The 117776-nt window shown below is 41.0% G+C and overlaps 1 protein-coding gene across 1 annotated transcript; it reads left to right on the top strand.

Moving 5' to 3' along the window:
- The first annotated feature begins 15651 nt into the window (after positions 1-15651).
- PTN (pleiotrophin) lies at positions 15652-93301 on the top strand. Its single transcript, XM_069003138.1, has 5 exons — positions 15652-15972; positions 69189-69298; positions 70769-70942; positions 71993-72154; positions 86617-93301. The coding sequence occupies exons 2-5, from the start codon at positions 69190-69192 to the stop codon at positions 86667-86669; spliced, it is 498 nt and encodes a 165-aa protein (XP_068859239.1). The 5' UTR covers positions 15652-15972; position 69189; the 3' UTR covers positions 86670-93301.
- The last annotated feature ends 24475 nt before the right edge of the window (positions 93302-117776 follow it).

The following is a 117776-nucleotide window of genomic DNA, read 5'->3' as shown; positions in this document are numbered from 1 at the left end:
GAGAATCAAGGCACAGGTAATCATCAGTGAGGGGGAATATGAGAAGAAGGAGGGTTTTTTTTTTGTAACAAAGTAAGAAAGTATTTTCTTCCATGATTTTCTTGCATTTCCTATTTATACCAAGTATCTTGATCACTGTGTTGCTAACTAAGGAGATTTTAAACTGGGGGAAGGAAGAAATATGTATACAGTGAAAGAGCTGGTTACTGTTCCTTTTGGACACTTTTTCTGTATTGTGACTTGTGTGGAAATGTACAGAATAAAAGTGAAGAAGCGCATGCCTTGGCTGGGCTGAGTTTCTTTGTGTTATTTGCCAGCAGAGCTGGGTTGCTGCTTCTGGCAGAGTGGAAAGAACTGGTGGGACGTGGAAGTTGTGAAGAGTTAGGGGGAGTGGAGGAAAGGGATCCAGGGGTCAAAATTCTGCATATGCGTGTATGATAGTGTAGAGAAGGGAGTGTTAAGCCTCTGGATACATCAACTTCAAGGTCATGGTAAAGAAAAAGGTTAATGATACCTTTAATATTTCCAGGAAAATCTTTTCTGTCCCTTAGTAAACGCAGATTGTCAGCACAGCATTCAGTGTGTGCAGGAGGGATCCAGCAGGGATTAGCAGGACTGTAACGCAGGCTTATAGGTCACCTCAGGATCTTAGCTATGCATCTCAGGAGAGTTTCTCCAGTGCAGGAGACTATTATCTCAGGACTAACCCATGAGCATATAGTGACTCTGTTAGTTTCTGCCCAGCTGTGTCTGATTGGAGAATTCTTGAGAATGTCATGGCCATTGCTCGCTTTCTTGTCTTCAGCAGCTCCCCTCCCTGCCTCACTCAGGAGTTTCTGTGCCATTTCTGACACAAAAGTTTTGTGACCTCTCTTCTGTGCAAGTCAGTATTTCCCAACAGCTCCCTTGCCTCTGCTGTCCCACCCTGAAATTGTATTCCTGAATCGTTTTGTGATGTTTCCTTTGTCCTGTCTCTCTGGGACAGTGCCTGCCCCCAAAACACCTCCCTCACACATGGTTCTGGCTCCCTCCTCCACTCCAAGCCCTTTGATGCTCACTGCTGTTGCCAGCAGCCAGCTGTGTGCTTGTCTCTTTTAAAGGATGTCTTAAGCTCCCTTTTCCTGCTGTCTCAGACAGCCTAGGAATATTATTATAATTAATAAGAATAGTGCTAAAAAGACTAACTGCTCTGTCTGTGCAGGACTAGCTGGAGCTGGACGAGGATGTAGCCTAGTCATGAGTTACACTGCACAGCAAGGAGCAACTACCAAGCCCTGCTTTGACGTCCATAAGCCGTGTGGTACAAAGCACTGACTCCTCTGGGGTCCTTCATAGTCACCAGCTGCACCAAATGGCAGCCAGCTGCTCTCTGGAAATGTCTGTGGAGAAGTGGTGCTTTTTGATGTGCTCGGGGCTGCCCCCACAGCAACCTCTGGAGGTGTTCCACCACCTGCAGGCAGAGCTGCTCAGTGGTGCATCTAAAAAAATGAGAAAACAGCTTTGCATCCTACTGGGTTTGCACCCCAAATTCTTGAATGTGTGTGGCCTTACACATGCATGTAGTTCTGAAGAGAGTCCAACTGCTCTTTTCTCATCCACTGTAATTTGCCCTTGTTACTCAGCCTTTCAGCTCTGTTAACTGTTTCTAACACAGGGCTGGTTTCTTGCCAACTTTCCCTACAAAATTCTTTAATAGGGCCAATGAAATTCATAACTATATATGCACATACATACATACACACACACATATTTAAATGTCTATCTCATAGGCTAATATACTTCCTTAAGTGAGGAAAGTATTCCCTTTTTCATGCAACCTTTCTTTACATATGAAATGTAATAATATTTCTTTAAAAAGCTAAAGCTTTCATAGTAGGAATGTAACTACAATGAAAAAAGAAAAACATTCTTGGGAGGAAAAAACCAATCCTGACAGGAATCATTTGCTTTGAAACTTTTCTCCCCCTAAAACCCTGCAGCTTCACTGCAGCCAAGTGATTTCAGTATTTCCCTGCAGTTAAAATGTGGTTCTCTCTAACAAGGGACCTTTTAAACTAGGTAGTGATGCTTGTAAGACATGTTGCCAAGGTTGTTAAGTTTAAAAATAGGTAAATATTGGAAGGAGTCTCACAGTTTCAAGGTGTTAGATCTCATATTTTCACATTCAAGGCTTGATATTGATACATGAGTATTGTATTTGCAGCTGTATTAGTTCACAGCAGCACAAGAAAACCTTTAGAGATGGACTCTCTCTGCTTCTGCCCCATCTATCCACAATCTTAACTGGCACCAGGGATGTGTGTGTTTGCCAGGAACTGTTGTTATGAGAGTGTGGAGTTAAAGTATTAGTGTGTCAAGTGCATGGATTCTGTAGCTCTCATTCAGTAAGGAGTCCTGCAGGTATTAAAGGTGAGCTGTGAGTTCCAAGACCCAGAAAATAAAGGATTTGTTTCCCATGGATAAGAAACAGGAGTTGGCTGCTGGATGTGAACTCAAATGGACAATTTGTAGATGACAGGAAGCCAGGGGAATGAAGCACTGCTTGGTTAACACCTATAAGAAGTTTGCTGTCAGGGAACTAACAAAAATCAGTAGGACTGACTGTCAGAAGGACCTCTGACTGCAGCCTCCATTGGTCTACACTCCCAAAGCACATAACACCTTGACAGGAAGCCACAGAGGTTTCAGCTTTTGGACGAAGACTTCTGCAAAAATTAGAGGGAAGGAGGAGGCCTCTCACACAAGGATGGGTGTAGACCTGCTCAGGAGGAAGTTCTGTTAAGCTGGAAAAAACATGGAAGGCACAGAGTAGGTGGAATCTATTTTGTTGTTGTTTGGATGACTTTTTTAAAGGTGATAGGAGAATGAAGAAGTGACTTTAAAAGGAAAGAATAAAATTAAAAATGTAGTTCTGAATATTTTAGATCCCGGAGCTCATCCAACCTGAATGACCTTGAGTGAAAAATGGTGTTAGGTGATTCAGACTAGTGTTCTGTGTCTAGATTTTGGGGGTTTTGTTCCTGATACTCTCAGCCAACAGGCTGTGGGGACTGTGTTTTCTTGAAATAAGGTATGATTGCCTGTCTCTTTTTGTTAATACATCTATGTACCACATAAATTTCTTTGCTGACAGAGCTGATGATATTCTAACAAGCTCTTGTCTTTATCAGTCCATTTATGAACACATAGCTCCAGGAGTACTGTGTTTTCCTAATGGGTCTCACTATCATCCCTGAAGTACAGTATAATGGGAGGTAAGGCTCCATACAAATATAAGGGGTTATTATTCTGGCTGTTCACCCTTTTTCCTTGTTCCTCCCTTCTGCCTTTTATGAAATGTATAATGAAAGGGCAGATATGAACAGTGGTGTCCAGTGGAATGAGATTGTACAGGAAGGGGTCAGTGGATAACTAGCAGTTTCTCTGTGTAACACAGCTATTAAAAGTTCTTGTTAGTCTTTCCAGTCAGTTGAAGGTTTTTCTGTAGTTTGAAGTTTTCCCTAATAAAAAACCAAGTGAACAGTATGTCTGACTCCGTAAGTCACCCTGAAATTCTTACACTGGATATGCAGTCAAGCTGATTTTTACTCACAGTGCCCATCTCTAAGAAGTGACCTCCTGATGGGAGAGCTAGTTCAGTATTGCAGTGTTCTGGAGATCATCTATGGCTTTTTTTCATCCTTTAATAATGAAGGAGGTCCACTCTGTAGCCAGAAGTTAAACACCTTTGTGCTTATGGGGGGAAAGAGAATAAGGGCTAATTAGGATTATGAGGCACTGTCTGATTTAGAATGCCAATACTTTCTGGCCTTCTCATGTTTAAGATTTCTTTTTTTTTTAAGCTTCTGTAATTTTCTGTATGCTAACTTTGAAAATACAGCAATACAGGATATGATTATCTTCTTTTTTTCATTATTATTAGTAACAAACACTGAGATTAATATTTCTAGAATATAGATTCACAGCTCCTTCTAAATGACAGCTTTTTTCAATGTCTCAACTCAGTCATCCAATAAAACAGACATCTGTAAAAATGGCCATATGTACGTGCACGGTGAAGGCTCTGGAGCACAGGTTTTAAGAGGAGCAGCTGTGGGAGTTGAGGCTGTTCAGCCTGGAGAAAAGGAGGCTCATGGGACACCTTATGGCTCTCTACAACCACCTGAAAGGAAGTGATAGCATAGAGAGGGTTGGCCTCTTCTCCCAGGTAACACGTGATGGTACAAGAGGGAATGGCCTTAAGTTGTGCCAGGTGAGGTTTAGATTGGATACAAAAAAATCTTTTTTAAGAAAAGGGTTGACAAGCACTGGAACAGGCTGTCCTAGGAAGAGGTTGAGCTGCTGCTCCTGGAGGTATTTAAAAACCATGTAGATGTGGCGTTTAGTGATGTGGTTTAGTGGTGGACTTGTGGTTAATGGTTGGGCTTGGTCTTAAAAGTCTTTTCCAACCTAAATGATTCAGTGGTTCTATGAAGGTCTTGGATCCAAGGACTTGGGAACAGTGGATAATTCAGAAACTTCATTGTCATTGGCCAAAGTTAGTTTCTCTGCTTTACAATCTTTCTTACTACGTGTGCCTTGAGGAAATGAAACTTTCTGGTGTGAGAAATTAACCTTCTGCTTCCAGACTATGATGACCAGCTCTAGTTTTGTCTCAGATCTGAACTTTGGTCCTACCCAGGCATATTGAACCTTCCTGTTGCTGCTGCCCTTTTTTCCTAACCAATTTGAGATTTTTTTGCAGCTCTTTGCTATTTTTCATCATTAGATTACAGAAAGAATTTGTGTTTATCATATAACATTATATAGATACATACAGATTGTATAATACAAATGTAGGCTAATTTATGTTGGTGGGGACATCTGATCCAGTCTTGCTCTCAAACCAGGGTCAGCTCTGAGGTTAGGGCAAGGTTATCAGGGTTGGATCCTTGTGTTTAGGACCATTATTTAGGTCTTACCAATGCCTTCCTTGGGTTTTTACAAAAGAAGAAAGAAAAAAGTACTTGCTATAAGGAACAGGGAATATGAATTGACAAATGGAAATACAAAATGTGTGTGATTTTCAGATCCAGGTGCTGAACACACCACAGACAGATAAAGAGAGGCTTCTTTCTATTACTCAAAGGCACCCAGGAAATCACTGCTAGAAACAAAGAATAGACCTGCAAGTCCTCTGACTCCTGCTATATTAACCTCACATCTGGTAAATTCTACTGCACTGTGTGTCTCCTATTGAATTCTCCAGTTTCTGCAGTCTCCTGTGCTGAAGGTTATTTCATGAACTTATGCACTTTTCTTTCAGTTGTTAGGGTTTGTTGTGGTTTTTTTTTGTTCCCTGAAGCTAAAAGTTGCATCCCTATTGTGCAGGAAACAGGAAACAGATTTGCTCTTCTCAAAAATATTGGGCCTTTAAATGGAAACTGGGAGGAGAAGGAGGGGACAGCCTGCAGCCCTGTCACATTCTTTCCATTGATACACATGGACACCAGGAAAAAGTCAGATTCTGATCCCCTAAAACAATAGATATGGAAAAGTTTTCTCTTTTGTTTAGTTTTTCTTCTGTCCATCTTAATGTGAGCACAGCAGTGGAAAGCACTACAGGGCCTGGTCTAGGACTTGTGTTCTCTGTTAGTCCATAGAAAAAGAGAGAGCTGCTTCCCCCACAAGTTCAAATACCACTCTACTGGCCAACAACAACAACAAAATGATTTTATCTCAGTGGGAACTGAATGTAACAGTTTAAAAATTATCTGCCTCAGGGTACAGCTGTGTTCATGCTTACCTAAACACAGCCGTGGAGGAGCAGTGTGTTTGACTGGAAGGACGACATGGAATTTTCAGATAAGCAGGTGGGTAATTCCTCATCTTCCTGCCACAAGGGTGGGAGGTGTAGCTTCCCATGGAGGTGTCATGGTGTAGATATAGTTCAGCAAACCAACCCAGGCCTCAGTGACCACTGTCTTTCAGTCCTGTCCTTGTCATCATTTTCTTCAACAACCATGAAGTAAGCGAGCCTAATGAGATCTGATGCAGCCACAAGACAAAGAGCAATCATGGTTTGTCCTGGGATGGGAGAGGGCAAAATGCACTGGCTGAGGCTCCAGTGGCAGAGGGGCCGGTTCCTGTCTCACACGTATACACAGAGAGGCCAGCCAGCATCCAGAGACTTGAACTTAGCATTTATTTTGCTTACTAATAAAAAAAAGATATGTAAATGCTGGTTTTAACTTATTGGGATAAGCTTATCCAGTGGGATAAGCACCAGCATAGAGCATGCAATAATATTGATGAAGCTTTCAGATCTCAGATGAAACGTGCTACAGGTTTTCATAACAAATGAAGAAAACTAATTACCCTTAAGGTAGAACTGCTGTTCCAAGCCTTCTTTTTTCATTTGCCTCAACCTTTCAAACTTACCTTCTTGGAAAACTTATGCCCATTCTTAGCTGTTGATCTGAAATATTAATTATGGAAAAAAAAAAAAAAAGAACAAAAATCTACACCAAAAAGAAACAAACCTTGACCAAAAGGGACCAATTTAATCTCCTTCATATGTTAATTACACAAATGTTTTTAAGAATTCATAATGAAAAAGTTGGCACAAGAATGAGGGTCAAAATCAGCAGTTCAGTCTTGCCTCATGTCTCAAGTATTGATGAGATGTATGAAACAAGACCTCTTCAAGCTGGAGGACATTTGGTTAATGACTTTTACAGCTATGAATGCTAGAATTTTCAAAATGTTGGTCAAGTAATTCTGCACAAGGGTAACAGGAAATCACTTTCCATTTTCTTTAATTCATCTTCATTTTTTAGACAGCCCAAGCTTAAAAATGTTCTGTATTCTGAAGAGGTTCCAAATCCAGCACTCTTCCTCTTCTCAGTTGTCCCACATAAAAAACCACCTGAATGTTAAAACAATATTGTTGGTCTCTCTCAAATTCTGTTCAATAATCTTAGTGGGTGGGATTTGAATTTTGAAAAGTTGTAATCAGAGGAAAGTTTGAATCAGTAATGGTTTTGAGACATCTTGAGTGGTATCTTGATGTTCCAGGAATTGTGACCCTGAGGTTTTATAAACATATTGTTATTGAGGCCCGAGAAGGTGTAAATTACAAATAATTTACCTGCTCTGTTTTGGTTTGGGTTTTTTTTCTTCCTTTAATAACAGTAAGCCCAGCAAAATTTGCCTTGAATCCCCTTCCTAGAGCAATTCTTATAGTAAAGTGCCAGGTAGTATTTCAGACTCAGTCACACAGCTGGCTTATCATGTTAGTGGGGAAAATCACAGGTGAGAATATGCTCCACAGTGAGGAGAGCCTGGATGCAGTGTGCCTGCAGTGGGATCTGGGCATTCCTTACAGGAGGAATCTGAGTCCTAGACAGGCTGGGGCAGCAGGGGAATCCAGCTGTGGGGGTTCATGTAGGATTTAATAAAAAGGTTATCCCTGTTAATAAACCAGGATTCCACAGAGGATGACTTTTTCCTGTCCAGATCAGGTTGTGTATCAGTTTGCATGGGCTTCACCCATCTTCACTTTTCAATTTCATGAATAAACAAACTCACAAAAGACACACTTGCTAAACAAGTTCATGGATTCCCAGCACTTCTTTCATCATTAGAACAACCAGGGGAAAAACACTATATAAAGAGCATTGAATTACATCTGTGACCTGGTCCTATGACTGTGCTTCAAAATTAGGTGTTTTTCATTTTTTTGACCAACACTGTAGGAATAATTTGAAACATAAAGGGAGTATCATTTTACAACATTCCAAAACAATATTTCATCTGGAAAATGAATGGTACCCATAGATGCTAGAGTAAAGACAGGCAGTGCAGCTAGGAAAGTGCTCCTCATTTCCTATCCCAGACAGCTGAAACAAAACAGATGTCACACACACACACACAAAAAAAAAAAAAAAAAAAAAAAAAAAAAAAAAAAGAAAGAAAAGAAAAAAGGGGGAAAAATTTAATCAGAATCTAAAACATGCCACTAAAGAAAGAATTCAGGCAACAGTGATACAGGGTCACAGACTCATATGAACTCCTTGTTAAAAACTCATGTTTTCTACCTCCTAAATAGATATGATGATGGAAATGTAGACAAGCAAATTGTACCAGAAGCATGGGAATTTTGTTAAATATTGGGAACATTTCATTAAATGTCACATTGCCTTTAGGCAGTTAACTGTGGTTCCTAACACATTTCTGGTGGTGTTGCTGCTTTCAACTCCTTGCAATTTCTAGATGTGTATTATTTATGCTGCCCTAATCAGATCTTATATTAGCATCATTTAGACAAATAGAAGGATGCAGGTTATTTAAAGAGAGAGGGATGAATGCTGAAGAGAGAGACAGAGCTCAACTCTTTGGAAAAGTCTACTTCACAATATCTTAGTGTTTAGGCAGAATAATTAGAAAAAGCATACCCTGGGGAGGTGAAAACCATTCTGAAGAGTCTCATGTAGTGTTGAAAAGCAAATTGAAAAAGCAAGAATATTGCTACTGAAGTACAAATATCCTCTTAGGTTCTGAATATAATTTCATCAACAATAGCATATATATAGCTAAGATTGTGTTCCTTTGTTTTAAACATTGCATAAATACTACTAAAAAATCATGGTATCTTCAAAAGGCATAAAGTTCTTGAGGGATCTTAGAAGACAGGATGAGACCCTGTTCTTATCCACTTCTTGGTAGAAATAATAAGACTAACAAGCAAAAGAGCTGTGGATGGCACAGAGTTGCCCTGATTGTTCCTGCTTCTCAAAGTATCTTTGCTCAGACCCAACTCCTTTTAAAATCTCCATAATTTCACTTTAGAAATGAATGGTAAAGCAAAATTATTACAAGCAATAACTATGGTGGTTTTGTCAAAATGAGCCTAAAATTAGGTTTTTTTTAAGTGATGTCAGAAATTATTCTGCATGGGAAGATACCTTCCTATGTCTTCTACCCCCTTCAAAATCCTGATATGCAAAGTCAACTACTGAAGAGAAGGATGTAGTAGAGAAAATAACCAAAAGGACAACATGTGTGGCTATTTTCTTGAGTCTTTCTCACGATGTTGACAGTTCCAAGAATTAAAAATGTGAAAAAACTCCCTACCAACCCTTGTGAGAAAGGCTCCAAATGTTAAACACGTATATGTATTATATATTATAATATAAAAGTTTATGATATACAGTTTGACACACATTCGGAACATTTTTATTAACTCTGGATTTTTTAAACAAGCTTTTAACATTTATATTCTGAAATTTTCCCATAAAGCATAAGTGGAAGAATCAGGACTTTCTCCCCTATGTTTGCTTGTTCACTTTTTACTATTGAAAACTGCATGTCTAATGCAATCACATAATGCTGGGAACTAGGTCTTTGGGGAAAAACTTACATCATTCAGCAAGAAGTGTTAGCATTGCCCACAGTAATCCCCATAATTTGATATCAGCATGAAATTTTTAATGTGGATGGTAAAGGGTTTTAATGTGCACATTTTTTTTAATAACAGCCAGTCCAGGTCTAGGTCTGTGAATGATGATGCCACGTTTTGTTAAACTCCTCAGCATGAAAACCTAGATCAAGCTGACGTTGAAGCCAACAGCATCCCACAGGAGTTTCCATCAAAGATGTATTGTGCTTTATGAGGGCCCTGCAACTGGCTCAAATCTCAAGCAAGAAATTGCCAGTAAGTTAAGAACAGATGTACCTAATTTTGTTCTTATGGGCAAAAAATCCTGGCCATTACATTAACTAATGAGGCACTGCACATGTGCAGGTAATAGCTGTTTGTCCTCCAGTTCTTATGTTTCTAACAACAGACCTTTATGCAGGTTTCTCGTTATCTCTATATGTGTAGATTATATATTGCCTGAATTTCCCATTTGCCACAGTTGTTTCTAAAAAAATGTCATCAGGGAAAGAGTACTACCTGACCTTAATACAATTTCACTTTTTATTTTATTCTCTTGTGAAAGTATGTAGCTAGCTTCTAAAGTGATTTGCAACCCTATCATCCTCTGAAGCAACCATTTTAGGGCCTGAATTTCATGATGTCCTACTTAATGGATGAGTTGCTGTCACTTCCACAACTGTCAGTCTCAGTGCACGCTTGCCTTTACTACAGTGACTGCTACTAACTAAAGTGAAGAAAACCCCTCTGTTAGTATGTGCAAGCTTATACTGTAACCATTGAAATCTGATGAGCTCAAATGTGAACTAGGCCACCAAAGTCTTGGGAAAAACAGCTAGAAAGAACTCTCAGCAATGGTATTTCTGAATATGTTTGAAAATTATTTGTCAATATTACTTTCTCAATGCTCCCTCTATTTCTGTGATCTCACTAAAATTTATAATCAAGGATTTAGCTGCCTGTTCTGCAGTTGCTCTGAGAGAGAACTCTTATCATTTGATTGTGCATGAGAAAAACTCGTTAAATCCACTTATATTTGTCCTTAAACGTGAAGTTTAGCATCATTATAATCAGCCAGGTGAGCTCTTTATGAATTGACAAATAAATTGGAAGGCAAGAGAACATTTTGGTTTGAGGAATTTCTTCTTTGTTCATATGTTCAACTCAGAGTTGTGCCGGTTGCATCACATTGTGGATGCAAAGGGTGTTGTAATGGTTGCTCCCCAAAATACTACCAAGTCATCCTAAAGGGAATATAGTGAGAAATAGTTGTTTGATTATACAGGTACAATTGGATTGAAAGTTACTGATGATGTATTTCACAACGTGGTTTCTATAGATTTACTTTTAACTGGAAAATGCTGTGTGCCATGATGCAGCTCATAGGGAAAGTATCAGAATGCTTCTAATTTTCTAATCACTTGCCTGCTATATAGTTAGAGCCTCTAATTTGTTATTTCTAGCTTGGCAGAGAGTAAAATTGACCATTTCAGTCCAGTGCCCAGGGCAAAGCTATTTAGTACTATGCCTGATACTAGCTGATTCTCTTAATGAAGCATCAAGGACTGAGTTGGGATTATAAATACTATCTTCTCCACTTCTAAAGCCCATAGAGTAGTTAGGCATGTGGGTATAGTGCCTTGTGAAAAAATAGGTTTTAGCAAATCAGGTTCTTCCTGTGAGAAACTGAAAGGGAAATTTGCATTCTACTTGTACAGTAATTTTCTGACGTAAGTTTGAAATCAATTAAAAACGTTAATTTTATATGTTCTTTTTCAAAGGAAAAACATGTTGTTCCTGCATTTTGCTTTGATTTTTGCAATACATAATGACAAAACCCCAGAAAACAGAACAGAAGTGATAGCTGTTGCTCAGCCCTTTGTAATAAAATGCCATTTTCTTTTGCTTTAAACTTCTCCCTAAACTTCAAAACTAGAGTGCAATGAACACGTTTGTTTATGTAGGAAAAAAAGTGATCATGTACTCAAAGCAATTTTTTTTCATCCTAGCTAAGGTATTTTATTTTCAATGCAGTAGACTTCAAATCCTGGATATGTAGGACTTCCATTCCCAGGATTGCCAGCACAAACAAAAGAAGAAAGTAGTGAGAGAAGCCAACATACGAAGAGCAGCCTTTTAAATGCTGGGGATCTGGAAAGGCCTGCTGTGTTGCATTATATTTGTGAATTTCAAACTGCAACATGCAGATGTATGCACATGAATAATTTTGAGCAGAAGAGCTTTAATCCCCTTGTAGAAAAAAGAGTCAGTCAAATGTGTAAAGTTACAACATGTATTCATGGTTTGGCGACTGAAGCTTAAGATCAAGTTCTGGGCCACTGACTGTGTTTTCAAATATCTTAATTTTTTAGCATATGTGCATGAAAGAATAACTCTTCTGAGTTCATGCTTTCCCCCTCGTCTTCCACATACATCTGGGAAATCTGATTTTTTATATGCTGGATTACTTTAATACTAGAGAGTGAGGTATGAATTATTATTTCTGAACTCCATGGATTTTTCTACTCCAATTATAAGATTGATAGTCTCCGTGATGATATTGTGCGGGCTTGAAATGAAAGACAGAGTGAGAGGGTACACAGCTCAGAAGCAGTTGATTTCAATCTTCAATGCATTCACTAAATAATTCAGTATCACTAATGGAAATCTGATCTGAGTGGGGATGCAGGGCACTCAGTTGCCAAGGCTTGGCAGCTCAATAGCTCAGGAACAACAATGGAGCAAAAGGTGAAAAAACCTTTAAACTGTTGTGGGGTTCTCTTCTCTGCTTTCCTGGAATCAAGTTACGTTTTCCTGGAGCTGCTGTTGCTGATGGCTGGGGACAGCAGAGAAAAAAATTGATATTTACAGCGGAGCTGAAACAAACAAGGCAAGCTCAGCTCCAGCTGACCTTCTAACCTACTCAGCAGTGGGACCGAAAACAGGGAAGCTCTTCTTGAGAGAAAATTGCATAAAGCCTTGTCCTCTGACTTGCTCTTTGAACTTTAGGGTCAGAATTTTTATAAGGCCATCTTTGGAAAAAAAGTACAAACTCCTGTTAGAAGCTCCAACTATCTCCTTCAGGTGGGTTGTGAAATGATTACCTAAGCGTAACAAAAAACCCCACCTTCAAAGAGAAAACTTGGTGCTTATGTTTTTTCAAAGGGAAAAAAACCAGCTAGGTAAAGGGAACTTATTATGGGCTGCTTTCTGCATTTTGGCAAAAATTGTATCTAAAGCTGGGAGCTTCTTTTCCCAAAATTGTCATAAACTTTTACTGATTGAATTGGGATCCTAATTAGGAACTATTACTTCTGGATTTTTTTATGAGACCATTTGCACGTGGCATCAAAGGCCCTTTTATAGCTTGTTATGGCTCTAACCATCACTTTTCCTTTTTAACAGGTATGTCAGCCCTGTCTCACTCATTAGGTTGTGCATTTTTGGTTCAGGTAACAAAGAGGATACGTGAAAACAGAAACTGGACTTCTACAGCTGCCAGTCCATTCCTCACCATCGTTTTTTGACCAGAGTGGAACCTGTAGCTGTAAACAAATGTTGAGGATTTTAAAGATAAGTATCCCTGACAATCAGTGAGCAAAGTCTCTTTTCTAGGTTACTTTTGTATTCAGAGTAGAAAAGTAATAGTCGAAAAGTATTTTTTCAGTAGGGATTTTCCTGTATATCACAAAAAATGTTGACTAGTCTGCAGTCCCAGAGATCATGCAGCAAATATATCATTGTCTGAGACAAAAAAGTCAAGAGAGACAAAACAGCAGAGAAGATCTGGAGATAAGCTTCTCCAACCTTACAATTCTTTTACTAAGGAAAACATCCCTGTGAAAGTAAATGATCTTAGCTTATCTTCCATCCATCCCTTTTCTCCATGCTGTACTGCTGTTTCCCACTGGGAGCCAGTGCCACAGGCACCTTTGAGGCTGTGACTAACATATAGTTGGTGACCTTTCTCTTGGTGAAAGAAGTTACATTTGTCCTCTCAAGACTGCTGTATTCACAGTCCCATCTTCTGCGTCTTAACAGGTTCTATCTCAATAGCAAAAGTTCAGCCCAGAAATTCAAGTGTTATGCTCCATTAATATCAAATGTATCCAACACAGTGAGCAATCTGGGGCAACAAATATTTTTTCTGTGTTTGTACAGTGCTTATTGCAATGGAAACCTCATTTAAGCCTCAAGGTGCCATTGAAACAAATAATGTGAACATTAAAACACATTTACTTTTTGGCAATCAAAAACTGAGATACTCCTTTTTTCACTCATAGGTGCTTCGAACAACGATCTGTCCCCTGAGAAACTCTGCTAGCCTTGTCTGCAGTTTTATTTTGGAGATTATGAGTCAAAAACCACACAAAACTAGTTTCTGTGCATGTAAACTCAGCTTTAGGAAAATAATGTCTGAGCCATAAAAAACAGAAATGGAGAAAAGCTGGGATCAGATTTGGTTGAAGATTAACTGCTGACATTGCTTCCAAAATTTAGTGACCAAATGATGCTTCTAACATCACACACATCTTTGTGAAAAGCAGTTGCTTTCTGCAGAAACTTTCCACTCTTTTACGAAAATGCTAAGTTTGCAGTCTTTTGGCTAAGACTCAGATTTCTGTGAGGAAAGTAAGAAATCTCTTGACCCATTTTGATGCAATCTGTTTTGGTTTCAATCAAGGTGAAGTTATGGCCATTGTTCTCTTTCCTGCTTTGTTACTCAGACAGGATTGATCATCTGAAATGTGCTGTAGTGGTTGTATGGAGAATTTCTTGGGTCTGAAAAGTGTCAACCACTACCAGGTGTTTTTTGATGGAAAGTTTCTTTCTCTAGATGCTTGTCATGCTTAGCACCGTGCTGCTAGGATTTCACTGAGAAGCCATCAGGAAGGTGCAGGCTGGCTATCAAGCATTCATTCAGCTTTGCATGCTCTGAAACACGAGTGCTACTGAGCGCTCATTTCCACTCATCCAGCTGCTAGAAAGGATATTGTCTCCATCTCAAGCCATCGCTTTACACTGCAAATCAAAATTGTTTTTTTAAATTACATCACTGTCATTAAACCTGCTGGTGGTGCAAATCCTGAACAGCCATGCCAGGACTGAACACATAACTGTGTGATGAAAAGAAGATGCCAAAGTGTGGATGGAAGGGGTTAGTTTACTTTACTAAGAAGGACTCCAGGTGAGTGCAATTGCCTGCGCTGGGACTGGCTGTACAGTGCTTTTCATTGTCACAGATGGTAGGTGTTAGATGATGCAATGTGTACGGTGCCAGACAAATTACTTTTTTAGCTCATTCCTCTGGAAACAGGAGAGGAATCTGAACTGGATTTCTGTGCAAACCTGGAGCAGGAGCTGCAAGCTGCAAACCCAGCTGAGACCTAAGCAGTGAATGGGCCCAGTCTTTCAAGTGAAGGCAGAGACTTGCTCTGGGGAGAGGGAATTACACAGAAATTGCCTGGAGTTTGGAACAAGTCCACTTAGTTTTAAATTAAGTTGTGGACTGGGGACCACTTATTCTGTGGATGTAATGAACCTAAAAGTTGGAAAAGCCTGCTCCTAAATGAAGGCCTTGATACAACTCCAGCAACCACTATGACCAAAAGTGTTAAAACGGCATGGCAAAAGTTGTTCTCATAGCACTTTTAGGCCAAGATGAAATTAAAAGCTGGGGGTGGAGGGTTGGGGGGGAGAACGAGTCGGCTTTGGGCTTTTCATTTTTTTATTTATTTATTCTCTTGTTTCCCACTCCCCAGCAGTATTTCCAATCTATCCCTCCCGTGGTCAAAATGGCAAGCTGGAAGTCAGCGAGGCCGAAGTTAGAGCTCTCCAAACTCTGACAGCCAAAGGCGACCCGGGCAAAAGCTGCGGTGGACGTTTGTACCTGCGGAGGCAGCTGAACCCCGCACCTGCCGGGGTGTAGGGCGAGGCGCATCTCCCTGCCCTCGGTTCGCCCTCTCCCCGGGTGATGAAGAGGAGGGCAAGGTGCCTGGGCTAACAAGCCCGGTAGGCGTCCTTGGGCTGGCTTCGCACCGCCCCACCGGGCTCTCCCCGATGCGCTCCTCCCGCGGGAGCTGCGGCCGAGCCCCAGAGGAGCGGAGAGGAGCGGAGAGGAGCGGCCCCGTTCCGCCCCCCGCGCAGCCCAGCCCAGCCCAGCCCAGCCCCGCGGCGGGGGCGAGGCTGCCCCGCGGGTGACCCGCCCGGCGGGCGCGGCCCCTCCGCATCACACGAGGGGGCAGCGCGGCCGCTCGCTCTGCCCCGGCGCCCGCCCGCCTGCCTTCCCTCCTCTCGCCGCCTCGCCGCAGCCCGGGCTCCGCCGAGTCAAAGCGCGGATCAGGTTCCCTGCCTCCAGTATAAAAATCTCGGCGAGAAACCTCCGGCGGGAGAGGGAGCCGGGGCGCGGGCGGAGCGGGGCGTGAGGCGGCGGCCGGCGAGCCCGTCCGTGGGGAAGCGCAGGGACGCGCGGCGGCAGAACCAGCCGCTGCTCACCGGGGACGGTCGCGGCTCGCCCCTTTCAGCTGCGGGAGAAGAGCTTTTTGCCGCCCGAAGTAAGTCCGAGGCAGCGGCTGGTGCCTCCAGCGCTTGTTCCCCCGGGGCGGGGTGGGAAGCGCTTCCCCTCGTCCCTGCCGTGGCTGCGGGACACTTGCCCTAGCAGGGCTCCGCAGAGGGTGGCCGGCCCTGTGGGGCTGGGTGGGAGCAGGGGGGAACCTGAGGGGCGTACCTGAGCCCCCGGAGACACCTGGCCGAGGGGCAAGCGGGGGAGAGGTCTGGGAGTTCCCGGGAGCAGGAATGGGACCGCGCTTCGCCGGGTGCGGAGCGCTGCCGCGGCGGCGGCGCTTCGGTCCCTGGGAGCGTTTAAATGCCCGTGCAGGGCGAGAGGGACAGGGGTGGCGATGGGTGACTGACCCAGCGGGGAAGGGAGGCAGGAGTACTCGGTCAGGTCCGTTTCGAGAGGACAAAAGGGCAGCGAAGTGACCTCAGAGCGGCCAACACCCTGCGGGTCCCAGTTACCCTGTGCCAGGAATGTCCCAGCTGAGACTCGGGAGTTTAAATTGTACCTTCAGACTGAGCGCTTCGGCTGATCTTTTTCTTGGGACTTTGCCTTCTTATCCCTAGTTTACTTTTGGTGAAACAACTAAATCCAGCAAGGGCTGATAGATCTATCTAAAACTGCGGTCGTTAGTTTGTGTCTTCTCCTTCCTCAGGAGGGATAGGTTGGGGGAAAATCTGAGTTAACAATGGTGAAGACACAGTCTCCTGTTTGTTGAACCTCTGTTATTCTGCAAATGTTTCATGGTCTCCAACCTTGGTGCTTCTAACTCATTACCCTCCTTTTTTGTCTCCCTTTTAAAAGTACAACTTTTCATAGGAGAGAGGTAGTATTCATTCTTTGCGTGCTTATAAGCTCCTCTTAGGTCTTCCAGTTGGCTGTCGCAGCTCTCTTCCACACGGCCAGTGGCTTTGCCTTGGTGGTGAATGTCTACTGCGCTTTAACTTAGTGGCACCCTCGGGAGCTGGCTTCTAGGATGTACACCCGAGAGACTGGTTGGGGAAATGTTTGTGACGACTTAGATCTTTCTCTGTGACATAACCCTGCAGCTATGGGTAGTGGTGTTTTAACTAGGTCCTGTTTGCTTGAAATGACTTGTATTACGGTAGAGGGACACTTTACCTGTGGCTCATCACCTCTTGAGTTGATGTCCTTTCCTTGTTTTCCCTTTGGGCACTGATTGTTTTTGAGCTTTTAGCAAAGCTCAACTTTTTGGGCAAGAAATAGTCTGTGTGTGCAACTGACTGTATTAGGGAGAAGGAGGGAAGGGATGAAGAAAGAGAGAAGGAAAATAAAAATTGTTACAAAGAAATATTTGGGTTTTTAGGTGTTCTGAGCAGTGTTCTTGAGCTGATTACAAAACAAATTTAATGTTTCTCTGTGTTTGTTTTGTTTTGTTTGTTTCAGTTTCCTCCCTGCAAAGGTATAAGAATTAAAAAAAAAAAAAAGAAGTCTGAACTTTTGATCATGAGAAATAGTTTGAAGGGAAATAGGAACCGGTGTATTTGTGACAAAATTTGTTAATTTGCTGTAAGAATTAAAATTTGGAAGTGCATGGAGAGGGTACTTCATTGGACCAAAAAAACCCAAAACCCCCATGACTGACACCAAAAAGCAGAAAAAAAATTCCTGCTGCATAATTTAGCGACTTTTGCTAGAGAGAATGAAAGTGAAGATTTAATATACTCTTGTCTCCAGGCTAAGCTAAACTCTTCAGTGATTTTTTTATGTATGAAGCTTTGGGTGAAACTGAAGGACAGAAACTCACCGACTTTGCTCCCGAGCCAGCTCTTGGGTGGGGAAAAAGAGAAGCCAGCAACAAATCTTTCTTTCACAAATGGTAAATATTCGTTCATAGTGTAGAAGTGGCCTAAGAAAACCAGGTTTTTTGCAATTATCCAGATGTCTATCCCCAGTTATTTGAGATGCAGTCTGTGGCTGATGCATCCCTTGCCAGCAGAAGGTTTGTCTTACTATAGTATTACAAAACATAGTGCTGCTATCCCAGTACCATATGCCTGAGCTCTGCGCCCATACTGACACTGGGGACACTTTGGAGGCTTATCTTATTCCTGACACAGTTGCACTGATGAATGTGTTGTGTAGATTAATCTTTCTTGCCATGAATGTGAATATTATTACTTAGCAAACTTCCAGCAGTCGTTGCTCCAGCAAGGTAGTTCCTTGACACATCCTCTATTTCTTCTTGATCATTCTGGGAATGGTTGTTCTTGAGTCCTCACATAACAATTAAATATAATCCTTTACAGGAGCTCTGAAAATGTACTCATTTAACTCATGGTATTTTATTTCTCTGTGTGTTGGGTTATTTTGTCAAGGAAAATACAATTTATCTAGTGTTACGGTATAACAAGTGTTTTAGTGTAAGACCAGGGCATTAGGGATGGAGCTGGCATGGCTCATTGCTTCTGCTCTGTTCAGGCCCCCTCATTACCTACATTCCCAACTGTGGTGTTTTCTGTGGGAATTGGTCTGTAACAATGTATGCTTTGCTTCGATATTTACAACCTCTTGCTGATCAGTGTATCAGAAGCATTTTCATTTAGAGGATGCATTTCAGGACTTTAATTGAGGAAATCTCTTTGTTTCAAGGCTCCATAATAAACCATACAAAATGCTGTCTTTGAACGAACTAGGTCACTGTAACGCGTGCACACATAGAGTGATTCTCATCTGCTTAGGGTAGCCGACACTCGCTTGAGCCCTATCCCTGGTGAGCTTGTCCCTGATTTATCCTTCTTGGACTGGCTTGTTCACAGGGAGCTTATGCTGAAAACTCACTGCTGGAGGTCATTCTCCATTCTTGGCATCTCTGGCAGCCTTAAGCTTAAATTGCAGCCTCGTTTTCTATCCAATCAATACCACTCTTATGTCGCTGAGTTTCCATGGTGCCCCCAATCTTCTGTCTACATATTGATGTCTGACAGCAGGAATAGCATTCTGTGTCGCTATATATACTTACTAAACCTGTCAAAACTATTTAGGGTCTGTCGCACTAATTTATATCCATATCCTGATATTATTTGTATCTGTTGAGCTTTGACTGATGGAACTTGCTGCACTAAGGAATCAGCCCCAACAATGCACTCCAGGGATGGCTCAAGGGATGGATGTTTTGAGAAAGGGGAAAAAGACTCTCTTCTGGAGTAGCTGGGGTAGTCTAGAATCCTTTGAGCACAATAGAGTCATTTTGAAAACATCCAAGTCTCAATGGCTCCAAGTTAATGCTTTGGAAATCATTCTTCATTGTGCTGCTCTGAATGCACAGAGGGTCCTCTCCAATGGAGCTGTGGAGAGGAAAATAGAAAAGTGGGCATTGTCAAGTGCTCAATGTGTATTTGAGGGGAGTTGGGGGAAATTTGAGTCAGTTGTCTGACATCAATTTCTTCAGCAGAAGCACTGTGAAAAAATGGAATTAAAGGAGCCAACAATGTCTTCTGTAATGTGGATGTTTTTGTTTTACTACAGTAAGCCACAGAGCAGTCGTTGCGTAAGAAATGGTACGGCGGTGTCTCTGTGGACTGACAGCAGCAGTGCAGCCCGATGAGAAAAGGCAAATCTTCTGTGTATCACTAAATTTCAGGGCACTGACTACTTGCTACTCGTGTCAACAGTATTAGGCACTAAATAAAGACCACATAGATTTTTAGAAAATTTAAATATGGTTTGCATACCATTGATTTTAGATTGAACAGAAGTGGTCATCAGCAAAGAAACTCTTTAATCCCACTACCTTTAACATGAGCTTGATCCAACCTGTGAAGTAGGAGCTGGCAGTCAGTATGGAATTTGCTACTTAATATTTTGCTTGTTCTCAGTTGCCAGAAGAACTGATCTTGTGATGCCAAGTTTGTCAGTACTTTTCAGACCCGCTTCAGGCTCCTACAGTTTTTTTCCCTAGCGAAAAACAAGGATCTTCAAGACTTAAAAGGACCTGTTGCAGGTGGTGGCATTAAAGTAGTTCAGTTTGTTTTCAGCAGTGGTTCACCTTATCATGGTGGAAAGGGTCAGTAGAACTTCACCTAACCAGACACTCTCTTGGCTGGTATGTCTCACCTTCTTTTATTCCAAGGAACAGAATCACTATGCCATTTAAAATATCTGGCTCTACCTTCTGCAGCGGCACTGTGATGATTTTCTCATTTTTTAACTTTTTTATTTCCTTCCTTGTCTATATGTGTGGGAGTGACTTTCTAAAAACTGTAGTCGTCTTGCAGACTGCTTTTTCATGTCTTTCAGGCTGAAGATTGAGAGAACACAGCTGTAGGCAGTTTGATGGGAGATGAGAAGGGGGGGAATGGGAATGTGATAAAGAGCAAGCTGTATTCCTGATAAAGCCACCAGGGTATTTTCACCCTCACCATCCCTCCACGCCAAAAAGCCCTTCCTTGCCTTCCCAGAATGGCACATTCTGGTTTCAGTGGGGATGACCTCTGGAGGTGAGGAGTTGAGCTAAAACTATGTCTGAGGCAAAATCCAATTCATTAAGTACAGTATATTAAGAAAAATGTATTAATGTATCATTTTGGGCCTTAGAAGCACATTACTTGGCAAGTGCCACTGATTGCATGGCAGCTGCAGCAGAGGAGTAAAGACTTTTAGAGCAGAAGAGCATTACAGGAGTTGGGTATTTTCTGATAAAAATAGTCTTTGAAAAGAAATAGTGCATGGGGCTCCAGCACATTGCCATTTGGTAAACTACAAAGTTCACTTTTAAACTGGGCCTTTCTCCTTTGAGGCCTGCCAGCACTATTTCAGAGCTCATTAAATGTTTCACGAGAGCATTATAAAAATCTTCCTTCCTCATTAGTTTCTACACAGCTTCAGCATAGCTTGGACCTTGTAAACATCCCCTATTTAGTTGCGGATGAAACCATCGTCAAATGGCTGTGGGGAAGGAAGAGAAAGAGGAGAAATTCTTTAATACCCCAGTCTAAATCCTTGTTTTGACACTGGTCTACAGGTAGCTAACCACATAAATGAAACAGAATTTTGCCGTCTTCAATCAATATTTTTGGAGTAATTCCCTATCCATACAAAACCTCTCCCCTCAAGAGTAAAACCAGACAGAACAATTGGGAGGGAAGATGAGTCTGGATGGGCTCTGCTTTCCTTCTGAAAGCCTCATCTACGCACCTGGGGTGATGCTCAGATATTTTAGGGAGGCTGGTCCAGCTGAGTGGAGGCAGGACAGGACTATGAGGTGGAGGTAGGCTGATTCTCAGGCTTGGGTGCAAAGTTGGTCTTGGTCTTATGAGCTCATTAAGGCACAGAGACAACTCTGCTGTTGTCTTCATCATCTGACTTTGCTAATTGCATTTACCTGTTGCTTTTTCTGTCCCTAAGGATTAAAAAGGCAAAAAACCAGATAATTTGACTCCATGCGTGCATAGGAATTCCTTTTGTGCTGACACAAACAGTGAATAGATATGTATCTGTGGAAGCCAGAGTGTCCCTGCACAGAAATAACTGAACTAACTTCTCAGATTCAGTTCCAGTGGATATCAGGCACAAAACCTGTTTTGTTCTCATGTTTTTGGTTTTTTTTTTTTTGTTCTCCTCAGAGCTGTGTGAACAGTGGCATTAGTTTCATAACCAACTAAAGATGATATGACTCTTGCATTTAAGGCTTCCTTGTTTCTACTGGATCACTGAAACAACAGATCCATTTATGTATTTATTTATTTTTTTAGCTCTACTCCTCACACATCATGTATCTCGAAGTGCAAAGGAGCCTTAGTAGTGCAATGCAAATGTATGCACCCATCTGTAGCCAGCAACAGAAGGCTCACAGTCTGTAGCATCTTTTCCTCTCTGATAGGAGCATCCAGAATGTGCTTAATACATTGTGTAAGGGTATTTCTTATATCAAAAACTTTGTATTTAAAGGTAACTATTTTAGGTGTTCTGTCTTTTTGTTTTTTAGCAGGTTTACAGCATGTGAGCAACAGTGGAAAGAATAACATTGTCTAAAAATGCCCATTTTAACATTTGTGTAATGCTCATTTAGGCACTTTGTCAGATGGTAAAGGCTGGATCTCTTAAGGAAAGTCTATGGTCTTTGAAAGTAAGATAGGAAGTGATATAGAAATAGCCTTGGTAGAAAGATGGCACTTCTGATACGGTGGTGTCTGTGCAGTGGTGCTACAAAGTTACAGCTTGCTTTCAGACAACCAAGCTTCTTCCATTTCAATATTTAGTTCTTTTTCAGCTCACTAGAAAATAATATTCTTCCTGTCTAGCAGAAATTAATATTTAACCAGGCACACATCCTCCAAACATTATTCAGGCAAAGTTGATGCTTCAGCAAGAGCTTCATCAGAATAAGGAATATATAATTCAGTCTAAGATTTAGAAAGAGTGACTCCTCCTTTCTTTTGGTAAAAAATTCTTCAAAAAAAGACACAAATGAGCTATAATGCTGCAAAATGGTTGTGACTTCTTGCACTTGCAACAAAATCTCATTGCTTTCATTGAAAGTGCCTTTGGAGTGAAGCATCTTTTAGTAAATTAAAGATAAATCAAGAGATTGTCCTGATATTCTTCCTTAATTCTGGTAGAAAAACATTTGTTCCTTTAGCTCAAACAATAAAAATTACATGTTTAAAAGTAGCCTCCCCACCCAATGACATTAAACAGAAATAATTTGAAATTCTTTTTCTGCCGAGGATGGTTTCACCTGGAAAACCAGTCTTTTACTGTAGGGACTTAGCTTGCTTTTTGGTGCTGAAAAGCCCCTGAGATGCCGTGGTTGCTTCCCAATAGCTTGTGCCACCTGAGTGCCTGGTTGTTTGCTTGGATTGCTGCCTTCCCAGAGGCCAGAAAGATGTTTTCCTTTGTGCAAGAGTCACTTGCTTTTATTAGAAGCCTGTCTGGCTGCAGCTGATATGCAGTAGGGACGAGTGGATGGAAAAAATCTACTAACCTACAGATAGGATTTTCAGCAGTCTTCCAAAAATGCTGCAAGCTTTGATTCAGGAACTTCATGTAATTTCACTTACTAAATCCTCACTTTGCTAAGATGTCCCTTCAGCCCATGTTTCTTGTCCGATTTGCATGTTGTCAGATGCTTTTGCTAATCTCTGTGGTTGATGTTTGCTTAAGTGATTATTTGGCAGCAGCGTGTGAGCAGGCGTGTGTGTGATTGCTGTTGGCATGGCAGTTGGTACGATATGGCATTAGCATACTTGTTCCGTGCTCTGGGCCTCCTCCACTTCTAGGCTTGTTTATGCAGCAGAAGGACAAAAAAAATCCCCCACAAACCAAACCAAAAACCCCTGCAAACCAAACCAGAAACCCATGTGCAAGCCGGTTACGCTACGGTTGTCCTCTGGCCAGTTTGTCCAGAGATCTGCAGAGTTCAGAGGAGCCTGAAGGTTGCTCTCATTTTCCTTCTAGTACTAATTCCAAACAGACCATCCACCAGCAGAGGATTTATAAAGAGCTGCAGGGATTATGGGCTGCCTAAGTAGGGGTATCTACATTGAATCTAGTCTTTGCTCTGCTTGCAAATACCATGGGAACTGTGTTTATGGGGTGGTAAAGAAGAAAAGGCAAGCTCCTCTCCCTTCATGTTCGTTAGCTCAAGAGCCTGTCATTAAATGGGACATGGGTTTTAGTTTGTTTTGGACTCATTAATATTGAGTGGTCACTGGGATTTTAGGTGTATGGGTTTTAAGAGGCGCTGTTCTCTTCCTTCCATCACTTCTAATTTGAGCTATAATCTTTGCATGTCTCGTGCATTGTTGGAACATCTTTATGGGCCCTGAGTTACCCTGCTGAGAACACTGGGATTTACTTAGACAAAGTAAATGTAAAAGTGCATGTGAAGTCTTTGCTTGATCGTGCAAACTTCATTTATAACTTTAACATAATTAGTGGAAATAAAACTCTCTGATGACACAGTATGGGTTCAGGTCCATGCCCTTTGTGAGTGGGTGGGGATGAAAGCTTTTGTGATAAGTTTTATAGTGATACTTTTACCATGGGGCCTTGGACAGCTTCACTTGGTATTTTTCTGGACACCTGTTTAAGCATGAACTGCTCTTGTATTAATTTTTTTTGTAAAGTCAAGCTAATGGTGAGCTGGGTTTCTCCTCCACTTTCCAATGTAAACTGCTTCTGTTAGTCCATGTTAAGAACCATAACTTTCCAAGGCAGAATCTGGGCGGTGCATAACCACTGGCCAAACCTGTCCCTGAATGACAGTCTAGTGCTGTGAAGGTTCTGGGTTTATCCTGATGTGAGGTGGAGGCTGCCATCTTCCTGCTGGGATCAACCCTTGATTTTATCTCTGAAGGGAGAAATCATCTGAAATGTTTTATAAAGTTGGCTGAAATCAGAAATGTAGGAGAGAGGGGAACATTTTCTCTCTCTGTTCATAACTACCTGCAAAATTGGTCATATTTTCATGATGAAAAAAAAACCTGAAGTTCAAAAAGGGATGGGAATGTAAGGAGAAGTGTGTGAAATTCCTGTTCTTACTCATAGTATTGATCCAGAAAAGTTATTTTGAAGCTGCTTTCAAAAATACTTACAGGCATTTCCAGTATTTTGCAACTGAGTTAACATTTGCAAGCACCTTTTCTTACTTGGTGCTACAGTGTCCTTCATGGTCCTGGCCTTTCTTTGGCTGCTTCTCTGTGCCCAAATACAGCACCTCTGTACTAATTTTCCCAAAGGGTGAGAGCTTTTGAGAATAGCTGTAGGTTGAATACTGCCACACAAGACAAGGGCTTGAAAAATAAAGGTGGCATCTGACAGCATCTGCTTTGTTCATTTAATTGCTATGTACTGTATTTTAGTTTGAATTATTTATGGCTATGTCTGAAAGTCCTTTAAATAAGAGCCCCTCTTTCTGTGCTAACCACAACCATATAGGTTGAGTGGGTATGGCAGGCGTGTGTTTTTATAGAGAAAAAGAGAGATGTGTAGAGACTTTACCCTGACATCAGGCTTTACACACATACCAAAAGCAAGTCTCTGCTTGGAGAAACTTTCAGAACTGTAGGAATGTATAGCAAAAATGTGTTAGATAACTTTAGACTTACTAATTGTGCAACATGTACTGTAAATGACAAGTTCACATCTTTATGCATTGACACTTTCAGCATATGCAATGAGGCTCTGATTCCAGTTGGGATTTTACCAACTGAGATTTCTCAAGTAATTGTGGGTGGGAATTTCTTGTCTTATTTAAACTGCAACAAACAAAAAACTCAGAGCGGGAGAAGTCTGTGAAGTGTAAATTATCTGTCTTAAGTCAAGAAAAATTGAGGTTGAAATATTTAATCTAAGGCTTATCAAAATGGAAATTTCTGAGTTACTGAATCCATGATTTCTGTTCCAGGTCAGTGGAGTTGTAGTTTGTATCTGAACATTTTCAGCACTTAATGGGCATTGAGAGAATGGAAACAAGAACTTAGCCTACATATGAGATAGACACACTGGCTACAGTAAGCTCTTCATGATGCCCTGTGGTGTCCAGCTGATGCTGTTCATTAGGGCATTTTTATGATCATGATGTCTCACAAATGAGTGCTGTAGAATACAGCAGTGGGGAGTGAGGAGCATTTTCTCTAATTTATCCTTTCCTGATCAGCTTAAAATTTTCTTCAAAGCATACCTTTGAGAATTAAAATCCAAGTGTAGTATTAATAAACATTTTAAATAGTTGCAATAATTATAAGTTATTATCAAGTTGTCTATTACAGCTGTTTACAATTATTTTGTAAATAATTTGTAATTGTTATTTACAATTATTACTACTATTATTGTAGAACTGAACAAAAATACAAACTTGATTTCATTTTTTTCCCCAAAACTTGTGCATGTCCTTTTCAGTTGCCTCACAGGATATGGTGTTTTGAATATTTTTTTCTTTTTTCTTTATTTTTATTCTCCCCATATAATCATAACTTCTGGTGCAAAAGGTATTTTAGCCTTTGATCAGTGCCCTTAGGAGAGAATAAGCATGGTTTTCACTGCCTGATGCAAAGCATGATTGGTATGAAATGAAAGGGATATTTTTCTAATCTCATTTATATCAAGTTTAAAAACTGTATTTTAGGCCTAAATACTTTTTGGAGTAGCAGAACTTCCAAGCTGTAGCTGCTGATCCCAGGTGAACTGTGGTTTCCTTGCTCAGATTCAGGTCCCAGTTTTGCTGCCTTGCGGAGCTGAACCATTGAAGGCAGAAAGTGCTTCTGTAGCAGCAGCTGGGTCAGTCTGTGAATTAGGCCTAGGTTTTCCCAGGGCATGGATCATGCTCTGTGAGCAGCAGCCCAACTCTACATGATGAGAAAGTGGATGGAAGAGCATGGGTCGAGTTCTCTAAAACCAAGCTTGTGTGGGCTCCTTAAAACTCTTAGCAAATATTGTTCATCTTCCTTAGCTTTAAATGTGGACAGATCTGAAAGAGATTTCCCCCCTGAACAGATAAGCCACAAGCAATCCGTTTTGGTTTTGAAGATGTATTTTCATTACTCTGAATAGCTGAGGTTTCCTGAATCTTAATTTTGAATTCATTTGTCTATAATGCCCTTATTTTCATAACCTCAACTTGTCTTTGCTTTAATCTCTCTTCTATTTAAATAGTGCAGTAGGTCACCTTTCATAAATATTGCACATTCTCTCATGTTTCTCATTTTCAGTAGCCTTTTACGGCCCCATGCCTACTTCTAAATCAACAGAATATTTCAGTTTCTTTATTTCTAAGCGTGCTCACAATTCATGCCCTTATTCTAGCAATCACATTTAGTTGAAATTTAACCCAGCATTCTATAATTACGTTATAATTTCCACAGTCAAACATTTTCTTTCATATTACAGTTTAAACTTTTAGAAGTGCTGTTCCAAAGTTTTGTCTACTCTGGAATGACTCTTTCGCTAGGCACAGGGATGTGACATCATCGGTCTCCAGAACTATTTTGATGTCTAGGACTTAGTTCAGTAGTTGCTGGTGTACAGTGGTATGAAAGCAGATATATGACTTCAGTATGTCTGTGGTGGATTTTGCCTGGTATTTGTGCTGTCCAGTTGCCTGGGTAGTTGTGAGGACAAGGTGGTTAACGCCACATTATATGGGCACCGTGTTTTGTCACCTTGTTTTCCATTCTTTCTTTGAGATGCTTCACAAATGCCTTCTGCAACACTGATCCTGAGCAGTACTTGGGGTGCTAAAACATCTCCCTTTTGTACGAAAAAAATTATTATTTTTCTTATCCTGGGAGTCTCTGTTCCTTGGCTGATATTGAAAGAGTGACAGGACCTTTCTTCCTGTCCCAAGATGACAAAGCTCTCCTAACAGTTTCAAAGTCTTTGAAAATCTGAACAATTGACATGTAGTGAAAAATAGCCAGGATATGTTTTTAAAGCCTTTTCGTAGCTTAGTGAGGCATGATTTATCGTTGTGAAAAATGTGCTTTTTTAGACTTCTCTAGTTTGTGAGGCTTCTGGTTCAGGCTAGCTGGTTCACACTTGCCTTTAAATGACTTTTCTCAGCTCTGGAAATGAAGTGTAGTGCAATCAAATTTCTCGAGTAGTTTCTTTTTTTTTCATTTGCTTTATTTTATTTCCCCTAACTGTGTCTGGCAGTTCTGCCTCCAGTTCTTTACCTGTGTAACCCTGGGGTGTGTGTCTCCCTTCCCTGCTTTGAAGTGAAAACTGAAGGCGAGCAGCCATTTAACTTCTGTGCAATCTCTCTTTCTGCCCTCACTGACTTTGTGTCAGGAGAGTCTGCAGGACCCACTGGTTCTTCTGGAGTTCCAGCTTCCCATGTGCTTAGGGAATGCCTTATTACTTGTCACTGTCTATTTGCTTCCTTGTTCTGCAGCTGTGCTCTTGGACCTCTTAATCTCCATTTTATGTCTCACCTGCCAAAGTTGTTCTCTCCTATTAGTTTCACTTGGGCTGCATTTCCATTTCCTTTCTCTTGAAGACATTCTGTCAGTGAATAAATTCTTAAACTACATTTGCGAAGTAATTTTGTTTTTTTTTCCTGACTGACCAGAAGTATCATCAGTGATTGCACTTTGGCATCATTTCAGATTATCTGTGCTCATTCTTGGCATGTTTTTTGAAAGGACAGCTCTCAGGGAACAGAAAGAAGCGACTCCCACACTGTGATTTTTATAACCTGGTTCCCTTAGAACTGGTAGCCTCCCAGTCATACACCATAATCAGGCTGTAACTCTGGTGTGAAAATTTCAAATGACTGTGAGAGAATTCTCTGTTTACATCCTGTGGAGATGTATCTGAACTGTTGCAGTCCCCACTTTGGAAATTGGTCTAGAAGTGGCCCTACCTAATTCCTTAATAAATTCTTTTCCATTGTTTGGGACTTACTCCTTGTAGATTTTCCTTTTGCAATCTTCAAACTAACTGCCACCATGTGAATTGGTTACACTGACAAGAAATCGTTCACAACAATTACTGCACTTTCACCTTTACTGAAAATGGTAATGTCATCATTAGATCACCAACTATTTCACTTTGATCAGCCTTGGTCTGAATTGGAGGCTTGTATATTATCATCCTCAAGACTGTAGCTGAGATTTTCTCCCCTTCTGTACCTCCCTGTGAGGAAAGCCTGAAAAGTCCTGTCTGTCCTTCTGACTTCTTCTTCCTTAGCTGGTATGTGTGCAATATTGTATATTTTTGCCTTTTAGAGGAATTCTCTCTAAGCATTTTAGCTAAAAGCCTGATCCAAAGTATCTGAAGTCCACCAAAGTAACTAAATAAATACGTAAAAATAAATGTATATACATATATAGGCTCATTGTGATTTAGACTGGCTGCATAATTTAACAACTTGGGTGCTTCTGCCTTTTTGGAGTGGGATGTGTGGGGGTTTTTTTTACTAACATTTGGGCAAACTGTACTCCAGGAAGCTGTTTGTGATGTTAGAAATGTGAGCTAATTGCACCCATGTACTTCTAATTTGTTGCCCTGATGCTTTTCAGCTGTTGTAAATGGACAATTATTTGAAAACAAATATGTTGTCAGAAGTGAAATATCCTGTGCAAACTACCCATTTGCCCTTAAGTCTAACTGTGTTCAGTTTATCTGATGCTGTCTTAGTCTCCCTGCATCTCAAAGAAAATGATTTTAATATTAACTTCTCATAGTAACACGCTTCTAAAATCTCTTTCATTTAACTCCTAGAATTATTTGTATTATTTTCAAAACTGCTGTTTATTCTGCCCTCTTCATCCCCTTTGTGATTCCTGTTATGGAAAATCAAGACTTGGTAAGTCGAGGTTGAGGGTACTTTAATGTTATTACCTTTTAAATATGGAATCCCAAAGCAACTCTTTTTTTTTGAAAGGGAGGAAGCTTTTGTTTCAGCCTTCATTTTGGAGTTATGCTGCATGCTCAGCAGTGGTGGGGAGGGCAGGGTTGGATATCTGCCACTGTGCTTGCTCCTCAGCAGAAGGTCATTTGCAACCCTTTCCCCAGGTTGCACTCCTGTGCACAGATGGAGTGAGGGAGATGGGGCAGTAGTGTCTTATCACTAGCTGATGTCACAGCAAACAGTCTCAAAACATCTCTGTGCATCTTTCTTTTCTATTTTAATGCATGCCAGCATCTTTTTAGCAGAAGAAAATCAACTTATGCAAACATATGCCAAGAGCAGGAAAGGAAGGCTATTTCATCAGGAAGTATGAAATGGGCTTGTCTTTAACAGTTGGTTTTTCTCTTTGTGCTAGTGGAACAAGATTTATAACAGTGATTAGAAATCACAAAGGTCACCCAAGCCATTTTAAATTCATATCTTTAGAGAAAAGCATCTGTAAAGGAATATATGAAGAGGAAAGAGGCAATTGTGAGCCTGAGCTAGGCAGTGCTGACATGTTCTTCCTTTTTAGCAAACTGGTACGTGCAAGTTAGGTGCATTGCCACTTGTCAGCCCTGCCTCTCAATATTTCCATATAAGCCTGTTAACTGGATTGGGCTGGACTTAAGAAAGAGCTCATTCCTAATCTTGATGAGCTCAAGTGGCTTTTATGGAGGGTGCTGTGCATGGGCACAAGGGCTTAGTGTTCCTTGCCATCATGCAAGTCACTAAATGTGTTACAGGTTTTGCTGTGACACACACAGCACCAGGAGTGGCAGAAGCCAACTGAGCTTGCAGATAACCTCCTTGTTCTAATGATGGAGCTTTTTGCCTACCACACCTCTGAGTGTAGCGAATGAAGGCATGACAAGTAGCTTTTATTTAAAGTCAATCATTGTTTAGGTGGGACTTGAGAAAAAACATGCCTGGTTTGAATGGTGCTCCACTGTGCAAAGGCTTTGGAAATGAAATAACTTGACCTTTCTTAATAGCACACCTGTGTTTGACATCCAGCTGCTAATGCCACTGGGCTGAGCTGCACAGTCAAAGGATTTCTGGGGGAGGGAAGAGTTTAAGTGTGCTGATCAGAGCTCAGTGGAAATGTTTTTGTCATATGACAGGGAGAAACAAGGACTGCCAGCCTCCTGGGACTGGAGTGAGCCTTCACCTTGGTCCAGTGGGTCTATGGGATTCTCTGCAATTGAGAAAGTTTTTCACAGTAAAATGGAACACACTGTCCTTTGGAGTTAATAAAATGTGCACATATAAAATTTGGAAATGTTGTATGATTGCAGGAGGTGGTCTAACAGCAGTTTCCATATGCTGCTAAGAATGCTGAGTGTTCATCTTTTAACCCAGTCACTCCAGGACAGCCGAGCTCTCGTTGTGGTCTGTATGGGTGGTTTGGTGCACAGAGACTAACCTAGTTACTGTGTGCTTTCAGGTATGACTCATTTTGGAGTGAGAATTTCTAAGTGAGAATTGGATGTAGTGGCTAAAATGTGCTTGGCCCCATTTGGTGTGACTTCAGCATCTGCCTCTTTGGAGGCTGGGTTGGTTTGGAGCTGGGGAGGCTCCTGAAAGAGGCAGAGACCTCTCAAAACATTTGACTTTGTGATTCCTGGAACATCTACCATAGCTGTAAAGGCAGATGAAGGTGGTATCCAAGAAAGGACCAAAGGGGATTGATTGCAGGGTGCTCTAAACCTGAGGAGGGAACTTTGATGTGACAAAACTAGGCAGGACATGCTGGGAAGTTCCCTGGCCTAACATTGATTGGAAAACAAGCTGCATTGTCATGCTCTTAGAGCCTTTTCCCAGGGCCAGGCTTGGGACAGCTGTTGGGATGGTGGGGCTGGGAAAAAGGGCTCCCACACTGTGAGGAGCAGTGGATGCTGCATAGTGATTAAGAAATGGTAGGAGTACAGGGACACTGAGGACTGCGGTAGCAATGCATCCTTTTTTTTTATTCATCCTTGTGGCTAGAACAGGACTGTGAATACTGAGGAAGTGCTGTAGGATAAGACACATGTTTTTATGGAAGACTAAGGGCAAGAGAAATGAAACAATGCAGTGTGAAATGCTTTGGCAGAGTTGTGTGTAGGAAGATTACATTTCGCTTCTCTGCAGCAAACTTGGTGTAGTTAATAGTATTGAAGGCAGTTTTGTGGTGGTTTTTTTTTTTTTTTTGGTTTTTTTTTTTTTTTTTTTTTTTGAGGTTTTCATTTCCTCTCTTTTAAGCAATGTATTTACCATGTAAAGGAAAACAAAATGTTATTCATCCAGGGAATTGGGAGGAGCCCAGGGCAGTTTGCAGTTGACACAGATTTATTTCTTCCTGGCTGAAAAATCAGTTCCTGAGATGCTGTGGGACAGTCCCCAAGCAGGTGTGTGATTGGGCTTTCATAAAATTCCAGATTCTTGTGTCATACTGTCCATTCAGAAGATCTCAGGACATTTTTAAAAGCTGGTCATGATCTGGGCCCACTTCTGATTGTTGTCTCCCATTCTGTTTGCTGTTCTAACTACTTTCAACTTGCAGTGCCTGAGCATTGAAGATGATTCCCATCACAAATTGTGTGGAGTCTCTGGATCTTTTCCTGCATACAGAATTGAGGCTTTCTCTTGCTCTTCACTGGGAAAAAGGAGAAAAAAAATCTATTACTGAAAACCTACTGGGTTAAAAAGACAAGAGATGAAATAAATACACCTTATGGTCCCTTGGATGTAAGGACAAGTGGGTGTAGTATCAGACTGCAAGGGAGATCAGAGGCAGAGCTCCTTCAAAGAGTGTTCTCCAGGCGTGAGCTGCCTGGTCTGAAAGTTTGCAGACTCTTGGAGGAGGTTGATGTTATGGTGCTCCTCAGAAGCCTGAGTGTTAAACAGCATCTCTTTCCCATTTTCCAGTCACACGGCTGCATAAGATAAAAGCTCCATCGAACTCCTAAACCTTGGATTGGTCTTGCAAAATCCAGCCAGCCATTGTGAGTGGGGTTAATTCACACCGTCGCCACAGAAGACAAAATGGATCTTTGAAACAAATGTGGTGGTGGGGGTAAACCCATCAATCATGTGAATGCTGCTTTACAGTAATTCACAACTGCAGCTTTTCTCTTGAGCAAGGGCTGGCCGAGTCCGATCAATCCCTTGGCTCTCAAATAGGTCTCAGCAGGCAGTAGCTTGCTCCTTGTGGGTTTGTATGTACATGAAAGCCCACTTTATATTAACTCTGTGGAATAGTATTTTTCCCTCTCTCTAAACCCCTTAGCACTAATTCAGTGTAATTATACTCATTGAATACGGTGCTGACAGCCCCACTCCTCCCCCTTTCCTGTCAGGATATTTGCCTAAAAATCGCCAGATGAAGAAAATCCAAAACAACGATGGGATTCTTTGTTCTGGCCTTCCACATAGGTTTTTATTATTTTAATGTAACCCGATGATCATACTTTCAAGTATTTTCTTTAAAGACTGAAGATACATTTTAATTCTTTTTCTTTTAAAAATTAATGAAGAATTAGACTTTAGTCTATAAGGAAAATGTTAAATATTGCAAAAGTCATTACTGACTGAGCACTGGAGTAATTATTAACAGTCTGAGGCTGCTGAGGACCTCTTTCTACCTTTTTGGGAAGAGGGAAAGACATCAGGAGAAGGCAGGGAGCCTCTTTCCACCTGTTCCTTTTTGTGTCTGTCTGTGTCTTAGGGTTGGGTGACATTTTCCCTGTCATGTGTCAATGCTGAAAATAATGATGCAAGTGTCTTAGCACAGCATGTTTTGGTCCTTACTATCTCCATATGTATGAATGAAACTTATATAGTGGAAATAACTGGAAAGCAGTGATTAGAAAGGATTTTAGGAGGTCATAGGAAGCAGGAATTGGCAGATGAGCTCTGGAGAAAAGTCTAAAACCAAATCTCAGGCATAAGCCAGAGAGGGCCAGACCAGGGTGATGATGGTGATGATAGAAACACCAGGATAAGGCATCCTGTGTAGGTGTTAACATTTTCAAAAGATGCAAAAAGAAAAAAGAAAGGAAAGGAAAAACTCTCCAGCAAACTTGTGTCTGGAGAAAGTTTGCTCTGTGGCTTAAAGAGCTTAGTCTGCCTGACAAACTCAAGAAGAACAGATAACCACATTATAAATATCTCCTAGGGAAGAAAAATTACAAGTACTGAAGGCCTCTCTAACTTGCTGGGAAAAGCTATGATAAGAAAAATTCAATTACAAACTAATTTACTATATTACAGTGTTGATGGTGGGAGGCAGGATGATAATCTCACAAAAGCTTTCCTTAGAAGGCAGTGGATCCTTCATCTTACAAAGTGTAAATGGCAAATGTGGAGTTGTGGATACCAGAAGATTGCTACAAGGAACTAACTTGGGGCTTTTGCATAAGGACATCCATTTTGTCTTGACAGAGGAGTTTTTCTCAGCTTCTCAGAGGTGAAATGCGGTCAGGTCAGGGAAGCAGAAGCTTGTGTTTTAAAAGATAGCAAATGTGTCCTGCTTTAACAAGTAATTGAGTTCCCTTTTTAACTGTAATATGCAAATACTGTAATTTAGGTGCCAGTTTGCTTCCTACAAAGGCTGTGGCATGTTGCAAGTCACACCTCTTGTGTTGCCCTTTATCATATCAATTTGTAACTTGGCTCCTGTAAACCTAGTAAAATAGAGTCAAACATCATGTGAGAAACAGAGGGAACAGAGAAATATGCATTATAGAAACTAAAAGGGCCCTTTTGGGAGGTCATTTACCATCAAAATAGAGAGTTGCTTACTCTTTCCTTTCTAAGCATATTTTTGTTGTTGGTTGTTCTTTCTGTTTTCTTTCTGTTTTTTTCTCCTGCTTACCTTTCCTTTGTGGAATGCTAGCTAAATGCATGCTTTCCTTTCCAATTGAGATATTTTCTTGATAGCAGACAGGCAGGCCACAGCCCTTATTCCTGAAGCCCTGGTCCTTGGGTACACAAGGTCTCCATCCAAGCATTGTCTTCCTGTTTTCAAGTCTCACCTGTATGAAGCCTCTTAGAAAGGTGAATCTGAATGAAGAAAAACATGCATTTTTGAGATAGGTAGACTGTGTTTAGGTGGGGTGGAGATGTCAGTATTGTAGGCTTCCTTTGCTTATGGGAGCACAACATGCTTTTCTAGTCATGTGGATAAGCCAGTTCTGTTTCCAGAATCAAGGGAAATGCTGATTTTCCTCTCATTGAGAAGAACGAAGAAGCTTAGCAGCTTTGAACTCTAGTTCAATTTGAGCACTGGCTATAGCTATAATAAATTGCTGGCTTTAAGATGATTCTGAAACATCAAATACCAAACAGGGTTTTCCCAAATGGGAAAATTTGTTTGTTCTTCTCTCTGAGAATATGGAACTGTGCCAGTCCTTAAATTGTGTAATACGACTTGGGTGGGGAGGACAGGGGGCAAGAAAGCAGAAGTTGTAAGCCTGTGATGTGGAAGGTGGTTACAGTCTACATCAGTTTCACAGACCTTAGAGCAGCCCCTGTTCTCTTTGTCCTGCTTTGTTTTACACAATCATCATTCTCCCCAGTGAGCATTAGGAGCCATTACCTTTTGTTTTGCCTCTGTGACTAATTTTGCCTGTTTTGATGATTGTGTTGGTCTAGTTGGATCCATCTGTTGATTCAACTTCAAAAGGCTGAAACTTTAGGCTGAAAACTTTGGATAGAAGTGCCAGCATTGGCCAACCTGGGTTCTGTGGAGCAGTGGGAAAGTAATTCTGGATTTCTAGAGCTGATCAGATATTTATTCTTGAGCTTTATGCAGGTAGCTCCTCCTGTTTCTACAAAAAGTGTTTTCAACAAGTCGTGGTGTTTGGGCAATTTTGACCTTTCTTCTGCGAGCAGTTGCCTAGGTAGCAAACTTTCTAGCATAAGAGGGGACTTTTGTTTAAACAACACACACAATAAGTGTTACCAGAGCCAGATAACTACAGATAAGCAGGCAGCTCGATGAGATTAGAAGGGCAGCACTAGATACCACAAACAGAGGCATATACATTATGAGCTATTCTGATTAGCCCCTGTAATCCTTAAACAGACTTTACTGAACTGTGCCTGGTTGAATTGTTCTCTCTTGGGACACTGTGTTTTGATTTGTGTTGCTGACACAGAAGAACCATCCATGCTACCTTTTGAGTAATTGTGAGCTGCCAAGGCTGAGAGTTCAAAGCCTGGACTGAATTGGGCAACAGCAGCCAGGAGCTGGTGCTCTTGATGAACAGATGGTGACCCAGAAAGCTGTCTGCTCAGCAGTAAGTACTTAATGACTTGCAGGTGTCCTTCATGTTTGGCGCACTGAAGTTTTTTAAGTGTACTGTAGGAAGTTTCTTTGAAGACCAAATGAGGCTTCCCACCTCTGTGGAGCCGTTTGTGGCACAATTTGCTGCTTCCAAAATCTGTCTGTTTAACATAAACAGATGTGCAGCAGAAAGCTGACCTGAACTGCCCTACAGCAGGAATTAAGCATGGATCAACCAGAGACATCTTCATTCAAGACAATTCAAAGCCTGAGCCTGAGGCCACTGGAGAGAAGAACCAGTTAGAGGGTAACTCCTCACTAAAATATTACTGATATCTGTTCTTAACAGTAACACACGTTTGTTACACCAGGGCTATGTGTTTGCTCTGTCTGTGGAATAGCATCATCCTAATAACTTTTGCCATGCCCTGAATAAACAGGGATTTTTTAAGAACTAGAAAAACCTTTCCTAAGTGATCTCTTTCTGTTTGCAAGCCAGCTTTGAATAGGCAAAGCTACATGGAGGTGGGGAGAGAGGAAGAGGTCTGCAGCTCAGAGGCCAGGAGAAGATGAGGCAAAGTGTGAGGATGTGAGGAGCATCACTGTAGGGTTTCATGGTCTCTTTCCTTTCCCCCTCAGCCATGTTGCAGTGCTCTCCCTTCTGTCTTCAGGCTACAAGCCTGTAGCACTACTTGTGGCTTTTCCATGTTAGCAGAGCTGCTTCTCATGAAGGACAAGAGGGGTAGCAGCAATTCTGCATTGTGCCTTCAGTGCTGGCATCCCTCTGTAGTGAGATGTGCCTCACTAGCTTTAATAGGCAATACCTGTGATCTTATCCTTTGTGTGTGTGGAGGGATTGACTCCCCAATGACAAGGAATGAAGGTAAGAACACCACCTCAATAGTAGGCATTCTGCAGGTGAAAAGGAGTGGTACCTGTGCCTACTTCCATTTTTGATAGATGTGTTTTGATAGCTGTGGAAGAGAGATTTGGAAGCAATGGAGAATGCCAGCTTTAGTTTCAGTTAGTTTGTATACAAGTTGCCAGTTCTATTTTTCTTTATTCAGAAGGCTTTGTGAATATTCTGGGTCCCTCTTAACTGTGATTCCCAGGCTGTATATCGTTTGTATACTAAAGTGAGTGTTTCTGCTTGTGTACCTGAATTTCCCTCCCTGAGGAATCCTCAGGGTAGCTCGGGCTGGGGCAGGGTATGAGCCACTATAGAGAGTAATACAGGTTAACCAAAAGCTGAAGCTTAATTATGAGCTCTGGGTCTGAGCTCACTGGCCAGCAGAGGTGCTAACGTCATTCCCAGGAAGCTTGGCTTGGCATCCAGTTCACTGAATTAACACTGAATAAAGTTTAATGATTCCTGCCTCTCGGGTGATACCTTTTCACTCGAATGCTGAAAAAAAGGAATTAAATTGTGGCCAAAGGATTGGAGGAATGAAAGAGAATCATGCCTGATTAGCTTTCGGAAGGAGGAGAAAGAATCTCACAGTTCAGCATGGTAATCACTCTGTGAGGGGCAGCTATCTCCTGGAGTTATCACTTAATCTCTAGGTAGGCTCTCTTCTGAGTTGTACTTAATGGCTAAGCTTTGGACTGGCCTTCACTGAAAAGGAGAAGTGCATTATTATTTCTCTATTGGGATAAGGCTGGAAGGCAGTCTTAGGTAAGAATTTGCCTCTTACTGGGATCTGCCCTTTACAGCTTTTCTCCCATAACCATCCCCAAAGGTCCTGCTTGCTTCTGCCTAGTTTTTGGTATGCCTGAGATGAATTTTGACTGGTTATTCTGGGAAGTCGTCAATTATATAAATATCCTAATATAATCTGTGACACTCTTATCTAATACCTTTGCAAAAGATTTTGTGCTTAGGGAATCACTTGTCACAGCTTGTTGCCTTCCTTCTGTCCTGCTTATCTCTTTTGCAAGTGGTGCAGGCAAATAAGCTCTTTGGAGCTGCTGCATTTCAGGCTTTCCTTTCTGCCCTTCTCCCTTTCTTTCTGTCACTGGCATCAGCAAGCTCCCTCAGCTCTATGAGACAGCGTGAAGTAGCACGTTTTCCTTCATCTGATGTTGGGATACGTGGTGTCATTTGACTGTGTTTTTAATTATTATTGTTTTACTGTGCATCTGCTTCAGATGCTCTGAAAAGAAGGAGCTCTTTGCAGTTGTAGTGAGGTTGGGAGAAATGGGTAAATTAGAGGAACACACCAGAAAGCTGGTGCTATGTCTGAGTGAATGAAGCTATTACCTCTGAAGTGCTTTACTCCCTAGTGCTAAAAATTGCTTTGGTATTTGATTGATATCACATATGAAGACAAATCAAGCTGTGTGATGCAGAGGTGATGGGGAGGAAAGGCAGGTCTATGTATTGGGAGAAAAATACTTCTCTCTAAAGTAGGAGATTTGCTGAAGGGAATTTAAACGCTGAAAACACAGCTTTCTTTCTAATTATATTTTTTTCCTTTCCACGAGTAGTCCGTCCTTCAGACTTTAACTGAAATTTCTTTTCAGGCATTTCTCCCTTCTCCCCTCAAATTTCTATCCTTTTCCTGGTAATCCTTTCCTATGAAATTCTGTCTTGGGAAGGGGCTGATGAAACCACCCCTGCTCCCCAAATCAGCATCTTTCTTGGTGGAATCTGTAGTTTTTGCAAGTGAACTATGTTGCCTCACACCTCCTGTGCTTTTCTTTTTCAAATCACATAACTTCCTGCATGAGGTAACCTTTTCTATCTCAGGCTGTCTCTCTCCCTTGCTTGCTCTGCCTCTGGCTTGCTCTCTGGATCCCTTGCTCAGTGATGAATGAGTTTCATTCATCTTTCTTTTGGGGGCTCTGTGAAAAGCTTTAGACTTTGCCTGCTCCAATTTTTTCGCTCAGCTATTCATTTCCATGGCGATGGAGAAAGGAGGGGGGTGGCAGAGTGGGTGGCAGTGGGGCCAGAGGTCAAGAGTGGCCACTTTCTGAATTAAAGCTTTGAATTCCATTAAAGGTGACACGTTGTAACCTGGAGTAACTCTCCAAGAACTTGGCTGTCAAAGTCATCAAAGCAAAGAGAGAGGGAGGCAGGAGAAAGAGAGAGATCAGAGGAGGAGGAGGAAACCAGGAGCTTGGAGCTGCTGTCAGGATTACATCTGGTGACTTAATATAGGGGTAGTTCATTTATGTTGCCATACACTGTGCTTCAGTGAGGCCATGCTCCGAAATCTGCATGTGGATGGGGTGTGTCAGCTAGAGCGGATTCCCCTCATCCTTTGATCAACGAATGTAATCTTCTGATTAGGTAAACAGCCCTTCTCCTCTGAGAAATGGGAGGGGGAAATTGAGTATAGATAAGAATCCCAGCTACTTTGGGCATTTCACTAGGTTATTTTTTTCATTTCTTTCAAAGAGGTGCCAGGAGGACTCGGCCCACAAAGATGAGGGATGTTTTCTTGGCATCGTACAAACAGTCCCTGAGTGAAAGTCCTAGTTCCAGAAGACAGCATGTGAAGTAGCAAAGTGTATCAAGCTGTTTCCAAGCATCCAAAATTTAGATGTTTTAAAAACATTAATTTAGGATACCACCAATCCCTATATTTAAGAAAAAAAGCAAACATGAAAAAACAAAAACCAAAATAAGACCTGCTGAATTTTGACATTTGCAGATGTTTTTTCTCTGAAGGTTGATTATACAGGGCAGGAATTGGAAGGAGGCACCAGGACTTCATGCCAGGTGTGTTACATTCTGAATTCACATCCCCTCTTTGAATGGTCTCATCATAGCAGTAATCAAGTTGGTGCTTAGATTCCCCCTTTTTTCACTTCTGTGACCTGATGAGTCAGTGGTTCAAAGCAGAATCTTCTGTTAGTTTCCAAGTGGGGGATCTTGCTTCTGATACTACTGAGTTTCAGAACTTCAGAACCTCCATCTCCAAGGTTATCCATTTCTTCTTGTATGATGACCTGAGCCTAATGTGAACTAGTAGGAAAAGCTGCTAATTTTGAAGTGGATAAGATTTGTCATCCTTGATATCTTGTGTCTTCCATAATGAATGAAAATGTAAAAGTTTGGTGCTAAACTCCTCGAGGAACCTGCTTGGAAACCTTGCCTCAGCATTATGTTTCTCAGCTTGTTAAGTCTGTCTAGATCCCAGACTGAGCAACACTGTCCTTGCCAGTCCTGAGTATGCCCCTGTCAAAAACTGTGCCGTGGGATCAGCAACCAAAGTTTATAAAAGTCTCTCTGTAATCATACATGATATGAAGCCTTCAGCATCCAGGTCAAGTTGGGAAGTCTGGAAAGACTCAGTTCCTTCTCATTCCAGGTACTTGACACTTCTTAGAAAGGATTTTCTTATAATTATGGTTACTCTGCCTTTTTTGCCTTTCAGTAGTATCCCTGAGCTTCCCTGTGGGCCTGTAATGAACAGCTTAACCTGTTCAAGGTGGAGGAGGATTCTGGGGTTTTTATTTTGCTAGAAAAGTGTGGCTTTTATTGCTGGAGGCTGTTAGGGTTCTTTGCTAAAAGTAAACTGTGACAGACTCTTGCCTGCAGACTTTTGCTGTTGGTTTTTTTTTTTATTATTATGCATTCCTTCATATAAAAAAAATACATTTCAGAATCTTGTAAAATAATGATGTTAATGATTCTTTTTTGTTTCCAAGTCTGTATTTCCATGGAGTTTTTTACTGATGTGTGGTATATAAGACAGTAGTAGCCAGTAATTGGTCTAGTAATGGAGCATGTTATTTTTTAATGTCAGGCATTTCTTCACTTGTTTAAAAATGCAATAATGAGGGACTTGTAGCAAAAGGAACACTGGATTTTTCAGACTAATTTGCACTAAACTCTGCATCTTTGCAATGGAGTGAAAGTAAGAATTGAAGCTTTATATAGTAACTACAGGAGGTAAAAACAAGCCACTAGGAAAGTTATTAGAAAAGTTTGACACTCCTGTGCATTTTTTGTTTGTTTGTTTTGGATTTTGGGGCAAGGAAAGATAGGGAAGGAATAGTTTTATTTGCCAGAAATACTCTAAACTGACAAGCAAAGGCGGAATGGAGGCTTACATTACTGAATGAATGAGAGTCCTATCAGTCAAATGTGACTCTAGAGATATTAAAATTCCTCTAATTAGGGAGAGAATCAGCTGTGATATGCATTTTTCTGTGCTAAAGGAGAGACTGCTGAGAGAAAGAGCTCTAGCTTTGGAGAAATGCTGCAGCTAATAAAGGCAGCTAAACCAGGCAGGGGAAGAAAGGATCAAAACTGTAACAGCAACCACTGGTTCAGAGGTATGCCAACTCAGGCTGAGGGACCCCAGAATAGGCAAGAGACAAAGTGAATGGAGAATAAAGGCATAGGCGGCCTTTTTACATGAGAGGTAGAAGGAAGCAGTGCAGGGACTGAGAGTGGAGAGTTTCTTTTTTAATAAGGAAGATACTGGCCTACTTTAGCACACTCAGACTCTGTTTGGCAGCACATGAATAGGAGGGGAGCTACTATCATATTTGTAATTGTGGCATTTGATGGGAGATCTCCCTGTATCTGCAGGATGGCGAGTTTGATGTAGCATAATCTCAAAGAATGGGTGCTGTGAGCTGCCTCAGGAGTAGCACTTGTATCAAGTGTGCTGGTCGGTGAACCAGGGCTATTCTCTTTTTCCTCTTAAGAGATTTGTCTGCTTTTTTAATCTGCTTTTGTTGTTGAGATGCTTGTTTGGAACAAATCTGCTCCAGCAGGATTTTCAGTTCTGTTATTCCCCTATTCCACTCACCTGAAACAAACAAAAAATTAGGACAATCGAGAGAAAGCATAGAAATTTGATTTGCTGCAGAGACTTGATTTATCTATTCTGCTATCTTTGATCCTCCTTTTCCAGGTACACTTTCCTTCATGTGACAGTCTCATAGTTTCACCCTCAAGGGTGTTGCCTTGCTCAGTCTTATTCAATTTCTTTGTATTTCCATATCTGCTTGGAATGCATTCTTCCCCTCTCTGTGGCAAACCCACTTGTTAATGTTGGCTCTGCCTTGAAGAGCTAGTGCTAAGAGAAAGCTGACTTAATTGTGTGTTATCTGAGGAGTGAGGGTACTGTTCCCTGCAGAAGCTGTAGTAGGACTGATTTGGTATAGCATTTTTCTTTTCTGTCAAGCCATTTTGAGAATCAAAATGCAGGAATACAGCATTTTGCAAGCTATAATAGTTGTGCATTCTATTTAGAGGTGTGTCTTGCTGAAGAGCAGACATGGCAAAACATTAAATCACAGGGCTTTTGCCTCCCTAGCTGGTTGAATCTTGACTGTAAAACTTGTTAGCATGGATGAGGTGAGGAGAAAGGCATGCACTGTGTGTTATCTTAAAAGAGAAGGGGACAACTGGTACTAAATTAGCTTTTTACTTGTAGGAACTAAGAGTAGCAACGCTGCCACTTCAGCTGCTGTCTCAGTCATGTGCAGACACTGACATCTTGATAAAGTTTTGAGTCTGAAGGGACAATGTTCTTTCTCCTTCGAAGAGACTTGATTGCTGTGTAAGACAACCTGGAGCTGCAGGGAAATTGGTCCCCTGCTGTGGTTTATACCCAAGTAACACTTAAGACTGCAACGCTTTCTAGGCATCCTGCGTGTCTTCTTTGGTCATGGAGCCGGGAAGCCAAAGCAGCCAGGGGCTAAATTTGGTAGGAAGGCATCTAAATCAGAATTTTCTTTGCTTTGGAGGAAAGTTCAAACCTCCAGTATGTGCAGAGGAATGGTTCGATGATTTGTGCAGTCTGGGTGGTGTGAAGAGGTCCTGATCACATGAAGTGTTTAAATACAGCTTTCCTGAAACCCGTGAGGATGAATTGCTGCTAGGAAAACTGGTAAGAGTGTCCTGGGAGTGTTCTGCTGTCAATTGGCCCCTGAAATGGCTTGAACTCCTGGGATGGTTTTGTTCCTTCCTGCCTCCAGTCTCCAGGCTTTTTCACTAAGAGCCCTGCTTTTTATTTCTAAGGTTATTTCTGGGTCAGTGAAGATGAAGATATAATCCTGGAGCCTTGTGAGGTAGTTACCTTAATCATCCAACCTTCTTCTGGCAGAAAGCTGCTTACAACAAGCCTATGCTGTGGCAGGGAGAGAGGTGGAGTCAGAGGAAATAGGGTGGCCTGGATAACAGATCTGGAAATAGGTGCTGGAAATCCCACTCATCTGACGTAGAACTCCCATCGTTAAATCCCCTGACAGCCTTTGGCTTATGTAAATGTTTAGATGAGGGGGAATCAAATTACTCCAATCTTCTAGTGGTTGAAAGTCTGACATCTATGGGTAATTGTTTTTTCAGTTAAGTGCTATAAGGTTTAGTAGTAACAGTTATTAAATTTATGTTTCCATCCTTTGAAATCTTACAGGGTGCTTTTTTTAAAGTCTAACCCTTAGTAAGTTCCAGTATAATTAAGGTGTCATCATCTTGGCTTGAGAAGACAATCTTCGGAAGGATTTATTTTTCTCCATTTTCTTCACTGAATTTCAGGGCACAGAAACAGGGCCATCTCTCAAGTGCTCTCAGGTGAGCTACTACCTCAGTTCCTGTGTCCTCAGCCCAGATGGCTGGGCTGAGCTCCGTATTCAGAGACTTTCTGTATCAGTCTTCCTCCTCAATTCACAGCCTCCTTGTCCCCGTGTCTCCTGGCCCACCCCATTCCTCATCGTCATTTTCTTCCAAGTCCTCTCTTGTACCATCTGTTTTAGGCCTTTGCCATCTGTAACTCAGTCCTCTACCCTGAAAGGGTTCAGAGTCTTTACCTTGAGTGACAGAGTTGGGACTGATTGTTTCTCTGCTCAGTGTATCTAACATATAGCTTTTGTGCCATCCCTGTCAGCTTTTGGAAACTGTTTCTCATAACATGTGTATGAAATATCTACTTTACCCTCTACTTTCAGGAATGAGTAAGACCTTGAGTGACAGGGCTTGTGAAAACGCAGTGATATAGTATATTTGCTTTTTAAAATATATATTTAAAGGAATTAGTAAACAAGGGATACAGACAAATGTAAATCCAAGTCCCTGTCCACTTCTCACTGTGTTGTGACTGAATCATGACTTTTCTCTTTTTCTGGAGAACTGCAAACCAGGCAAATGTTGACTCTGAAGAGATCAAGCAAATAATTTCTACTCTTTGGTTCGTGCTGTTGTAGTAGGAGGGCAGATCAATGGAGTGAAACAGAAGCTGGATATCTGCCCTGACCCATAAGGAAACAGGGTCCTAGGAGTGGAGCAGGACAGTGCTAGAAGAGGCGCTGTCTTTATTCCATCCGTTCCAAGGGCAGGCTGCGGTTACGGCCAGTCCTGGTCGGTGTGGTAGTGAGGATGTATTGCAGGTTGCTGTGCATCAGAGCATCACAGTAACCAGCAGTGCTGCTCTGGGAATCTAGGAAGAGCATCAGACTAATTTTCTCATCACTTTTGGCTGATGTGATTAGCAGTCAAGGCTAATTACCTGCAGGAATGCTCCCTCTTGCCTCCCTGGATCCATATGTGAGAAAGCTGGTGTTATGATCCTTGGCAGTGTAAGCTGTTCTTCCTCCTTTCTGTCATAGATGAAGATATAAATATTAATGAATTTAAGACAGGGTAATGGTTCATCCTCTTTCTTAAATTTTTCTTCTTTCTGTGTTGTTTTGTTTCTCCTATTGCTAGAACAAGGAATGACTGGAATGTTCTCAGAAGCAATCTCATGCATACATCCATTATGCAAACAGATACAGGTTCTCTTTTTGTAGCAAAATGTAGAAGTAGAAAAGAGCCAGCAGGTATCAGTACACGAACTAGTTTGTAAACTCTGTATCACAAACTTTCAGAAGGAAAAAACTAACATGGCAAGGCTGGATTTTGGTGTCTGAACCCTTGTCTCCTGTGGCGGCACACATCGCTGAAGGTGCGTTCAGCCTCATGGAGCTCATTGTTTAGGAGTGGGATTGAGAATCGTTAGGATTGATTATGTTCAGGGAGAATGAAGAGTGTATGACTGAGATCCATAAAGGCCTGCTGACTGAGTGGTAGCTTGGGTGCTGAAGATTGTGTGGCTACAGTAATACAGAAAGGTAATGAGGTAAGTTAGCTTATAATGAGCCCTGTGAAGCCAGAGATTTCCAATATTCTAGCTACTTCAGGATGGAGCTGAGCTACAGTGATGTCTAGCTTTGTTTAAACCACTGCCATGTGAGACATTATCAGCACTTGCTGAGCGCTGAGAAGAGGTACAAAGGGTTCACATTTTGTGAATCTTGGTGTCTCACACACCAGTGAAGTCCCAAGTCTCTGAGGATTGAATATGCAAGCACTTGCCTGATTAACCCTATCAGCACAGAAGGGTGCCAGAAAAAAATAATGGAGGTTGTGAGCTCCACACATTCATTAAAGGCAGCAAGTTCACTCAGTGTGGGTTTTTACTTTCTAAAGCATGCAGCCTTACAGACATGAACACATGATCTTGTAGTTTTATATGTGAGAGAAGATCCAGTGCTGGGTCCATTGAAAGTTTTGGGCTTTGTTTTGTTTTGGCTTGATTTTTTTTTTAAGATTATTGTTTTTATAGAAACTGAGATGGGAAGGGATTATGAATGCATGAAATTTTCCAGTACTTTAGGCTTTGTTTGCAAATGAAACAGTTTTTGGCTCTGCTTTCTCTTGGCATGTAATGAACAACAACAAATAGCATAATTTTCAGAAAGTTTTGACAGTGGAAGGTTGTTCCTTGCCTTTCTGTCAACATTACTCTTTCATTTTCCAAATTTCATCAGGAGTCATGGTGCCATGAGGTCCAAGTTGAATGTAAGTCTTTCTGTTCTTGGACTGTGCTACCTTACTCATGCCTTACTGCAGTTGTAACTCGAACTCGATCCTCATAGATATTTTCTCTGATAGGGGCTAAAAGTCAGTCTCAGGAAAGCTTAGATACACAGTTTCTTTCATGCAAGATATTTTGAAAACTACACTGGACTTTTTCTAGCTTCTTGTTGGCAATAATTTCCAGATGCAATTATATGGTATAACTATAAAGAGAACAAACTATTTTTCCCCCCTTTCCCTATTGGCAACATTTAACTCAAAAGGAGGCTGTATGTTGCCAGAGTCCTCCCACTCCAGTCCTGTCCTCCAGGGATTCTGCATATTGCTTTGGAATGCACCAAGACCTTTTTTTATGGGACACCCACACCCTGTGAGAGAAAAGAAGGATCAGCCATTTGATACTTTTTCTGCATTGGTTTTCTGACATTGCTATGAAAAAGTATCGGGGATATACTGTGACTATTATATTTGTGGCCATTTAAAACCTTGCAAAATCTTTTTTTTCTTTTTTTTTTTTTTTCATTGTAGTTGTTCAGGACAGGACAGTGATCACATGGAGATTTTTTACATTCTGAAAAATCACCAAGCATTTTCTAATGTAAATCATGAATAGCTACTGTTGTGGAAAAAAAAGTCAACTTAATCAGTTAATCAACAGTATAATCAGATGATGCACAGTGTGCCCAAAGATCAAGAACAGTCTTAAGTAAAGTTTGCCTTTGCTACTTAAAATAGAAGTTACAATGTGTTTTAGTTTGGGTTTGTTTTTTTTTTTTTTTCCTTTGAATGGTTGTGCTTTAAAATGTAAAGTAGGGAATGAACCTGTGTGTGACAGACTTTAGAGAATTTTATATACATTGCCTTGCACATTGGATCACTTTGCTGAAATATTTTCATTATGATTTATTCCCTCAGTCTTAAATTGGAGCAATCATCTGCATCACTGGCCATAGGGACCACTGATAATTCCAAAAAACCTGATAACTAGCACTGTTTTGGAATTGTTGCATGTTTAGGTGTCACCTGTCATTACAAGAATGATTTTATGGTTTGGCATGTTGTCCAGTCATTGGTTCAAGGTGAGTATAAAACATTAATGGACCATTTTTGCCTACTCACTTGAACAAGGATAGATAATAATAAAAAAAAAACAAAAAAAAAAAACCAAACACAAAGCAGTGAAAAATTGGGCTGTGGCTGTGAATTGTATTCTTTAATGTCTCCCTGGTCCTTAAAAGTCTATTTTGGCATCTAGGTAGACTCTGTATTTAAGAATTGATTTCTACATAAGGTGAACCTTATCACCTTTCTTTTTTGATATGTATATAATTCTTATCTTCCATCTGTCACACTCTTTCAGTACATTCTTCCCAATTTCATGTCTGAATGCTTTCATATGTAATAATGCAGACCTTTTATTAGTGTTAATTTTTCTACTTTGCACACTTTGTAAGCTGAAATTGCTAGATTATCAAACCTTGACCTGTGGTGCTAACCTCTTTCTAGAGATCAAACAGTGTAGGGTTTGTTTTTTGTTTTCATTTCATGTGTCTGGGGTTGAAAATTTTTAAGTTAAACCCCAGCCACTGCTCTTGGCTTGCCAGTACAGGGAGAAAAAAGAAGCAGGAAAAGGGCAAAGTGCAGTCTGATACTTTGGAAATGCAGTATAATGAAAAGGTGAAATGTTATGGTGGTAAAATTAAATTAGCTGTAAGATAAGAGAAAACAAATCATGACATTTATTTTTAGGAAGAAGCCTCCCACAGAGAACTCTGAATACCTTACAGGGAGAAGCAGGCTAAAGGGGGCTTTTTGGAGTACGGATATTCTCAGTAAGCAATGAAGCAAGAAAGTATCTTTAGAAACTGAGGTGTTTATTATTGTTGTTGTTATTGCTATTAACACTACCACCCATGAAGAAAAGTGGGTTTCTCTCACAGCCACTAGAGACATAACAGAGTTGGAATCCTAAGAAAACCGGGGATATGAACAGCTGCTTTTGCAGACTAGAAATCCCAAAGAGAATATACTGCATGAATTTTTGGTGGAAGAAGGAAAATGAGTAAAATGTTAAACTGAGATTGAAATGAGAGAATCAAGTAGAGAGTGAAAAGGGAAAGAATGGTGGGAAAAGCAAAGTTAGGAGAAACCCAATAAAGGACCAATTAAGAAGTGCAAGGGTAGACTGTGGAAATTAGTATAAATGGGAAAGAGCTCTCTTTTTGCATTTCCTTTTTATCTGAAACAGTATTTTGCTAACTCTCAGCTTCCCGTATATTAGTCTGAATTAGCAGATGTCCTGATTCTCTGGATGGGGTCCCATTTTGTACAGCATCAAGCTACAGGATGCAAAAGGCCCTGCTGTGTCTTTTACATGATCAGCAAGAATAATAGCTGAAGAAATACAGAAATGGGATTTGTTGTCTTTATCTAGGTCATATGAGTATAATTAACCCATTGCAGGTAGCTGTGTTCAAGCAAGTGTTTACACATACAGGTGTGCCTATATACATGTAAATGTGTGTGCATTTGGTTGGTTATACCAAAAGTCAGTAAGACAAGGAATAGTCAGCAAATGATACATGATGAAAAGCAGGAATGGACAAAAATATTTGCTTTATATCATAGTGCTGCATCTGGTTTGCCCTTTTGTCATGGTTTAAACCCAGCTGGCACTTAGGTACCGTGCAGCCGCTAGCTCACCTTTTTCTCCTGTGAGAAGGGGAGGAGAATTGGAAAGAAGGTAATACCCATGGGTTGAGATAGAAACAGTTTAACAACTGAAACAGAATATAAAAATTAGAACAATAATAATAATTGTAATGAAAAGGGAGACAGCACAAAAGAGAGAAATAAAGAAAACCCCCAAGTGATGCACAAAGCAATAGTTCACCATCCACTGACTGATGCCCAGACCAGCTCTGAGCAGTGACAAGCACCTCCTAGCCCATTTCTCCCAGTTTATATACTGAGCATAATGTTCTGTGGTATGGGACAGCCCTTAGGTCACTTGGGATCAGCTGTCCTGTCTGTGTCCCCTCACAACTTCTTGTGCACCTCCAGCCTGCTCGCTGGCAGGGAAGGAGAAGCTGAGAAGTCCTTGACTTCATATAAACACTACTTAGCAACAAGTAAAACATCAGTGTGCTATCAACATTATTTGCACGCTAAACCCAAGGCACAGCACAGTACCAGCCACTAGGAAGAAAATTAACTCTATCCTAGTCAAAAGCAGGAGATCCTTCCTTATTCTTGTCACGCTCATCCTACATCAGTCCACAGTCTCTGTATTCATGGCTGTGAAGAGATTGGAAATAGCACTTGAGTCTTCATCAGGAGGTGCCCAGAAAGAAGTTGGTAGAAGTTGTATATAGCAGGAATGCTGTGTGTTGGGTAACACCCAGTTGGATGTGACAGTCATGTGTGACTGACCCCTCAGAATTCAGCCAGAGTTCACCTACATTTCAGCTTTGGCTTGTTTAGATGGGGTGTGTCTGTGTGCACTGAATCTGTGCAGTGTTCGGGCTCTGGGGGATGCATAATGGTCTGTGGCTGTTGCTGCACTAGGGAAGGGCTGAATAAGTCAACACTGACCCTTGTCTGAAGCAGTGCTAGCCCTGTGGAGAAAAAAAAAGGCTTAGGAATAAGCATTCATTCACTATTTCATTCCTTATTTGGTAGCAGGATAGTCCCTTATGGTAATTAGTACAGTGTTTGTTTAAAAATCATCCTCTCTAGCTGAGCCAGAGGGAACTTTTGCATGAGTAGACAGCTTAAAATCCAGCAGAGGGCAATGCTGTATTGCACCTATACAGATACTGCAAATGAGTCTACCTCGAGGACCCTTGAGTTATCTTCCCTAATGAGAAATCATGCATTTAATTTGTGATAGATTATACCAACCTTGTGGTTGGGGTTTTGCAATAAAGTCCTGAGGCACTTCTGGAAAAATCACTCCCATTGGATGTAGGTGTGTTGCCAGTGTAAGAATGGACTGATTACATTTCAGGTTTGAGCTGTGCAGAAATAAACCAGTAAACTTTTCACCAAGACTGTCAAGAGTTAACATCCCCCACCTTTTCTTCTTTCCTTCCCCCACCCCTCCTCAGTACCTGCCTATTAACTTCAGCTATCGCAGCTTTATTAAGGCCTTTTCCCCCCATCAGTATTTCTTGCAAATTCACAAAATGAAAAATGACAAACTCCATAGTTAAAATAGATTGTGTTCTTGGGAGACTCATTGAACCTGAATTCCTTTTTACAGAACTTGTAAAAACCATGCATACCACAACACTTTTCTGCTTATTAAACCTCTGGGAAGAAATTAGAAACAAAGAATCAGTGGGAAGTACCATTTAGAGTTACAAATATATTCAGCTCTCTAATGCCTCATGAAGAGTATAAAGAGCAGTGGAAAGCTTACAAGGTCTGGTGCATTTCTAGACAGCTTCAATTTCAGAGGTTTATATGACACTGATTTCATTTGAGGTGGATGGCACTCCTGTTGTCTCAGGACTCTTGTGTGTGTAATTCTGCTGTAACTGAAGAATCCAAAGCCTTCAGGAGCTCTTTGCTCTGACAAGGGTCCCTGGGCCCAGAGAGGAGCCCATGAAATTGGGCTTTCAGTCACACACTAACTCGTCTTTATTACCACTGTGGCAGCTCACAGAAGTAGTACAGTCCCTGGAAAGCTGCTTTTGCCATGCTAGTCTCCAAATTCCTCAGTCAGCAATAGCAGTAAAGACTTTCAGTTAAGTTTATGGGAACAGAAACAAAAAGTATTCACAAGGGATTCTGTCTCGAGTAAAGCATCTCTTTGAGAAACCTTGTGTACTTTTCCTATCCTCCCAGGTTAGAAAATTCTCTGGAGTAACCTGCAGAGTGACTCAAAGCACCAAATGGAGGAGGATTTCATTTTAGATGTCCAAAATGTGTAGGTGTTTTTATCACACTTTGTATTTTTTTCCTGTTCCTAATTCCAAAACAAGTTATCAGTGAATTCTGCATCTTGCAAGCCCATTTGTTCTAGGGGACTGGCTGCACTTATTAGGATGCAGGGCAGAGAATCCATTTTCTGTGGTTTGCATATTTGATTATAATTGCAGAGAGCAAAGGAGAGGAGAGGGTGGAGGGGATGAGGATATGTTTCGCTGGTGCTTACCTGTTGGGCACTAAGGATGGTATGATACTGAGGGAGGATGTACTGGAAGGGAAGGAACACAGTGTAAAGCCTTACTGATTTGAACCATGGGTGGTACTCCTGTTTGCATTTAAATATTGGTGCCTTGGAGAATCCAACTTGTACAGAGAGAACTTGCTGGAGAAGAGCAGACAGATGCCATCCTTGCTTTGTGTGAGGAATTCATGCTGCTACTCCTGCCCTGGACAGGCGTTACATAGAGACATCCAGCCTGGGACTGGCAAAATGCTGTGATTGATAGGTTATACACCATTATTGTAAAGAATAGAAAATCAAGAACAAATTAAATGTTAAGGGGTTTATGACAGTAGATTGATTACATGAGGGAGGTAGTCGTGAGTTTTTCTGTGACAAACTCTGCAGTCTGGGATTTATAACTAATCTTCAGGCAAACTGTTTTTCTTAATTGATCTGTGCAGAAATGACTTAAAATTCAAAGTCTGGAGGCAGTCCCCTCACAAATTCAGTGTGCATGTGGTGCCCTGAGTGACACAGACTGCCTGCTGTTTTCTAGCAGAACTGTGATTCCTGGATCAGAGCTGTAAATCCCATGCTGTACAGATAAGTGTCTTGAGCTACCTTCTTGCTAGATACCACGGCAGTGGAGTAGCCAAGTTGTGTCCCAGGAGGAGGAGCTGTCTCAGGTGCTGTCCCTGGTCTGTACCTACCTCAGTGAGATTTTTAAGGTGCTTTTGTGTTTTGGGTCCCGTCTGTCCCCACCAAGTCTAGCCCCAAAATAGGTGTTAAAAATGGATGAGAAAATGATATTTATTTCTGTGGTAAACAACAGGCTATAGATGCAAAGAAGGATGAAGGCAGAAAGACTGCCCTGGCTTTTCTCTTCAGAGAGAACTAAAGCCTCTAAGTGTTGTTTATAAAACAAGTCTCAATATCCAGCTTTTCTTAAGTCTTTAAGAGTGCAAATATAGCTTGCAGCCAAAGAAATTTCATTGTCTCCGCTCTGTGGCCAAGTAAGTGTTTTAATTATATATTTTTTTTAAGGACATTCGGACTGGGTCTCTGAATACCAAGTCCCGTCTGAGCATGAATTCAAATGACTAAGGCCTAAGCCCCTGATAATAAGGGTTTATTAAGGAAGCACTAACAGAGCTGAACTGGAGTGGGCTGAATGGCTAAACCGAAATAATGGGATGCTTGTGGCAACCAGAAAATGATTGTTTATTGGCATAATCCCAGGATAAACTTCTGCCAAGAGCACACGGTCTTTCCTTGCCAAGTTCTTCATATGGGGAAATACAGTACTGAATTTCTGCACGTATTAGCAGTGCAGAAGACTGGGAGAAGTGGCAGTCTGCATGAGGAAGGGAAAAAAATGTACATCCCAAATGGTGTAAGCAGTGTGATCCCTAGAGCTCCACTCAGCAGCAGGCTCTAAAGAGACCACCTGGGTTTAGACTTTAGGAACGTGGTCTGAAAAACGTGGATTTGGCTATGGAGTTCTATCACTTGAATCTCTTAAGTATCCCTGCATGCATCATGCAGAAAAATTGGAACTTTTTTCTAAAAATCCTGCCTCTGTGATTGTTGTGGTGCTTACAAGCAGTTTCTTTCACGCATGACAAACAGGGCTCTTTCGCAGCTCTGCTGGGAGACACATTCGCAAGAAAATTCTGTTGAATAACACTTGGCAAATATTTTATTCACTGAGAAAGGCAGTTGCACAGCATAGCTACACATGAATGCAGGTTAAGTTTAAAAGTTTGTGGAATAACTGCTGTTCATACAAGGAAGAAGAGAGACTACTCTGTGTCATACTGCCTTACCCTTTTCTAGCAGTCTTTTGAATATGATATTTAGTGAGGGAGTCCTGATTCACATCACTTCTCTGTTGTTTTGGAGAAGATTTTTCTCTTCAGCCCAAAGCTGGCATATCTGAATGCCATAAATGTGGTCCTGTGAGGCACTTTATAGTGGTAGTTTCCCCATACCTCCTGTGGATGATAAACATGTGGTATAAAATATTTTAATATTCCCTAGGGCATAATAATGTCACCTTCCAGGAAAATGCCTTGGGGACCATCAGAAATATCTGTAGTATCAAACAAGTCCTCCATAAGGGTGATTGAGGTACTGCCTGAAAAATCTTTGAGCTGTAGCTAGGGCTGTTTACAGGAGTAGGAAACAGTAATCAAAAGATCAGCTATCAATTAGAGAAGACAGCTCTTCCAAGGTTTAAATTTTTTTTTTAATTAAGCATAACCATAAATTATTTTTCTCTTTCTTTTACTTTCTGCTGGAAAATTAGCACGAAGTTTGTGTGACTAACTGATTGTTCAAAGTCCCAAAGGGGTGGTTCTCAAAGAGCTTCATCCAGAGCCTGGTTTGCTGTGATATAAGGTCCAAAGTTGAAAACCAGCCTGGTTTGGAAAGATGTGGAAGATTATATTGTCAGGAAAAAATCAATCAGTAGATCAGCAAGAAATCTGAGCTTTTCTCAGCCTGCATTTTTTTTTTTCTTTTTTACTTTTAGTGATTACTGCATTTGGATACGTGGCATAGATACCGCTTTTAAAAATTACCTTATTTATATGTTAGTAAAAACTCATTTTGAATAAAACCTGCCTTTCAGCAGTATTTCAACATCCTCGAGGCTGTAGCCTCCCTTCGGAGGTCAAAAATGCCAACTTCTTCCTTCCTAAATGCAGTCTTACCTTTCTGGCATCTCCTGGCTGATTCTGTAATTCTGTGATAATACAGTATATCATTAGCATGACCTATATCACACAAGTCTACAGATTCTGGACACCATTAAAAAAACACAAAAGAAATAAAAATGAACTGAAATATCTCTTTAACCATTGGGGTTTGGAAAGACAATTGTCTAGAAAGCTTTTCATGTGTGACCTGTTGCATTTTTATTTATGTGAATCTTGAGTAAACTGAGCAGTAGTTCTTGGGTCATTTTGTTATTCTCAGCTTGCTATTAACTCTCTCTGCCAAAGATGTCTTAAATGTCAATGTTTAATACTTATTTTTTTCTTCTCTGAGTATCTAGTTCTCCTGTTTGGACTCACAGGGTAACGATGGGTCTGGTTCATCCTCCTGTTAGTTGCCAGAGTCTCCATTTGTCTCCCTGAGATTTTCTGGCTCCTACTTGCACATTGAGTACTGAGATCTGTGGCAGATGCAAAATGAAGACAATGGGAACAGTGTGAAATGTGTATTTCCCTGCCCACGTTTTAAGAGGAGTTTCAGCTTTGCATTGCATATTTTGCATTAGTGTTACTAAATGAAATTCCAATTTTCTCATTATTGTTGTGTATTATCTTCCCATCAAATAATCTGTTAAATACTTAATAGTATAAATAACTCCTCCATTTTTTCCCCTTTGTGGTGTTGTTTTATGTTCTCCCAATGCTAGAAATTATTCTTAGTTTCAGAGACATAGATGGAATAGAATATGTGTCTGGTTTTGGAAGGACATAGCTTCCCTTAGGAACTCTCACCTTCCAGTGGTTTGGTGAATGCTACCTTCCAGTTTAGACAGAGGATATTTTTTCCCCCCTATTTTTCTCTTCCTCCCCCCCCTTTTTTTCTCTTCCTCCCCCCCCTTTTTTCTCTCCCCCCCCCTTTTTTCTCTCCCCCCCCCTTTTTTCTCTCCCCCCCCCTTTTTTCTCTCCCCCCCCCTTTTTTCTCTCCCCCCCCCTTTTTTCTCTCCCCCCCCTTTTTTCCCTGCCCCCCCTTTTTTCCCTGCCCCCCCTTTTTTCCCTGCCCCCCTTTTTTCCCTGCCCTCCCTTTCCCTTTTCTCCCCCCCTTTTCTCCCCCCCCCCCCCCCTTTTTCCTTTCCTGTTGTTTTAGTAGTCTTGAGGGAACTTTGCGACCTGAAGCAGCCATAAAGTGCAGAATGACTGATAAGAACGTTCTCTTTAAACATGTGTGTACAAGGATGAAGGAGCAAAGAGGAAGGGAGCATCATCCGTGATTGGACAAGATGAGACTTGGAAGGGTAATTGAAAGGACAGAGTGAAATGGTGACCCTCAGTTTACAGCAGGGATGTCAGATGACAAGAATTTTTCATTTGAATGGGGTTTCTTAATTTTTTCCTCAACTTTCCACCAGATAAGGATGGCAACAGAGAAGACTAATTAGTCATGAAGACACATTCCCACCCTGCTTGGGTAGATGAAAACAGACTTTTAAAGAATTGAATGCATTTTGACTTGTTGCATTGCTGGAATGAGGCACAGTGTCCTTTCAATAGTAATGCAGCAGCATGCAGCCTTACTCTAGCTACCAAAATTTTCCTGCAAGTATGCAGCTCTGTACTGATTTCCAGAATGGAAAGATTTTTATGGAAAGTAACAAAAACGCTCAACAGTCTAACAGCCAAAAAGGCTGCACTGAAGTCACACCTCAGGTGTGTTGCATGCTGTACAACTTCATGTCCTACCACCTGAAATGATACAGGTGCAATATTGTTTGACCTTTTTTACCTTGGATAGAAAAATGAAACTTGTTCCCATAAGGGAAGGGAGTGGACGGACAACTCTGTCTTCCTGGGCATGTTTGAAACTAGGATTTTCTGTCTAGGATGTTTTTCTCATTAAGGTGAAAGACTGAAAAAAGTTCTCTGTGTCACACACATTTTTTTGATAATTACAAGCAAGCTGATTTATGTCTATAAACCTCAGTTTCTGTTCTGCCAAGTGAGGGTGATTGTACTTTCCTTTCTTCCACTGGCTTGCTTGTTTGCAGGACAATCTCCCACGGATGGAGGCACTACCTTCTGGTGCTGACACCATCAGTGAACAGCCTAAAGCTGCTGCACTGCAGCTGTTGAAAGGTTGTTCCTTGCTAGCACTGATATGGTCATGGTGAGCATTGGCCAGTTTCCAGTAACTGAAAAGGGAATGGGAGTGCATCCCAGCTCTTTTTTGCTACTGTTAAATGCTATGGTGAATGTTTTTTCATGAGTTCAAGGGAGGGTCCAACTTAAGTGGTTGCTAAATTGCTCTGGAATAAGTGAGGCAGTTCCTAACTTCTAGCTAAGTGGGAAGGGCTGGGAAGTACCTGACAGGAGGTTGTAGCAAGGTCTGGGTCAGTCTCTTCCTGAGTTAACAGGTGATAGGATGAGCAGAAATGGCCTCAAGTTGCACCAGGAGCAGGTTTAGATTGAATATTATGAAATATTTCTTCACTGAAGGGGCTGTCAAGCACTGGGACAGGCTGCCCAGGGAAGGGCTTGAGTCATCGTCCCTGTAACGTGAAGATGTGACACTGAGAGACATGGATTAGTGGTGGTCTTGGCATTCTAGTTGATGGTTGAACTTGGTGATCTTAAAGATGTTTTCCAACCTAAAATACTCTATGTTTCTATGAATTAATTGCAGAACATGAGGTATGGGCTTTTGTCTTTATTTGCTGGCTGGTGTCACACTGGAAGGCATGTGAGTGTTGGAGATGCTATTTGCTGACTGGCAAAGATGAGATAACACATACTCATATACAACTGCTGCCCTCTGCTCACTGTTTTTGGAAGAGAAGGATTTAAAAAACACATTCTGGTCCTGTGTCACAGCAAGGCTGAAACACAGATTTCCTTTCACATAGCCTTTGCTTCAGTTTATTTAATTTTTTTCCTAATTCATTTTTGCATAGCTGTCCCAATGCCCTGAGATTTGTCACTTGAAGCAAAGAGACAATTTTTCTAAAAGAAAGTATAAATTGAGTCCCTTGGAAAGATTAACAGGGGGCATTGGTGAGAGGCCCTGTGCTTTCAGCTTAGATAGTTGTCTTATTGTACTGCATATTTTGGAATGTCATCTGAAGGGACAGACAGCAAAGGGGACAGAGTCATAATGAATACAAGAAAAAAAAGGGTTATTTTCTTTATGAGTATGGAGTATTTCCCAGAGCCTGATTTGAAGTAAAAAAAAAACCCAAAAAACAAACCAGTAAAAATTCTCCAACCTGACAGTCATCTCAGGCAAATCAAAACTCAGGTATTTGCCAAAATTTGTTTACTTTTGCTGAAAGGTAGTTATCAAAGATGAGGGGGTTCTGCTGAGTCTGGCAGCTTTCCTTTAGCAACACGCTGAGCCACTGGGAGTTGCACAGTGTTCCTGCTGCTCTCCTCTGCTTGGGGGAGTCTGGCTCAAAACCTGGAACCATGGAGGCATGAGATGCAGGAAAGTAGAGCAAGCTGCAGCTGATGCTGGATAATAAAATTATCCCCTCTTCACATAATCATTTTTATTATGGGTTTCTCAGTGTTCTTTTAAAGGAGGCAAGTGCTATTATCCCTGTTTCATAGATGCAGAAGTGAGGATAGTGACAGATGCTGTGATTTGCCTGCTGCCATTGAGCTGAAAATGTCTTCATTGGGGCAGAGGGAGAAAATGAAAATGAAAATACAGTGGAGGCATCTGTTTGGCTTGTACAGTACAGCTGTTCATTATGCAAATCATGTCACAGCTTAACCAGCTCTCAAACCATGATTCATTCACAATGGTGGTGTGACCACTGGGACTGTGGTGACACCAAAATATAAAATATATCTGCACACAGTTTTTGTCTTCACAGTACTAGTAATAATCTTTGGCTCTGCACCCAGTTACAAAAATAGTTGTATTCCTTGATCTCTCCTTTTCTTTTTCCTTCCTGTGATACCCACAGGACATTGTTACAACTGCAATGGACAGGAAAATGAGACTCCATAAACGTGCTCTGTTTCAGTGAATGAGTTTATATGAGTAAAGAAAACTTTCTCTTGGATAGACAGGGACAATGAGAAACTCTTTCCTGCCTCTGTTTAGCAAGTGGATGGGAATATGCTGCTCCTTACTCTGACAGAGTACCCAAATTTATCTCTGGTAGATGAAAACACATTAGGGAGCCGAGTAGGTGTCAGCAATATTCTTTATACCAGAATGCTCTATGTAATAGTATTTATTTGCCCTTTTCTGGTCTTGTAGTGTCATAGTAGTGGAGTAGTTGGGATCTGGTCAGAGGCTTTGAAAAACCATGAGAAAATTCTTTGTGTTTTAACAATCTCAGGCAACCAGAAGATCATTAGGTAAAGCAGAGCCACTGGCTAGTTTGGGGTGGGAAAAGAGGCAGAAAGAATACTGTTTTCCTGCTGCTATCATCAAGTAATTATATCTTTTGCACCTTGGGGGAGCAGAGTTGAAAGAGAATAGAGAGAGGGGGTTTACCAGTCGTTGTGGTACTCGTGACCACAACACAAGGAGAGAAACAGTGATGCAGAGGATGCATGGGAGAGTTCAGTCACAAGTCTGGCCTCGCTAACACTGAAGCAAAAACCTTTGGAGGGAAAGGAGGTCAGTTTCCTGTGGTCTTCCTGGTGATCAGATCCAGGAGTGTTTAATCTTATCTTTAGCCCTGGAGAACTGAATGTCTAAGAAACCAACTGTGATTTCATTGATACTGAGACAGCAGCTGTGATTGTTGTGGAAAGAGCAGGGAGGAGAGAAAATTGCAGTAACAAGTGGCTTGAAACGTCTTTTTCAGTTAAGATCTGGAAATATAGTGGAATGAACTGAAATATGAGTTGGTTTGGTTAGGGGTTTTGTTTTGTTTCTTCAGCCTCTCAGCTGGAGCAGTGGGAGTGGAAGGTTAATAGAAGAGGCAGTTGCAGAGGTCAATATTAGTTATCAGTTCAGAGCCCAGACTTGCTCAGGCCCACAAAGAGCAAAAGAGAGGAAGAAAATGTGTGTGTTGTGGATGAGAACAAAATATGAGCTTGGTGAATGAGAGGAAACTGATTTCAACAGCAATGTTCGTTTTAAAAATCTCATTTCTAAGACAGTTTTTGAAGGCCAGGGCTAAGAAAATGATCTCTGTACACTCACTGGGGGCCAACATAAAAAATAGCAACCACCCCTGGTACATTAAATAAGTGTAATACTTGTTTTGAAAGCACAGCATGTTTTTTCATTCCTTTATAGACATGGCTGGTTTCTTAACATCACTTTATGATATTGAATGGGTTTTTTTGTTGCTAGGTTGTTTGTTTTTTTTCCCCCTCCTCAAGTATTACTGTTTAGAAATATTAGATGTGTTTCCTAGGCTTTCTGAAAAATAAAATCACTTTTTAAAAATCTCATGTTGGAGGTCTGGAAAGAGAGAAGCATAAAATTTTTAATCCCCTTGAAAGTTTTGGCCATCTTCACTAGATTTTTAATTCTTTGGCCTTTTAACCATCAGTACTGCCTGTTGTGTTTGTTTTGCACTATGTTTCCACTTACTACACTTTTCCTTTGAGGAAGAAATTATTTGCTACCATTATATCTCGTTCACAACTGTATTGCGTGAACGCTAAAATTTGACCCCCCAAAATGACACCTTTTATTACTGATTCATTCTTCTGTGATCAGATAAAGACTTACAGTGACTTGGTTTGGCAAAATTTTGCTTAAAACTTGCAAGAAAGGAATTGCACAGTTGTTGGTGCTCCCTGAGAAAGAGAGCTGGCTAATGAGAAGTCCAAACAGAAGTTCGGATTTGTAGTTTGGATGTCATGTTGCAGAAGTATCTGTAGAGTCTGCTTATGAGAAGCAGTAGGATCCTCTGTGTAGCTTGTGTAAAATGATGTTTTTAATGGAAGGGAATGCAGTTGTAGAGTAGTGAGCTGATAAAAACGCACATAAATTTATTTTAATTCACAAGAATGCTTTCAAAGACTTGCCATCCTGTGGAAATTGATGTTCTCCCATGAAACGCTTCAATTTTGGCAAAACATTTTGGAAAAATGAAAGAAATGTTCCTTCTGTATTTGTTTGTACCATCCATTTCCTTGAGTCTTTCACCAGTCTAAATTATACTCAGCATTTAAAGGCAGAATTCATATATTAGGGGTATCTGTTATCAACTTGGACTATTAATTTGTGTCTGGGGAACTAGAAATATAAAATATCCACAATATGTGTGTTTGCCTTAACCTGATGTGAGAGACAAATATGCTAAGCAAATATCAAAGGCTAGGGGAACTGTTATCCACAACTTAACTGATTACTTTAGCTTATTTACTTAAACAAAGCTAGATGGGATGTGTTAATAGGTCATTGTTTTTTACTTTTTTTTTTTTTTTGTTTGTTTGCATGTTAATAATTTTCTTCTGTCATGTAACCCTTGGTTCCCGACTTCTTCCTATGGCATAGCTCACTGACCTCATTGCTCATTTTTCTGGCCCTTAATAATGTCCATGTTGAAAAGAGAACTTAGAATAGGTTACATGTTGAAAAGTGTTGTCCCTGAGCTGCACACTGCAATTTTTGAAATTAAGCATTTGACTTGGGCTTATCAGAAGGGTCATGCTATGATTTTTTTTCCCCTTTTTAGCTAACTGTTTAATTCTGGTTTGTTATTATGGTACCCTGTGCTGCAGCTGAGCATAAATGCTAGTTTAAAAAATACAGAAAGTTTGCCAAATATAATTTCAGCCTTCTAGAGCTTTCTCACTTCCCCCTGGCTGATCTGTAGCCACAAACAGATAGTTACACTCAATTTTATGTTTTTCAAATTTGCCACTGTACTGCAGAATAAATTGCTGCTTACCCAACTCCTTCCAGCTCTGGCTCACCTTGAAGCAATTGCCTCTTCCCTCTCAGCTGCTGTGTGCCAGCTTTTCCCCTCCTGCATGGAGGGAGAGCATTTCTGGAGCTGCTTCCACGTGTGGTGGCCCCTCTCTCTACCCCAAATGGAAGCAGAGGAAGGAAAAAAGAAAAGCAGAAAAGTGCCTGCAGGTTGAAACTCCCTGATTCTCTTGCTGTTTTGCCAGACAGGACAACCAGTCAGCTGCACTGGGTTGTGTGTTTTGAAATGGGGACCTGAAGGGCTGTTGCTGGGATGCTGGCTCTGCTCCTGGGCTGAAATGCAGGGAGCTTATTTTCGGTTTCCAGCATGGCTTTGGAGCATCTTGTTAGCACAGGCTCAGAGTACTGACATCCACTGTTTGGTGTTCCTGATGGAACTGCCAAAGTTTCATTACTGTGGGCAGAATTGCAGTGGCTGCAGGTCTCTGAATGAGTATGGGGGAGTTTTTGATACACTGACCAACCCACTCACCCCTACCCTCCCAAGTGTAAAATATAATTTAATACTTAATTTGTCCAAAGAAGAAAACTCAGTGTTTCATCATTATCCTAGTAGGTTTTTTTAACAAAACCATTCTGAAAGATCACTCTTGTTATAAATGAGATTGGGACATGGTTTTTCAGCCAGAGAGAGACCATTTGGCTGAACAGTCAGTTATTATAATTAAAGGTTCTTTCTTTCTTTAAATCTTGGCTCAGTCTTAAGCTTAGACCACTAAGGCTATAGTAATACAGTAATAGTTCGAAATTAACACAGCATTTCTCTGGTCCATGAAGGTGCAATGAAATGATGGAGGCCAGCAAGTTGGCTCAAGATTTTGTGTTCTGAGAAGAGTTTTGTGATCTTTACTCTTGAGAAAGTATACAGAGTAATGGAGGTCATGTCTGTGTCTGCTTTTTGTTCTCAGGAAAGGGAAAGTAAGGTGAATGAAGACTTTGCATTAGATAAAGGAATGAAACTGCAATGACAGGGTAGACAAGACAAAGAACTAAATTAAACTGTGAACCACAGTAGTCAGGGTGGAAAGCAGTTAAGGAGAAGTTGGAACCTGAAAGACATTTGGGTGAGAACAGCGAGAAATATCAGGTGCAGACAGCCTGGGAAATTAATTGGAGAAGTCGGAAAGAGGTGTAGTAGTTGTAAATGAAAATTATTGGGTTAGCCCCCACACACTCTGTCATGGTAGTTATGGCTGGTTGACAGAAAGTCCAGAAAATATTCAGAAAATAGAGAAACCATAGCAAAGGAAATACAGCTGGAAATGAATGATATGCACTAAATAAATAAAAGCAAGCTCTTGGTGTACTTTGTTTGTTCAGCCTGGAGAAGAGACTGAGGAGAAACTTCCTTGTGGTCTTCAGTGAGGGGAAGTGGAGGGGCAGATACTGCTTCTCTTCACTCTCATGATCAGGGACAGGACTCGAGGAAACAGCCTGAAGTTGGTTGGAAGAGGTTCACGTTGGATGATCAGGAAGAAGTTTTTCACCCAGAGGGTGGTTGGGCACTGGAGCAGGCTCCCCAGGGAGGTGGTGTCAGCACCAAGCCTGACAGAACTCAAGGAGTGTTTGGACAATGCTCTCAGGCACATGGTGTGATTCTTGGGGTGTCCTGTGAAGGGCCAGGAGCTGGACTTTATGATCCTGATGAGTCTTTTCCAACTCAGCATGTTCTATGAGTTTATGATACATAAGATAATTTTGAGTCATATGAACCTTATCTTGGAGGAGTATGAAAAAACATCTACTAGCTTTGTGTCGTCCCAAAGCTGGATGTGGATAACTTTAGTTAGAAGTCCTTGTGTAATTATGCACGGGTAGAATAGAAAGAGATCTTTCATTACGTAAGGGTTTACCTTTCACAACTTAAATTAGAAGGTAAATGGGACTAATAGCAATAGGGACTATTTATTTCTGGATGTGGTTTCTTCACTACCTACCACAGGAGTATAAAAAGTTGAAGTATTTTAGAATTTAATTCAGTATAACCTTGTATCTCATCTTAAAGCTTATTCTTGAAAATACCCACTTGTATCAAGTGTTAAGTTGATTTGCTTTATGTTGCATAGGAGCATGAACATAGATTCTGATTAAAGTTTTAAAAGTTGGCATTTGTGAAATTAAGTAAACTGGTGATGTGTGTTGGACTAATGCAAGTTTTTAAATAAAGGAATGATTCAAATTTATTTGTATTAAAGTAGCAAAAAAATTCCTCTAGAAAAAGAGTGGGGAAAAACGCTGTAGAGAGGAATTCCATGTCTAACTGGGGATCAGCCCACTGAAGTGCTATTATGAGCTTGCAGAAATTTGAAAAAATGGTAGTGATCATCCTATAAAGTAGTGTCTGGAAAGTCCAGAAGTGGAAGATTGCTGAGACTCACCAAAACCTAAGGTGGCTTAAATCTTGGAAGGGAAATGAAAAGGAAATCTAGATTTTTATTTCCCTAGTAGTGCAAATAAAGACAACAAAGAAAATGTGTATGTGTGTGAAGGAAGAGGGAACACATTACAGTTGGAAGATTATGGTTCATAAAGGTCTAGATCCAGAAGCATGTGGGCATTTGCCTCAGTTTTCTAGATGGGAGATCAGGTAGGATGTAGGGGCATGCACCACGTGGTGAATGAGATAAAGACTTGGAGAAGCAAAAGATTCTTCAAGTGTTTCTGGAGTAAAACTCCCAAGAGCCAATTGCTCTTAATTTCTCTTTTACAGAGAAAACTTGTGTTTCCATCTCTGAGTACTGTAAAAATGGCATTTGACATTTCAGATTCATTAAGACCATTAAACCATGGATCAAATTTTATTTCCTGCTGTTGTTCCTGACTGGAGCTTAGCAAATAAAATATTTATATTTAAGAAGGGGGAAAGAAGCAGATCCAGGTAGCTGCAGATGTATTCATCTGCCCTCGATGGACTGCAAAGTAGAGCAGATTTTGAATAAGAGAATAATTTAAGAAGTGAAGTTAAATATTAAGTTTCATTAAACACAGCATGTGTTTACCAAAAGGAGACTGATGTCCCAAGCTAGCTCATTTAAAAACTGATTTTGTAGATGTGATTAATCTAGCACTAATCAAACTGTAATTTATTAAAGTATTTGTTGTGGGACTTGATGAGAAATTATTCATTCAAGCAGGAAAAAAGAAGGATTAATGCAAAAGTTAATTCTAATGTGGACAAGGAGTTTAAAGAGGACTTAAAATGAGCAGTGTTTTGAAGAAAAATAATGGGTTGTAGGAACTTCTTAAGTCTGCACCTGGGATTCATTTTTATTCGTGGTCATGGGATGAAAATAATAGTGTGTGAAGCTGGGAGTCATAGCTGTGGTCAAAACATTGTGTACTGCAAAAGAGGAACCATACCTTTTCTTAGATAGTTATATTAAGCCAAAGATTTATTGTTCGTAAAATTTAAATCTTAATGATCTAATCCAAGGATTGTTATTAGTGCGGGTGTAATTACTGCAGAAAAAAAATTATATCTATGCAGGTGTTACAGTAGTGTTAACAACAATGCTACCACCACCCCACAGTTAAAATTGTTACACACAGACTTAGATTCAACTGCTTTTCCTGATGTTATACTGACCCTTCCCCAGCTCTTCTTGGCCCCCAGGTTGGTGATTTCATGGTGTTGGTGGTGGGGATGGTTGTGGTGACCTGTCATCATCTGGGGTCCTTGGCCAGGAGGATGTTCATGTTGCTGGTTTCTTTTTCCTTGCTCGAGGATCAACCTGGGGTTGTTTTTTTTTTGTTTGCTAGCATGCTTTGATGCCGTTCTCTCTTTTTTCTTTTGTCTGCAGTCATGTTATATGCAAACTTCCTAGAGTTTACACCTTTTAGGTATATTGGAAGCTATTTCTGCTTTCTCTTTCTTACCCCTGTATCCAGTTTTGTCCAGGTCCATGTCTGTGTTTTTTTATCTGACCTTGGGACAATTGTTTATAAGCAAGTGTTTGTGTCTCCACTGTCAAGCCAGTGTCCCATCTCATATCTTCCATATCTGTACTCCTCTACAATGCATCCTGTGTCTCCACTTTCCAGGGCTTTTGCTAACATACCAGCTCTGCATTTCCTTATAGTACATTATCATAATAGAGTTGTAAAACCTGTGTGGCTCCATACAGTGACAAAGAAAACTAAATCAAATCAGCCACAGCTGGTCGGTCAATTAGAAAAAATGCTGTTGCAGCTAAAGCAAATGTGACAAAGCTGTGGACAGGCCAGGGAATGCTCAGAAAGGGCAAACCTTGACAAGCCTAGGTCCAGAGCACTGGCAAACTCACTACAAAACCCGTGGCCCATCATTAGCAATGGCAATACCTTCAGTATTGCTTTACATGCAGCTTAACAGTATCATCAACACAGCTGGTGTTTGGCACATTATTCTGGAAGAGCTGGAGGATATGGGCAGGTTAAATCACGTGAGAAAACCTGATTGTTCAGAGTGGTAGTTTGCACTCATATGGACTAATAATAAAATACTAGCTTCTATAATCTGGGACCTTGCCAGTTGCTTTGGAAAGAACAGATGAAGGGAAGGTCTTGTGCATAAAAGTTATTAACAGCAAAAAAAGGCACCTTCAAAAGGCATATGTGATCCTGGGATGTGCTGCATATGCCAGCTTCAGTCAGGCTAGGAAAAATAAACACTGGCTCATGGATACAGCTTCATCTGAAATTATCTGTTTTTTTCTGAATGCTTGTGTTTGGGAAAGACTTGTTCAGGTTCAGGAGTACCTGGGTGTGAATACCTATGTGAGTGCAGATAGAGCCACTCTGGCAAGCTTGACTTGCACTAACAGAGATCCAGAGGTCTGAGAAGCACAGCACGGAAATGCCTGTGCTGCCTTGGGTGGCCCATTTGAGTGGGATTGTAAAATCAAGTTGTGGGTAGTGTGGGATCTAGAGTGGGAGGCTCAAGCTCTGCTCAGAAGGTGCTTAAACTGCAGCCATAGAGTGATTTCTGCTTGATTCTCTTTCTGGGGCTCAATGTGTAATTGAAACCATGGATGGATGGTTGATGAAGTCATTAATTCTCTGATTGCCTGCCATTTTTAAATTTTCCTTTCATTTTTACTCCCAGGCAGAGATTGACTGTGAAATCAACTGTAAGACTGAAGTAATTCCTATGCCTTATTTTTGCTGCAAGAAGCTACTTGCTGTGGTGTATCTCAGTTGGTCTTCAATTTCACTTCATTATACACTTGGTGATTTTTTTACTCTCTCTCTTTTAGTGTTTAACTATCATTAACTACTTCTCTCTTCTCTCTTTCCTGTTTTGGTGCTCTTTACGTGATTACTCGCTCTCTTTTCTTCATGTTCCAACTTCCCATTTAAAATGTTCTAAGCTCTCTTTCTTTCTCTTTACCTTTTCTCTCTTCTGAAGTTTCCTGTAGCAGCCCCAAGCCCAAATATCTCTTTTCTTTCTCTCACTTTTATCTTTGTCTTTCCGTGGTTGTAAACACCACTGCCATTTGTTTAAATGCTGCTACCTTGCTCTGTTTAGGGGCTGTCATACATGATTTTAGAGATGATTTCCTTTCATGGCACGTGATTTACTTGTTACCATTGGTGTAGCCAGAAGACTCATTACAAAAATCAAGATACCCAGGAGCAGTCCGTTTTGTATGTAGTGTAACACTTTTTATTTCATTGCCATTAGAAGTTTTGGCAGTTCTTTAAATCAAAGGTTGAACAGGAAACATTATCAAAGAATCTAATAAAAAGGAAAAACTGTCACCTTTGAATTTTGAAAAAGTAAACCAAAAAGGACAAAGTTATTTTCAGTAGAATATATTGTTTGCAGAAAGAAGTCCGGTCTGGTGAGTTTTTATCTTAGTCTTTTAACTGCCAACTGAAATATTTGCAAGAAAAACTGAAGATTGGAGTCAAATACTTGTTGGTAGATGAAATTTTCTGGCCTTTTGAAAAAAAACCCTACTATTTCATGAGTACTACATATGGGCTGTTTGTAATTTTTGTGAGAGCACCCACCTTTGCTGTTACCATGTGCAAAACAGATAGATGGCTTTCTGTGGTCTACTGGTTACATCAAATTTGAGGTGTTGGTGGGTTGTGAGGCAAGGCCTGCATTTGTACAACATAGCTTTTCATGTGTTGGTATAGGAAAGGCACTTCAGGGAGCAGCCTGGGTCTCTGCAGAGAGACAAAATATCTACATCTCTGCCGGTTTAGTGTTTGCATGAGACATTTGGCAAGTGTTTTGGCTGTAGGGAAGTCTTGAGTCTTAGGAAAACATGCTATATTAAGGCTCTGTGGGGTTTTGTTTATAGACTTCTGAAATGTTTCAAACTCCAAAACCCAACTATTTCTCCCGTTTTTTTGCTGAAAAGAATGTCACTCAGATTTAAATTTGAGTTCCTTTCAACTTAATATGAGGCAGCTTCCCTAGTAACAGTTAGCCATGACTCCCAGTGGCTGCCAGCAGCCTCTGGGCTATGTGTGACCACATCCCAGGTCCCTGGCATGGGCAGCCAGGATTTGGAGGCAGCCCCATACGTGTGGCCATCTCTTGTACTTGGTGGCATCCTGTAGAGGAAAACCACTAGTGAGTGAGTGCTCCTTTGCTTCAGCTTCTGACACCTGCAGGCAGTGACTTGAGATTATGAAAGTATTTGTATCTCAGTCTACATGTGTTTCCATGAAAGCACTTAACTCTCTCCTTCAACAAAGGATTCTGGTGAGTTGATTGGCAGAGATGAAGTGAGAAGACAAATTATAGTGAAAATGGGATGTTAGGTGATGTGCAGTGTTACTGGTGGGGAAGCTCCCCCAAAGGAAAGGAACAAGGGACTGGGCGTGGAGTTTGATTTTTTAATAGTGTTTGAATCATAAAATTGTTTGTGTTGGAAGGGACCTTAAGGATCATCTAATTCCACCCCCCTGCCGTAGGTAGGGACACTTTTCGCTAGACCAGGTTGCTTAGAGCTCCTTCCAACCTGGCCTTGAACACTTCCAGGGATGAGGCTTCCACAGCTTTCTTCAACAGGGTAACCTGTTCCAGTGCCTCACCACTCTCACAGGTAAAGAACTTTTTCCTAATATCTAATCTAACCCTACTCTCATTTTGAATTCATTCCTCTTTGTTCTGTCACTACATACTCTCATAAAAGGTCTCTCTTCATCTTTCTCGGGACCTCCCTTCAGGCAGTGGAAGGCTGCAGTTAGGTCATCCCAAAGCCTTCTCTTTTTCAGGCTGAACAAACACAATTCTCTCAGCCTTTCTGCGTAGAAGAGGTGCTCGTTTGATTATGGAAAAGCAGTTTGAAGTAAGCTGAGCTAAAAGGCAGGTTGCATATTTAATTTTTAATTGCTTATTTAATGTATTTATTAATTTGTATATCGATTTTATTTATTTAATTAATTTTCTGTGAAACCTGAGAGGCTCTGAGTGGAAACATATAGCAGAAGAAAGGGAAAAACAAACCTGAGCTCTCTGGCAACTCATGTGCTTACTCTGGGCTCTGAGTTCACTGGAAACAATGGTGGTCCTTTCTTTTTGAAGGGAAATGATACTTTCTTTTGAAGTAAATGAAACTGGTGCTAATGACAGCTCTTTCAGACGTTTGAATGCCAGGTCTCTTGTAGTCTTCAAATAAACTTTATTTCAATAGACCTATTAAGTTGTCTCATCTGACTTCTAGAATGATATTAAAGCCAGATACTTGAAAGTCTCTGTGTTTGGGATTCCTCTCATGTTTTCCATGTCAGTTACAATTATGTTGCATTTGAGCAAGAGGTTGCCAGCAGAGAATACTGAGGAGTGCCAAATTAAATTTCAAATACATTTTGTTCTTTGTTCATGTTGAGAAACATTTCTCCTCTAAGGTTGGTGTGCTCAGCAAATGAGATCAGGCTGCCATTAAACTCTCTGTAAATATCAGTCTAGCTGAGTTTTAAAGGCCATCTTAGTGGCACTCTTACACCTCCTCTGAAGGTTGGTGTAACATGAACATCAGGGGTCCTGGTTTGAAGAAAAAAAAAAAAAAAACCAAAAAAGTAAAATGGGAGAAACCTTCCTTTCATCCAAGCAATCTCTATCTTGGTACCTGGCTGCCTGCTAGAGAGATGTCCCTAGGAAAGGGAGAGGTTGCTTATTTTTAACATATATATAGAATGCCCTGTGTTCTGATAAACAGTGCCAAAATGAGACAATGCAAATCATAGGAATGGAAAAGGGAAAGCTCAGAATGGCTTTTGGTGACTGGTTAGTGACTGATGCTTCAACCCCCAAGCAAATGTATTTAATGTCTTTTTTGTATTTGAATATTTGCTTCCCAAATCCAGATTCTGGGTTCATTAGCATGCTGTGGATAGCCTCTAGCAGTGTGTGCAAGTCCTATCTCTGTGCCTACTTTGCATTTCAAACAATTAGCTTAATTTATATTATGAAGAGACACTAATTGGAGGGGAAGGAAGAAAAGAAGTAAGTAGCAACATGCCAGTGACAATTAAGATAATGCATCACATCTCACCTATGTTAGTTTTTGAGAAAGCAGCTCTTCTCAGATGTCAATTAAGCCTAATAAGAACTTGAACCCTTGCAAGGTGGACAGTACAGTATTCCCTACTTCATATGAATTGGTAAACTGAAGAATGAATTGTATGTTTTGCTTATTTTTACACAGCCAGAGGTCAGAAAAGAAGAGGGGAGTTCCAGGCCTGTCAGGATCCTTGATTCTCTAGCAGGTTTCTAGAAGACAAGCAATAGTTGCAGAACTTCCCATGGCAAAACTCATCCAATAACATCAGTGATGTAGATCAGGGATTTGGTACACAGGCTGGAAAACAGTTAAAAATCTCCGTATTCTCTCTGGAATGAAGATAATTGCCCATTCTCACAATAGCTAATTATGTGTGACCCGCTTGTGTCTTGTGGTCCTGAAGCAGAGCTTCCCAAAAATGCTTTAGTTGGAGTCCCACTTTTTACAGTCTCACTAACCATTTTTTTCCTGTCTGACATTGATCTGCAGAATGCAACAGCAACAGCAGCAACGTCGAATGTTCACAGCTGCCCTCCTGGCACTTATTTTCATTCTGGCCACCGTGGGTACCACTGAGGCTGGCAAGAAAGAGAAACCAGGTAAGGTCCAGTCTAATTCAGAGTTAATCCCCAAGATAAATAGCATGTGTGGGAGAATGTTAAATGCTTTTGGTTTTGTTATGAAATTCAGGTCATTTATTAACCTTTTGACATTAGGGCAGGATTTGTGGCTGTGATGTGTTCTGTGTTAAACAGGGAAACAGAAATTGGTTTCCATGTCAAGTAGAAGCTTGACAGCCCCAGAGACTGGAGTCCTTGGTTTATCACACAGTGCATATTGCAAAGCAGCTTAAAATGTGCTCCGTGAGTAGTTTCATGCTTGACTTAGGGAGAAGCAAACAGGAGTGGTGAAAGAGCAGTTATGTCACTCGTTCAGTGTTATAAATGACAGTGCTACACTGATGCTGTGTGATGTGGAAATCCCCTGACAAAGAATTGTACTAACTCGCTGTTGCACAGACAGCCAGACATCCAGCAGTACTTGCTTTCTGTCAGTGATGAACTCAGACCTCATTATAGGAGAAGCCGGCCTGGGGTGGAAAATTCATATCTGTCAAACTCAGTTTTGGCATTTTTTAAAGAACATATTTTTTGGTGTTTTTCTTAAGGTCTTATTATTTTCAGGCTACTTATACACCAGATAATGTGAATTGCAAATCTATCAGAATTAGTGTTCCCAGTAAAAAGAAAGGAACTTTTTAACCATTTTAACTTTGTGGAAATAATGAGAAAAGGGTAGCATAAACATGCAAGACCTAGAAGAAAAATAATTTTATATAAGTATATTTAGCATTTAAGTATATTGTGATATTTTAGGGGCCTAAGTAATTATATTTGTGAGCCCTTGGGTCTGATAACATTGCTGTCTTTTCATTTGGGTTTAAGGATCTAAATAAAATCATGATCCTTACATTTGTCCCTGAGCAACAAACCCACCTGAATTAGCAGCACTTTGAATAGACTTCTCCATGTAGCTCCTTTGCCTTTGAAGTTTTGTTCATATTCTGATATAAAATGTGACATGGTATAGCAAATCAAAAGTTTGCATCCCCCAGCTGTTCCTTGAAGGTGCTCAAATCCTGTGATACACGTCAGCACATACATTTCTCATTGTTTGGTGTACAGTGCTTCAGCTGGAACTGAGGATATACTGGAGACAGAGGAGTGTCCTTTCTGATTGAGAGCCCTCCTGCATGTTTTGGTCAGAGATACTTGTGGGTTTTTAGATTTCTGAAGATGAGAATCCACTTGAGAATATCCAGGAAGACTAGTAAACATGTCAGTGGGGCTGAGTTTGAGTGATCCTCCAATGATCATCACTGGACTCAAAGGGGCTGACTTGTCTGTGCAGAACTGAGAAGACAATGTCAGACCTTTTGAGCCAATTGTGTTACAAATTATTCCTTATTCACCCTTCCAGGTGCTGTCACTTTGATTCAGTTTAGAGAACATCTCCATGTGCACTGGGTACTGACCACTTCTCTTGCTTGGTTCCTTGTCTCCATCCAGAGAAAAAGGCGAAGAAGTCTGACTGTGGGGAATGGCAGTGGAGTGTCTGTGTGCCTACCAGTGGTGACTGTGGCCTGGGGACACGTGAGGGCACTCGCACTGGCGCTGAGTGCAAACAAACCACCAAGACTCAGAAGTGTAAGATTCCCTGCAACTGGAAGAAGCAATTTGGAGGTCAGCATCAACCCTCTTAAGGGATTTACTTCAACTTTTTATTTTAAATATGGAGCAGGAAGCCTGTATTTTCTGCTTAGTTCTGCAAATGTCTTGGCGAAGGGGTTAGTCCTGTGCTTCAGGTGCATCAGAATTAGAACACGCAAGGCATCAGGAGGCAGCTTCCTCAGAGCTCCTCTGCAGAGAGTACTTATAACCTACTTGTTGTAAACTCAGCCTTCCAGCATGCTGAGATCTGCTCTCGGTGGTGTTCAGCCCTGTGTAGGGCAGTATTGCAGGTTGCCAGCTGTGATCCTCTGCCATGGCTATCACAGGCTTTACAAAAGTGTGTGATGTGGAGCACGGGGCGCTGGCTGCCTGTGTGTGCAGTGAAAGGAGTGAGTGAAGACCAGAGTATTTCATTTTTATCATTCAGTTCACAAGGTTCATATGTAACAGTTTGGGAAGATACGTCAGATCTGTCCTGGACAAGATGTCTGCCCAAAGCTCGAATTTTTTTACAGAATCACAGAATTAACTGTGATTTGATTACTCTTGCAAACTTGGCTTTTTTTCTGGTAAGCAGCTTGCATGATTTTGAAATTATTGTGACCTTACCAACACAATCAGTGCTGCAGTTTCAGACTTAAGAATTTTATGGTTGCACATACATTCTAGAAACTATTCAAGCCTTATTTGGTAACCTCTGGCATCACACAAATGGGGAAACAGCCGTACAGAATGTAAATGACATTTCTCGTTGCCATTTCTTTCTTTTTTTTTTTTTTTAAATTTTTTATATTCACAGCTGAATGCATTTTTCTTTATATGACAAAAATGCGATATCCATGCAAAAGCATGAGGATTAAATTTTAAAACATTGGGGTGGGGGGAGACTGCAATTACCACTGCAAACAATCTTTAAAGTTTTCTTGGGATTCTTTTCCTCAGCTGTACGTCTTTTTGTCTGTGAGCACCAACTGCCTGTGATATCCTAGTAGACTCACAACAGTTTGGATTTCACACTCAGTCATTGTGTTTTAAATTTTGCCTTTTATTTCCTTGCTGCAGCGGAGTGCAAATACCAGTTCCAGGCCTGGGGAGAATGTGACTTGAACACGGCCTTGAAGACTCGAACTGGGAACCTAAAGAGAGCCCTGCATAACGCTGACTGCCAGAAGACTGTCACAATCTCAAAGCCCTGTGGGAAGCTTACCAAACCCAAACCTCAAGGTAAATTCCATTTGCTGAAACTGCATGATAGTTCATTTAAATCGTTGGGTTTGGGGTGTCGTGTCCTCTTCAGTGAGAGCTCAGTTTTACAGGGTATTGCACTTTCATGGCCTTTCCTCAGCTCTGCACTGCTCCTGTATCTCAGTGCTCAGGCAGGGAATATTCCTGAGCTGGATAGTCAAGGCTGTCTCACACTTGAAAAGTAAGCTGAAGATTAGAGCTCCAATTTTAACTTTAGACCACCTGTACTGTTACCAGTTTGCTTACACAACTAGACTTCCAGAGTAAAGATTCTTTTCATAACTCACTTGCTGATGGGAACAGAATAATAATAATAGCATGAAAATATACCCCTCGATAAATTCATCTTTTATATAGGTTTTGTTTGATGTTGAGTAATGACTAGTTGGAAAAAGGACTGCTTTCCTTCTGGACAAGTAGCATTGAAAGGATATTCTTCTCACTGAACACTGAAATATGAAAATGTTGTTCACCCTTGGGGTTGTTTATTCTTTATTCAAACATAGCAGGAAGGATAGTACAGAATGTATATGTTTTATTTTTGACTGGCAGTATAATTCCTAGCACACAGAAAGACATATGCCCTGCATTTGTGTTTCCAGGTGGCCCTTAGGAAAACTTATTTTCTTTGTAATAATTTGTGCCTTTTAATGCACTCTTTTGTTGTAGTAGCAGGTGTTATGTGTATAGGATGATTTACAGTGGGAGCTAAAACTGTGAGATCTTGTTTGAGATACAAAAGTAGTGTGTTTTAAGTAGACTATAAAAGCTATGCTATCCTGACATTGTTTACTTAAGACCAGCAGGATTTGACACATTCCAGGCTCTGAATACTTGGATAATAATACAAATAAATGTGATTAGGTGTGACAGGTGTACCTGGGACAAGCAATTTTCATATTGTGGGTTGTGGTGCACCATTGATCAGAGGAGTACCTGCAGGTGGCCTGCTCTGCTTGTGCAACCAGAGCAGTTGCAGGCACTTTGTGTTAGTGCATGCATCCATCTGCTTTGCAGTCAGTGTGGCTGTGACTGGTTTTCCTTGCACACTGTCCATGGAGTTACCAGACGAGCCTAGAACCTGTGTAGATAGTGACAGGCTGTGGAGCAGCAAAGTTACAACTAGATTTTCAGAGACCACCTGGATTAGTTGAGCTGGCAACAATAAACATCATATAGGGATTGAAGCGATGGGATGGGAAGGGCTTTGAGATGTGTGATTTTACTGTGTAGCAGTTTGGGGGGGCAGGAGGTTTTTTTCATGTTTTCAGGGTTTGGGTTGTTTTGATAGGCTTTTTTGGTGGTTTGTTGTTTTTTTTTTTTTTCCCTACTGAGTTTCAATGCCTAAGTAGCATTTAGGAGTTTACTGAATGAGGCTTCCTATTGTGCTGCCAGAAGGCCTCTGCCCCTGGAGCCTCTGCCTTGTCCTACTTCCACTGAGTCAGATATCCATATTCTGTCAATGGCTGTCAGAACAGGGGGAGAGGGAGACAAAGCAGAGCATTGATGCAGCATTGTTTTATGACAGCAGTGCTCTTGGGTGGTACAGGCTCATTTTCAAGTTACAGTTTTAAAGGCAGAGCTTGAGAAATTGCTGGATTGGAGTCAACTTTAACCAATTCTAGATTCTAGGAGTGAGTTATAGCTGAGACTGAAACTTGGATTGGGACTGACTGCAGCAAAGTTATGGGATTTGACTTAATTAGGAGACCTGACTTCATTTGATTTGAAGGAATGCAAAAAGAGAAATAGGTACAAGTGTAGGTTTTTAATCATAATAACTGTGGGCAGAAGTTCTGCTCTCCTGATCTGCGTTAGAAATCTCATGGCATCTTCCTGTGTGCCACCTGCTCATTCATCTGCTCTTGGCATTAGTAGCAGCAGCAGGCATGGGAGTCACACACACACAGCCTGCTGGGGCTCTGAGCTAAGTCCATATTGCAGATCTGTGGGTATAACTACATGGGAGCTACACTGGACAGTGTGTTGGCACCAATAGGAGGATCTAGAGGAAGAAATTAGGTCACACAGATTAGTACTGTGTGAAAAGTTTTGCCCCACTGAACTTTATTTCCGAGTTAAAAATCAGAGTGCTGGCATGTTGGCTGGAATGAGAGTGTTTGTTTTCTTCCTGAGGTGAAGGAAAATAGAGTTGGAGGTAAGTACAAACCTACAACTAGATAAAGGAAAAGAATTAAACTGTATTCATTTTGTAGCTAGAATCTTAATGAATTTCCTTCTTTGGATATGAGAAGTAAGAACTGGATTATGGCCTGAGCCCTTCAAACAGTGTACAGTTATATGTTAGGCTCCTTTTCCACCCCTAACTTTGCATCAGTGCCTCAAGACTATACCAGAAAAAGCCCATGATGCATTATTTGGAAGCAGCAGGTTATTATCTGAGGCACAGTGTTGCAAAAGGTCTATGCTGAAATTCAGCTAGATCTCTGAATGCTGGTCAAGGGCTTTCCATTCCTCCCAGGATTGCCTGGAGTAGCAGGGCAGGGGCTTTCTGGCATTTGGGTGCTCTGGCAGCAGAGCAGTCTGTCAGGGGCTTAGCAGTCCCAGGAATGTGTTTTACTGTGAATGGTTTCCTTTCTGACTGGTGTGTGCTTCAAGAGCTTCACCAATGAACACACATCTCTGACAGCAACAGGCTGAGAGCACCAAAAGCAGGTGTGAACTGACTGAGAATATTGCACTGAAAAATACCTGTATATTCAGAAAAAAGTGTTGTTTTTGAGATTTTCCAGACTAACCCCTTTTCCAGTGAGGTGAAATTTTTACTCTGTTAGGTTGTGTTTGTAACCTCTCCATTGCATCAGTTTTCCTTTTGATATCATATTGTAAATAAGGTCAGTAAAAGCCCCTATTTAGTTTCTCCAATCAGTGGTAGTTTATATATCATCTTTTACTTTTTTGTCACTCGCCTTCTTTTAAAGCTAAAACTTCTGACTTAAGTATTTGTGTAAGAATTTACCCACAATAAGAATACTCAGCTAGTGGACTTAGCTAAATTCCTTCTATTATTGCAAAAGAGCTTTTGTTATGAAGAGACTGGATTTTAAGCAGTAATCTAAGCATGTCATCTACAGGTGTGTGTTGAAAGAAGAAAATATTGTTGTAATACTACCTTTATTGCTCATTAGACCCACTAAATTAGCTAAATATAATTTCAATTTTGATCACCAATTGCATGGGGAGTACCTGAGACCTTCAAAATTCTCCCTAATTTTAAAAAAATTAATTAATGTGATTAGTTAAGAACCCCAGAAACTGTGTGGGCAAGACAGGTTATCTTGTCTAAGCCTGACCAATGAAGTGGTGTGCATCAAATTTCACCTGACACATTTCTTCCATGTGATATGGTGTCTGAAGTTCCTCCTCACCTTGTCTGTTCTTTGAGAAAAATGCAATTTGATTGATCTTAACTGTAGGTGCTGCTCTACTGTTGCTTACCCACCTTTCCAGCTCATCAACATATGGCAGCTTTGCTGATAGGATGAGTCTCTCCCCTCTCGCTTAAGGGTTTCTAAAATGACGGCTGTTCATAGGCGTTGGATCTGTTCTTAACACAAAGGAAAATTATACTTGCAAAAATATCACAGGGTTTATAATTTTACAGATTTGTTGATAGCAAGTATAGTTTGGTTTTCCAGGAGCTTCTATGATCTCTGACAAAACTTGCACTAAGTTAAAGCAGGAGATACTCACGAAGTTTGAGAGTCAATGCCTTCTTCATAAACTGGAGACCTAACTGTTCCTATGGATTTGTTTTATAGTTATTAAGCATTCACAGAAAAGCCTTAAAATATTTTTTAAGCACTCTTCATTATTTTGGAAACTAAAAAAATAAATATTTGCTTCTTAGCAACTGCTCTGTGTCAGTACGTTTTACTTCTCAGCAGCTGTCTTATGGATTACAGCTATATTTAAGGGTGAGAGCAGATGATGAACCAGGAATTTTAATTTTATCTGGCTTCCTGACAAGCTCATTTCTCCATAGCTTTACTCACATGTTCTCAGACTGGAAGACAGTAGCTTGGTCCTGGGCTGCTGGGCTAAAGTGTAGGTATCACAGGATGAAAAACATCTTTCCTCCTTCAATATTGTGCATTTAGACAGAGAGATTGTCAGCAACATAACAGTGATGTCCCAGGCACCACGGTTTGTTGTGCATTTAGTACACAAATGAGGTCGTGAGAAAGCCTGTCCCAAAGTCTGGAAAGGATGAAAGGATAATTTTTATCATGAAATCCCAGTGGAGGCAGGCACCTCTCCTCTGGCACACACAATTGCATATTGTAATCAGTGTCTGCAAGGCTGCTGTTGCTGAAGGTCTCCCTAAACTCTCCTGACAGATGTGACAGACTGGGGCACTTCTGTCAAGTGGCAGCTCTAATGGCCAGCTTGTGCTGAGGAGCACAAAATGCTTCCGACATCCTCCATCTGGTCTAGTACTTCACACCCACCCAAACTTGATTGATGCTTGTTCAGGTTCCAGCCAGCCAGAAAGCAGAAGAATGGGGTATTGTCAGGATTGAGGAAACATTTTGCTTTAACTGCTAAGAGATGAGGAATTTTATTTTCATTGAGCTGGGTTGCCTGATGGACTTTTTCTTTTTACACTCCTTTTGTCAGTCTCATTCTTTCTCTCTCTCTCCCCATAACTGTTGTACTTTCAGATATTTATTCTTCTGATTAAGATAAAATTAAGTAGAATAAGCAGTTTGCCTGCCCTTTCTGCAATGTACCCTTCATTTTTCTGAGTTAAGCTCCTTTCTGATAACTTTTTCACCTGGCTATATTTAGTTCTTTTTAATAAATCTCCCTTCCCAACTCTTGATCAATTTACAGTATATCACATCTATGAGTTTGTCATGCCTCAGCTCAGTCCTTGCCACACAGCAAAACTGTGTGCTGAGGTTGGCAAACATTAACACTGCTCACACCACTGTTGTCTTTAGTAATTGGGGTGCCAACCAAAGATCACATACTCCAACATGCAGTGTTTGGAAAGATTTCCCACATGAAGGCTAGACCTGACTGAGTTGTTAATGGCTGTAATCTCTTCTGTATGATTCAGATCAGGTTTAGCATTTGAGAGCATAGCAAGGTGTCAGTACAGTTCCCTGTGTTGGTGCAGTGTGAGTGCTACTGCAGTGGAGGACAGACTGCACTCTGTATTTTAATCATTTCATATAATTTGAAGAGTTTTACTTCAGAGTTAAGTATAAATAATCCACCCCACCTGGTTTCATTTATCTTTATATCTTTACAGGCAGCAATTAGCTAATCCTGCTATCACTCCTTGGAGCTTAGGAAGTCTAATTAAAAGGAAAGTAGTAACTGAAAGTCAGAAAGGCTAAATGATTTCCCAGATTGACTAAGTATCAGTGGCAGGTCCAGGCATGCAGCTAGTAGCTGCTGCTCCCTTTTATCATGGTCTGCAAATAAAATTATCAGAATGTGACAGTTTACTTCAAGGTATCTGAACTGCAGTCTTTAATTAAGGTCTTTGGTTTTGACGTCGGTAATCTCAGTGGACTTCCATCAGTGTTAAACACCATTTTACCTTGGGTCTTCTTAGGGAGCTTGGTGTCAAATCATAGAGATGAGCTTGTGTTAATGGGCAGGTGTATCCCTGTCTTTACTTTGGTAGCAGGAAAAGAAAACAACCTGTGGTTTTTGAGCATTCCAGTGACAGATTCCTACCTGCAGGGAGAACATCTTACTTGGAGTGCACTGCCAGAACAGAGTGACCAGCTTTGGCAGGATGACTTAACTGCTGGTTGTTGCAAGGAGCTGACAGTGGGGTATGAGTGACTTCCTCTTCTGAGCTATTTGTTCCTCAGACAAACTGGGTGCTGCACTGATGAAATTGGACCACTTCATTTTGCATGTTAGACAAGTTGCTTTTTCTGGGCTGCCCTCCCTCAACCTTGCCTTTGTGCAACAGCACAAAGAGCAGCTGGAGGGGACACAGAGTGAGAGGAAATGACTTGTTAGGGCTGCAAGTTTCTTTTGTTTGAAAGATGCTGGTGTCTCCTGTTTTGGCTTCGCAGTCATGCTGTATCTCCCTCTGTAGGTTTTAGTATTCCCCATCTCTAATGTAACTCATTAGTCGTGCAGGCATGCAGCTAGTGTAATAATTAGTATTACAGGAGGCAGAATAATAGAATCTGCTCAAACTAATTAGTTATAAAAATGAGGGATTTTCTCATATTAGGAAACAGCTGTGATAGTTAAAGCAAAACCTGAAAGGCAAAATAGGGAGGTTTTTTTTCTGTTCTAAAGGGTGAGACAGGTTTATTGAAGAATGGCCCCTGGCTCTGACCAGGAGCCTGTAGTGAAATACAGTGATCTGAGCTCTGTGGGACAGGACACTGGAAGTGTTTGCCCAGTGGGAACAGCATAGCTGGCTGTTATTATTGTTGCTATCATCATGATTATTTGTATTGCATGAGTGCCCAGAGGCCCCAGCTGAAAAAGGGTGCCATTGTACTAAGCACTGCATAAACATTGTGAGAAGCAGTTTTGCCATGAATAATTTATGCCTTATGGTGCTGGGAAATGTGAAAACCAAGAGAAGAAACAGTGGTCCAGAGGGGCGAGACTGGGTACTAAATGCTTGGTTGTGTTTCCCAGTGCCCTGTGCTAGTCTGAGGACAAGGCTTGTGTTTCAGGATGAAGTGAAACTCACAGGAAACTTTAGGCTCTGAGACAGATCTCTGTCATTTGGCTCCTTGCTGCCATAACAGGAGGAAATATGATGTTTCTCAATTTCAGTGGGAATGAGAATAAGCTATATAAGAAAAACAAAACACAATGGTGCTTACAGTGTGGACCAGCCTCAAGCTGCTTATAAGCTGCCAGTGTAGCCCATAACTAATAAAGTTTGGATGTCTTTTAATGGTTTTTTTTCTGGTTCCATTTCCTTAGGTTTCTTGGAGGCTTTGCACTGTGGTTTCCCTTGAGACTGCTTTTGTACCTTTGAAAAATTTTCCTGTTTGGATAAATAATTTGAATGCCTTGTCAGATCATAGCATAATATCAATCTGATTGACACAACCTTCATTCCAGGGAGAAGGAAATGCACGTAGGAGAGGGAGAAAAAAAAAAATTTTTAACTAAATATTTTTCCATTTTTTATTGTTCTGCAGCTTTTATGGGTGTTTTTGAAAAAAAAAACATTGGGATGTTTCATTGAAACCTAAATCTCCATATTTTTCTGACCCCCTGGTTTGTATTTCAGACTTTTTTTTTTTCTATGCTGCCCCAAAAGATGAAGAACTGGATTTGACAAATTCTCATTTAACCGTGTTGTACCTGCAGGTGTTTCTTTTAGGGTTTAATGCAGACCTTTGTGGGTGAAAGCTGAAATAGTCTTGTGTGTGTCAATTCTGTTAGGTGCTCATTGTCTCACTTTCCTGGCTTGTGAAAGCAGCCCAGCCTCCTTGGCATTAGTTAGTGCCCTTGAGCCATGAATATGCCTTAAGCTATGGGATTTGCTGTGATAAAAGGTATGCCATCAGCAAATGTTTACCCACATTACTGTTCCCAGCAGTGACACAGAGAGAAAGCCTTGTTCCTTCTATTCTGGCCTTTTCCTTTTCTATTTCTTCACTTCCTTTCCTTTCAAGCTTTCTTTTTTTTTTTTTTTTCCCCTTCTTTATCCCTCCATCTCATTTTTCCCATTGTCATCTCTCTATCTTTCCTTCTATCTGTGCTTACTGCAAAACTTTTGCAGGCAACTCTGCAGAGTCTGAAGCACTGATCAAAGCCAACCACCGTGTCCTGTGCCCTGAGGGTAGAGCTCATCTAGGGCAGATGCAGGAAGCACAGTTGAGAAGGGCATGTGCCTGTTTTTCAAGAGCTAACGGAATAAAATAGGTTCTCTATTCACATTGTACCACAAATAACTTTCTGCTAAATAACATTTTATATAATATATATATATTTATATATACTTACATATAATACAGATCTCAGTTTGACATGTGTGATCTTTTTGCTGTATAGGTATATACTAAAGTCCCAATGGATTATTAATGCTTTCTGTTTCCAGCAGTCTCCTGCAGACATGTGAATGCAGAGACTAAGCCCTAAATGTATCTGTCTGTGCCTGCACCTGTCTTGCTGGCATTAAGAGGGATCTTGTGTATGGCATAGATGTCTGTACACAGAGAGAGGGCTGAAGAGCCAGCTGGGACCGTGTCCCTCTTGTGCTGAGCACATAACATGATGAGGAACAGTGAGGAGGTCCCTACCCTGCAGCAGCAGCAGTGGAAATGTACCCGAGGTGGATGAGAAGAAGCCGACTGCAGCACAACATGAACTACTTCTGGAAATCAGTTAGCCAGACTCCTTTAGCAGACTCCAGCTGCAAAACAGCCTTGGTTTGAAAAGTTTATCCATTGCAATCTTCTGAATACTTACTCTTAAGATCTAACATCTTAAGGGCTGACATAGATGTAAAGAAAATGAGATGAAACTTTCATGTTCTTTGCCTTCAGGCTGTTAGGCCATCTAGCAAAATCAGAAATTGCGGGTGTCTTTGTGGTCTTTTGAGTGCCTGTGCATAGGCAATTTTGAAACTTTTTCTCCCAGATATTTGAAGGAAGAAAATCATCAAAGGGAAACCTTTCTGATGAAAATCCTTGGTTTCAGCAAATTATCTCTTAAATAAAAGCTCCCTGTAATTCCTGTCTAGTTTAAGTGAAGATGTTAAAGGAAAGGTTTTAAAGGTCTTACATCTGTATGTCAGATTCAAGAATTGGCTTCTGACTGTCTAAGATAGTTTCAGAGTTTTGTGGCTCATTTTAGAACAAATTGGATTATTTTTCCCCTACATTTATTTCTTCTTGAAATGCCAGTGAGAAAGAAAAATTATTAACACACTTTCTGTGAGCGGTGACTAAGTTCCATTCCTTTTTCACATATGTTAGTGTTTGTTACAAACATAAATCTGGCTATTCCCCATTCATAACACACTTTGCAGCATGACTTTCTGACTTTAATGGGGCAGCTGCACCCTTTAGGTCTAAACCAAGTCCGTCTTGTGTTCAACTGGGAACAAATCAAAGTCCATCCAAAGCAAAACTTTAGCAAAGAGAGAAGCAGAACAAAACCTAATGGAGAGGATTGAGCACAAGTGTGAAGAAATTGAGGAACACAGATAACTGGAGAAAGCTGTTAAGGAGCACAGCCTAAAACATAAGGGATATATAATCAATTGTAATCTATTAATGAAGTAAAAGTCACATCAAGGTGATTGATTGATTGGAGAGGTGCCTTCTGCTGCTGTTCACATGGTGGATTATTGCTTTTTTTCCCCATCCAGTAGAACTGTGTTTCTCAAAGAGGCTTTACAGAAGAATTCATTATGGAACAAAGTTGCTATCATAATACAGTTTTTCCTTCTTAAACATTCGGAATACATAAATGCTATATATATTACCAGAAAATAGGAAGAAAAGGATTTAGATAGCCATGAAAAATTCTCTTTCTCTACAAGAAAAAGAAATACCACGTTTAAAGGGTTTTTTGGAAATCCAGGGATTTGTTTTTACAGTCATTGAAATCACAAGATAATACAGTTTCTGTTCCTAGAGAGGAGTGTGAATCTCTTTAAGGTGAGATTCTTTTTTTGCCAAGGTATAAAATCCTTGATTTTACCAAAGTAAAGACTTCTCCATTCCACAGGGATTGGCATTTCATCCCCAAAATTCAGAAGCTCCCTGCACACCATGGCACCATTGCCCTTTACCACCATAGCAACCTGGTGCTTTGGAAAATTTGCTCTAATAAGAGGTAGAGAAGCCTTTCTAAAACATGCCTTCCTCTAAGCTTAGTAGGACTGAGTGCTAGGTCCTGGGAAAATGGTATCCTAAACATCTGATGTGGAATTTTTTTACTCTAACCTTCCATCAGCCCAGTTTTTGCTATTTTGAATGATTTACATTGCTTTTGGGGACACTGCTTGACTTCTATGCACAGGAGTTCAGCAGTGCCATGAGTGAATTGTTACCTTCTTTTCAACAAATGAAAATAAATACCTGCAAATCTTGGCTTACAAAGCTTGACTTCCATTAAGATGTAATTACCTCCCTTTTGTGCCTTATACATTAAGAGTGGCTTCAAATGGTGTGTGGCTCCTGTTCAACTAAATTACTTTCATTTGCTGCTTGCGTGGTAAGAATGAGGTTCTGGGATAAAGATGGCTGTTTAAAGAGGACTGCTGCAATTCCAAATTGCATAGAGAAAGTTCTGCTAATCAAATTAACTTCTTTACTCAGTAAGACCCTGACTGGAATCTTTGTCACTGGTCACCATGGGCCCACAGAAGTGGGTCCAGTGCTTATCCATGACCACAGAGTTTTTAATCCTGTGAGTGAGTCTAAGGTTTGCAACAATTCATAGGGTTATTCTGGTGATGAATGATTAGATAATCCAGTGTCTGTGCATTGACACACTTTGCTCCTGCAGGGCTGTTTTTTTTTAATCTTGCTGGGAGTGCATGGGTTCCAGGGGGAGCAGAGTGGCTGTGCAATGCTTGGTTGTTGCACACTGCAGGGACTACCAGGCATTTGGCATTTGCTCTTTGCCTGTACCCTGGTCCAGGATACTTAGCCTGGCTGAGCAGGTCCCTGAACTGACCAAAGTCTGCTCTTATGAAATCCAGGATTATCATCTTGCCTTTTGTTTTGCTCTTGTCTCTCTGGATCCTGAATTCTAGCATAGATAGCTCATAAAGATGCCTCCAATTGGTGCCTGGCACAACTGGGCCACCCAACTTGAAAGCAAATAAAGCAGTGGGTAGATTCAGATGAAAATTCTGTGTGGGCTGGTGAGAACCTGAGTTTCATCTGGGTAGGTTTTACTGTAGTGTCTCCCTGTATTTTTGGTAGCACTTGTCTGCAGCAAACACATTCCCTGAAGGCAAAGGACAGCTGGTGCACAGAGCCATGGCTCTGCCTGTGGAAATACTGCGCTCAGTGGGGTGGGTGAGGTGAAGGAGGCTGCTGTAGGCCCAAAGAGCCTGCAAATGGCTGGGTTCTGCTCAGGGTAGTCCCTGTTCACTGGGCAGCTTTTCCTGCTTCCTTCTGGCTCAGTGGTGAGTGTTTGTAGCACCAGTGAGATGTGGAATCAGCTCAGTGGCTTCCCCATGATAAAGGCTGTCTCCGTGGGACTGCTTAGTGGGTCACTGTAATTTCTGATGGGACCACATTAAGATGCTTGGTAGGAAAGGGCTGAACCAAAGGTCTCAACGTCCAATCTGTGCATTGAATTTTGATAATTTTCGTGTACAGAGCAGGAAACTGAAGGAGACTGTTGGACACAGTGTATGTAGGGAATCTTTCCCTCACTGAACCGGCAGCTGGCTACAGCTGATGCTGGAGTGTGGGCCTGTTGAGCTGGCAGATAACTGGCATTGTACTCTCAGCTGGCCAGCCTTTGGAGCATGGTGACCCTTTTGGTCATGCCTGGTTACTCTGGGGAGGGTAGCAGTGGCAGGTTGATGTGGTTCCCAGTGTGGCTGTGTGAGCTGACCCAATAGCATGTCATAAAAGTGGAAATAGTAGCATTGGGTGAACAGAGGTGAGGATGATAAAAGCCTGAATGGCACAAATGCTAAGAGTAGGTTGAGAAATTAAAAAATCATGAGCAAAGTGCATCTTAAAGCAACTTTATATGTTGTTAGCCATGGACATACCATAGTCTGTACCCTGAGCATAATCAAAACAGGTAGAGTGTAGCTGTGAACAGACTTGTACATGAGTGTATGAACATCAACATTTTCATGGGTCAGCACATGGGTACTGGTATCTGTGGTGGGAATTTTAAAAGAGCCTAAGGGCTGGGAAATATTTGAGCAGTTTTCTTTTTTTCCTTTTTTTTTAATATTCCCACAATTCTGTGTATGTATGCCATTTCATGGAGCAAATATGCTGTGCATCAGTACAGATTACCTGTCGGAAAGATGAAGCCGTGGTGGTGTGGGTACTTTTAATGAGGGAGGAATTCCATCTGGCACATGACAGTTTTACTCCACTGAGGCCCAAAGCAGAGTCACTTGTCTTTGTAGGTAGATGGGTTTGGCAGTTTGGATGATGTGCAAATTACCGCAAGGTAGACAGCAGGGAAGAATTGAGAAAGGAAGAGAAGTGGACCCACAGGGATTAAGTGCAAATGGATGAACAGTGGGTTGTCTGGTACCTCAAGTCAAGTGAGGATGGGGACCTGCTGCATTCACACAGCTCCAGACTGAAGTCTTCTCCTGGTGGTGTTCTCATTCCTACCATAAGCTGCACAAACTCTTCAGCAGAGTCCTGTTAGCAGTCTGCCTGCATTTATATGTCTCCTTTGCTTGTAGTAAATTTGGTCAAAGTCTGCATAGTGCCCTTCTGCCTGTGCTGGGTCTAAATAAATTTCACAGATTTCAGTGCCGGTCTGATTGATAAAATGTCACTGTTTCTTTCAGAGAAAGAGTGGTGTTGTGTGGGGAGTACAAAGTATGAGGGAGAGTGCAATCAATACAGAATCCAGGAGGGTCAGTTTTATAGAGAAGCAAAATTAGAGGAAGTGGAAGATGTGGGAAAGAGAGGTTGAGGGGGGATACAGGAAATTTGTGGGGGTGGGGGGGGGAAGCTTTAGCTGAAAGCAAATTAGATACTAACTGAATGAAAGATTACTTTCTCGAATGACAGGTTATGAAATAGTGTCAAATTTTGTGAATAGCTCCAGACTACCCAGTCAGATACACATGCAAGCACACACAGACACATGCAAAGGCAGGGGGCAAAAAATTAATTTTCAAATGAAAACAAATTACTTCTTCTTTTAAATTATTATCCCTTTGAAAGTTAAGCAAATTTTTAAGGGAAAGAGATTTTAGAGCAGATTATATGACTAAACAAGTATTTTACTTTGCTTTGACTAAAGGATTATTGGAAAAACTTTTTGTCTTGTTATAATAGGTGAAGAAAAAATTTTGGTTTGAAACACTCGGAAAGAGGAAAAACAACCATCAGAGAATAGTCTAAGTTTGCCTTCTGCTGGAGGTACTTGGCCCTATCCATACCTGAAAGATGTTGGTATAGTTGCCTTGGTTTTAATAAAAACAAAATGTTTTTACCACAATTGGTGATTCCTGGACTGACTATGTTGTGTAAATGAGTCAGAGGGAAAAGAATCATATTCACAAAGAACAGTACCACCTTAAGGGCCAAGGGCTTTTCTTCTCATTCAAGGTGATAGTTGTTATTTAAACAGAGGTAGTGTTCATGGCAGCAAGATTGGCAGAGTTCAAGAAGTGCTCTCAGGCAACATGGTGTGATTTTTTTGGGTGGCCCTGTGCAGGGCCAGGAGGTGGACTCAGTGATCTTTCTAGGTCCCTTCCAACTCAGCAAAGTCTATGATTCTGTGATAGCTTTGCTTGGTTTTGTTAATGAAATCTGGGTTAAGGCAAACCTGGGTCTGCTTGCTTGCTGTTTTGGTTGCAGGACAGATGCTTCACAGAAGCTCTGTTTCCGTGTCTCTGTGGTACCTGTTTTTCTGTTTTGTGCTGATACCAGTAAGGAGTTGCTCATTATTTTCCCTATTACAAGGTGACATGTGACAGAAGACTACCTAATCCTCTTAATTCGTTTTAATTTTGTAGGTCCCTCTGTGAATTTCTTTTACCTGTAGAATACCACACTACCCTTCAGTACAGTGAAAGCTACTGCAGGTGGTAGTACAAGACATAAATTTTCACTTGCACCTTCACGTTGTTCCCTTATTTATCCCAAATTAATTAGAGAAGCAGGTGCTCCTTAGTCCTTTGCTCATTCCATCAGTCCCAGCTGGCTGGACAGGCTGTGCTCCCATGACCTCAGGCCAAGCTTCCATTGCCTCCCGAGTGCACATAGGTGTCTGTCCCAGGGGAAGGGGGAAGGGTTGGCAGTGGAGGAGCTGAAGAAACAAGAGAGCTTTCTCCCCATGCTCTGGAGCTGCTGGCACATTCAGAGAAAGCCAAAGACTAACAATGAGACAGAAAGGAAGCAGGGGAAGGGTATATGTGTGGGTAGTGTGTGCAACGCTTTCTTCCAGCTCTCCACTGAGCTGTGACCCGGTTTCTCCAGGAGATGCCTGCTGTTTTCTTATTTTCCAAGCAAGTTCCTGACACAATGCTTTGCATGCCAAACAGGGTCAGCCCCTCACATAGGGAGGGTTCTGAACAGAACATGCAACTCCCTTTCCATCTTCTCTACTGCCTTGGCCTTTCCTGTTATTTTTCTTCTTTTCCTTCTCTTTTCCCTTTCTTTGCTCAAAATGAGGAAACAATTCTTATGTGCATGGAGAAAAAAAAAAGGGGGAACTTACACGGGTGTTAAATGAAATTTATTGCAGTGCTTGCTAGACACTAATTTTTTATTGTTATTGTTCTGTCTTGACAGAATCCAAGAAGAAGAAAAAGGAAGGCAAGAAACAAGAGAAGATGCTGGATTAATGGAGTCAACTTGGGCAATGTGAGAAAGGGACATCAGCAAACATGATCAGTTAACAGTTTCATTTATACCTAGGCATTTTATCCTAAAATTATTTATAGCTTAATGGTACGATAGAAGAAAAAAAGCAAACACAGAAAAAAAATCCTTTTTTTTTTATTACTTTAGTATTTTTAATGTATAACCCTAACAACAATTTTTAGAGGCCTGTAATAAAGGACTCCAAACTCATTTAGAAAATTATGTCTATTGTATATTGAACAATGTAGAGGTTTTTAAAATATTTTTTTTCTCAAGTCTTGCCATAGGTCTCAATCTGGTAATTAGTCCCTGCAAGCAGAACCTGAGCCTGTGTGGAGCTCTGCTGAAGCCAGTGGTACCCTATGTGAACATAACACTCTGGCTGGATGCATTTATATTCAAGATTGGGACCTTATATCTGAAAAATTGAGGCCTGCTTCTTAATTTCTGATCACATCTGCATAACTGTATGAAATCGAATGTTTAAGGAAAGGATGGGGGCATTTTGTTGAGTGTTTACAAGTATGGATTTTTCTTGGATGTGTGCTTAATGTTCATTTCAAAATGTCACCATCTGCAGGTAAAAACCAGTAACACTCCTTTCCTTAACCATATTTTGAACATTGGCAGTAAATCTAAAATCTTTCCACAATTGGACATAAAAGAGTCCTAATTTTTCATGATCTTCTAGCAATGGTTTTTCAAAGTGGAATGATGACAAAACTTTCCACTTTTCAGCATATCAGTATTGGTGGATGGTAGTGTCCTCCATTTTACCTATAAAAACTGAAAAATGCTGTGTCTTATTTGTTCATTTTGATAGAAGGGAGAAAATCCTTTTTATAGAAGATCTAGTTGAAATTGTTGTGATTCTGCCTGACCCAGCTCCCTTTTGTATCAGTGGCAATATTCCTGTTGATTTTAATTATAGCTGGTTAAAAAATAGTAAGTCTGGTGGGAAATATAAGGAGAAATCTGTTTGGAAACCACCAGATGTAGTTCATATTTTTGACCAAAAAAGGGACAATTTGTGGGACCTGAAACCGATAGGAATGATTATTTTTGGTTTATCTTTTAGTAAAACAGAAGGGAAATATAAAACCAGTACCTTTTGCTTTCTTCCACTTTTATTTAAGCAAAAAGACCTTGGAAAAAGCTCAGTCAACATAAAAATAGTTGTGATTTTTTTTTTAATATAGTCTGCAGGGGGAAAAAAAAGAAAAGTTATAACCGGCTACTTTTTAGTTTGGTCATTTTTAACGTAATTTAAATGATTCTGAGTCCTGAGAGAAGTCACAAGGTAGAAAAAAGATCTGACAAATGGCTGGTCTGTCTCAAGGTAAAGGGTTGTTTAACAACCTGACAACAAGCAGACCAAAATTTTTAGAGGAAACATAAGGGATTTCAGTGCCCAAATTAAGTTCAAAATCATTGCTTCTGAATGCTAAATCTTAAAATTCAGCAGCAAGAAATAAGCTTTGCCACTTGTGTAGGCTGGAGGCTTGCCTGCTGGTCAAGAGGAATAGCCTCCCTTGTACTCTCCTGCACAGTACCCACTGACTTCAGTGAAGCTGCAGCAGGTTGTGTTCACCTGAGTAAATCACATTTCTCTCTTGGGATTAGCTTGCAGACAAGCAGAGTCTCTTTTTTTCATACTAACATCACTCCCTTTTCTATGCAAAAAGAAATTGTAACAGTTGCAGAGCTTGCCCTCTGTTTTCTCACCTGGAGGGTATGGCTGATCTGGACTCACAGTGAGGCAAGTCCTTCTGTTCCCAAGCACTCCTGAAGCCTGCTAGCCAAGGCTGCACATAGCTTAAGGTAGACTAGCCTCACAATTATTTCCCAGACTCCTTGGGTGTGTTTTGCAGTCTGTGTTGATGTCGTTGTTATTTTAACTATGCTGTTAGACATACCCGAGTCCGTGGTAGAGTTAAAAATGTCCCCCACGTATGGTGGATGTGCAATGACCAAATCTAAAATCATAAATGCTCATATTTAGGTGGTTCTGGGTGCTATTTGGTTTGTTCATGGTCTAATCAGGTCTACCTGTGCTTGTGCCTCAGACTTAAACTAATGGTTTGGTAGGTCTGATTGAAAGCAAAGGGGGAAAGGAACTTTTTCACTCACCAAAGGTTTGTCTGTCTAAATGCTGCATCAGTTCACTTAAAGTGGTTCAGCTTTGAGTGCAAACACTGTTGCACCACTGTCTCACACTGGTTAATCTAGTCCATGTTTCATAGGGAGCTGGCAGGAAATGGGAATGATGCTGAGACCAACACTTTGACTATCCTTTAGCAAACCTTAGATGTGACTTCTTATTTCCATCTCCGTGAGTATAAAAAAAATAAATTCCCTTGTGTTTCCTCTGGTACCTTATGCTCCTTTCATTTAACTGCCCATCTGGCTTGTTAAAGGAACATTCCTAATAGATTTTGAAGGAAGCCAGTCAAGTTCCTGTGGTGGCATAGGGCCTTCATGGAGAGAGTTTACAGAAAACAAGGAAACAAAATATATCATGTTAGGACCAGAGGAAAATGCAGCAAAGGGTGTGAAATAGGAGAACATTTCTTATGTACTACTCAGCCACATATGTTCGGATCTATATTGGCATTGTATCGTTGACAGCAATTGGAGTAATGGTTACTACAAAAACTTAACTTAAAATAGACTTAAAATGAAGAAAATTTCCAGTAAGCCAGAAGAAAACATTCAGTGGAAGCTTTAGCTGTTCAGGAGATGATAAAGTAATTCATGGCGGAACACAGAGGACGATTAAGTCAGTCAGGTCAGCTCTAAAAGGAAGTACCCAGTACCTAACAGGAGCCCTTGTTTCACTGGTGACGTTATCAAGAAAGCAAAAGGCACGATTCTGAACAAAACCTCTTCCCACCCATCTTGAGCAGTTTCTACTTCAGTAATTTTGAAACTTCTCCTTACTTGTTTTCTAATCTTCTACCCTTCCTGCTTTGGGAGGGCGAACTTGTCTGACAGTGCTGTGGGAGCGGCTACTTCAGATGAAAAACGTGTTTACCCTCTTGGTGCTATCCTATTACAATGAAAAATGACTTAGCATAGATGTGCTACTTACCTAGTTTAACTGACAGAAATTTGTTTCATGAATGTCCCTCTCGAGGAGCGCTTTACATCTTCATTTGCTACAGCTGTAATAGAGTATGGGGAGATGATAAAAATCCCCCAAATGACAGCCTTTTTCTGAGCACTTAAATCTCTTAGAAAAGAGATGGTGAGTTGCTGAACATCAGCTAAGGATGAATCTGCATCCAGACTCTGGATTCCAGTCAGTTTAAACCTAAATATATTTGGGTATATCTCACTTCCGTTTCTCTAAATAAGCTGAGGCAATGCTTCTTTCAGTTAGGCCTGTCTATATCTTGATTTAAAAGAGTATTTGAGGATTGGGACATTTTCTGACTTAGATGTGTCTTCTGGCAGAAATGCCCGTGGTGAATGAGAATCATTGCTTGTCAGCCTGGCCTATTTAACAGTCTATTAGGTGCAGCAAAACTTCTGGGCAAGGCTCCAGGAAGGGAAAATGTTTGTTGTACATGCAGGTAGGTACTAAATTGTAATTTACTGATTTTCATCTTCTATTTCCATAATGACATTCTGGGCTTGAACTGTTTTTCAAAGGAGAAAAGTTAGAAGAAATTAAAGAATAACAATTACAAAATGTATCAACAGGCAGCTTTGGAGACTTGGTCAAGAAGAGACAGATAGGAAGTCAGGAAAATTTTATACAAAACTTCTTTTGCATGCTCCTTAAGTGCGGAAGGCAGAGCTACTGGTTGGCACATTTGTTTTTGTGCTTTCCCTGATTTGTGCCTTAATGAAAACTAATCAAATATAAAGTGTTGCAGGAAAGTAAAGTCTTACTCCAGCCTCAAAAGAAAGTGTTCAACTGGAGGCAAAGTCAAAAGGAGATAATAGTATATAGGCTAATGTCAGTGTTGAGGATGGGACAACAACCTGATTTTCCCTCAGTCTAGGAACTGCAGCAACATTAACAATGTAAACTCACCCCTTTTCTAAAGCAATATATTGGTGAGGTGTACACCATTTTGATATGACACAGCAGGCTTTCATGTCTCCCAAATCCTAATCAGAAGAGGGAGCAGTATGTCAATGGGGGTAGTATCTTGTATTCAATCCATTTTAATTCTCAAGGACAGCACTTCTATGAAGTTGAGACTGAGTTCTCTCCTTTGCAGACACACATTATACCTGTTGCCTGCCTTCCCACGCTTATCCATAATTTTCGGGGTGTTCATAGGTTTTCTGTCAATTCTGCTAAGGAACTCTACCTCTCAGTTGAACTTCTGTGGGTGTTGCTGATCTTTCCTCATCCTTGAGACTATATTCTCCATTTCTTCCTGGATTGTTGCAAAGCAGCCCCAGGAAGCTCATACCATCAAGTTCCTCCAACTGCGTCCTTCTGAAACTAAAAGACACAGTAGCAACTTGTTAATCACTATATGACAATGAACAAGGAAGTGTGATAATGAGCTAGGGAGTCCCTGGATTTGCTGGGAGGGTGGATTGCTGGTAAAACTTTCCTCATAACTCAACCTGGTCAAGGCTTCCCAGGGAACAGAAACGATCAAATGATCATCTCAAAAATTAGAGACATCGATGCAGGAGTGTCTGCCTTCAAACAAAAAAACCCCAGAAAACAGAAAAACACCCTATCCAGACAAATAGTGCAAGAAGCTGTATCCTTTACCACTGTCTTCTTTTATCATCAAATTACCATCATGCATAGAGTTTCAGGGATAGTGAAAGACTTGCCTGAGCAGGTGTAGAGCATGGAGAGAGCCTCTTCCACCCGTGGCTGTTTGCAGTTGGAGAAGATGTAGGTAGTCTTGTTCATAGCAGCATCAAACTTTGCTTTTGGACCAAAACTAAGCAATGCTGATATCTAATAATTTTCCTAATGGTCCCTTTCTGCTACTCTTCACAAATGGCCATCTGCCTTGTGGCCTCATCACTCTGAACGGAGCAAAAATGTGGGAAAACGTGAGAATTCAACTACTATTATCTCATTGGTGGGGTTGTACAAACCTTTAGCCCTTTCTGCAGTTTGCCACTTCAGTATGGGTTGTTATGGAGTCCCAGATGGCTAAAGAACTCTGTAAGTATCTCCTAGCCTTTAAATCACTTGGCTTTGAGTGAGTTGTGTATGAAAAAACCTGTACCTACAGATTTTACTCCTTTCTTAAAAAAATCCACGATGACAAAAAAAACCTGCAACAGAACTGAAAACATGTCCAGTGAGTGGATTTATTGATGAGATAAAACAGAGGCTCACAAGTATTCCAGTTTCAGCAGGTCACTGAAAGTTAAAGACTGTACAAAACCTTTAACCCTGAATTCAGTGATGGAAAGCTAGGAAAATGGGTAGCCTCTGCAGGACTGTCTTACCCACAGCCAATTTCATTCAGTTAATTTTGCTGTTTGAATGCCCTCACTCTAATCTACCTGGCAACAAGACATTATTTAACTTTTCTTATTAGAACATTCATTGCACTCCCCATGTTATAATTATGTAGTTCCTCTAGACTTTTACAGCTGAAGGAAATGGCTGTGATAGTCCAGAGAGTGTTGTGGTTGCTGAGGTGATCTGAAGCAGAGACAGGCTGCAGCTTAGAGCTAGAATCCACCTAATGCAGCTATCAGCATCAGAGACAGCAGCTGTCTAAATACACACACTTGCATACTGCATAGATAAATATAAATACACATATGGGGAAGCAAAACTCTAGGAAGGTGCATGCATAACTCTAAATGTGAATCACAACCAGCGCTGCCACGTTTTCAGGCTGTGGGTGAAATGAAAGAGCTTTTTGTCCTGTGCTGTTATTTAAGTGAGGATACACAAGTAGGATGAAGAGCTAAGTTTCTTCCCACTTGCCAGCACTTCAGTTTAAGGATAGCCATGTCCAAGGGAAATGCAAAACACATGCCAATGAAATGGCCAAAAGGACTTACTATCACAGTGATGTTCTCTTCTGTCACACCAAGTACATTGCAAGGGTTTTGTTCAAAGCTTCAAAGTGGACAAACTGCTTCAGTTAGGTGTGAGCATAAAAACATAGGCAGAAAAAGTCTTTTGCTCTGCCAATAAAAACTGAGGAAAATGGGTAAAATAAGATGGAAAACTAAGAGAGAAACCATCTGAATACTTATAGTTTGAGTGTTAAACCGAAAGGAGAAATGAAAGTCAAAATAACAAATTAAAGCCTGAATCTCATGTTCAGTGGATTTCTAATTCTGTATATATCTATTAAACCAGTGCTATATATCTTCTCATGGGTTACTTTCTTTTTCCTGTTCCTTTTCCTTTATTTTCCAGTTTGTATATTGATTTTGTAAGCTAGCAGTGTGTTACCTTTTCAATTTTTTAAAACTTGTATGAAAGCCATATATCCATATTGTAGAATGAAAGCATTAATCCTGTAACATCCCTTAATGTTTCCCTTAGCTCTGTGGGATTGTGGGGGGCTCTAGCGAATGTATATGTTTACCAATTGTATCAGCATAATTTACTTGCTCTTAGTGGCGATAAAGAATTAAATAAACTAATACACAGACACATGGTGTCCTCATTTGGTTGTGGAAACCGTTTCTGGAGCTCCTTAAATTAATTCTAAGTACTTAATGGTATCTCTTTATAGTACTAATTTTCGTTGGCTGTAGGTGTTGCTTGACACACAAACAGATCTGTAAATTCAGAAAAAGTTTTAGTCTGTAGAGAGAGGTCTACCAGAAAGTGATTCTAGCAGAAAACATTTCTTTGGTTTGTGCACACCAAAGCCTGTCTGTCCCAGTTTCCTGGCACTTTTCAGTTCCTTTAAGCAGCTTGTTTCAGTAAACATTTATTTCAACCTGTGTGATACTGACACAATGATGGATTACAGATGAAGAATTTGGCTTTTTTTTTTTTTTAAATTACACAATCAGGTAAGCAGTGGCAAACCCTTGTTCCCAGCCCTGTCATGCTCAGCTGTTTAACAGTGACTTTAATGTGTGTGTGTTTGGTGAGAGATGATTAAGACTCAAGAGTAGAACAAAGAAGCTACATTATATTAATGAGCTAAATATAATTATGCAGAAATTCAGGTAATGCTCATTGTATGTTAATTTCTTCTCCTTTCTTTTAGTTCCTTCATTGTCCTTTTTTCCTAAATTTACTTTGTTTTCCATATAATTTTTCTGGTTTTGTTTCTGTGTCCAACTATTATTTAAAATCCTAGAATAATTAATTAATTACTCTATGAAAACAATTCCATCAGTCACTGCCAAAAGAGGGAGATGCTTCACATTTTTTACAATATGAGGTGATTGATATAGGCTTCTGAAGTTGTTTGGAGGAAAATTAAGTATTATAAGGTATGAAAACTGACAGTACATTCTTCAAACCACTAATGGACTGAGAAACCTAAATCTTATCCTTGGAAAGGAGACCAAGTATTCACCATTGTTTAATTACAAAAGAAAAAATTTAATTCCTTTTTAATATGCTGCTTAGCAGTTCGTTACAGTTTTAGGTTACTGAGCAGTGAGAGAGTTTCAAGATGCTCTTGTACTTCCACGTGAGATATCTGATCCTGTCAGTAAACGTGAGCTGCTTGAGGAGTGTGTCAGGTCATGGTTAGCTTCCCTAAGCTCCATCATGCAGGAGACACAGTTCTGGATTTCTCATGTCCTTCCCACCTCTGTCCTCAGATGCTGACTGAGCTATAAAGGCACAGAGCTTTTACACCCACTCTTTTTGGCTGGAATGGGTTTTAGAAGGCCATCTCTGATATTACATGGCCTCTTTTTTGTTTGTTATGTATGGAGTACATGAATGGAGAGGACTTCCTGCAGAAGAGACCCCAAGTTTGGCTACCGCTTCGGTGCTCCAAACTTTTTGGAATGGTCGTTCATTAGGTGGGTGTGTGGATGGAAGGAGGACCTCCAGAGGTGAGTGGGGTGAGATGTCTGCAGGCAAGTATCTGCTAGCAGCACAAAGCCACTTTGAGACCCCAGAGCTCATCTGGTGCACTGCTACAGCTGAAGTTAAAAGTTTGCACTTCATCATCCCTCTGGCCTTGAACAGGATAGACTTGCATGATAGTCACCCTTGCACAGACAGAGACACCCTCACATCCTCCCTTGCCTTGTAGATGATGCAGCAACACCTGATTTTCACTGAGAACAGAGAATTTGCAAACTGAACTCTTCATGTTCAGGATTAAACCTTCTCACAAAGTAGTAATCTAGGTTTTTGTCCATTATTATCTTTTATGGTGATATGGGAAGTCACCTACATGAGATCCTCTCTGTTTTTCTTAGCTGGTAATAATTGTCTCCAGTGTAACCCAAATGGAAGAAAAAAAAAAACCTGTAATCTTGTAGTAAAACACAAATCTCTTATAAAATCTTCACTGGGAGCATTTCTGAAGAAAGTTTATTGCATTTGTGGTCAAATGAGATTAAATATAAATATGGGTACACACAGAGTATCTTTTACACAAAAATATCTTCATCCTTACTGGGTACCCTGAGTTACTGAAGGCTTTGTTGGTACCCAATCACCACTGAAATTATTGTCTCCACTGGCAGAGAATGTTTTTTTGTTAGTGTTTATTCAGTCTCTGCTTTCTAGTTACACTTTTCATTTGCTACTTTATACCATTTCTACCACAGGAGCAAAGTATGAAATCTTGGATCTGAAAAGGTCAGTAACTTTTTTTTTGTTCTGTTCAGTAGATAAAGCCTTGCAAGACCAAAACACAAAAAAAACCCAAAAACCTTTTCTTTAAATTAATTAACAGATATTTAGGAGTTTTTCTGTATTTGTTACTGGAAGTTCTGGAGGCAGAGTAAGAGGAAGGTGTTTTATGTTGGCAGTGGGGGAAAAGCAAAGATCTTTCCATAATGATAACTAGCTTGCATACTACTGCATTTTGAGATACAGGTTTTTCCACCCCGATACACCATCTTAAAAACCCTACTGTTCCTAATAAAAGAGTTCTGCATGTATATAATTATGTGGGGGTTTTCTGGCTGAAAAACTTATGCTTTTTTATTACATTTACTTTTGAATTTTTATTATTTCTTACAATTCACTAGATATTCTCATGGGACCTAGGTATTCAACCTTGGTCAAGTGCAGTGGGTGTTGCTCCAGGGTGCACAGTGGGGCTCAGTTTGATGAAGAGGCTGCCTGGGGATGTGCTCGATGCAATAGGAATCTCCAGCTGGAAAGCTGAACCAACTTCCAGTTTCTCCTCAAAGCTTTTACAGTGAAGGTAGTAGTCAAAGAGATGTAACCCAAGGCAATATTATCCATATTGTTGTTTTTCACTTCCTTTCTTTTCATTTCTTCCTTGCTTGCTTGCTTTCTTCCTTCCTTCCACTTTCTGCCTGGGCTTAGGCCTCACACTGCTGACCCAGAATTAAGGGTTTAAGTGATGACCTGGGAAGAACCATGTCTGTGATGTCTGCAACTACATGGAGTCACTCTTGTAAACAGTCTTTAAACTTCTGTGGGGCTAGAAGATACAGGAAGAAATTCTGGGGAGAAGTGGTTTTGGAAAGTGGGAGTAGAATCTCTGATGTAAAGATCAACACAAGAAAAAAATGGGTACGTGTATTATAAAAAGACACAAGAAAGGACACAGACCGGGGCACTGAAGAATCCTGTCCCAAATATAGCTCTGCCTGGGTGGTTGCTGGAACTGGCTGCAAGGTAAGCCAAGTATATCTGACATATAAAAATATATAGGTCATATATATATATACACACACATATATTTAGTATATCTGACGAGATACACTAAAAAAAGATTTATGTTGAATTCAGGACCTGATTTTGGAGCTATTCCAAATGTGAACTGGCCCGTTTTCAGCATGGAAAAAATGTTTTGAGACTCATGATATGATGCACAAAGATCCTAAAATATGTCATACCTCAGTCCTGTAGCAATTTACATGAATGCTGTGCACGTAGTCCTACTGACTCAACAGGACACTTCCCAGTGCCAAAAGGGGTGGCAAGACCAGGTCTCCATTTATCCTTAGCTGGGAGGGAAGTGCCACGTTTGTTCTCTTTGCTGCTGTCCTCCTCTGCTGCCAGGGGTCCATCACAGCCCCTGTGTAACTGAGTGTCTCAGAAACAAAACACACACTCCCTCAGATAAGGACTGTTTTGTAAGTAGCTGAATTTGAACTGGGCCTGGGTTATCACAGCTGCTGGTTGCTGTCTTATCAGGAAAGCTCCCTAAATAAGCTACTGCTCTATCTGCTTGCATGCAAAGAAAAAAGACCAGTCAATTTTCTTTCAGTGCAGGGTGCCCTGCAACCTTTCACATAAGGGTCACAGTAAACTGGTACAACAGAGTAAGAACACAACAATGGAAAAGGCAGCTACCTTCCTGCTTTGAAGCATTTATGCTACAGGTCTCTAGAGATTTCATCAAGGGAGATGAAAAACAGTCTAATCTTAAATCCAGAAATATACTTTACTTGCTGTTGTTATTAGCAGCAATTACAACAACGATGTAACAGCCATTATTGTGATTTATGCTGTAGTTTAGTAATACACTCTCAGTTAACACCTTTGATTCAGGGGCTTTCATGCAGTTTGTCAGTGCTAAGCATCCACCACCCCTGTGTGTGGGGTCGGAGGTTAATCTCAGAGGCTGTCCTTAAGCTCCCTCTGTAGTCAATGGAGCATGATAAGTCCATTCAGAAGGTGATTCAGACTAGAGGGCTAATTTAGCAAACGTGAAAGATGTCAGAAAGGGCCTCTTTCCTTGCTAGATGCTGAGGGAGCTTAGGGAAATGAAGTGTATGAGGCTGACTGGAGTTTTGCTTGGTAGTTTGCCCTTCCAACGAGGTTGTAAGCTGCTAAACTGCAGGCCAGCACTTCAAAAGTATTTAGGAGTTTATAAAATAAAGTGTCTTAACAGCTCTGAGTACAGGGATGCAAATATGTAAAAGGCAAGTGGATTACAGCCACGTATTGTGGCAGTGAGAGATTTGATCTGAAGTCACGGTGCAAAACTGCCCTGCCAGATGGAAGGACTGCCCCCACAGCACAGCTGAGAGGGACAGAGAGTGGGAGAGAGGGGACAGTGGAGAGCTCACTGCCTCCTCCTTGGCCCTGACATTGGTACTGAGGAGAGGGGAGGCAGAGTCCCCGCTTTTGTTCCCTTTGCCTCAGCTGAGGGAGGGGGGGAGGCCGAGCCCGTGGCCCCTGCGGGCCCTTTGTGGTGCGCAGCAGGTGCGAGGGAAGCTCCCGCCCGCGGGTGAATGCGCGGCTGGACGCGGGTGCCCCGCTCCTTTCACGGCCGCGCTGGGAACCAGGGCGAAGCCGCATTTCTCAACAGCAGGCCAGTAATTCCTGGAAACAAGCGAGCACAGGAAGGGGCCGTGGAGGGAGAATGGGGATGGTTTGGGAATAGCTCTGCAGGACCACTCCTTATCTCGCTTTTCCTGCTGACAGATTTAGGGCTTCATCCCGCAAGGTGATCAGCATCTCCTGAGAGACCTCAAACTGGTACCTTAACTACTTTTCTCTGTGAAAAGCTCATCTGGACAAAAAAAAAAAAAAAAAAATCTCTTTTAAATACTTCAGTTGAAAGAGGCTACATAAACTTGAACAAAATTTTCACAGCACCCACAGGTCCCTCTTCTGCACACCCCAGTTCCTCACTTGCTCTCTGTTTGATGTGGGTGAGCTGTCACCAGCCCAGTACTCTTCCCCCTGCTCCCATATCAGCAGCTGCACTGGCAGGAGCTCTCAGCCAAATGCCTGGCATGTGGGAGCCTCTGCCAGGACAAAACCACATATTTAGTTCTCTGTGCCAGTGCCAGCTGAGAGGTGTGAACGCCAAAGAGAGCAGGCCTGGGACTGCAGCTGGCTGGCTGTGCTATTGATCCAGAGGGTCAGCCAGTGTGAGAGAGCTTCAGAAAAACTTAATTAAGCACAGCAAACCAGATAATAATTGAGGTTAGAAAAGACCTTTTATATCATCAAGTCCAACTGTTTAATCTGGGAATGCCACATCCGTGAATTAGAGCAGAAGTGTTGGAGTGCTGAATTTGCCTCGTGCTTTTGATACTTAAAGTAGTTTTATAAAAAAGAGAGAGGGTGACTTTTTACACAGGCAGGTAGTGATAGGTCAAGTGGGAATCATTTTAAACTAATAGAGGTTTAGATTAGATGTTATGAAGAAATTCTTTACTCAGAGGATGATGAGGCACTGAAACTGTTTGCCTGGAGAGATTGTGGATGGCCATGCCTGGAAGTGTATAAGGACAGGTTGGATGGGGCTCTGAGAAACCTGGTCTAGTGGATGGTGTCCCTGCCCATGGCAGATGGGATGGGACTACATGATTTTTGATAATTTTTGAGGTCCCTTCCAACCCAAACCATTCTCTGATTCTGTCATTCCCGAGATGGTGTTAGTTTGCCTTACAGCCACATCATGTCATCTTTGAAAAGAAAGGTTGAATTTGCTTTTAAGTTTTAGGGTATGGTTTTAGCCACCTAGTCAAATAAAAAAGCAATCTTATATTCCCTGTTGTAGCAGATACTGTAGGTCAAGCTGTGAGAATTTCTGCCTCTAGGGATCAAACCTGCAGCCACTGGAGATAAAACATGTGCTGAACTAGGGGAGCCATCCCCCAGGTGTGCTGTAGCACACAGGACTATATCCAGGTAGCCCAAACCCTTGCTGTGTTTCTGAAAATACTATTGCCTGTGGATTGGGCTCTTCTTTTCTGTGGGGCAAAACTGACCTGGTGTCTGACCTGTGGAATCAACAGATCTCATGGATCTCTTGACAGGTCCAGACAGTCCAGATTTTCAGGGATATTGAAGATAAAAAAAAAAAAAAAAGGAAAAAGAGAAAACACAAATATTCCCATCAGAAATGGGTGCAGCAACGATAAAGCTGCCTTTAGACATGCAGAGACACTTTATACATATCCATGGAAAAAGAAACAATTGTGCGTGTAAGAATCTGAATTTTTGTATTGCCAACCAGCATGTAATTTAGGAAGCATTGAACTGGCATTCCTAGAGCTCACAGCTTTCTATTCACAAAAAAGTCTTTGACACTGAACCTCAGCCATGCTGTGGGAACAGAGCTGGGCAATTTGTGGATGTGATTGGTCATTTTCAGCCATTCCACCCCAGTGCCAGAAGGGATAACTGCTATCTACACCAGAAAGTCAGCTTGAACTCACTATGTGAGGAAAGGGCAAAATGAGAAATTATGCATAAACACTGTGACAGGTTCACAGTCAAGTGCACAAAGAAAATGAGCCACAAGAAAACTAAACTTTTAAGCTTTGTTCATAGTTTGGAGGTTTAGCCTGGCAAGTTGGAGCGGTGACAGGATAAGTTTTCTTCCTACACGTATCTAATGCTTGCAGTGCACACCCTGGCCTCCTGCCAGGGAAAGCATCTTTGTCTGAGAAGTTTGTTTTTATAGTCTGCCAGGTAGGCTTGCAAAACAGCACTCACAGAATCAGGCAGACTACTGCTCAAAGCAGTTAACAGCTCTGCATCAAGAGATTTCAAAGGGATTGCAGGTACCTTTTGGCTTGGAATGAGAAGCTGAAATAAACTCTCTTGCTTAGCATCATTCATGGCTGTAAACACCTAGCAAGATGTGAACATGCCAGAGTCATATCTTGCCAAGAGATTAGGGACTTCAGCTCACCTCTCTGGTGACACCTCTGCTCAGGCTCTGTGCTCTCTGTCAAAGCAAATTATGCCTCTTCAAGCTACTTGCTTCACCTCAGAAGAGCTGGCTCCAAAACACATATTTAACTGTTGTGGGATGGAACTAAGGCTTTTCTCCACTCATCAGCTTTCTATGGGTGAATTCTTTTAATTGGAACCTTCCATACTCTTTTTTTAATTGCTTGAATGTTGGAAATATTTAGAAGGAAATCTCGATTTTTTTTCTATGCAACTGAAAGGAAACATAGTGAATGAAGAGCTATCACTAGCTGCTTTTCAAAAAAGCTGGTCTGGAAAAGCCCTGAGCCCTGCTTCAGATAGATATCTTCCCTCTTGGGCCTCTGGGAAATGCCTGGGTTTGACCTAATCCTGGATATTATTCACCCAACTGCAGCATCCCAGGGGCAGGATGCTCTCCAAGAGGCATCATGTTTACAAGCAGCATTTGGAATGGCTTTTATTTCCATTTCTCGCTGAGAGTAGGCTGTAAAGAAATGAGGTGGGATGGTGAAGAGAAGCACAGTTGATGTTTTCAGCCTGCTTTGTTTCTTTATCCACTGTGTTAATGATGGCCTGCAGAGTTCATTTTCTATCTGGCCCAGGTGGAGAATGTATTGGAGATGACTGTTTTACACAATGTTTATGCTGGTCATACTTTTTGAATAGGCATATATAGATTTCAATATATAGCCTATATCTATTTTTACATGGCTTATATGTGCATTTTGTGGGTTCTCTATTAAAAACTCAGTGTGTGCTTAAGTTATGGAACTGTTTCTATTCAGGTTGTTTTCACAGTTAAAAATTTAAACAGGTTCAAATAGTCATTGGACAAATTAAATGGAAAAATACACCAAAACTTTCTGAACTGATAAATGCAAAGTTTCTGCCTGTAATTTAAGAAATCTCCAAGGTGTAGCTGTTAACTTGGCAGTACACATTAATTAGGAGTTAAGGGATTGCCTTCCTTGCCCTGAACTTCTTCTTTTCCCTGATGCCACTGGTCACTGTCTGTATTGACAACTCGTAAGGCTGAATTGATGCTTGACCTCTAAAACTGCCTCACGGTACCAGCCCCACAAAGCAAAACAAGCCAAAAAATAGCAGATGAACCAAAGGTGTTGTGGGACAATAACCAATAAAAGGGAAAGAGATGAGACCACAAAACTTTCTGGCCAGGTAGAGGCAGCATACAGAACTTGCTGGACTCCACCACTTACCTGGCTGTTTGCCCTCATGTTTTTCATAATGTTTTCAATGTTTGACTGTAAGACATTGAGTCTCATACTGCAACACTTACTAAACAACATTTCCCTCTGTCTCCCTGCCACAGCAATCTGGTGTCAGTGAGCACAGTGAAACAGAGCTCAAGGAGAGCAAAGAGAGCAGAGATCCCAGAGGGACCAACAGTCAGAGGCATTCCCAGGGAGCCTGGCAGTGTGTCCTGCTGCTGCAGACCATGAAGGTGGGGGCTGCTGCTGTCCTTTCATGTCTTCTCCCCTCCTCTGCTCTGGAACCCTGTCACAGAATTGAGTAAAGCCTGAAATGTCATGTATCAGACCTGTATTAGTGCTTTTAAGCTGTCATATTTGTCCTATACTTACTAATATTTTTAAAATGAGAAAATAATTCTCACACATTTTTTTTCTTGGTTCCACTCTTCTATGAGTCTGCTGTTCATGAACAGCTCCTACATGCTGTTCTACATGGGTGCTTTCATTACTGGAAATTAATTGCAAGCATTTTCCTGCAGGGATTTGCTGTGTGACTTCTTGGTGGCTTTTCAGCTATGCACTTGCAGTATGGCATGAACTAAGCCTCTGTCCCTAAGTGAGTCTGTGAAACTATTAGAATTGCCTTGCTGGCAGAAATTATAACATTTTCAGATTCAAAAATTGACATAGATGAGCTATTTATTCTAACTTTTTTTTTTTTTTTTTTGTCAGCAAACTGCACTGCTGGGTTCTTTCCAGGGAGCTAACAGAAAAAGGGCATCTGTGCATTCAGAGGGAACCCACTTATAATCTGAATTACTGTTAGTGGAAGACATTTTACACTTGATTTAATGAGAGTTTTTGGTTTTATCTGAGGCTCCATGTCTTTTTGCTTTTGGCTAAATTTCCACTGAGCAACATGGAAGCCTGATAATCAGAGGAATTGAACCATCATGCCCTCATTTTCAACAGTTACAAAATTCTTTATTTGAAGCTGGGAAATTTCAGTAGCAGGTGAACACCCTTGCACAGGTAATTATTTCTCATACTCTGAGACATAAATGGGAAGGTTGTCTTTCTGCCAAGGGAGTGTGCTTATCTCTTTTTATTTTGTAGTGTAGTTGCAATTTGAACCTGTTTATAAGGTGCTGGTGTGTACTCTGAATGCAAACCAGCCATTGCTGACGGGTTAGTATGTCCCATGACCCCATGAGCAGACAATAAAATTCTACTACTGTGTCCATACATTGCTGAAGAGAACATAAGCTTTCCAGGAAAATGAAAAGATCCAGGAAATCTGGGGGACTAGTAATAACTTGAAGCTTTTCTCTTCAGTTATGGCTAAAAATATACAGTCAGCCTATGATGCAAGTGAACTCGATCAAAAGACATATCATTAGCTTATAATGAAATGATTTGGTCTTCACTTATTTCCATCTTGAATACATCATTACTGATTTTTTTTCATTACTCCCATTCTTTACATTATCATGCAATTTTCAAGACAGAATGAGCTCCATGAATTTATCCCCTCTTACTGCTGTAGCTGTGAAAACACATTTCCAACTTTTAGCTGTCTCTGCTGTTTGAGATGGCCTCCTCCTGCAAACACAGTGACACCAAGACAGTCTGCTGTGATTTCCCAGGCATTCAGCAGGAAGCCCAAGTGCTGACCTGCTCTCCCGGCACAACTATCATCTCCTTCACAGAAGGAAAAGGCTAGAAAAAGATCATTTACTAGGGGGGCTAGAGAGGATGTTTTGCTGCCAGACTGTGCCTGTTGTGCAGGCACCAGACCTTTATTTTGAATTTCCAAAGGGTCCCTGCCACACAGTGCAGTGCTTTGAATGGTCACTGCTCAGGGCGAATTTTAGCTGGGACAACTTCATGATTGCTTTTATCCCTCCTGGTCCTCCCTAATCTGGCAGTACTTGTGGCCGAGCTGTTCTTCTTGGCCACCCTCAGGAACTTCCTGCTGTACTTGCCATCAGGTAATGTGGTGACTTACAGCTGATTTTTGCATCTATCACAGTACTACCCCTTGCCATCTTTACTGGAAAATCAAGTGGAGATTGAGACAGTGTTGGGGGAAAAACAGGGCTGCAAGCCATTGTACTGGGCTGTTAAAACCTTAGGCAAGTGAGGGTAAATCTACCTTATCGACTATGAAAAAAGCCCCACACAATCATCCTAGGCATTTTGCTTAATTCAGTGTCCTTTTTCCATCCCAATGTCATTTGATTCTGACATTTATACCAGGGGAATAATGAAAAAGCTTTCTCTGTGTATATTTCTCCCTAAGATACATCATCTATGAGCAGTTAGATTGGAGACCAGACAGATTGCCCTGGGACACTAATTAATGCAGAGCATTTACTGACATTACATCACATTAAAACCAATTACACTTCCATTACACTCATCTACTTTACCCCTTCCTGTACATGTGCCTGTTGAATCCAGTCCATATTTAATTTGGGAATGGATTAGCTAATGAGGTGGTAGAATCAGTTACTAGCCTGGCATCAAGGCAGTGACAGCCATCCAGAAAACACTTTCTGGTTTGTAAGTTTTCTCCAAAGGGCAGCAAAGAAAAAAGAAGCTGGAGCAAGGCCTGTTCATTAATCCAACTTCCCCTAGGAATGGTCTGACCATAGTTCCCTCATGTGGTTGATTTTCTTCTTCTCTTTTTCTATTTCATGGTAGTGTGGGGTGACTGAAAGACCAGTTACTGAGAGAAAGCATTTGTGCAATAACTGTTCCAGGATAGAGGAAAGGTTTACATTTGCACAAACTGACTCCAGGAGAATCTGCTTTAGTTAAATAGCAAATGTTCTGGGGTCAAATGGATGCTCCACAAATATTTTGTCAGTGGAACTATTCTGGAATAATTCTAATTCTGTATCTAATTCCCTGGTGTAATTTTCACACAGGGGCAGACAGAAAGGTTGCAGCATCCACAGTCAAGCAAACATGCTGTGCATAAAGCAGGTCTGGGCCCCACTTGCTGGGAAAGAACACACAGCAACAAAAGTGAGGCTCAGAGTTCTCCACAGGGAGAGGAACTGGGAATATTTTAGGAAGGAAGGGATACTCAGTGCTACCAGGGAGGGAACAGAAAGGAGCCCGAGTCCAGGTGGAACAAAGCAGAGAAGAGGGAAGAAAAAGGGTGGTGTGGGTACTGTTCCATCAGCAGTATTTTATTTGCTGCTTAGTGTTAGTCTTATACACTTCTTTGGCCAGGCTGTTGTTGGTGCCTGGCTTTTTGAACAGTGACAACTGTTAGGTACAGCTGCATCTAGAATGTACAGTCAAGAGCGTTTCTAAAATTGACAGCTGATTTTAATAGCTTGTAGCTTTCAACCATGAAGGGAAGAGCAAACAAAACCTTTTCTGCTAATAATGTTTACACAAGTCCCAAAAGCAGGCTATTCTATCCTTTCCTACAGTCAAGACAAAATAAACCAAACCAGACTGTCCAAAGAAGGGAGGAATGAAAGAGCTTTTCATCCAGGCTCCTCCCTCCTGTTATCCACCCCCTATTGTCTACAACAAAAAATTGACTGAATCGTGAAAGATGGGAAATCCAGCATCACAGATTACAAGGACATGCAGCACGTCCACTTGCTTTATCAGGCAACAGCACAGCCTTCTAGTCAAAGCTCCAGCCAGCTCTTTCAGAGCCCTGTTAACAACAACCTGGCTGAGCATGGCAGCTTGACAGGCTGGGCTGACCCCTATTGTCTGGCCGCTGCTTTTCATCCCTGCTGCCATCACTCTGCTGTGGGGCTGCTGTGAGTGGCAGCGGGCAAGGGCCGCGCTTTTGAGCAGAGGAGCTTTCTGAGGTGAAGTCGTGTGCAGCTTCACAGATGAGGGTTTAAGGAAGTGGTAGTGACAAAATGAAGAGATTGAAATTATAATCCTCACACCATTGTGAATTCAGCCATGAATCCAAAACACGGCAGGAAATGGTGCAAGGAGGAAAATGAGCCACTTTAGTGCAGAGTTCAGTGTCATATTTTTCATTACATGAAATCTTTATTTTTCTTTACAGATGTCCATCCACAGCTTGCCAAGGGATGAGTATCTTCTGTTTCTGATTTAATGTTTTTAGCTTTTCAGCTCTAACATCGTGCTGGATTTTTATTTCAAAACAAGGTACATGGGAAGGAGGGAATATGTGAGTGGAGTACTCCCCAGTAAATTATGATTGTATTCGTTTTGTACTTTGAAAATATCATATGGGCATCTGAGACAATTTTAATCGTAATATCTTATAGACTGGCCAAAGAATCATGCAGTTCTTCAGCTACACTATTACATGGATTAATTTACTGTGTGTCTCTCCTCGTAATAGCAAGGCTGCTGCTGGTACCAGAACTACATGGCTTAGAGGTTACCTGAGAGATGTTATAGTCCATACAGGTGGGAGCACACACTAAACAGGAGATTGCTGAATTCCAGTGCAGTATCAGCCAAAAAGAGCAGTAATAAAGGGGTTTGGCAGTAGGCATAGAAAAGACCATGTGAGTTTTGGATGCTGCAAAAATTTCTAAGATGATGGGCAAACAGCAGCCGCAGTTTTTAGCAACAGTCTAAATACGAGTCTGTGTGAATGATAAAAGAGAAGACAGCACAGAAGTTTCTGCTGTTATTAATCATTGTAGAGATGGAACAGGGAAGGCAGGGAATTCAGAGTCTGGTTTGCTGGATTTGAATGCATGGAGGAGCTTGGAGCTGTGACAGTTTGGGAGGGCACCAAGTCGCAGTGTGCCTTACACTTTGCCCTTCCAAGATCATATTTAAAACTGTAGAGTGTGAATGCACTTGCTAGGAAGCCAATGAGATTTAAAAGCAGTCCAAAAACATTCAAGCTGCCATCAGCCCTGTCTCAGAATGGCCAGTGTGCCCAGCCCATCACCAAGCAACACGGGGATACACGGGGCTTTTTAATGCAAGGCATTTTAGCGCAGTCCAAAGATGCTGTCATGACACATGCCAGCAGTGATTCACTGCCTCTCAGCTACCATGTGATTACCTCCCCCCATACAGTCTCTCTAATTATTGCTTCCTTTAAAAAAAAAAAAAATCATTGTGTTGTTATCTTTCCCATATAAAACCATCAACTTTTCAAAAAAGAGAGTACCTGGTAAAAATTTACTTTTTTTTTCACCTTGTCTGGCTTCTGTCAAGCCAAGCTAAGCACAGCTCTAGTGCAGCCTGACAAGTCCTAACTGCTGAGATTTCACAGACACTGGGGGAATGGTGGTGGGAGGGAGGAGGGAAATTGTTTCTGTAAGGGCTTTGCTGCAAGCTTCTGCATTCTCAGGGGCTCTTACAGACACCTTGCAATTCAGGGAAGGCAGGCAGCTAAAACGGAGCAGAGGGAGACACATTTCAACAGGAAAGCAGTGTAGGAATAGAAAAAAAAAATGATGCTAAGTTGTATATTTCAATGTAAGAAAAGCTGCTGATTTAAACAGCCAAAAAAGTGAAAACTTATTTCAGTAATGAGACCTGCCCCAGGAAAGGAAGCAGGAGGTCCTTGAGTCATTATTTGGTGTGTTTTATTTTGAGACAGAGGACTTATTTTACTGACTGAAACTGGATTGAAGGATTACTGTGCTACAAGCAGGCCATCTGTCCATAACTGTATTAGACATGATAATGTTCTTTTCTTCGCAGCTATTAATACCAAGGCTCCAGTTGGCCTGCTCCTCTGCATCGTCTGCCTGGAGCTGCCTGGTAAACAGGCACTACAAGAGATTGCTCTGTTCCTAAGATAAAAATATTTTACCAAGTCTAAAAACTCCCATTGCAGGGTTAGTGAAGGAAAGGGAGCATGTCTTTTGCCATGCAAGATGCAAACTCCTGGTAGCTAAAAAATCTTGTAGGTCAGTGTTCAGCAGCAGAACTGGACCTCTTTACACCAGTGGTGTCATTCACACATTCATTGCATCAGGAAAGCACTAGATAGGACAGTGCCTTCTTACTTTTATCTTTTCATATAATTTAGATAATTCTTAACTGAAGAGATTTGGACAGGCATTCCTGATTTGTTACTTTCTTGTGCAGGTCTCCAGCTCCCTGCCAGATGCAATTACAATTGTTGGCATATTTAGGATGAAAGATAGTGTTTTATGGGTTATGCAACCAAGGTGGGGAGGAGAGACATGATGAAAAGAGAGATCTGCAGAAAACAATCTGCTTTTGTAACAGCAAAATTTCAGCTTATTTGCCTCCTTGGTTGTGACACCTTTTATTTTGCCAAAGGAAGCAAGTAATAAGTAGCATTCAAGCATCAGAATACCCAGGGATACAAATGCACTGTGATTATCCTGGGACTTTCTTCTGCCACTATCTATAGCAGCAATTGAGTTTACAGCTGGAAAAATGTCTCTTATCTTCTTTCTCTGTTGTTACCTTTCTAGATGGCAGATAGGAGGCAAGCTTCTTTTCAATAGTTGTCAATCTCTAGCTCTTAAACAGAACCTGCTGTAGGAACTCCTCTTTCTCCTAAGTTACAGCAGATTCACCCAGGAGCAGGAACTCACTCAGGGGCAGGAAATCACTCAACAGTCTTCTTGCTCCAGATTTTTTGCAGTATTCTGGCAAACATGTACCCAGCCTTCACTGGATGAGCAGCCACCAGGGGAGTTTATTACGGCACACCATCAGCTCCAGTTTCCTCTTCCCCAGCAAATAGCTCTGGGCAATTCATGGCTTCTTGTTCCCTTCAGCCTGGCCATTGGATTGAGACACTGTCATCACTTTATTTCTCAAACTGTGAGGCACCCCACAGTGCAGGCTGTATTAATCCAGAGGAAGTGAGGTTACACAGTGACAGTGCATGCAGTGTCATTATAAAAACAAAAAAAGGAAAAAACATTCCTTGGGCATAATAGTATCATTTTGCCAATATTCTCTAACTCAATAAACAAGCAATAGAGCATTGATTCATAGCTAGTTGAAAAAAGAACTGCATTTCTCACTAATAACATTTCTCATTTCTGATTTGACAATAGCTGATGGCAGCTTTTATAGACTGATCTCTGCTGAGCACACACCTGCAAGGAAATGGACCTGGGAGTTAATGTATTATATAGACTTAGCTCAGGAATAATTTGTACAAATTGATGGCAAAAGCCAAATCAAACACACACAGCCTGCTCTGACAGCAGCTAGTGAGGCACAGGCCTAGAGGAGGTTGGTGACTTCCCCATGCACTTCAGCCAGAGCCCACAAGGTGCCCTGCTCCTCCAGCTGAGCCTAGAGTGAAAACAAATTTAAACCAACCCTTTGCTGCAGCTACTTTTGGTAGTGAGTTCTCACTTGCATGTCTAATTCCCACCTGAGTAAATGCTCTTCACTACAAGGAAGGATTGCACAGCTTAGCACTACATTGTGGGATGAGAGGAGGAAAAATGGGTGAAGACACCGTATGTGGGGAAAGTTAATGTTGGTGCATTCTTGGTGCCAAAGGAGAATTTCTCAGGGTCTCCTTGACTCAGAATTTCAAGGAAAAACACCATCCTGAGGAGAGATAATTCTTGCTGGGTTTTCTCTCTGTCATAAAATGCTTTTGCAGTTCTATTTCTGTTGGAGGATGTGTAGGGCTCAAGGGTAGTCAAGGCTTTGTACTGAAGGCCAAATGTTAACATAACAGGCTAAATTACTGTGATCACTTCATGCTTCTTCCCTCTCCAGGTGCTCACTGAGCCTTTTAACATAGCTTGAGTGGAGATGTTTCACAAAAGGTATTTCAGGTTTGTCTCCATTAAGAAAATAAACCAGTTCTAATTAAAAAAAAAAAAAAATTAAAATTATTGTCAGGCGATTTATAACATTAGTATGTGTGAGCCTAAATCAGTTTGATTAATAGCAGAGATTGAACTGTTTTTTCTGCACCCATCAGATTATTTGAATAGAGAAACAATCTCAAGGGCTGTAGCTACTCCACTTCTGTGTATTAACTGTTTATTAGCACAAGGAGGGCTGATTATGTCATTGCTCTGAGCATGCAAGTGCAGAGTGGATGTTGATGGACCCAGGGAGACATCAGTGTTGTGTCACTAGAGGAACAGACAGTCCTCCCTCAGTGGTCCTGCAGATATTTAGGCTAACATCTAACGTGAAGAAAACTGATTTTCAAGTCATAGGGATTGTTAAAGAATGCATGGGAGCCTCTTGGTGGCAAAACCATGTAAGGGTATATTCTGATGGACTTTTAGCACAGAAGAGGCTTTCTCTGTTAGGATAAACATGTTCCCTCAAAAAAAAAAATCCTGGTCACTCACCAAGTTCTCATTCAGGCTTGAGGGACCCATCTTTTAAATTTTTCTTCCCTCCTTCAGGAGAAAAAAATGTATGAGTTTGCTTCTGGAGACATGTGAGTTCTCAGTTCTCTCAAAAGGAACTGCCCTCTTGTGGGTCTCAAATGCCCCTTTCTCTTGCCATGACCAAACTGCAACAAAGATATGATGTGATACTGCACGCTCAAGCTTTCTTGTCCTCAGGAAAAATATGTGAAAGGTAGGGTCAAGCAAAATGGAGATAACTTCTATCCTAATGAAATAAAATCCCTTGTGCTAAGTGAAAATAGCCTGCTTGACACCTTTTCTAGAGAAGAAAAGAAGAGTGAATCAGGAAAACTGCTCTAAGAAAACATCAGGCTGTTGGTTTCCTTTTTTTTTTGTCTGAGTGCAGATTGATCCTGGTCCCTAGAAATCCACACTTTCTCCAATAGGATATCATCAGCTGTTGCTCACCTGCAGAAATATTCTCCTGGTGGAGGGGGAAGCCGATTCCTTACATGTATGAAGAAATCTATGGCTAAAATATTAGAGACTGCAAGCTTGTGTTTTCAGTTTCTATTTCTGAGGTACCAAAAGGTATGTTGTGCATTGGGGAGGATAAATAAAATTGCTATAGACAAAATGAAAATGGCAAATACTCTCCACTCTGCTGTTTCTCATCCATATTTTATTAACCAATTTATGTGTTCTGCTGTCACTAATTCTTTTTAAGTGTGTCTTTTTCTCTCTTCATTTTGCACTCATCCTGAGTACATGTGCTGCTACAAGCAAGAACTCTTCAGCAGATGTTTCTGCTTTGAGGACTCTGGCATTCCATACTTGGATGCTTCTTGGGAACTAGAAATCCTGACTGGGATGATTCATTTTTCTCACATGAGCTATGGGAGCACCACAGAATAACATCTAATCAGTACTAATTCCTGTAGCTTGTATTAACATTAATTTCTCAACTTTGGGGACAGAACATACCCTCAGCAAATTTGCAGATGATGCTAAGTTGGGGGAATGCTTAACATGCTGAACAGCAAAGTTCCTATCCAAAGAAACTTGAGTGTTGGGCCAACAGGAACTTCATCAAGTGCCAGAAGGGGAGTGCAAAGCTCTGCAGGAATAACAGCAGGCATGAGTACTGAGTTAGAGGGGGTTCCATGCTGTGAGTTAGCAGTGCACTCCCATTGCAATCAACGCGGACTGCACAGTGGGCAATGGCAGAGGCAGCATGGCCAGCAGGCCATGGGGATGTGATAGCTTGGCAATGGTGAAGTAGTTTCATGTTTGCAGACTTTGCAGCCCACGAGGAAAGGGAGAGAAAAGAGAAGATTGAGTAGAAGACTAATAGGATTTTCAGATGCCTGGAGCATAGAAGGACACACTGGGGAGCTGGGCTAGTCTAGGCTGGTGAAGAGTTTGGTCTAACTAACCACAGAATACAGCTACCTGCTCAGGAGCTGCAGAGGTGCCTGAGACAAACTCCTCTTAAGAGTGGCAAGTGGTATAAAAAGGGACAAAAGTCACATGTCCCTTGGCAGGTTCAGATTGAACATTAGGAAAAACTTCTTCACTATGAGGCTGGTGCAGCTCTGGAACAGGTTACCCAGAGTAGTCAGGGACTCTCTGTCCTTGGAAGTTCTTGGGACTCAGCCAGGCAAAGCAACAGCTGATCTGATCTAGTGTTGGCAACAGCCCTGCCTCCTATGGGGGACAGGACCAGAGGCATCCAGAGATCACGTCCAGCCAGCACTCCAATGCTTGTATGAATTTGAGGGATGCACTGAGCCAATCTAAAAGAATCCTGTTGCAGTCAAACTTTAATTGAACAGCCTACAGTTATGAAGTGTTGCTGAGAAGTGAACAGTACAATGGGAAATCTATTCTCCCAACTCGTGGTACACGTGTTATGGAGCTGCACCAGAGTTCATGAGTCCCTGATTAGGGCAACTTTTCTTACTGGCTTGTGCCCCAGTCCTGGAAGACTTGTACATGCCAACATGTAAGTATAGACTTTGTTTTAAACCTTGGCATCTATTTGTTGCTTGGTTAAACTCCAAAAGTATGTGCATCACTCTTTAATGAATCAGAGGATTTGCAAGCCCTTAGCTGGCTCCTGGTGCAGTGGTTGTTCTGTTCCTGAGGTACCTCAGCTGTGGCTGACTCTGAAGAATTAGGTCAGACAAACTGAATGTACATTTTACATTGAGCACATCTGTGTCCCTTATTCAGGTTACTGGTTCACAAAATAGAATATCTGCATTCCAAGTGAAACTTCCATGAAAATACAAGCTGCTCCTGCCTTATGAGTCCAGTTCTTCCCAGAAGGAAAATCCCCCAACATCTGCAGAAGTGATAACTATTTCAGCCAGGAGTATTTGCTTTGCAAAATACACCCAAAACAGCTGAGGAACAGTTTTAAAAGTAAAGTAGATCTTGCAAGTAGTCCATGACATGCTTTAGCTCTTCACCAGATTCCTGTCTTGTTACACTAAAGACAAGAATGTTATCACTCTGGTTGATGTATTATTCATAGGACTCATTAACTTGCTGTCACATGGCCAAAGTTATTTTTTCACAGTATCTCGTTTCAGTATGAGTGAAAGCTGTAGAACCTAAATTCAAAGCATGTTCCAGGCCTGTGGAAACCTTTTCTACGGCTCTTTTTTGAGTAACCCTGTACAAAACTTGAGGGAATGGTGTTATATATTGAGACATTCTCATTTGACTGTAGTATTTGGATAATGTGTGTATTTGTAAGAATGCGTGCTATGTGAGTTTAAACATCTTGAAACTCAGATTCCTACTGCCCAGGTCAATGGACTTTTCCAGAATTTTTTCATGTTTCTCTACTTGTTTTCATATTTTTTCTTTTCATATACTTTTATGATACTCTTATTCCACAGAGAGAGTGGTTCTAGCCAGTGTAGAACAAGCCTTTGCTATATTCAAACCCCATTATGTGACCAATACTTTCTGATAGGTTTGAAAGGGTTGCAGGATGTCATTTGCAGCTAAGAGCAGGTAAACTAGCGAATCTTCTACTTGGCAAAGACTTCTTATCAGTAGAGAGATAAGAACTAGAGTTAACATTACATGCAAGTATTCAAAAGAGAAGTTATGGGGTGCTGCTGATAGCTTGTATCTTTTGCTTCCTTTCAAAAATACAGTATTTTGAGTCTTCCTGATTTGAACTTTGTCTTCAAAAATATGGAAAATTTATGTCTTATTAACTGAAAAATGTCCTGCAAATCCTTTAGCCAGCATCTTGTTGTCCAGTATTGTGTCTTTGTGACATTTGTTTAGGGTAACTCAGTTTGCATTATGGTGATGCAAATTACTTCATCCAGGAAAGTAAGAATAACAGCGTTCAAGTACTGTGACTTTTTGTTTGGTCTTCACTCATGCTTTAACTGCCATATCCTTTATGTATTATAGGAAGCCAGAGACAGAATTAGTGTCAAGAAAAGCCAGAAAGAAAAAATTGCTCGAACATGCAAGATTCTCCTAGAGTCAGCTCATTCAGCCATTATACTAAATACATTTGCACAAGGTTCTTTTTGTCACATCATTTTATCCTGAAGCTGTGATTTAGTCGAATGAAAGAATGGAAAAGTACCACGTGCTGTAATGGACCAGTGTACCAAACACTTGCTCGTGCCTTTTCTGAAGCTGTTACATTGTCCTGTTTTCAGCCCACTGGATGATGTATGGGGCTCACAGGCTGCTTTGTGCCTCTGCCCTCTGCAGGTGATAACACTCATTCATGCATCCTCTACTCCTAGAACACAAGTGGCCCATTGGCAACAGGAATAGTGTGTCTCAGCAGCCACCCTTCTGAAGGACTCCTAGCTGGACCCTTCAGAAAGGCTTAGATCTACATTTAAAGAGGATGCAGTTACCTACCTCTTTATGAAAGACCCATGGGTTTTGAAAAGAAATCATGCTTTAAACAGCAAGTAAGGATTAAAAAACAATGTTTTTAATGCAGAGGCTTCCATTGACTGTTGCTGCTAATCTCTGTGGAGCTCCTGGTCTTTTGACACAGGTATCACTGAATTAGTGTAAAGCCATATGCATATACAATTAGGAGACTGCTGCGTGAAATACATTTTTTTTAAACAATTACTTATTATTGACATGAATATTTGCTGCTGGAGATACCATTTGGCATGTGGCCAAGGATAAAGACCCATAAACAACTATGTATGGTTTAGAAAGAGATGCTGGAAGTGAGGATTATATTCAGCTCCAGATTGGAGACATCTGCATTAGGAATATGAAAGAGAGATCTTCATATGTGTTGGGTGCATGAGTACCCATTCTAGTCAGAGGAGAATCAATGTTTTATTAAGCTTTTTTTTTTTATAAATATCTAACCAACAGAAATTCTTTTAAGGAACCTGAAGTATCATCTTTGCACTGGCAAGTATGACACAAGACACAGAGGAACCCTGTGGTTTTCTGCACACAAATGAAAGTCAGGAAAGATACTGCAGGACAACTGAAACAGCAGTATGTGGACAAATGGACAAGCCCTAGACCTCCAGCGACTATGCTGGGAGTTCAGACACCTGAACCACAGGTAAATCCATAGAGGTAGTACTTCAGACATCTGAATTTGAGTGTAATGGATAATCTAAGTGACTGAAGAATAGTCTTCACTGTAGCTGAGGAGGTACAAAGCCATTTTTGGTATATGCCTAATGATCCATTAAAAAAATTGTTCCAAATTGTTGGACTTGTCACAGGTGAGGCTTTAATTGATAGTTATAGTGATCCAAAATCTGATGTCATTTTCTAACAGCTGTGTAGGAGTAGCCCTTCTGAGCAATGACAGAGCTCTGAGGCTCCATTCAAAAAAGTCCTTAGCTTTTGCTCATTGATGGGCATCTTGGTGACTTACTAGGCTGTTCTGGCTTGTGTAGGAATAAGCTTAAGTACTTGTAAGGTTTCTTTGGGCTCAGTAAGTTACAGTGTTGTCTTAGTTGCCTTTTGTAAATGCCCTGGGTGTAGACTCCCTCAGAGAGAAGCAAGCTCCAGGGATGTGATTACCTCCTCCAAGTACTTGGACACACAAGAACTGTTTCCCAGAGCACAATACCTGAAGGCAGTCTGTTGAAAAGCTGGTTTTCTCAGAAATTCTGAGTACTAGAAGAACCTTTTGTACTGGCAAGGTTTTCACTTCCAACTGTGCAAGAAACTCATGGATCTAGGAAAAATAGCAAAACATCTGAGTTTTTACCCTTGCACTGTGTTCTTTGGATTTAGGCCAGATGCTTCAGGATCTCTATAATTCCTCTTACATGTCTTCTATACAGCCCATTTTTCTCCTCCCTGAGTATTAGCCTGTATATAAAACCAAATTCCTTGTCAGCTGAAGTTGGTGAACTGACTTCTGTGAGATTTTATTCAGATATCACTAATCATTTAAAGTGGCATCAGAAAGGCTTCTCACCTGTTCACTCCTGAAGTGTATTCCTATAAAATTTTCCAGGGGTCTACGCCTCCTTGCCATTATCTCCTGAACTCTTCATCCCCTTTCTCGCTTGGTGTGACAGTGAAATTCTGGTTATTTGCATTGCTTAGTCAAAAGTTGTGCTCAGAGAGTAAATGAAAAAGACAACAGACTCACAATGAGAAAGCACACAGGAGGCACCAGATACAACTCAGCCAGTCCCCTGGTCCTAACCTATACCTGCCCATTGAAGAGTACTCTGTTATATCTCCAGTTTAAAGAAGCTTTCAGTATTACACTCATTTCATCAAAGCAATAGTGATTTGCAGTAGCTGACGGCCTAGTTGTGCTCAGATTTTTAGAAGAAGCCCAGCAGACAAGTGCAGTGAATGTAAAGGATTATCAAATAAGCCCTATTTGTGGTGTATTCTATTACATATCTCACTGGTGTCAAAAATGCTTGTGTGGTTCTCTTTGAGGGAATAATTCTTCCATTTCAATTCTGGTTTCTTCATCCTACCTGCTGGGTTATTGATTTTTTTCCCCATAAAATTACCTTGCAGCAGAAGACCATAACCTCTTGGGTGAAACACTCAATGGGCAGAAACTGCAATCTGGCCATTTTCAAGGGGAGATCAAATTACACAGTTTGCTGTATAAAGCACAAATAAATTTTAGTCTGGTTGGCGCTTATCTATTTTTGCAAGTACATCACTTTGGAAAGAGACTTGCTCAGCTAATCTATGGCTGTCATGGAAATGTAATTTTTCCTTCCTCTGAACCAATAACGGGCACCTGGCAAGCTTGCTTGTGCACCCATGCGTTCAAGTCTAGCAGTTCCCATGGAAACCCATCAAACTGTCGCACCAGTTTTCTAACATGCTGCCACTTCACAAACACAGGACAAGTTGTTTTGCACAAAATTCCTCTATAATGCTGTTCTGGTTTCTCTCTGGAGACAATTCAGCAACGCTAAATATACATTTAGATGTTTTATACATTTAGTTTATACATTTAGATGGCAAGAATTGCTTCTAGCTGCAAGTAAACCAGCTCATCTATATGAGACCGTTCAAGATGGAGCTTTCAGAAACTCACTGAAAAATATATTTTAGGCTATGGAACACCCCACCTTTATGTGAGAAAAGGAAAGTTTTCTTTTAAAATGTAAGTATATTTATACTTTGATTTTGCTAATATACCACCTATGTCTCTAGTCCTCTTCTGGAAAGCTATTTGAATTCCTAACTCAACAAGCCAGACACAGCTGCTTCTTTTGTGAAACTGCCATGCTAACTTTCAAGTTAGTTTGATAAAGTTGTAACAGGAGTGTAAGAACGTGATCTCTGCGACAACAGGAGATGGGAGTCAGAGTTCCAAGGGTCTCCTTCACTCTATAGCTTCAGGCCCATCTAGTGACTAAGAAAAACTCATGGCTGGTTTGGTTATGAATAATTCAGATTTAAATCTGTATCCTAACATACCCAACAAACAAGTTTTCAGAGGAGCTTCAGAGTCTCAGAAGTACAGATCTGTCTGGTCCTCTCTCATCTCTTTCCAAACATGTAGGTTTCAGATATGGTTCAACACATACATTCCTCCTAGGTTTTCTGGTTGAGTAAAACTCATGGCATGTACCCTCCCACCATGCAACTCAACATCTATTTGTTATTCAGCCAGTAAAAAGTAAGTAAACATCCTGACATGACCATTTTTTGATTCACACACTGCTCATTTTTAAAAATGATTCCTGAATCTTAGAAGCTACCAGCTCTATAATGAGGAGTATGTTCTGAGCATTTTTAAAAATATCGAGCATTTTTCTGCATTTGTTTCTTCCCTGTGCAGTACTGTTCTATCAATATCAGCAGTTGGCCCTCATCTAAACTGGAGAAGCATCAAACACAATGATTTCATCCTGTGGAACAGCAAAAGATAGTTAATAGTACACGTGAGAGGAAGCTCAAAGAAGAAGTTCGAAAACAGGACAATTAGTTGGCAGGAGCCATAGAATTAATGCACAGCAAAATGTGCAAGAATGCCTTATCCACTGAATTTTAGTAATAGAGATCAGATGAAGTTGGTAGCTGAAGGGGAATAAACTGGATAAATGCTTATTTATCAAGGAACGCCTTTCAGCTGAGGAAATGGAATAGTGAATACCGTAAAAGATTGGATACACTTAATATTGGCTTGCTTAATGGAAAACTTGGCCTGCGCTATTAGCTTTAATTTAATGCTAATTTGCCCATTTAATAACAATTGATATTAAACAGTTTCCTATTTAATGTTAATTGAAAATCACTGGTCTCCTGTTCCAGACAATATTTAACGTCACTTATTTCAAC

This window comes from Aphelocoma coerulescens, chromosome 1A, assembly GCF_041296385.1.
Source record: "Aphelocoma coerulescens isolate FSJ_1873_10779 chromosome 1A, UR_Acoe_1.0, whole genome shotgun sequence".
Classification (NCBI taxonomy): domain Eukaryota; kingdom Metazoa; phylum Chordata; class Aves; order Passeriformes; family Corvidae; genus Aphelocoma; species Aphelocoma coerulescens.
This window is presented reverse-complemented; position numbering and strand designations above follow the sequence as displayed.

Coding starts and splice junctions, on each gene's coding strand:
- PTN (XM_069003138.1), top strand. CDS start 69,190: ATGCAACAGCAACAGCAGCAACGTCGAATGTTCACAGCTGCCCTCCTG. Junction 70,943..71,992: donor CTGGAAGAAGCAATTTGGAG/GTCAGCATCAAC, acceptor TCCTTGCTGCAG/CGGAGTGCAAATACCAGTTC. Junction 72,155..86,616: donor TACCAAACCCAAACCTCAAG/GTAAATTCCATT, acceptor CTGTCTTGACAG/AATCCAAGAAGAAGAAAAAG.